Raw genomic sequence first — 127,144 nt, 5'->3', positions numbered from 1 at the left:
GCAATATTTTCACATCTCATGCTTCATTAAAGAAGTTATTAAGTTACAAGTTCCTTAAAAGTTGGTAAGGGTAAACAAGTACTAATTAGATGAAAATTTTTGGAATGTGAAATGAATCAATAAAATTTGTACTTAGAAAAAAAGTAGCCACAAAATACTTCCTCTTTTTATATTAAGAAATAAAGTAGATTATATATGTTTTTTCCATTCTGCATGATCTAAAGCATTAGAGACCCATACCCACAGAGAAAGGAATGGACCTCTCTGTAGAGAAAGGCAGACGCCTGTGACAGAAAAACACTTGGGGGAGGTGTGTGTAATATATTTTATTAGGCAAAAAAAAAAAATAGCCACCTCAATCAAATCCTAAGGAGGGGTTGAAAAATCTTAGGATACGGAAAATTAATTCTAGAGTAAAGAGACTTGTCATTCTCTCATCCATCAGAGTAGCAATGACCACTCTAAAAGTTTCACGCCTGGTGCCAGGAGTTGTAAAGAAAACTGAAGCCATGAATCCACAAAACAACTGCTCAGCCACGCTCTGCTGACACAGCAGGTCCGCTCTGCAACCTCTGCTACGGTTGGAAACATCTTCTGATTTTGGATTAGGTAATTTGAAGAACCCATTTAACTCCTTCTCAAACTCTCTGGGTTAAATCATGGCTCCTTTTCATCAACTGCAAAAGCCTGCTGACTGCCGGGTGACTAAGGGTTTGCCTTCTACTTCATCCCTTGTCAGCTGCCCGTAAATCTATCACCACCACTATTTACCACTATCTGTAAATGCTTCACCTCGTTCACTTTCCATTACGTTGCACACCTTCCTCTTTCATCGCCCAGCGTCCCTTTCACTTTCCCTCCCCAAAATCCAGAAATTCATATTTCCAGGCCATGAAAATATTTCAGCTTTCTCATTCAAAGACAAACATAACCCCATCACTAATGTTTTCACAAACATAGTTGACAACTTGTTCCAACAGACTTTCCAGAGAATATTTTTCATCAGTTTATAAAGCAAAAGCACTCTCTGACAAACAGCCTGGTGTTTCTCTATTCCCCGTGCTGTTACAGCACTAGTTTTTGTTGCCACCCCATCAGACATTCTGGCCCCTACCCAAACTTCTTGTCTGTAGTTCCTGTCATCTGGAACAAAATGTACTAATACTGTCTAGCTGACTCTTCATCTCATTTCAAATCCAAGTTCAAAATATCCTTTATTCTCTTCCCTATGAATTATCTCTGTTTCTCCCTCCTCCTCCTCCTGCTGTTCCAGCTCTGGAAAGCGTTAAGTCTACAGTATGCATGAATATTATACTAATGACTTGAAAAGAGAACGCTGGTCTTGCTTTTTCTAAACAACATAAAGAGAATAGAAAACAGATGAAGATATCCCATTACATTAAAAAAAAAAAAAACACACTAATAAATTAGAATAAAATTCCGTTTAAACCTCCTATCATCTGTCTTCTTAAGATATCTGGGTGTTTAAATAACACTTAAAGCCGTTCTCTAAAACAGACCACGAAAAAAAAAGCAGAAGATACAGATAGCTACTAGTCTGCTTTTCATCTCATCATTCAAATGAAGAGTAAATAAACAGATCTGATGCCTGGCTGACAGTTCTGTGGATAATGTCTTAACGCAGCTATACTACAGATAGTGAGAAAGACAATGGTTTTATTAAGCAAATGGTGGTGATAAATATGGTAATATATAAGAAAGACTTGTTTTGAGCTTTCAGCATCCAGGCTGTGTCTCCCGTCAAGCCAGTGCATCCCACAGCCCTCTCCTGGAGATGACCTGAGGACACAGGGCTCTGGCAGTAACCTCCCAGTCTCTTTCCTCACCTCCTTCTCTTCCCACTGCCCAGCTCAGAAATGAAGAAGTTCATCAGTCTCAGCAAAATCCCAGCAGCTCCCCGTTTGCTGGGCAGGGGTGTTAATTGCAGCACTAAGTACTCCACACGGACACAATGCCAGGTCTTTCCAGGAATACCGTTTAGGCTTAAATGGTACACAAATTAATCTCATGTGTCCTTATCTACAAGAGGATATCACTCATAAAAAATCATTAAAATTGCTCCCGCTACCAATTTGGGATGAGTGGGATATGGAACAATTAATAAAATACTGAATCTGTATATTTAATTTACTTTTTCTCCTTTTAAAAATAAAACTTACTTAAACTTCACATCAATTTAAGATAACCAATATTAAGTCCTGAACTCACGGTAGCCCATTGGTAGAAATAATACTCAAGTGATTTATTTTTATTGCCACTACTGACCCGAGCAAAGTCCCTGCATTGTACCCAGAGACTGCTGGAGTGGTAGAACAGCTTCTGACCATTAAAGACTCCACACGAAAAGAGAATATTTTCTTGATTTGAAGTATTATAGTTAGTATTACACTAACCTGAAACTATCCTCTCAAGTCACTAGCTATTAGGCCATACTTCCTTTTCTTAACAAATTTGATTGGTATTTTAAAATATTATATTTTTGTTATTATTTTCAATATTATTGCATCTGTAAAACAGTTACACTGAGATTTTTAAGTGAATTTCAATCCGCAATTAGCAAACAAGAAAAAAAACATACACAAGAATCGTCATATATACTTTTACTTCACTTTCACACAAGTGTAAAAACGAAGAATCTCAGAAACAAGCAAGTATATTGCTTACACATGCCCCATTTCAACTAAATACCCAAAACATTCTGATTCAATACTGGTCAACCAGTGAGTTAACACTCAATTACTTTTTTTATTTGCTGACTCGAAATGCTTTGTTCTAAACCAATCTATCACCGGCTGTCGGTACTTTTAAGGAGTAATACAAAACTAATATTTTACCAGCCAACAAAACCTTAAGTGGAAATTAAAACACAATAGAAGTGTAACTCACCTGTACTGCCAGAGTCTCACTTATATGATGGAAATTCTCCATTTTAGTTTTACAGTTTGCTCAATAAACAGTCATATAGTTACAGTATACCCAAGGTTAAATGTTGCTCTCAGATGGCCAACAGAGAAGCTAACAGAGTCTTCAAATGAGAGGGGTTTATTTCCACATTTGTTTGCTGCCTGTTGGCCAGGCACCAAGCTTTCATATTCATAGGAGTATAAAAAGGAACAAAAAAAAATAATAAATAATTCCTGCAGAGACTATTAAAGTGTCATTTTTAGAAATAGGATCCATAAATCATGGCGATGTTCTCATCTCCAGGTTCTACTAGTGCTTGGCACTGCCTCCCCCTGCAGTCAGCTCCAGGGGGTTTATGCATACAAGTTACTGGTTCAGCTTTAATTCTACACAAGGAGACACTCATCCTTGTCCCCCGTCCTACTTTAATTGCAGATTTAGCATGGGCCAAAATCTAGCTATCACCCAACCCTCCTACTTGCAACACCTGCCTTGGCAGGCTGGCTATCCCTTGGGAAGCGTGGCGCCACAGCATTCTGGATGATGAGCTGCAGGTCCAGGGGTAGTCTGGGCTTCTTCTTGTCCTGGACATGTTTGTGGCCCCGGAGACCCACAACTGAGGCCACCAGCTTCAGGTGAAGAGAAACCAGAGGTGGCTCAGCAAGGTAATTCAGTAGCATGGAATAAACTAAGCTGTCTGAGTAGATAAAATGGAAAGATGTCTACTTCTGGAGACCATCTGTCTTCTGAACTGCATTGGCTCCACATAACCCTTGTTTGGTCTCCTTAAGGAAAACAAAGAGTTCAAACAGATGACAGCTCCTCGTCCAAAGTGCAGAGGAGCAATTGCGCATTATACCAGGCACACAAATAGAAATGTGTTACCAGCATATATCTTTTTTATCTTAAAAGAGAAAATTAGCAAAGCCTTCAGGACAAATGTAATTCAAGGTTAGGAACAGCCCCTCTGCTTCCAGCTGCAAAGATGCAGTTCCATGTCCCAGTGGAAATACACGAGTGCTGGAGGGATACGACATCAAAAGATTTTATCTGGACAATAGGATGGAAAGAGGAACTGCTCTTGACAGCATCTGCTGGTTCTCATCTAACAAGAAAAAACTATAATTTTGCTTTTTAAAATGTGATATATTTCACAGGCTTCATTTGCTTCATTATAAAGTAAATTTAATCTGAAACCCGCTATTTAACCAACATTCTCGGGGAAAAAAGAAGTGACACCCTTAAATTCCCATTGCAAACTATAGCTGCCAAAATGGGGGAAGGAAAACGGAACAGAGAAGAAAGAACATTGTAATACCACTGATATTACAAATCCAAATTCTTTATAAATTACATACCGAAAATCCTCCTTCTCTGCAAGATTTAATAGCAAAGCTGCAAAGAGTACCTATGTATTAGCAAGGCTTTATTAAAGATACAGAATACGTTATGTGGTATTTACTGCCTTCCTACAGCACATTATCACAAGCACTTGCACAACAACATATAATTTAAAGCAAAGTTCTCATTGATATCTTTGAAAGCAGCTTATACCCTAATTTACTAAAAGCACTCATCTGCAGCAAGTGTTTCTGTTATTTATTATAATTAATTAAATCCTTCTGCATTATTTTAAAGAGCATACCTCGTAAATGCTTAAGGGCCTGCTACAATGGCAGCAATCAGAAGAGACGATCAAGAAGCCTCATGTCAGAAAAGGGTGCAACACTCCAAAGGGAAGAAGAGCTCTTGCTAAATAGCAAAGGCAAAGTCAAGAACAACCGCAGCGGCACAGCAGGAGACATGCAACAGACTCGTCAAAAGCAGGTGGAGGGACAGGGACCAGGACAGAAGGGACAGACATCATGAGGTCAAAACCAAGGACTCAAAGACGCAAGATCAGACAGTAGTACTCGGGAAGAAAATGGCAGAGCTACAGCAATGAGGCATATTGAGGAGCAAAGAGCTACTGCTTGGATGTCTTAATTTGCAAAGGCAATGCTCAATCACGCTCCCAACCTGGTGTTTGGCTGCGCTCATTAGAGTCCTCGTTTGCCAGAGAAGCTGGCTGCTGATTGAGCGCTGCTGGGCTGGTGCTCCAGGAAGATGCTCAAAGCACTCAATCAGATACCTGGCTGGAGATCAGGATAAAGCTTTTACACGAGTCATTTTAGCAAAGATAAATCATGTAAATCAGTTAACAACCTGGTCTATTAAAACATCCATTATCATGAAAGGTATATTAGTTTCATAATAATTAGTTTTCAAATAGTAAACATTCTTCATGATTTGATAACTTATTTAAATTTGCTTTCTTCCATTTCAGGTACCAAAAAGGGAAAACAAATAAATTGCTGTGGTATGACCATTCAAATTTGTTCAGTGAACCAGAAAATACTGCTGCCCATTTCTTATGTTTTGAAGAAAAATAAGCTCATACTGCAACTGAGGAAAGCAGAGAGCACATCCTACTACTGCTGCTAAGCGTGTGAAAAACAAGCAAAATGCAGGATAATGGCAATTCACCTGTTTGCTTCATGTCATTTTAAGCTGAATTCACAAAACCCAGTGTCCGTAGGATTGTGCTGTCAGTCCCCTCATGACATTTATGCCTTATTGAGTGATTTCAACCACATCTGAGAGAGGCAGAGATCTCAATGGTAGCGAGTTTGCAACAATAAATAGGAAGGATGCAACGAAAAATCAGATAAAACATTAGGCATCAAGGGATCCACTAAGGTCACAGGAAAAGTGACTTCCAAATTCAGCTGAACGTGACATAATTCAGTTTCACCTTCCCAGAAATGTCATCCTGTCATCTTCACAGGTATCAGGTACGTCCCCACCGATGGTTAGTCCAAAGCGTATTTTGCAGTACTGTAACGGCCGAGAGCAGGAAGATGAATCACCTGGTCCTTCTGCCTTTCAGAGATGCTCCTCCAGAAGATCACGTTTGGTTTTGGCCCTCAGACTGGGCAGTTTGTCAGTCTTTGCTGCCAGCCACTCTAATTGCCGATAATCAGCCTGTTTTGTGAGCAGCATATAATCAGACTTATCTCATTTGGATTGAGATATTCAGATTGCTGAACAAAAGATTTTCTTCTACTTCTCTTTGTTGGTTTTCTATGCTGCTGTCATCAGAGGATGCATTAATAGCATTGTAGCCAATATGGTCCAAAGCTACGAAACAAGAACAATTTGTAAGAAGGGGCAATAACTTTTATTATATTACTTAGCGCAGAAAAAGCTTGGTATAGCAAAAGCACAGAAGCATTGTGCTCGTAGTCTGTTCATCAAGACATTATCAGCATCATTGCTCAACAGCAGACTTGCCTCTGGAACTAAAACAAAAAGTGTTATTTAATATTTGTGTTACAGTACAGATCAGTCAAGATTCAGAGACTCTATTTTGTTACTTTTGAGTTCTAAGAGTTGGAGATACTTTACGTCAGTAATTCGTTCTTCCCCCATCTTTCAAGGCTGATTCTGGTGTCCTTGAAGGATTAGAATTGGCATCCCTTTGCTTTTTTTAACGCGTTAAGTATATTTTAGATTTTTAATTGCGGCAAAAACTGCTAAAGCCTAGCAAGATTTCCGAGTTCATACACAGAGTACGTAAAAAGACCCTTTACTACTCTGAGTTTCTCAAACACTGCAAATAACATAAAATAAAAGCAGTGGCTCTTCCTGACGGGTGCTTTCACACAGCAGTTACCTCCCGTTAACTGCACGCTCGCAGCCCCTGCGCTGGTTTTGCTGCACCCAGGGGTGAAGCCCATTGTGCCGGGATTAGCCGGCCACATGACCATCTCGGCAATCACAATAATCGCCCCGTAGCCTCCTATTCACGGCAGCCAGGACCGAGAAAGGTCAGGCTCAGCCTGCTCTTTCCCAATTATTCCCCAGCCTGGCCGAGCGGCAGCAGATCAGAGCACGAGCGAAAGCACTGGCTGGTCCTCACAGTCTGGCTTTAACATGCTACTGAAGTGCAAAAGCTTCTCTTTCACATCTTTTGCTTTCATCATCGCTATCTTGAAGAGTTTGGAGGATTTTTAAAATCTATTTTCTCTACATTTAATACTCATTTGGGGTATTAAACCACTTAAAGTGTGACAAACAGACACCACAAAGAAGGCAGCTGGATCCCAAGACTGAACTTTTAAGCTGAAGAGCTGGGAAATACTAGTCCTGAAGCAGGCAGAAATGGATTTCCTCAGGTTTAGGGGGCCTGAATGATCCATCGCTCACAAAGGACTCCTGCCATTACTAATGTGTTTTTGCTGGGAATAATATATGTAAGAAAAATGGAGTTTTTAACGTTTTCTCCAGAGATCCACTGCTTTTCAGAATTACTTGACTGCAGCGATGGTGATGAAGAGGAAATACTGGTATGCGGAGAAGATTTAGAGCTCAATCCTTTTGACGGCTTGCCTTACTCTTCCCGGTATTATAAACTTATGAAAGAAAGAGAAGAACTTCCAGTATGGAAAGAGAAATATACTTTTATGGAAAGTTTGCTTCATAATCAAATCGTGATCGTGTCAGGAGATGCTAAGACTGGCAAGAGCTCCCAGGTCAGTAGAACATACTTGGTTGGGGCTTTTTAATTATTTTTAGAACATTTAATGCTATACTCTTTTCAGAGTTCCTATTACTATTTTATTAACATTACATATTTTGAAAACAGAAAAAACTTTTTGCAATGAATTGTCTATTCACCGCTGTTGCCCTTTATTTCTACTAGGCACATCAATATCCAGATTTATATTACACTAGTACCTGGTTTCTGGTAGGAGCGGACTGTTGCTATGCCGTGTGCTGTACGGTATTGCAATATAACAACACCCAGCTCCGAAGAGTTCAGCTGTGCTGTACACGCACATCGTTGTATTGAGTTCAGCAGTTCTCAGTGTCGAAACAGATGTGCAGTCACCTATTGTAATCTGGGATATTAAGGCCAGAGAGGGAAAGTGAAATACAGAAGGTGACAAAAGATTAATGCAGTCAAATATAGATGTAAAATACACCTATATAAGTACACATTTAAATACTTTCTTCAAATATTCATAAACAATTGACACTTACTTTATGTTTGTCCGTTATGAGGCATTTTTAGTTGGTTCCTGATGTCTTTTGGGCATTAGGGTAACTTAAGCACTGAAGACTAACACTTCTCAGACTGTGATTGTCTGACACAGTGTCGTAAACAACTAACAAAAATCTCAAACACCACCACTTTTTTGTACTAAATTTAAAAATATCAAGCCCTTTCTGAACACCAAAGACCACATGCATTAACTACTATAGTTAAAAATTCAGAACCAAAAATACAAATAACCTTATAAAAGTTCTGCATAAAATTTTCTTCTATCTATCAGTATGTGCACTGTAAATTATTGCTTTGTTTGTATACTGCAACATCGCATCTCAACTTGAAAAACTATCAACTGTATACTTTAAAATGTATTACAGAATATATCAGCGAAAATCCTTCCCTACTGAAATTACAGGTGTATTTCTACTGCCTTCAGAGAGGCCAAGGCTAAGTGTAAAATAGTTTAGGACTTATTTCAGATTGCTTTAGTATTTTATCAATAAATCATTCCTTCTACATTTGGCCGGCTGCCCTTTTGTTCCACTGGAAAATTTTATTGCCTCCTCCCTGATATTGACTAAACTTGTCATTTTATCCTATTTTTGTCCATCATCGCTTTGAACGCGCAGGGGAAATGGTAAACTCTGCAATGCCTGTGTTGGATTCAATGCATATTCTTACTCGGAAAGCGTGTCTTGGTTCTGATTAGCGCTATAGCAGGAAAGAAACACAATGGGTTTGCAGGCAGGTCACAAGAAGGTGAAAAAGTTGTCAGGGAGTGAAGGACTGAAACCAGTCGGGCTGTTTCTGAGGGAGAAGTAACGGTCTTTCTCTCACTTCAGCCAAGAGCAAATGCTTTTTCCAAGAATACACAATTACTTTACAGAACTTATGTTAAAAGACATCACTGAAGCCAAGATCTCAGTTGACTCTAAACACACACATATCCACAAAGACTATCAAATTCTATTGTAATAATATATAACAATCTAAGTCTGTTACCACAGTAAGCAGAGAAGAATTTTCAAGCAAGTGTTATAAGCCAAAACGTGATTGTTTACGACTGCAATCAGTCCTGCAGGTAAAGCTGTAGGATAATTACTGTTGCAGGGCTTCTCGTATCTGCCAGAGACTTTGATGCTGGACACCACTAGAGATCCCAGACTGAACTAGAGACATCACACTTCTCATTGAAAATTCCCATGTTCCGATAGAAAGCATACACACCCACCTGGTGCCTGCAAAATTTTTTGGAGTGCAAAATCTTTACCCCTCGTTATTGACTAATTCACACAAAACAATTTTGTATAATAATAAACTACTTGCTAAGAAATTTTAGCTTTTTTAATGGTCTTTAGACAAGTTTGATAAGATGTAACACATTGCTGGCTGTTTTTTAAACATTTTTAGAAACACAAATAACTATACAGAAATAAATGATACATGGCTGATGCACCTAGTTTATATATGTTGATGAATTAAGGGATGTGAAACCTAATACTTGGACGAAAATAATATTCATAATGTAATTTTACTTTCTGCCGACAAGCACATTAATATTTTCTAGTGTTGATTTTCTACTGTAAATATATAAATTAGAGAGCTACTGCGTAAGTTTCTGGAGCAGTTCAGTTTCAGTTATCTCTGTTTACAGAGTAATTAATCTGAAATTACATATACTCACTGTGGCATTTGTCAGTTTGAAATCCTCCTCTTCCTGGGACATGTTTCTCATGTCAAGCACCTGAATACGATCCAGCATGGGCAAGTTTAGCGCTGAGCCAGCTGAGAAGCCCCTGACAACAACTGTACTAACATTGTTGGATCAATCAGCAGATGCTTTAGAATGATACCGACAGTGTTACCTGCTCCCCAGAGGCCAATCCTGCCCCTTCTCCGATATAGTTGAACTAATCTGAGTCTTACTTACCTGAGAAATTCCCAGGTAAACCTTCTAGCCCGTGTCACTGCAGCTCTTGACTACTGAAGAGATTATGGGTCTTGCCATTTACCACAGCAGATGATTTCTGTGTTAGGTGCAGCTCATCCGTCAGTCGTCAGGTAAGCTGCGGGTGCTCACGTCGATTTAGTTCTTCCACACCGTCTACTTCTTTTGCATTACATCCGCTAAATGTGTTAAATACCAAATACATCCGTTTTCTGATTTACAGATTCCTCAGTGGTGTGCTGAGTATTGCCTTTCTGTCCACTATCAACACGGCGTAGTCGTATGCACCCAGGTCCACAAGCAGACAGCGGTGTGGCTGGCACTGCGCGTAGCTGATGAAATGGATGTCAACATCGGCCACGAAGTGGGGTATTTTGTCCCATTTGAAAGCTGCTGTACAACAGAAACCATCCTGAGGTCTGTGCGTTTCGTTTTTAATGCCTTCAAACTAATACGTAGCTTACAGTTCTTTGCAAGTGCAGAAGTTTGCAGCGCTCCAGTCGGTCCTTAGGCTCTTCATTGCAGCGCTCCACTAACGTGGTCGGGACAGATAACTTAACAACCGTGGCGGAACATTGCTATAGTAGCAAAAGATTTTTGCATACAGTATGGAAACAAAAAAAAACCCAACAAAACCCAAAACAACAGTGCTTTATAAAGCTGCATATAACATTTTAAAATGCTGATTTTGTGCTTAACTGATAAGCTGTAAAAGGCTTGAAGGAGGTATTGTGTTCTAAATTGTAGTAGAGATTTAAATGGGTGAGGTTACTGCTTGTGCAAAACTTCATTAAGCACCTCAGTAACCTCCATTAGACTTTTTCTTTCGCAGTTTTACAGAACAGGAATGTTCATAACGGTAAGAGAACATGGGATAATCTATCACAAAGTAAAGCTGTAATTTAAAAGCAATCAAAAATCATGGCTAGAAAAGCGTATGTTCACAGAGGGAAGGATGAGAGAAGTAAAAGAGCATTTGTCATTCATTTCAGTGGCCATTCCAGCCCAAACCAAGAGAACAAAAGCATTTAGGAGGATTTTTAAGAGATAAGAAATGCACTTAATGCATTAAATGTAGGCACATGACAGCAGCAACACAGGGATTCAAATTTTGAGCCTCTCTGAAAGTTGGGAGAGTTATTTTCTCTGGTTCCTTTAATAGAGCACAAACTATAAAATCTACATCATAAGCCTTTTTCCCAGCCATGTGAGCTCCCACTGACTTCCAGTGGAGGATACTCACCACGTCTGAAAATCAAGTTCAGTCGCTCTTCCTTTTGCGCATCCTTTCTGTTTCATGGAGAACCATGTAACCCTCATCCTGCAGCACATCTTTCTGCAGCTGCTCCTGATGTGAAAGGGAGATGAATCCTCTCCTCTCGCACATCGACACCTGGTTCAAGAAGATTCAAAGTCCTGCTGAGCAACACCGCAAAAAATAACGTCCCTTTAAAAAACTTTCAGTAGCAGGAGTAATAGGGCTAACAGTGAGGAGGGCATTACGATATGAATTAATCTCTCATCTTTGTTCCGGCAGTGCCTCAAGTGCGTGTGTACACCTTTTCCTCATCTGAAAGCACTAGTTCCTCAAGAATTGGTTATGGCATGCAATATGCTTAGATAGTTTGGAAGATGAAAAGCAATTTAAGTTACAATTTTACGGCACAAGTATTTCTTCTTTTGCCTAGAGCATCCTTTCAACCATACTGCCATTTAATGTCATTGAATTACATCGAGTTTCTAGCTATTTAAAGAGCAATTTAAACATGCAGTTAAGACTTCATACTGTCTACAAAATAAACTCTCTGTTCTTATCGTACCTTTCTTGTTAGAAAGAACCAAGCTGTCCCCAAGATCCTGAATTTTTTTACAAACAAATCTGAATATACCAAGAAATTTTGTAGAGTATTCTGTTTGTATGTTGCAGATACTGTACAGATGATATGCTACAAAGGGAAATGATGTCTACTCCTCTTCTGACCTATTATGGCGTTATCGTCTTGGATGATGTGCATGAAAGAACTGTTGCAACAGATGCGTTACTTGGCCTTCTTAAAGATGTCTTGATATCAAGACCAGAACTGAGGCTGGTGATACTCACTGCGCCTCATATGTCCAGCGAACTGAAGAATTATTACGGCAACGTCCCCTTCATAAGGGTGGAAAACAAACACCACGCAGAGGTTGTATACTCTTGCAGCGTTCAGAAAGACCACTTTCTGTCTGCACTCAGACTGCTCTTTGAGATACACCATACAAAAGAGAAGGGTGACATTGTGATCTTTCTAGCATGTGAACAAGTAAGTTACTGATTCTGATATTTCTGATTTTAATCAAGAAGCAATCTACATCTGTGTTTTTACATGACCTATAAATATCTTCTTGCCTGTATCTAAGACACTGGACACTGCCAACAGGTTTTATCAATTCAGGTTTTTCCTACAAAGAAGTTACGGTATACGTAATACTATATTACGTATACATAGCATAAACTAATACAAGGAACTATCAGATTTTCTGTAGGCTTAAAGAAAGGCCATCAACCTTCTGTGCGACGCAAAACGTAGCCAAGGCAGCACACAGGGACAAGGGCCATAGATTCAGGGAGTTCATACGTTGCAACCTATTCCGGCATTGGGTATATCGCACTGTGTTAGCCCTGTTTTGCAGGAACGGCCAGTTTGCATAAACGTCCTCCTTCACATGAATGTTTGTATCTTAAACCTGCTTACAAGGTCTTTGCGCTTGCATTCTGCTTTGTGGCTGTAAACTTCCCAATCCTTTGTGGACACAAGAGCAGGAGGCAAATATGACCCCAGAGGTGCCACAGATAATCCAGGAACCTGCATGGGCTTGGCTATTCTAAATAGAGGTCTTTGAGTCCCTGAAGACAGCAGAGATGCCCTAAATTCACTGCTGCCAGGATTGCACGATCATCTCCTTCTCAGAAAAATTTCACAGTACTTTATAGCTGTCAAAGCAATCTCCCATCAAATAAATATTTTAAGACTTGAAGTTATTACAGATTATTATTATTTATTTCCTCATAGCCATCTTCAACCTTCCACTTTGTATCATTAAATCTGCTTTAGAACAAAAAGTTTGCTTTAATAGCTCCAGGAGATAATGACTTTTCACATACAAAGATAAATTACCATGAACTACCCAGGTAGCATTGCTTTTCACTGCAAAAAAAGGGGGGTGGACTTGTAACACTTTTAATAATGCTAATAATCAGTTGTAAACTTTACAGACAGTAATTTTACAAATTATTAATTAATGAATTCTCTGCATCAGTTCCTATATTTAAAATAGGAGAGAAAACACATAGTCTTTCCATTTCAAAGAACCGGGAACAAAGTTTTATTTCTGCTTATTTGTTTCTGTCTCTCTCACGATGGACAAAACACTCATTATGAGCTGCCACCTCACAGTTCGTATCCCAAGCATTCTTGCTTAACTGTGATTTAAAGTTTCATATTGCTAATGGCTCACTGTTCCCTAGCACTCACCTGCCTTTTAAACTGAACAAAAATATGAATAAACCAAGAACATCAAGATTTATGTGCTATCTCGGTGTCAGTCTTGCTATTAGATGCCACTGTCATATCTTTATAAGAATTTTTATAGAATACTTTCAGCCTATAACTACTATGAATGCAGTGTCACTCTCAAATAGAAACTCAATCTGTTTTTTCAGTTTTGAAAAATGTTTGCTAATAAAAATGCTTTTGAAAAAAGCCCAATGAAATCCCTTTCAAACTGAACAAGCCTATGAGCGATTCTTCGTACCTTTAAAAGAAATCATTCACAACACAAAATAGTCGATATTTAAAAAAAAAAATCCAGCAACAACAAAAAAACCTTTTACAATTTATATTGGACCTCTGAATTCGTGGACTCTTTTAAAGGTGATGTTCCATTAATGCAGCTTGGGGACATTTTATTGACTTTATTAAGTCTTCCCAGAGTTTATTAATCACTGGGGGTGGGGGGGGGGATAAAAAATAATAAATACCTTTACAATACCTATATCTTCTTAAACATAATAATTAAGGTAAAGTAGAGAGGTTTCTGCCTACTTTAATCTTTTTATGTATTGTAATCGGACTCAGAACGTAACAGTAGTTTCCAAAGTGACCCCAACGGGACCTCTGCCATTTTAGCCCTGCCAGTGCCGGGGAGAGTCGGGATTGCAGAGGGCTGGAGCAGTGGTTTGCTGTGACCTGTTGTGAGCCCAGGAGCCCCCGTGCACACCCAGAGGGCTGTTTCCCAGGGGACACTGCCACTCAGGGCACCCACATGCATGACTTCGGTTCCAGCGGAAGACAAAACATTTTGGACACGCCAGTGGGGCACCCAAGTATCTGCTAGCACATCCCCAGCCCTACACGTGACAAATTTGCACCAAACTCTTTGGCAGTAAATGACTGATGCAGAGCCATCCTACATGTCCTATATACATGAAGTTTCATAATTTCTCAGCCTTGCTATTCCTATACTATATTTTCGCACATCTGTCTTGCCCCGGAGGCTGCTTTGGATATGATTAAAGCCAGAGAAGACCATTTTGAAAAACTGTAGAGGAGAAAAAGACATTTCAAAAAACAGCCCAGCTTTTCTGTGGTCTCTAGTTAGCGGATACAGTTGGTAAATTTTCATACATAGTTCTGTTCCCTTTTTTTTCTCTTTTAATTATCAATCATGTAAGATTTAAATGTTGTTATAGTTTGATACATAGTTAAAATTCATTTTAGAATCAAAAAAGTTGCTTTACAATTAAATATTGATATTTGTTTTTCATACTCATGAGAAAAAAGAGAAAAAAAACCTCTTTCTCCTGATTGCAGGAAATTGAAAAAGCTTACCAAATGATCAGACAGGAACAGTCTAATTTAAATCCTGACCTTGGAGAACTCATCCCAGTTCCTTTATACCCCACAAAACAAGACCTAATTCCCAAACCAAATCAAGACAAACAGAAATGCTGCAAAACATACAGAAGAAAAGTGCTACTCACCACAAGCTTTGGAGAATCTTTGATTTGGATTAAAAATGTAACCTTTGTCATTGATGTTGGTGTTGAAAGGAGAAAGGTTAGTAAAGTTAACCAAAATCAGAATGCCAAAAATTAACTATGCAAAAGTTTTTTTCAGGTTGGGGGGAAGGGAAACGTGCAGCTAATAGACTGATGCAAATGGTTTCTAAAGGCACAAATATTTTTCTATTCTTTCATAAGTCAGATTCTATAATAATTTTAACATGCAAATTAACAAAGTTTAAATAACTTCCATGGACATCTCATGCGAAAAGCAAGCAAGAAAACACAATTACTTCCTAAATTCAGTCAGAAAATACATTTTTCAAGTTTCTAAAACCAGATTAACACTCCCAGCTGAAACTGCCACTCATTTGGGCACCAAACCGATAACATTTCATTTGCAAACTGTATCTCACCTTAGTTTTGGCCTATCAATCCTAATTATCTCTTCAGTATCTTATAGATAGAGTGAATTACAATCAGTTCTTGGCTACCTATGGGCAGATTACCTGGTTTAGTAGATTAACCTCATCTCGTGTTTAACAACTTCACAATCAGCGTAGTGCCACAGATCATATAAGGCCAAGGGACGCTCACACAGGGAACCACTTCGTTTTAAAGAAGTTGTTTGTGCTCCTTCTAGAAACATGCTTCCATTCAGGAACCTTGAAATGCTGCAATTTATTGAATTCATCTTTGACCTTTTACAGTTTATTCTAAATATGTCCTCAGTTCTTGTTTTCCACCCCATCCTTTCAAGGTTTAGTGCAGCTGCAAAAGCCTATCTCTTGTTTCTTTCCTAAAGAATGAGTGACTATGTAGGAACAAGTCATTACACGAATTGGAAAGCTGCACTACTACAGGCTTTGTAACTGTCCTGTGTGTTTTGCTAATCAAAATAAATATTCCAGTAATAGGCAAAAGAAACAATATAATACAGTTTCTTTATATAATCCAGAATGGAATCACCAAAATGAAAGTTAAGTGTTACTTAAATTTTGGACTGGGGTTCGTTAATCCCGATTTGCCTTGGAAATAGTTCAGGCAAAATCTTGGGAACTACCATTACCTTTCACTGACATTGGAAAATACTGCGTCTAACACCATCACTGTCAAGGGTTCTCATTTGGGGGTTATAAACTAACTTAGCTTCAAGTCAAAGAAAAAAAAATTCTCATACTTTTGTGCAAAACAAACAAAAGCCTAAAAGCAGTTTTCAATTAGACAATGCATAACTCAGCTTATTCCTGAAACTAGAGTTGTCTTGGATGGTGGGAATGAATCTCACTTCCTCGGTAACCTAAAGCCCAAAGTATAACTTGGTGCTTCCAGACTTCTGTGAATCAGAAACACGAAGTGATGGGAACAAATCAATTTCAACAAAGGACTTTTGATGGCCATCAAATCACCTCTATCGGTTGTGCAATTTTAACCCTTTAATTCAATTACTTCATCATAACAGCTGAAGGTCAGTCCTCTAATATTCATTCCTCAGCAATTCAAATTCACATTCAATCCAAGTGGCTGCAAGTCAGTTGACCATAGAACAGGTGAAGTTTTGTGCAGAACAAAATCCCACATAAGTCTTGCTGTTGAGATATATAATAAATTTACCTGGAGGAAGAGAAGTTTGTCCCCTGCACTGAAGCACATTTCATGTTTTTTATTAAAACCCTGCTTAAAGTAGACAGGGTCAGTTCAGATGACATGACTAGAAAGTTGCGTTATCCAGATGTTGTATGTCTTGCCATATACTACAGAAGCTTATGGACATCATCTGGTGGTCAGAACAGTGAGTGAATGGGCTCCTCAGTTTAACCAAAATAAAGTACAGTTAAGAGAAAAATAAAATGGGGCATTGTACGTCTTTGTTACAGTCCTCATTTCCTGTAGTGAATTAAAAGATTTCAGTATTGAGACAAAAATCTGGAGTTACGGAACGAAATGTTATCAGAGAACGTCGGGATTCTGTCATTGGAAGAAATAAATAATCTTTTTCAATGTTTTTCTTGATGATACCATAAATAAACATTTTGTCTTTAGTAAGGTACATTTCTTCAGAAAAATACATTTATCTTAGAGTATACTTACAGAGTTATTCCAAAACGTGTCTGTCAATTTATCAAAGCGTTGACTGTTCTCATTTCCAAGCTGGTGAAATGCGTAGTCTAAAAATAAATGAAACTGTTACTACACTTTCTGTAAAATGACCTAGACTAAAATTCAATACAGACCGTGAATATTTTTGTAGTTTTCACGTACTTATCTGATGCTTAATATCTCTTTCATTTAAAGGTGTACAATCCTAGAATCAGAGCAGACTCTGTTATAACGCAGCCTATCAGCAAAAGTCAAGCAGAGATGCATAAACAAATTCTGGGCATGTCTTCATCAGGTAGAATTATTAGCTCAAAATTTCAATCCAGTTCAAATTATTAATAGAATTAATATGGCAATAAAAAAAAAAAAAAAAAACAAAGACAAAAAAAAAGGTAATTTTCCTGAAATCTCTTCCAGGAAAACTTTTCTGCTTGTATCCTGAAGAATTTACGTACAAAGAAATGAAACTGCATCTACTGGCCAAAATCCAGGAATCAAAGCTAACCAGCATGGTTCTCTTCCTGAAGAGGATGGCTATAGCAGGCTTAGGACACTGTGACTTCATAAGCAGGCCAGGTAATGATGATGCATCAATTTTCCATCTTTTTATTATTATTTTTACAGTTATTTTACAGGTTAATTTTGCCCTGTTATTCATAGTACTTTTTTTTTATTTATTTAAGCACTTGTAATAATATTGCCACTGCTTTTACCACTTACCTGCTAGAACAGTTCACAATGCGATAGTTGCACTTAGAAAAATGGTACTGTATATGAACTGTTTGCTCTGGAAAAGACCACAATGATCTGAATAGAATTGGAATGAAAAAAAAAAAAAAATAAAAAAAGCCCAACATTACAAATATCATCTCATCTAGGTTTCATGTTATTTTCCTGGAACCCACAAAGAAAATTTGTGTCCCATTGTACAAGGCATTGTATGGATATCTCACAAAATATATTCCTTTAATCAAAAGTTTACAACCCACCTAAACTCCTGTTGTTACCTAGGAGACATATTTAGAGGAAGTCAGCTTCCTTCTTATCCTCCAGCATCTCCCCCTCAACTTTACAAGAAGTTGTTACTTAGGGACAATATTTATTTATAAAATAGACCCGAATAAACTTTCAACACTACACAGAGAATACTCTGAATTTTGAGGTAACAGTGTGAAGAAAGTGGTTGCTTTTTTTTAATTTTATCATTATTCTGACTTTTAGGGCTTTTTCTATAGAAGGATATTCTCCTCTGCAAAACCCAAGTACCACTGCAAATTCCGCTGTTGCTTTGAAGCCAATTAAAGTGAGGGAAATAACACTGGTTTCATTGGTTTGGGGATCGCGTGACCTTTTGCTTGCTTTATTTATGGTAATTTTCCAGCGCAAATAGAAAGAATTCTTATATTATCCTCCCTTTCCTCATGTACATACACAGGATTAGAACGAGAACTTGTTTTCTACATGTTGTGCACTGAAATTAATCAGTTTAATTCCCGCTGTTGGATGTTGTGATAGATCGTAAGTGGAATTTTTAAGTAGAATTTATTCTACTTTTCCCTTGTCCGCCTGTTTAGCAGAAACATGCCTAAAAGAAATGTGAAAGAAGCACTGCCAGTCTGAGCGGTAATTAATTCAAGACTGATGAGAATTGGAGGATTTTGGCCTTGTAAGTGTCACCTCCTGTATTGAATCTAGGAAACCTTCATGGAAAATGGTTATGGAATACGGTTGGCTTCCACTTGAATTTGGAAAGCAAAAAAAAAAAAAAACAAACCTCTAAAATGTATTAATGCTTTTACTGGATATGAAGAAAGTTGTTCTTGAACTGTAGAATGAATTAATAAAGTTACATTAGGAAAAGCATTCAATATTTTTGGATTTAAAGGCACAGTGGATACGGTTGGTTTTCAGAGAGAATGAAATGCTAGAGGTATTTACGGATTTCACAGATGTAGGAATTCTAAGTTTTGTCTATATTTTTGAGATAATGCAGATGAAGAAAGCATCTTGCTGATGTGTACAAAATTGCAAAGGCATTTGATAAATGCATCAGCTTTACCTGGACAGGCATCAAATATGAAAAAGTTTTTGCTAAGTAGATCAAAAGTGCAAGGTCAAGGTATTGAAAAGTTTGAGGAATTACTGAAACAGTGTGAGGAATGTTAGACAAACTGTTTGAACAAAGAAAAAGTCCCACAAACCCTGTACGGGGTCAGGGATGAGATGAAAGGAGACGAGAAAGTCTACACAATTTCCTGGACTCCTTCCTGTCTTAAGGCCTCACATAATTAAACATTTGAAAGATTACTTTAATTGTGCAGTACAGCTCTTCCTTCATCTCAGGACAGATCACACATTGGCTTTCTTTGCCCTGGGGCTTTCTTCTTCCCACTGCTGCGTGGGCAACGAACCTCTTTCCTACTAACACTTAAGTTATATCCCTACCACAATTCTCCAGATGACTATAACGCTCACGCTATCAGAATACAGACAGCGTGAAATACCTGGTGTGAAATATGTTTGTCTGGAAGAAACAGGAATACTGAAGTAAGCAAATTTGTAAGGGGATTTATTGTATCGTATTGTTATTGTATTAGACCAACTGACAGACCTCAAAACATCAAAACAGATGTTAAGCTTTCAATCACATAAAACCTTCTTTTGGGCCCTTCATCCTCCCGAGAGCTTTGAGTCAATGATCTCGGCCCGTGACAATCCAAGTTTTCTCATTCTGCGTGAGATAGCCCCAACCTCCCGCACGCACTCATTGCCACATGGGTCTCCAGTGGCTAAAGAAGCACAACATCCTCCAGCAGAAGCAGAGGCTGACCCTAAAGTCACACCATGGAATCCTCGATGCCCAGCTCCAAATACCTCTGCCACCCAGTAAAAAGGCAGCCCTAAAGCTTTTTCATTGCGAGTCATGAGGTCAAAGAGGTGTTACACCTTTCTGGGTTATGTGCTGCAGGAGAGTGTTGCAGAGGAGGCAGAGAGAACAGCTATCAGATGGAAAGCATCCTCTCTTGAGTAAGAGCTTTTAGCTTCCCCAAAAGGCTTCACTACCTTTGCTGCAGTGAGTTTAGTTGCATAAGCCTTCCATAACTTAAAGTGATGAGGAAGGCTGAGGAAGAGGAGAGGGTCTCTGAGATTGGTATACAGACCTAAGTGGAAAGCATGAGCAACAAAGCTCACAGAACAAGCAGCGTGGCTTTTCTGACCCTAAGGAATCTCCTGGGCATAACAGCTCTTATTCTCATCTACTACCGACGTACAGAAAGCCAATTTGCCCACCCTCAACCAAACGTTGCACAAGATCAACCAGACCAAAAAAAGACCCCTACAAACAAGCAAACAACAAAACATGGCAGTATTTCTATATGCTTTCATCTGACCTGGCCAAATCAAGTGCTGTTCAGAGCATACAGATACTAAAAACACAAATAGCCTTTCTATTTCTCCACAGCACAGTTTGTCCTGGGATATTCCATGTCTTCTCACCTCCTTGGACTTGATTTCCCTTTGAGTAAAGGGAGTAAACACACTGCAGCATCTCCCACGTGCCACACATGCCACAGGCTTTCCTACGCACCGTTTCTGTTCACTGAACATTCTCAAATTTTCTTTGCAATTGAAACAGATGGAGGCTTTGGGGTTCTTTAACCCAAGGTAAATTTCTCCTGAACAAAAAGGTATGGAGATGAACTGGTGAACAAACAAATCAAAAGTACAACAAAACTCACAGCAAGAATTCAAAGAGCGGCACTTCACAGTCCGCTCCCTGTACATGAAGCAGAGAACATACAGCAGATAAGTAAAGAAACAAAAATTACATCAGTAAAACATTTTATTTCTGCTCCACGACAATGTGTATAGGGTTTTTTTTCTGCTGCTCTTGGAGGAAAAATAAAAGCCTGGATTAACTCTGACTCATTACTGCATTATGAAAGCAACAAACATGTCAGGCGTACAGCTGCTGCATTTAATTCACGCTATAATCGAGATGAGCAAATGCAGCAGACTTACTACCCTTTTTAGAATTCATGAGCCATATGAAAATGTATTTGGCACCGCAGTTCTGAAGTGCATTATTTGAATTCCTGTGCCACTATAATAGGGATGTCTTTACATTTTTATTAGTTAATCAGCCAGATCTTTACTGTGTTATATAATGGGACAAAAGAACTCCTTTCCCATAGATCGCAGCAACGTTATGTATTTTTGTAAATCACTGGAAAATCCTTATTTAAACTATGCAAATCAGTATAAAGATGAAGCCATGCAAAATTTCCATATGAAATCAAGGTGAAAGCGGTTTGCAGATTCTGCATTCATGCAGAATTACCATAAACAATTTTCAGATTAAAATATTTGTTGATGGTCGTGGCTACCATGACATTTGAGAGCTATGCTATTATAACCCCACTGAGAACATATTTCTAGAATATCCATAGTAACAGGAGTTGTATAAATGTACATAATTTCAAATTGTTTCACAAAAAAAAATCTGGTTGCATTTTTTTTTTTTTTTCATTAGAAACAGACTGTCAAAGACAGAAACTCAAAGTCCCATGTAAGCTCTGCTCAACAGAGACCACTTCATGGCAGATTTATTACCTTAAGTTCACTTGCTGATTCTTTGATGTTTCAGTTTCTGAATTTCATCGATTAAATAGTATTATATATCTCCCAATTAAAAGCTTTCTGATAGCATATACCTGGCCACATACTTCATATCCTGTACTGCAGAAATCAGCGAAAAAGCGTAAAAGGAATAGCGGGAGGTAAGGCCCAGAGAGCAAACAACCGCAGGAAGCAGAGTATGGACTGGACAACCTGAGCCTTAGCAGCAGTCCCGTGTCTGTGGGACAGGAGGCACCAAGAAAAGGTTTTGGGCACTACGTAGAGCCCAACAACCGAGCACATACCACACTGGATCTAGCCAACTGCTTCAAACAGGGAGGAGCTGGCATCACAAAGGGCATCCAAAAATTGGGAAGGGGTAACCCAGTACTGTTAAAGCTGCACTACTCTCATGTCATTTACTAGAGTAACAAAAGAAACCAAAATGACTAAAAATATTTTGATACCATTATATAATATTCTATAAATTACACTCTTTGTGGATACACCACATGTTGCAGAGTCACGTATGTGCTTTGAGGATGACCCAAAGCAGACAGAAAACCGACTTCACTGAACAGTCAGTGCTACCCCTGGTGCGTGGCTAAAACTCAGTCTATTGATGTTAGGAAAATGCAGGTCAGGCTCTGTCCTTGCTGTCCCTGCTGGCAGAAAAGCCCAGCAGGCTCTCCTCCAGCCAGCTTGGAGGAATGAAGAAACAGCATAAGAGGGAATGGAAAGACCGTAAAGTACGAGTTTGGAAAATTAATTTTTAATGACCAATTATAATTTCAAAATAATAGTTACAGAACTGGTGGCATCAGAGCATGGCAGACTCATAAAAAAAAAAATCATACCTCAGAAGGTACAGGGGAAAAAAGAGAATCAACATAAAACCTGCACACAGAAGCTTGTCCTTGCACAAAAAAATAATATCTTTGCATAATTTGAAGAAAACTTGGCACTAGATTTTTCCATATCTTCGGTTTGCTATCCAAGGAGCAACGTTAAAAAACAATAACAGAAAACACCATTCCCCAGCACTATTCTCCCTGCAGTAATTACTTTGGCAGTTCTTCTTGCTGTTCAGCCAAACAGAAGCTGGAAAAGCTTGTGGTTTGCCAGGCAGCAAATCAGCTCTTCAGACAACGTCCCTTCACCTGACAGTCACGTCAGCTCTAACTTTCAAACAGTTATTCCTATGGAAAGAAGAGATCTATCAAAAAGCAGCTATTTTACATAGTCAAAATTTTCAGACCAGGAAACCAGAACACAGGACCTGTAGATCCTCCAGATAATGCACGTTATGGCCGTTAAATGGACGTTTCGTTCCTATCTCTAATATTCACTAATTACAGAACTTTGAGCAAATCGATAAATCACTTGCTTCCTTATACAACGAGAATAATACATTTGTAGTTATTCTATCACATGGTAAGCACTTCAACTTCGGCCACGTAGGATGAGATACTGAACAGATTAAAGGCACAGCTACCTTTAAAAACATAACTTACTCTGTTCATGCCAAAGTTACAAAAAACTGAAACGAAGAATATCATTTTAAGTCAGCTTGAAACCCTCAGATAAATGTTTTCAGTGCTAACAATATCATTTAGTTATGTGTTTGCTTTACTAAGCCTAAGTATGATCAAGAGTAGGATCTGTATTTACATCAAACTGGTCAGATTTCCTGGGACAAGCCCAGAGCAACCCAATCTTAAGTGGCGAAAGAACACAGGCAAGGGAAAGAAAATATCAGATAAGGAAATACCTTTTAAACTTGCACGGATGTGACAGTTTCTTGTTGAAAGCACAGGGCACATCTTGAGAGCTTCTTTTTAACTTTGCTCCTGTGAAAGCCGCAGCCGAGTCACAAAGCCTTGTGCTTTGCCTCGATGGCAGCAGTAGTTGTGTTGGCAAGCAGCCCTCAAAATAATGACACTTGCTGCCAGAAATCACTATAAGACAATGCAGGTTGTGGTTCTTTAAAGAAGAGCTTGCCATATCTAAACATTTACACTACTTTTGTTTTATCATAGGTTTAATTAAATAGGAACCATACCATAAAGTATTCTCAAATGAGCGTTTGTTGTTCTCATAATGGCTTTTTATTGATTCAGTTTGTGCCTCAAAATGGAGACCCGTATCTGAAAGCCCTATTCTCTTTTTTTTTTTTTAATTATTTTGTTTTTACTGTTCCTTCACTTGCTTTATCTACCTTTACTGTCTTGTCCTTTCTAACACAATAAAACTCCAAGAATCTTCTTTTTCTTTTTTTTTTTTTTTTTTATAACACTCATAGCAAAACAAGGAAGTAATTTGTGCTTATAAATCTCAAGGCAACTAACTCTAGGGGATAAAAATGCAAATTACTGATGCTATCAAGGGATTGAAATTGGCTGCTATATAACCATTTATTTTGTAAGTTCTAGCACAAACTACTTTGTTGCTTTCTGGAAATAAGGTTTCCATGATATCCTGGTAATTACTATATGCCTGAATGACTCTCCCTGTACTTTCAATCACTGGTATCTATTTCCTGTCACTGACTCTTACTCTTCATCAGCTGTTACTCTTAATTTCTTTAAACTTCCTAAGTATTTTCTTCTCAGATACCTTTGCTTTTGCGAGGGCTCATCTTTTACCCCATTAAACCTCCTATGTCTGGTAACAAATGTGCTCTCTAGACAAAAGCCCCTCATGATGTACAGGCAGAGATAAGAACTCTAATGCTGAAATGAAACAGGTCCACAGTTTTAACAGGAATTTACACACTCCTGAGAGAGTGTCTCTGAAAATGAATAGTAAGTGTTTTAAAATTAACCGAATGCACAACAGTAGCAGATTTACACGCTGGAAAAGTTTTGTAAATGTAAGGGGAATGAATAAACTCTTTTTTCCATTCAGAAATTAGTAACAGAAAAAGGGTTGAAAGCAGCAGGTGTTTGCTTCCCATTTGACTTTTTTCTTTACTTCATTATAACTAGTTAATTAGAGAATGATGGCGATAAACTTAACAGTTTGCTGCCAACGAAGCAAAAACTTGAACTCAAGATTTTCTTGCAGGAAGGTAGGGTGTCTGAAGTGCGGAGTTACAGCTAACCGTGACATACCAGCTCCGTACGGGCCTGCTTTGCTTTTAACCTTCAGGATGCAGAAGTAGCCTGCCGAAGACAGGTTCCCGTTCATAATGAATTCAAGCAAGAAATTATTTCCAGTCACCCACTAATGAAGATACAAGAAAAAATACATACCCTGCCTCTGTGGGTAGCTGTGGTTGTGTTTTGGTTGGGTTTGTTTGTTTGGTTTTTTTTATTTAGAGATTTTTTTGACATTAATATGCAAACTGACAGCAGCCCACAGAAGTCTGAAAGATTGCCAGTGCAGTCATTGTTCTCCCAGTGCCGGGTATGCTTCGCTGGGGATGAGGCCAAGCCCTGCTGTAGCAGAATTTTTGCCACCAGCTTCAACAGGACTAGAATTTATCTTGTTATCCATAAAACAGAGAGAAAATATCAAACAGTTCCTTAAACTGGAATAAGGAGAAATTTGCTGCAGTGATAGGAGAGCAGTTATGAATTTAAATGAAGCGGCACTCATAAAAGATATTGACCATTACAAGAAGACCTGGAATAGAAATCTACCTTTGAAAAGAGCTGGGAGGAAAGAGCCTTCACGCTTCAAGAGTTCCCAAATTTCCACCAATGTCTTTCATGCACTAGCAACTACTTTTTGGAGAGTGTAGGCTTGACAACTTCTGCTCAGCTCTCGGGTTCACTCTCTCTAGCCCTGGAACTGTGGCCACCATGGCTGAACATAAAGCTCTTCTACATTTATTTTGCCAAATCTTCTGTTTCATCAACAGCAGATTTCCTATGGACTTGCTCAAATTCTCATTTTAAGTACTGATTTGCTTAATCCTGTCCTTTCAGACATGCTTTCTTACCACTGCAGCTGTGAGAGTTTAAATTCATTACAACATTCTTTTAGCAGAACAAAGTGTTGGTGAGAGAACACTTAAGACTAATTTTTTTCAAAATCTGAAAATGTCAGAATAACACTTCAAATTCTTCTGGCACCATCTATCAGAAGCAGTCAATAATAGTAAAAGGGCTAGGGTATACATAAACTGATTCTGCCTTCCACTGCCACAGACCACAGAATCACAGATGCAGAAAAGCAAGAAAACAATAGCGGAAAAAAAGAATGGTAAAGGAGAAATTCAGCAAGATACTTAATGAGAAAGGAGAGTCTTTGTCAAACTCCTTCGTTATTTACTCCCATCCAGCTGAGAGGTTCAGGAGAGCTGCTGCAAACGCCATCTTTTGGTCTGTCAAGAAATAACTGACGAGATGTAATGATAACTGATGAAAAAGGCATATGTATGCCTGGGTATATAAGCCATCTTCTATACCTTCAAATCTTGTGGGTTGTTGATTTCATTCACCCTCATTCCATGAAAGAGGAAGATATGATTTGTGGAGGTACTTATAGACTAAGCTTAATATGCCATCAATCAAAACTCAATTAATTGAACAAATAACTGAATTAATTGTTGATATCCCAGCAGTCTTCAGAAAAAAAGACACGTGGACCACTTTAGACTGAAAGCTCAGTGCTCGATGCACGCAGAAGCAAACCTCCCTACCAAACATTCCTGGCAGGCCACCGCTTGCGTTTATCTAAGATACAACCCTATCACTTCTGTCTTCTCCTCTGCTGTCACTGTGCAGATCCCCATCTTAAGTGCTGAACTCTAACTCATGACATCCTTCATGTTTACATTTGTTCAAGTCCATCTTGTACTTCTGTTCCCTACTCACTGCGTGGCCAAAATTCACGCATTTCCTCCTTCTTTCCCAAATTAGTCTCTCAGCCTACCTAATTATTTCCCTATATTCATACATTATTTTTTCTGCCTCACTGTTCTCACTTCTGCCTATGTGGGCTGTAAGCAAGTTATAACCTACAATAAGGGAACACTGAACACTTAATTTTGTGCTGTGAGAAAGTACAGCCAACTGCTGGCGAGAAATTTTCTTTTACTGTATTCCCATTTTATTTCTCACATCATGAGAAACTATGTAAAAAAATAGTGATAATCAAAAAAAAAAAGGCAAGCAAGAGAACTCCAAATACCTGCAAGAATGAGAAAACAGCTACTTCTGTAAATGCTTGTCTTTTAGTTATAATCCTCTTTCCCAGAGCTTTTGTGTATCTCTACACCCCTCAAATGTGACCACCCCTCTTTAAAAAGAACAAACAAAAAATACCTGAAGATTGCCAGTAGTGCAAGTTTTTTACATAGCCTGGGTGCGATACACTGTTCAGCACTTCCTGTGTCTTGACTTTTGACAAAAAGTGCTCTGACAGAAAAAAGATCAACTAAGTTATTTGCAGCCCTATAATTGTGACCCCTTACTTTCTTCCTCCAGAATGTTCTCAGCCTTCCGTTCATCTAATTTATTACTTTTTCTTCTTACCCTTTGTCAAATGATAGAAGCTGATTTCTGTCATTTTCACATAGGAAATACAGAACTGAAATATTATAATGAGAATTCAGGCATTCGTTTATATGTAGCCATTCTCAAGAATGTGAATGATCTTTCCTTTTTATTAGCTCCTGAAAGCCTGATGCAGGCTTTGGAAGATCTCGATTATCTAGCAGCCCTGGACAATGATGGAAACCTTTCTGAATTTGGAATTATTATGTCAGAATTTCCCCTGGATCCACAACTGTCAAAGTCAATTCTGGCTTCGTGTGAATTTGAGTGCGTTGATGAAATGCTCACCATTGCGGCCATGGTAACAGGTACTCCTAAATAATGTCTTACTGCATGGCTTGTGCCACCTGCCAAATCCACATAGACTCTTCCAAAAATCTATTCACAAGGGCAACCCAAAGGCAAACTGTCGTTCTTCACATCCTGCTTATTTCAAGTAAATGAGTATCTTTGGCTGTTTAAGTATTTACTTTGAGCATGCAATGAAACACAAGTATATGAATTCGTAAGTAGCGCTCCAATTCCATGCTTCAGATGCCACATTAACTTCCAACCTTTTGTCAGAAAGCATACACAGAACATCCCTTCAAAATGAACTTTCTTATCTCCTATTGATGTACATTTGTTACAGACCGAAGCAGCAGATTAGGGGAACTTCTAATTATAAACAATATTGAACTGTTGACCTACAAAGAATTACTTTCTGATTTTGCTTCTCCACTTTTAAGTATTTTATAAAACTAACGTGACCTTAAGTATCCATACCATTCTGTCCTGATGGATCATCATTCTGCTCCTACATGGCACTGTGAGACAAACCAGCTGGCCCCAAACACTGGATATGTGAAGTCTGGAGCAAGAACATTTCTATTAGAAGGCTGTTAACTATAGAACTTCTTTCATTTGACGTGACAAAGCTTTCAAGACAACACATAAACCCCAGATATTGAAACCCTATTCATTCTGTGCAAGCTGCTATTGAAATCTGAATAAATCAAAGACTTTAGGATAACTGAGAGGAGGGTGACTCCGGAAGTTCAAATAGCAAATAATGACAATGACTTCTCAGGATCCCACCAGACCATGCAGGAGGGCCAGATTCAGATTCTTTCAGGTCTCAGTATTACATAGCGATGTTGACTTCAGCAACATTTAGCTCTCTCACTTCTCTCCACAGCAGCCTCTGAACCATATAGCCCTATGCACCTGACTTTAAGGCATAAATAACCCTAGTACAGAACCAATGCATGAGAGCTACCTACTGCTCAACAGCCACAGCTTAACCTTGCCTGTAGAGAATCTTTTGGCTTGGCATTACTGTGCTGTGCCCAGAAGGAACACCCTAGGCCCAGAAACTGGTGAGGAGTCTCAGGCAGCAAGGACACGAACCCACAGGACACCAAGCTGCATTAATGCTTCTCCTTATAGAACAACTTGGTTTTATGGGCCTAAACTTATGATAAAATTTTTAAGTACATACAAAAAATGTAAACAATTGAGCACAGGCACACTTTAGTTTTTAAAAAGCTCAACCACCTCGAAAGACGTAATTATGTAGTACTCAACAGAAGTAAAATGCACTGGAAGGCACAAATTTCAACATAGAGCAGCAAATGAAGGCACTACATCCATAGGTTTAGTTTCTTTCTATATTAAAGAAACCATATGCTTGGATTCTGGATAAATTGGATCATGCCATTATGAAGCACTTTTGGCATCAGTCTAGGAGAAAGCTGCTCACTTCCTTTTGTGTTTACAGCACAAATTAACTAAACAAGAGACTGAAAGAACATCCGTATAAATAAAACCTTAGTGAATGCAATAGATTCAGTTCTTCAGCAGCGATCCAACGTTTAAGATTAAAGGGAACTGAGAAAGCGAAAAACCAAAAATATCAGTGGAGTTACGATTTATGCATGCACTTACGTGTCTTAATAACCACTGGCTTGATTTTTTTCTAAGCTCCTAATTGCTTCTTACACGCACCTCCTGGAACAGAAGAGATTGCTCTCACTTGCTGGCGAAAATTCTCACACCCTGCAGGAGACCACTTTACTCTTATCAATGTCTTCAACGCCTTCAAGGAAGCCAGTGCAAACTCCACAAGCCAATGTAAGTGTACCCCATACCGGACAAAATGAAGCATATTGTAACCAATTTGGAAAAAAGCAAAACAGAAAAACCCCATACTGTTGGCACTCAGTTCATAAACCCTTTTTGAATGGTTCTTTGTAGAATTGCTAATGTGTAGACAGAAGAGAAACCTAGTAGCTTAGTAGCCATTACAAACAAGTATTAGTTTTAGTTTATTAACTAATTGAAAGTAACCTAGGACAGCGTATTTCATCTAGCAAGGATACGTCAGCACTGTTACTATTGTCATTTGAAGTGACATTGTTCAAAAACCGAAAGATGGTTCCTCCTGTAAGAGCACATAATCCAGGTTCACAACGTGAAATGACATAAACACAGCTGAGAAGGGACTTGATTCCCCCAGCAGCCTAACAATCCTGGTGTTTTTCTGATAGCTGTCAACTCAAAGGAGAGCTGAAGGGAAAAAACTGAAAGTAGTAAAGTTCATATTTACAGGAAACCAAATAAAAGCCAGGGGTCTGCACAGCAGACAAAAGCTCTTCACGGCATTTTCCTGTGCTCAAACATCTGGCTCGGGTTCATTTAGCCTTAGTCAAAGCACTTAGACATTGGAGCAACAGATTTGCATACACTAAGGAAAAAATCAGGACAGGACAGTAGGATGATTTCATGTTTAGTCATGCTGAATGCTGAAGGCAGGTCCAAGAGAATCTGTCCTTTACCAGCGTGCAGGATCACCACCAGCACTACAAATGGGATTTCAGCTCCATACCCTGGCCTGAATCCAGAAAGCCTGAAAATAGAGTTGCTACTCGTTCCGTTTGAAGCTATTACTTTTTACAGACCAAATAAGGGATTTTGAATATTTTTTATTCAGAAATACATAGCTAAAATTCTATAAAACTAAGTAAGGATATCAAGTGTTGCCCACTCACTTTACAAGCAACATCAACAAGACTAAGCTGTCCACATGACTTGTTATCAGAATTTTGGACAGCTCTGACACAGCTACTTGCCCTGAAATGTTTTTAATCTATTGCACCAGTCAAAGAGCATTTTACAGAGCAGTATCTCTGTGGATAGTACCTATCAGTCAGACTTTGCTTTAAGCCAAAATGCTGTTTTTCCCTCCACAGACTACAGTGATGAGAAATGGTGTCGTGATTATTTTCTAAGCTGTTCTGCACTGAGGATGGCAGAAATTATCAGAGCCGAACTAGTAGAGATTATGAAGCGTATTGAACTTCCCATTTCAGAACCGGACTTTGGATCAAAAGAAAATATACTAAGCATTAAGAAATCTCTCTTATCTGGTTACTTTATGCACGTAAGGAAAAATATTGTGGTTTCATCTTACTGCATTGTTAACTTATATAGAGAACTTTAGTTAGGTAGTGGAGTCTTTTGATCATTAGAAAGGATAAAAGCCATTTTTACCACAGTAAAATATAGTAGACAAACCCTTCTGCCAATTCCACTCTTCTCTCTGGGGTTCAGCTATCACAGCATGAAGTCCACACACTTCACTGCAACAGGAAAACTGTCAATGTACCTCTCACTGAAAAAACTCTTTAACTTGTAATATTCTCTCAGACCTTATTTCCTCTTTGAAGATGTTTTTGTGAAAATACCCTGGAAACAAAGAGAATTGACTTGTTGAATACGTTTAGGTATACATAATACACAGCATTCTTCATCTCGACCAAATGAGGTACTCTAACTGTAATTGTAAACGTAAACAGGAACGATTAATTTATTGCCATTTGAAACATGCTTTCCTTCACATCAATATGCTCGTCCTAAATACAAGAATGACCCCTCCAAATTCCACTACTTCAAGTGCCCTGCCGCACATTGTATTTTAAGGTCTTATAATTCGCTAAGAATATACTTGTTTTCAAACACAAGTTCAGACACTTACTGTATAAGCTTGCCCTCATTTGTTGCAGACAGTTTCCTTTCAAATATACAGATCAACATTTTTTTTTTAACCCTAAGCCTCATTTCATAGTATCCAGTCCCTAGCTTTCCCACAGAAATTTGAGAAGAGGTTTAGGTTCTCCAGTTGAAAGTATCTGAATACAAGTTTAATTCCTGGCTTTAATATAATATGCAAACACTGATCTATGCATCTTGTACTTTCAATTAATCAATGGATAACTCTTTGCATTTTTTTTTCTTTTTAGATTGCTCGTGATGTAGATGGCTCAGGTAACTACTTAATGCTAACACACAGACAAGTGGCCCAGCTTCATCCTTTCTCATCATATTATAACACCAGAAAGATTCCTGAGTGGGTTTTATTCCACGAGTTTAGTATATCAGAAGACAATTCCATCAGAGTCGTCTCTGAGATATCACCTGATCTGTAAGTTAACAATGGTCAAACTGTTTCTTCACTCATACCTCTACCGCAAAAGCCACAAAAAGGGTTAAGTCACAGATGGGGTAAGGATGTGTGTGTACACTGGCCCTTTCCTTTATGCCTGTCATAAAAGTAGCATCCTATGATTCTGTAGAGAAATCATTCCAAGCATAACTGATTCAACCTGCATAGGGATGAGGGTTTAAAAAAAAAAAACAAAACCAAAAAAACCCCCAGTAAAATAGGCATAAGACAAAAGGACAAACTTCATACCTAGTCAAGCAAGAGGAGCTGGCATCACTGGAAGAGCGAAGAAATCGTTGTTTTTCACACTTTTTATATTCACTAGGGAACATACGTGGAATAAATTTTCTTTCTTTGTTGCCAGAATTGTTCTGTCACTGTGTGTAGCTTTGCTTGATGTCTTCATTTTCATTCAGAACACTCACTGCATTAGAGCTCACAACCATTAAAAAAGGGAAGAACTGTGACCTCACACCCTTACTATTCTTTCAACGCAAAACACAGCATCACTTAAATCAGCCTTTTGTATTTCCTAATGTGTGCTGATCTGTTCAGGTACCGAAATAAGTCTCAGTGTCTGCCACTGTAACTGTAATCAATTCATCCATTGAAAAACACCTTACGAGTAGCAAGAGTTTCTTACAAGGTAAAATATACTAAAAAAAAAAAAAAAAAAAAATATCAAGGAAGTGTTAACACAGCAGTATACGCAGAGATAAATCTAGCTGGAAATTTCTTTGTTCCCTGATATTTTCCAGCAAATCTTTTTCTCGACATGTTTTGTGTACCCAGACAGCTAAATCATTCTATTTCAACTGCTTATGGATTCAAGAAAAGACTACAGTCTTCCTTCTGCAAAAATCTCTTTACACCAAGAATACACATTTCACTGCCCTATCTTTTCTACTTCCAATGTTTATAAGGTGGCCTTTTTCATAATTTTATTGAACCAAAAATACGTTCAAAACGAGAAGAAATACTATTTAATGCAATCTGCAGCATTGAGAACGGAACGTCAATCACCTGAAGTGTAGGCTGAGTACATTAAGTGCAAGTCTACCAAAAGCACAAACCATTACTGCATCTTGCAGAGAGTTTTGGTGTTGAGTTGAAATACCAACTCTGTTGTTCTATGCATCAGCATGTTGCTGGTGTCTTTTGTACAAGCCTAGAAATAGTTATTCAAACATTTCAAAATTCAGTTAAAAAAAAATAATAATCTTTTGTCTTATTTCCTCACCAGATTCATGGAGCTGGTACCTCAGTATTATTTTAGCAATCTTCCTCCTAGTGAAAGTAAGGATATTCTGCAGGAAGTGATCAATCACTTGTCACCAGTTTCAACCATGAAGGAGGAACAGAAAACTAACAATGACAGCAAAGAAAATGAAAAGTTTCCCCAAACTTCCACTGAACAAAGATGTATTATTCAGTGATTTTAGACTGAACTATCATATATTGGACAAATAGAAATAAAAACAGTATATGCAATATACATCCACATCTTAACCCCATGTAATTATTTCGAACTTTTGACATAAACGTATTGAACAGAAGAAACATTTAGAAGAAGCACTTTCTTAACAAAAGGAGTTGCATGCATTATTTCATAACAAAAATATATGATTTATTTTTGGTTAAAAACATAGTGAGCAGATCTTCAAGTTTTCTTGTAACATTGGGTTTTTATTGCCTGTTTAATGATGATACCAAAGTATATTACGACGCAATATTTAAAAATACTAATTTGATGGATATTTTTAGTTGTACCACCTGCTTGCCTTCTAAGTGTACAGAAGAAGCATTTGAGCAGTACAAAACCATTAACATTGCAGTCTTCTGGAAATATTGTGAAGTCATAGCTCTGTATGGCTGCTTTATACAAAACAGTGTTTGCAGGGAAGTTCAGAGTGAGAGATAGTCTTTGAGTTTATCCATAATATCATTAATTCCATCAGCTGGAACTATCATAACAGTCCGCAAAGGTTTCATTGGTACATCATCAAAGGACCATCTGCCACCCAAACAGGTGTCACTTTCCTCTTGCACAGAGTAGTTGAACTTCAGAAGGGCTTTCTAAACAACAGAAATAAATGCATTAGGATTAACGTTTTTAATTATCATGAAGATTAATACATCATCTAAAGAAAGTAAAAATAATGATAAAAATGATGCACATGCTTTTAAGAAGTTATCTCCTTCCCTCTCAAAAGGCCCACCAAAAAAACCCCTACAAGACTATTAAGTGCTTTAAACTATTTGCTTTTCACAGAATTTATATCATTCATATTACATTCTCAAACGATTGCTATCATTACATTTTGGTATCAGAAATAAGACTTAAGAGGGGAAAAACCCAAGCCAATGCCACCTTTATATGCTTACTGTGCCTCATTTTAGATGGTTTAAAGACAGCATCTCATTCCATATTTTCACATTAACGAATGCTGACCCTTACAAGCTATTGTGCCAACTAGCAAGGATCCTCGACCAAAGAAACATCAGGCTCTTAATAGACCTGCAACTCTGGAACGAGAGCAAACCACTAGCTGTGTGATTTTAAGAATTAGCAGATCAGCCAAAACCCAGATAAATGGAACAGTGAGAGCGCACAGGTAGAATGGAGCCTGCATTAAAGATGACAGCTTGGTGTGGGCAACATGTTGAAGGCCTGTAGCAACGAACAGGCTCTGCTCGTGGCCTAATCTAAAACTGCCGAGTCCTAAAAATTAACCTATCTGTAAGCATATGTGGTACAGTAATCCTCTCTTTCACACTGACAGTAGAAATTATATATTAAGGGGATAGGCACTAATATGAACCCTGAGCAGAATTTCAAAAAGCCCTTGGAAAGTCTCTAGATGGCTGAAGCCACTGGAAGACATATTTATAAAGGTTGCTTCTTCAAAAGGGTAGGTGTCCATAATGTGTGTTATTTCTTTTCAGTGATATATACTGCATACATATAGAACAGTCCCTTTTTACTGGCTTTTCCAGGCAAAATGCCTCATGGATAAGAAAAACTTACCTAACAAATGTTTCTAGTTCTCACACAAGTCAGACGAAGAAGTATGAATTGAACTGCTAAATGGAAAACCTTATCTAACCTCTTTCCTTTGCAGGGAAAGTTAAGATCCAGTCTCCTTTTAGGTTTGCTATTTCCTAACAGTATCTCAAGGTTGTAAATTTAATTTTGGAAGAACCATCAAATTGAGTGGCTTTGTTCAAGAACAAACAATTTGAGCAATGGACGCCCTAAACCTTTAATCAATTCCATGTCTGGTTGTAATGGAACTTTTCTTCTGCTCCCTCAATAACATTTTAAGGAACAGAATAAAGCACAGGGAACTGACAAGTGCAAGAAGGCATCTCTCTGTTTTATTTGCCTCTAAGCGTCTGCCTCACCACATTTAATACTATTTTATGGCAATCTAATTAACGTTATGTGTGATCAGGGAGGATATATGCTCCAACACTAATTTAACACATATACATTATTAAGTACAGAGACCCACTTAATCTAATATCCTCCATAATGTTCAAAATAAACTTGTTAAAAACACTAGAAAGACTGTTAAAAAGAAAAGCACGTTCAGTTTGAGTCTATCCACTTGAGCTGAAAATTATTGCAATTTAGATAAAAGCACAGTTAGTCTTTACAATGCCACTTGAAATAACAAAACAGAGATAAATACGAAATAGGCCTTCTAGAACATAACACCTGTGGACACCTTCAGTTTTTCAATAACATGTTTACACAGAGTTCAAGTTCAGTTGGTAAAGCTGCTGTGGCAGGAACAAAAAAATAAAATCCCATGGTTGTTACTGCATAGAGGCTACAACAGTATTCCCTATAGCTAACAATGAAATCCCCCACTTACATTTTTCTTCTTCCCAAGAAATAAAATTACAGCCAGATCATAGCCTCTAACAGAGAATGTCATGAATGATTACACACAGGAACCTCTCCATTAACCATATGATGCACGTACTTTACCCTGTAGGCACTGCCAGATGTGAAAAATAATGTGCTCTTGACAAAGGAATAATATTGTAGACTAGTATTTTTAAAGCTTTGAAAAAATAAAAAAAAAAAAAGAAAAATTCTTTGCATTTCAAAGTACTTTTTAAATTTAATTTCCCGCATCTTCCCCTCTCCCGACTCGGTTTGGGACCAGCAGAATTGTGTTGACGGTTTGCCAGTAATTTAGCAGTTTTTATTAAAATACTTGCCCTGAGTAGAACACAGACAGAAAAGGGAAGCGATAGCTACTTGTTTGGATCTTCAAAAGTTTTTTATTCGAAACACTTTTTATAGTAATAGGCATCCAAAAGGAAATAGATAAATCAGCCTTCCACATAATACAATGATGACACAAATGCAGAGCTTTGTATCTGTTTCGTTTCTTGGGAAGAGATCTCAGAGAAATGCATTTAGCTGCATTACTAAGTCTAAATAAAGCCTCAACAGCTTTTTTTTCTGACACAGGACTAACTACGCAGGGGCAAGGAAAAGAAATCTGTGTATTGAAGTATTAACATGCATTGCAGATGCTGATCGAGACTCTAACAACAGAGACTCCTCTGCATTTTCCTGCATCTTTATTTTTCTAAAGCTGTGACACATGATTAAGTTAGAGCACCCTTACAAGTTACTACCTCTTGTTTGAGCTGCCACTCTTGAACACCATTTGTGACGTAAATCATGTTAGCTCGAATCTCACTGAGGGATATTCAAACTAACCTGCACTTCCTGCAATCCACACACCCACCGTCAGCCTCCTCTGTTCAGATGACACACCGATTTAACAAGTCTTTCACATTTCTTATTATTCAGATTAAAGAAGACAACTGCACTGTTCCCCAAACAAAAGGAATTTCAAACTTCTTTAAACTCAGGCGGCCTGGGCCATGCTGCTAAATTCAATATCCAGATTTATTACCATATGTTCACCCTGAAAACGTGGATATTTCCTTCACAGTATTTCAACAAGTCTGACAACTATTACATTCAATTCAATCTCTACAACACTGCAATATGAATAAAGAGATGAAGCTTGTTAATTCTTTGAGGACAAGAACTGGCCTCAAGACAAAGTAACATCTGGTCTTTCCTTTATTTAGGTATTCTTTTAATTTTTCCCTTATCCCCATAGCACTGAGACTCTATCAGGTAGTAATGCTGCCACAGGTAGAGACTACACCATACCATCTTGTAGTCAGATTAAATTAATCCTCTGTGTTGGCATGAATTTACTAATATGTTATTTGTATCAGATCACAATTAATAATTTGGATTCATGGATGGCATACTTCTCCATGGTTCTCTAAATACAAAAGGTGTTGTGTTCAATACACAAAAATAGGTTGCTTGCTCATCTCTCAATACTACTCTAAAAAAAGCTGGATTTAGTTTAAAAGATACATGAACATATATTTTAAAAAGCCTCCCTTGAATTTAAAGTGAAACACCTTTTTTGCTGATGTATAAAGAAAAATAAACATTTTTAATTAAAAGAATCACATATGTTACCTCATAAAAGAATTCTTCCTCGGCATTTGCAAACATTAATTCCTCCTTTTGCTGATTTCTCCCTTCCCTCCTCTTAGAACTGCTCTTTGTGGCTTCTGTGAAGGTCTTGCTGATAAGAAGATAGTAGTGGCACTTTCCACAAGGTTTGTTTGTTCTCTGTGCCTCGGTCAACTCTTTCCTAAAGATAAATAAATGTTTACACATACAATTTAAAACTAGATGTTTGCATACACAATTTAAACCCTCAACAAGTGTATAAGTAAACCTTATAACGTATTAGCATAGAAGGATATTCACATTGTAGCTGATTCTTTTACAAGTACCACAGAACACAAATTTTGCAACATGCATTCCTAGTACTTAAACATACTATTTGCACTTTAAAACAATAAAAACATGGATGTCTTTCCACACCTCACAATATAACCCTTTTTGTTCCCAAAATCACATTCATGGTAAAGAGTCTGTGAAATGATTCTAAGCGCAACTCTCCTGAAAATTCATCACATTATCACTCGCACGAGGAACTATAACTGAAGAGCCAGAACATACTCTTGCCCACCCTTGCGTTAAACATTATTTTCTCCATCTTAAAGTAAAAACAGTTTGAAAAGCCTACAGACATAAAAAATATTAAATAATTAACTGAAGACCTTATACGAGATGAACATACTTTTTTTTGTTCATGTATTACTTGTATCTATAGTATCACCTGTCTTAATAGTTCTATATACATAAGATTTCTGAAAAAAAAGAAAAAGTACTATTCAACATCATGTCAAAGAAAACCCAAACAAACTTACTGAAGCTGCTGGTGCATGGGCAGAGCAATCTGTGGTGGTACGTTAATGAATCTTTCACTTAGCAGAAGACCCACAGGCTTAGTACTGTCATTTAGGAGCTTATTCAGTTGTTCAACTACATGCTGTTCACAGCTCTTCTCACACCGACTTAGAATCAGCTCTTTGATTTGTTCAGCACACTGTGTACCCTAGAATCAAAAGGTATATTTTCTTTACCTTATAGAACAATTATTTATACAAGAAAACATTGACTGTGAACTTCAGGGGAATATTCTACAGGACTACTGTCGATTTCCTTAAGCAGTCTCTAAAGCACTGTACAATTTCTCTGAAATTATTTACCCACCCTGAAGCTGAGGGCAAACAAAGGTTCTTAACTGATAGAAACACAGCTAGGAGCTGCAAAACCAGTACACTAAACAGCAAAACTCAAAAGCTGCAAAAGATGAAAGTGAAGAAATACAAGAGGCTGGCAGCTCTGTTACCCTAGAACATAGGGTACATAGTTTTAACTCTCTGTTCCACTCTTTGCTTTATGTTTGACCTTCAGCAAGTTTCACAGGACTAGATCCAAAAGAAAGCTAAGTGAGGTGTAAATTTTCACGGAATCACGGAATCTTTCAGAGTTGGAAGGGACCTCCAGAGATCATCTAGTCCAACTCCCCTGCTAAAGCAGGATTGCCTAGAGCACATCACCCAGGACTGCATCCAGGCGGGGCTTGAAAGTCTCCAGAGAAGGGGACTCCACAACCTTCCTGGGCAGCCTGTTCCAGTGCTCTGTCACCCTCACCATAAAGAAGTTTTTTCTCATATTTGTTTGGAACTTCCTGTGTTCCAGCTTGTGCCCGTTACCTCTCGTCCTGTTACTGGGAACCACTGAAGAGAGTCTGGCTCCATCCTCGTTAAACCCACCCTTTAGCTACTTGTAAACGTTAATAAGGTCTCCCCTCGGCCTTCCCTTCTCCAGGCTAAAAAGTCCCAGCTCTCTCAGCCTTTCCTCATAAGGGAGATGCTCCAACCCTTCAATCATCTTTGTTGCCCTAACCGAGAGTTTGCTGGACTCTCTCCAGTAGTTCCCTGTCTCTCTTGACCTGGGGAGCCCAGAACTGGACACAGTATTCCAGTTGTGGCCTCACCAGTGCAGAGCAGAGGGGGAGAATGACCTCCCTTGACCTGCTGGCTACACTCTTCCCCATGCAGCCCAGAATTCCATTGGCCTTCTTGGCAAAAAGGGCACATTGCTGGCTCATGGATAATTTACTGTCTACCAAGACCCCCAAATCCTTTTCTCCAGAGCTGCTTTCCAGCAGGTCCACCCCTAACCTATACTGGTGCCTCCAGACTACTGGACCGTAGTCCTCCATGGTGGAACTCAAAATCCTGATCTGGCTGTCTAGGCTTGTTATACAAGGCAGAAAAGCAGGATGCAGTCTCACTTATTACTGTCTAGACACTAATAAGGGATACCAACCTTTCTTTCCGTTAAGTTTAAGCAGCTTATAAAACCAAAGACTTCATCATCGTCTTCATCATCGTCACTACTGTCTTCTTGGACTTCTGCTTGCTATTTAATGAAAGAAAAAGTAACAACTCATAATGACATTCTATTTCCACTCTCTGCAGCAAGAAATGTTTTTCTTTCCCGAAGATGCTCAGCAGATGAAAACCATCTAGGTAATCTGTACAAACACACAACCTACAAATTCTGGTTACGGTTATGAAAGTGCCGCATCATTGAATGTCTCTGTGTACTTAGAGCCAACTATATAGAGAGCCAGGTCATCTATCTTCTACAGCAGAATCTTTTGAAAGGCACTAAAAGTTGATAGCTCACATATAGTAAGCAGCATCTTGGTACAAGGGATGGCAATATCTTAAGCAAAAGCAATTTTCTTCAGTTTCTAACATAGGGAAATAAACCCACAAAGTATAAAAACCATAGCACAATAGAGATTTGATAGTGAGTCAAACAAAAAGCTCAACAAAACTCTGCAATGAAAAACCTGGGAAAAGAACTGAGGGTCATGCAGTTGTAATATAAGCATCATAATAAATTTGGGTGCAAAAACTATTGGCACAGGACAAAAAGGGAATGTATAGCAATGACGCCATGCAACATGGTACAACAGCACAAGTGAGCTCTATGGGGGCAGCTTGTTTGGGTTTGAAAGCAACCACAGCCATGACATCTTGGGCACTATACAGTACTGAACAGCTTCCTTAGCCAGGAGTAACTTGGGAGCCTCCACAGAATGCTCCACTGCCACAGCAGAACTTGGTCAGGGCTCATTTCAGGATCCTTATCTATGCCCAAAGAACTCTGCACAAAAGGAAACTGCATGCAGGACATTTTTGGTCTGTATCTCTGTACATACTGAGAAAGTAGGGAAATCACAAGGTCCTATTTCTTATGGGAATGGTAACAAACTTCTCCATAGCATTTTCAGCATTATTCTTCTGCTACACCAAAATTCAGAGGGAAAAGTGAAAAGCCTTCCATATGTAAAAACAAACCAATGAAAATAATAAATCAAATTCCTTGTTTGGTTGAAAGTAGGCATGGAAAATTTCAGCGCCCATAGAAGAATGATCCTCAAAGAAAAAAGCAAGAAAACATACAAATTACAAAGACAGGATCGCCTTCTGAAAGCCTGTTATGTCGCTTCAACATAAAAAGTATTGTACTTCATTTACAAACGTCAATTCTGTCTTACCTTGATAATACTTCCAATATGATTCTGTTGTATTAATATATCAGTTAACTCAGCAGTGTTAACAGGAGCTTTGAGAAACAACTGCAAAGTAAGAAACAAGTATTAATAAGTTTTAGGCCTGATGATATATCAGGTGCCACTTAGTAGGAAATAAAGTCAGTAATTTCTCTAAGTTCTTATGGAATACTTTGTTCCATTTTTACTTTCCTTAGTGAGTCTGTTTATTTAACTTCCTTCAATATAATACTGTAAAGACTAAAAATCAGCTTCTTGAAGTGCTTGCTTCTCAACCCTCCACAAGCTGGCATTTTGCATACCTGGTATCCTTTTGAGTTTGGTATGACCTGAATGCTTGCTGAACGTAGGTTTACACCAGAAACACCCAAAAGAAGACTGGAAACTGCCACATTGAACAGATACATTACTGGTCTGGTTTTTTAAGGGCTGTAATTTACAGAAAAAACCTCCAGGAAGCTGATTAACACTGAACAAGGTTTTCTGGGCAGCAACTAACACGATAAAGATGGAAAGATTATACACACTGTGGAAGAACAGCCCTACAGTTCATTGGGTAAAGTTCTTGAAACCATGGTTTAGGAGACACACATGATTATTTAATTTTCATGAGCTGAAGCACAGTAAAACTATGAATCTAAATACAGATAATGTGAACTGATGACTTTGCATAACTTTTTTAGATATTATTTATTAATGGACATATCAACCAAGCTAACAAGAAGCCAATGTACCTGTTGTAGCAGTTTCTTTATCCCATTATAGTCATTGTCTGATATGGAATGTGCTTCGAATTCAATATTCACTTCCTATGAAGAAGTAAAATAGAGAATATCAAACATGCTTGGCAAGAAGCTATATCAAAACAAAGCTAAACTATAAAAAACTTGAAGACAAGTAATGGTCAACATCAGAAATGGAACTTATTGCCACCTTTCAGTAATCTCAGCAGTTGGTATAATTTCTTCCGTAATCTTTAGAGACCATTTGTGAAAGTAACTTTTTAAAACTAACTTACAAACTGTGTTGTAAACAAACCTTTAATGCTTTGTTCCTGCAATCTGTTTCACACAATTATGTTTACCGTAGCCACATAGACTCTTGATAGAGAGGCTTGATCCAGACAGTTAAACTCTTAAAACTGCAGTGTGATGCCTTGGCTGAAGATGAAGGTTGCTCCAGACATTTAAACAATTACATGCAAAATTGTACTTCTGCTATTTCTGCAAATCCTAATGGTATCATTAACCCCACTCTGTAAGTCTGTTGAGTAGGCACACTATGAGACCATGTCACATCAAAACAGAATGTGAACTCCTGCTTCTCCTTCCAGAAAAAATGCTGTGCACCTACCAAACATTTTTTCTGGTATTCTATATTAATAGTACTGCCTGCCAAGGCTGCCTTGACCTGTTCTTCTGTGAACCACTGTTTGAGACCATCCAAATTTACTTTGTCTTCTAATTACTGGTCTGGATTCCACTACTGAATCCTACTTTTGTCACTAATTAAGCCTCATAAATCTCCCCAATCCCATATCGAGGTCGTGGTCTTTATTGTTCACTGGGAGAACACCCTTAAAGGTCTGTTTACAATGTAAAAAAACAGGTACAAAACCATTTGGGGGGTGGGGGGAAATAAAAATCGGGAGACATGCTCAGATATTCTTCTTTGGTGCAAGGCAGCTCTGTAGAGGTAACAGAGAGCACATGTTTACTTGTAGAAATGGCCTATGTAAGAAAACAGATTGTATTTTTGGAGTAAACACTCCTGGCATCCAGGAAGTGATTTTCTGACTGCTTTAAAATTCAAGGATCTCACTGAATGATTATGCCAGTAAATTCTGAACAAAACACAGTTTACAGTGGTTCTGACTACTGTGCAAATCATAGCCGTAAAATTGATATAAACCACAGGAGCACTAGATGTCCTAACACTGGTCTTGCTTCATGGCTTTTCCACTACCTAAAATAACAGCCTCGTATGAGAGAGTTTACAAACGCTCCATCTTTCATCTATTAAAAAAAAAAAAAGCAAAGAAAGACTCATCATATGTTTTGGTGTGTCCTATCTTGCTACTTATTCTCTTCCTCCTCTGCTGCATCCAAAGGAAAGCAAGAGCCTGCAAAGCAAGCTGTTACATGCAACAATACTCTGCTACGTACAATACAGCAGTGAGCAAAGCTCCTTCTCAGCAACCAGGCCCTACCTGGAATCATACTGTTGTTCTCAGATGGACAGAACTACCACATGCCCCTTTCGGTGAAGAAAATATCTGCATAAAGGAAGATATTTTCCTTTTTCCACCTAAAGTGGTAAGAGAAGTGAAAGGCTAATATGGCAAAAAAAAATAAAATGTTGAGATGTACAGAGAAACAAATGCCCTTCATGTATATGACTTTACAAATTTCTAAGTTTGTACAGTTATAAATGTTCAGTACATTTCTTTAATATTAGCAATGCACACCCGATGTCTTATACAAGACTTGAGAGAAACTCAATATATCATTATAACAAGACTTCCAAAATGAAATAGATGTAATAGTGATAAATCATCCTCAAAAGTTGGCACTACTAAATTAAAATAAGCGTTATATTGCAAATTTTGTCCAGTGCACAAAAAATTGCAAATAAAACACAGCGCACACCAGTGTAGGACATACAGAAACCATCCTCAAAACCCGTCACTGAAAAGTCAAGAAACTTCATCCACAAACACCACAATATAAGACGCTGTCCTACCTACACTACGCAGCAATGCTGAGCACTTCAAAAAAAAAAAAAGAAAAAAAAGGATTATTGCTATTAGCTTTAATAACATAAGGTGTAGACACTAATGCAACATCTTCTATAAGTTTACAAACACTGAACAGTACGCAAAGTACTCACAGTGCTAGTCAAGAACTTCATAAACATATGTTAGCTCAAACTAAGTCAGTACCCATTTAATGTGGCACACAATTCTAGCAAGTGGTAAATGTGCTTTTCCATCATGTTAGTATGACTGATAACGCAATTAAGCCTATACTTTTTATCATAGCATAGTTTTTAAAAAGGTAGGGTTTGGTTTTATTTGCTAACTTAAGGTACCTAAGGCCTTACCTGAGAAAAAGGAAAATAATTAACTCAAAGCGAAATCCTAGTGAAGACAATCAAGTTAGCAAAATATTTAATTTGAAATGTACCAAGTTAAAACCCATAGATACTTCTATTTTTTGACTCCTTTAAGCCCCGTGAAAATGACAGACTACCTTATCATCTGAAGATTTTAATGAAAGTTCAAAGTCAGTGCGTATCTGTTCTTTTCCTAGAAAGGGGGATTCCTCCCTCGGTGTTCTATTTCACAACTCAATAACACATTTTCACATATGTCCAGGTGCGGATATATAAAAAGCGAAAGAGAGACCTCAGAAAATAAATTAAAATTTTATATCCATGCGGTCTGGTGTTTTCTCTTCTCCAGCCCCCACCCCACCCCCCGCCCCGATAAAACGGGAATTAGAGCAAATATTCTGTGTTGAAAGAACTATTTTCAGGTGGCTGCCTCCAGTCCCACACAGAGACACCACAAGGGCCAAGTCTGCACAACTGATTGCGGCCCTAGGGATTCCAACATTTAAAAACGAAGAAAACGAAAAAAAAATTACGACACTCCAACAACTAACCGAGTACATTTTACCTCACGGATTAACGATCTACCTCACCGATTAAGCGTGTTACCTACGCTTTACCTCATGAATCGGAGCCCGCGGCCCCAGCTGTGCCGCCACCCGTGGGTGCCTCGCAAGGGGCTTCACAGAGGGACAAACCGCCCCCCCAACAGCTCCCACCCAGGGCTTCGCGACCCCGGCTGCCTGTTTCTGTCGTTTTACAGCTTATTTTGGTCACAGTGAACAAGGAGAGGAGAGGCAGGCTCCGGAGGGCAGCGATGGCCGGGACAGAGTGGCACCGAGGGCCTGTGAGGGGATGGCGGGCGCAGGCCCAGCGCGCCGGGTGAAGGCCGGGAGGGGCCCCGCTCCCCGCGCTCACCTCATCGATCCTCTCTTCCTCCTCCTCCGAGTTGGACTCGGACTCCGGCTCCGACTCCGGCTCCGAATCCGAGCCGCTCTCCTCGGCGGGGGGCTGCGGCCGGGCCCGCCGCTTAGCCGGCGTGGCCATGCTGCCGCGGCGGCGCAGGCGCTCGGCAGCCGGAAGGCCGGGGCGGAGGCAGCGGCCCGCGGGCAGGCGCGGTGCCCGCTCGGGGCGGCCCGGCTGCCGGCCCTGCGCCCGGGTGAGTGCCGGCGGGGCCGAGATCCTCGGCAGGGCCCGGGGGAGCGCCGTGGGCCCGGCCTGGTGGGGTCGCGATCCTCGGCAGGGCCCGGGGGAGCGCCGCCTCCGGGTGCGTGGTGGCCGTAGCGCGGCAGAGGCTTCCAGGCGGGAGCTGGGGTATGTCGTGGCTGTGGTTCCCCGGGGTGAATCCCGGGGGAAGGCTGTGTTAAGGGGCGAAGGTTCTGGGGAGGGCTCCCGGGCCCGCCGGGACGTGTGGGGAGCGGGGGGGACACGTCCCGGGCCGCCCCTCTCCCGGCTCCTAAAACCCCGGGGTTCCCTCAGCTGATGTCACCGGCTTTAAAAGAAGTACCTTGTTCTAGGAAAGTCATCCGGAGTCTGCTGGGACTCAAAACTCACTGGAAAACGGTGTTAATGGCTGCAGCTCCCTGCCCTGCTGAAGCATCGTCTGTTTAAAGACAAGCAAAATAACTGTCCCATGCCACAAGTTTCCTCACGTTTCCTCTGCCCTCATCACCTCTCTTCTTGGCCTGTTGCTGTTGAACCTTTCAGTTACATGGCTGTAAAGAAAAGGAAGCCTAACAGAGGCTGAAATACAGTACTGGGGCCTCTAAGTCTGTCCTGAGCATCTGTGGCATTAGTCAAATTAGTGAAAGCCAAATTAAAAAAGGAATGAAGTGCTTACTGCTTACTTAAAAAAATAATTCCCAGGCTAGTTATAGATAATTCCAGACAAACAAACAGAAAAGGCAGTGAGGTAGAATACAGTAAACACAACATAAGTGTGTTTTTTTAAAAAAGTATCCATCAGGAAGATGTTTTGGAAACATCCTAAGTACTAAAAGTATAGAAGTGGCCATTAATATTTGAGCTCATTCATGGGGACCATGTTCCATTTAAGTCTTCATGTCTAGTTAATGAAGAAAGGTAGGTGTTAATGAGGGCATTTGAAGAAGAGGATTGGGTGCTCACTGTTTCTAGCGAGAAGAAAGGCAAGGTGCAGGGCCTGGGGTATAATTTTGGCTTTATAAATACGATCCAAATAGGTTAGAATTTGCATGTCTCTTTAAAGTATCAAACATGTCTGCATCTATTTTTTTTATTATTTTTTGCGAGCTGTGTCTGGAAGCACTAAGGCCACTGCCAAAATACGAATAATGGTACACAGGGAAAGAATATAGCGTGGAGAAAGATGGACTGGCAAAGCCCTTTACTGCTGCAGTTAAACTGCCTCAGTGGGGATGCAATCTGCATCTATATATAATTTTCCATTTTATTTTTGAAGCTGTATCAGTCAAAAATGACACTAATTACTAACATTGCTTTTGGTGAAAATCCGGGATGTAGTAGAAAGGTCTGTCCTTTGCTGCTCCTCTGGATTGCCATGTCAAAAAAACAGTTTTGTTGTTGAGTTTTGTGACATAGATACCAAAATAGCAGGAATTATTCTCAAATCTTTTGTTGTTACTTGATTGATGGTATATGTATTGCATTATCTGTGAATTTGGTAGATTTCTGAACCATACTTCATGGCAGCCTTACAGGTAGGCTTTTTTTCTTCTCTGGTTATTAAACCCATCTCATCATAGTAAAAGAATATTGTAAGATAAGCATAGCATCAAAAATCCTAGCCCAGGGGATTTTAAAAATTATATCTCAATGGTGTCTTATAATCCATCTCCTTTTATGATGGAACAGACAATTCCCTTTGCACTTGGCAATCAAACCTTACTGTGTGACCCCCACAGTTGCTTATAGTCAGAATAGTATTAGAAAAGTTTAATATAGCTTGCAGCTCTCGGTGTCACTTAGCAGCAAGAAACAAAAGGACCCATTTATTTCTTTTTACAAGCTGTCCTCTGTATTAAAGATAGTTCGCAATTAGTTTGGGGTCAGCTTTTGAAATGAAAATGGAGTGACCCACAGAGATGTTCTTTCTGTACAATGTTTTATATGAAAAATCTGCAAAGGTTGTTTTTGGTTTTGTTTTTTTTTTTTTTAATATGAGAGAGCGTTGCTCATTTTTACTGTACTAATATCAGGAACACGCATTGTAATCAGCTTTATATTTTAATTGAGGGCACAGGGATGTTGAATTTTACTGTGTGATACTATGAATGGGAAGCATTTCAATTATGTCTGTAAGCATAATATTCTGAATATGCAATGTGACCTAAAATTACCCTTCTTTTAAATTAAGTAAGGTGGACTTAAAATGAAGTAATATGGACTCAGAGAAATAGCACCAAGCTGGATTTAGCTTTCAGTCATGATGTAATGCCTCAGACACTCCAGTCGCTCTTGTAGTTTATTATCAGAGCTAATTGGATGGTTCCCAAGCCTCAGACTGATTAATACAAGTTTTTCTTCATCTTTGTGTCTGTGGGCTCAAGACAAAAAATCTGTTGTCCTCTTGCTAGCTGTTTGCAAGCCTAATGGGTTTTAAATGGTATTTTTTTAAGCATTTGAAGAACAATCTTTGCAGAGTTGTTAATTGGTGCTCAGGCAAACAAAGTGCTTGTTTAGCGAACTAAAAGTGGGTGGCCAGCATCATCATATAAAGAAAGACTTGGAAGTGGAAAACTTATTGAGGTTATTCATACACGTTATCTTTTCCAGATCTAGATTGAGCAGTGCTGGACTCTGCTAAGTCCAGTCATTGTTCTAAATAGAAATTTTTTATGTTCGTTTAGAAGTTGTGCGTACCTCTCAATTAAATGCATAATATATAATTTATGGATAAAATATATATAAGATATCTAAAATGTATCTTTGTATTATAAGTACTTCCCTCAGAATACATCAAAAATTACCAGAGATGCTGCATGTCTTATTTATGTGCTTTCTCTTAATGCTTTTGGATTCAGTAGGAATATTTGTCAGGGTTCTTGACTCTAAGTGTATTTAGCAGAAAGCTAGCTGTTTCAAAAATTGTATTTCAGTCATTTGTAGAGCACTTCTTGATAACATCTCAAGGACACAAGTAAATCAGTAAAAATACTGTATTTCTCTTACCATTCCCAGTACAGTGGGACCCCCACAATGTTGCAGCAAGTCACAAAAACGTCTCTGTATGTTATTTCCCCACAAAAATAATCCATCATGGAGTTTTAACTTCTTCATCCATTGAATATTGGCATATTTTTGTTTTGAAAATGTGCTTATGTGTGTTTGTCCCTCTTTGGGATCTTGTCTGACCTCTACAACTGCCTGAAAGGTGGGTGTTGGCCTCTTCTCCCAGGTGAATAATGACAGGACCAGAGGAAAAGGTCTGAAGTTGTGGCAGGGGAGGTTTAGATTAGATATTAGGAAGAATGACTTTACTGAACGAGTGGTCAGGCACTGGAACAGCCTGCCCAGGGAGGTGGTAGAGTCACCATCCCTAGAGGTATTTAAGAAACGTCTAGATGTGGCACTTCAGGGCATGCTCTAGTGGCAGAGATTGTAGGGGGTTTTTTTTGTATGTGTGTATGGTGGGACTCGATGATCTCAAAGGTGCTTTCCAACCATGAAGATTCTATGATTCTCTCCTGCCTGGCTGCTAAGGTGGCATTTTGCCCCCGATTCACTGTGATGTGGTGGTGGGACACGCTGAGAAAGTGAGTTTGGTTGGGTTGCACCCATGGTGTTGGGTATGAGGACCTGGCATTTGGAAATGGGTATATTCCACCAGTTTTCATTTGCTCTCACCTCTCACCATCTGCGTGATCCTCTCTGAACTACACAGGCAGAAAGAACAAAAAGGACTGAGGGGTATATGGCTGCGGAAAAAGAGACTAAATTTTTCAGCAGTAAACCCAAAGGCACTCAGAGGGTAGTTGTGATCAAAATACATGTTATTCATGAATGCACAAACTTAGGGATTCCCTAGGTCAAACTGGTCTTATGTTGGACACTTGCAGCCCCTTTTTGGAGGCAATAAATGAGCTGCCTTCTGGCAGAATTGAAGCTAAGCCAGTGGCTGCTGGGGGTGCCAGGGCCGTGCAGTCTTCCTCTTTATACAAGGAGCCAGATGGCTGAGTCCAAAGTACAGCTTGCATGATTTCTTTGTAGAGGAGACAGCTAGGTAATTGCATCTTGCGGTAGTTCATGATATTTTATGACTTTGTAATTATTCTTTGGTTTCAGTATATATTTTACGTGCAGGATCTAAACAAAATAATTAATTTGATTATCGTAAGTCACCTTGTTAAGCATGGATGTTTACCCATTTCTTGTTGTTATTCATTACTTGATGCAGTTAGAAGGTACAAGATGGGAAGTTAATTCATTTCTAACTACCTAAAGTAATTAATTAGAAATCTGCTTTCCCCAGGTGTACCTGAATTAACTCTCTCATGTCATCTGGGGGTTTATTACAATACTTTTGGAAATTGCTCTATCCAAAAAGTATTATTATCTTGTATTACATGGTTTGGAAGGATTTTTATTTTTTTTCGCTTCCATTTACATTTTGATGATTTCATAATGTTATTAAGCATTATACGTTTCAGAAATAGGAAGGTGTGGTAGGTTAGAGTTAACATAATTTTTCTTGGTGCTGTTAGACTTCAAGGGTACTAGTGGAAATGTGTCATACTGAGAGCATAAGCACTGAAGGTGGAGTTATAGTAAAGATTGTTAGTAACATCAGTATCGGAACAATAATCTATACTACACAGAACTGTACTCGAAGTATTTTTTTTTTTACAAGAATATTGGATTTTTAAAGTGAAAACTGTTACAGTGGTAAAGTGACTGAGAAAAGTCACTTAGCCCAACCTCCTCCAGGCTATTAGCAACTCGATACTCCAAAGTATTTGGGAGTCCAACAGTCCGTAATTATTCATTTTAAAGAGAATTTGCTAGTATATAATCTCTCAGGAAAGTAACACATAGGTAATTAAGGTTAGAGAATGGATTTCTGTTTGTTTGTATTATTGCATTTGTTTACTTTGATGCTTACTGCATTTGCTTATGTGTTGTAACAGGCTTTGAATTCGGCACCAAAGTCAGCTTTTAAGGAACCAAGAGCTATCATCTTCCATTTTAATGGCAGAATATATTTTTTTTAGTCTTGCCTTGTCTGCTATTGATACATCAAAGAAGGAATATGAATATTATATTCAGATGTATAAATATGTGTGTATATATACTCAGATATGTTTGCAATTTTTAAAAAAAGTTGGAAACATGCCCCACGCATGTTTTCCCCCATGAAAAGGGTGAGACCCCAAAGGCATCAAATTAAATCGCTTGGTACATAAGCCCTTGTATATTCATTATGATGAGCAGAAGGTGGAAACTAGCATGGAAATGAATAAAATAGAATAAGTTTTTATAGATAGAAGCTTATTACATTGCCGAACGTGACTGCGTTGTAGGGGTTGTTCCTTCTTTTACAAAATATTCTCCTTGAAAATGCGTTCTCCCTGATGACTTTCGTTACAGTTTCTCCCTTAAGCAGTATTATCTAAAGGCAGCATGTTATTTGTTGGTCTTATCAGGGTGGATATTCATGCCCAGAGAAGGTACGTTAACTGCTTACTCATTGCATAGAGAGCAGTGCAACTGTTAGCAGCCCAGGTTCTTTGAAGCTGAGCTATTAAAGTCACTGTTCAGTAGAAAGTCCTCTAGATCTAATTTAGATAAATTCCATTCTTGTGTTTCAGAGCTCTTTTGCAGTTATTTGGTAAACAATGAAGGTCCTGTTGCTGAAGGATCCGAAAGACAAAGATTCAGGACCAGATCCGTATATTAAAGTGAGTAAACTTTAAAAAAAGTAAACAATTGTGTCTCTTCACTATTGAATAATAGTATCATGCATTCAGCAATATAGATGAATTTAACTGTTTCAAGTGAAAAATGTGCTAAATCAAAATTAGGAGCGCGTGTCTGGAATGATGATATTTTCTAAGAAAAATAATCAAAATTAGGAGTGCATGTCTGAAATTATGCTAAGAAAAAAGTGTGCTAGAAAATTTGCTGTTACTGAGAAAATTATTTGTTATGGGGTATTTGTGCTGAACTCACTGTTAAAGCTCTCAGCAAAGTGGGGATTACATTAATGTGTGTAGAATTAAGATTACAAAAAATGTTAGTGGTTTTACTGGAAATGTAAGGTGGAAGAGGTTACCTTTTGCTGTGGACCTTTCTGCTGTTGTCTTTAGTCATGTGAGTAGGTTTTACTGATAAGAGCAGTTCTATTGAATTTAAAGAATTACAGAGCTATACAAGAATATTTGCAGGACTAGGCGGTTGTTTGTCACTGAGGGACTTCAGAGTTATATGCTGGTATATACTGTAACTATGCAGTACCTGCGTAGGAGGCCGCGGTTCAATAGCTCTTTGTTTAGTATCACGTTGTAATACCAAATAACTAACAAAACCAAACTAGGTTCACTAGGAAAAACAAATAAGATGCCTTTGTATTTTAGTTTAGTAAAAATAACTATTTGTGCTGACTTACTCAATTATTTGAAAAAGAAAAAAACCTACCGTTTGAAATCTATTTCAAGAGCTGTAAACTTTTTTTTTTAATAGGAATTAGGATTATATGGATTTGAAGCGACTTTGATTCCAGTTTTGTCGTTTGAATTCATATCTCTTGAAAGCTTATTTGAAAAGGTAAGTTTTAAATTATTTCAGTTGTCTTATATTTCAACAGAATTTAGGTCCTGGTTGCCAAGGTGCCGTGTCCTATCTTGACTTTATAATACTGCTGCCCTTTGTGGTACCTCATTTTGTGTTTCCACAAACACAGTTGCATACAATCCCATATTATATCCAACACAATACAATATTGTATACAATGTCAAGTGTGTTGCCCATACTTCTTAAAGAATTAAGTTGGTCAGATAGAATTCACAGTTAGATGGGTGGACTTATAGCCACGGGTGTTGTGGGGTTTTCTCACAACAAAAAATGAGAAGGCTGTAGTGACAACTGAAGGTTACCTGAGGTTCACCCTTATGTTGCACTGAAATTGCATACTGCATCTCCTAGTTACGTGGAATAAAATTGCATAATCAATGTTCTCTTTCTACTCTTTCTTCAATGCATATATTTCATTTTAAAACGTTGAAAAGGTTTTCTGAGGGAGGTTCCCTTTATTGACAGCCTCTGAATTTGTTAGGTGTTTGAGTGTATCGTGCCCTGCATTTACAAGTGATGCAAAAACACTTTTCCTTTTTTCGTACTGATCTTTGAGAGCCCATTAGTAACTTTAACTGTTCCTTGAGGTGGCAGGGGGCAAGCAGCTGTCTGGGTAGTACCCTGCGTGTTACTGCTTGGAATGACAGTTCATTTCTCTTGTACGAATTTGAAGGTACCTCATACGTCGTTCTCCCATCCTTCCAGCTCGTTTCAGTGACAGGAATCCTTGTCTGTTCTTACAGATTCACAGAATTAATATAATCTGTGCAAGTTTTGTTCTGAATTTGGTATTTGTTATACATTTCTCTTATAAATGCTCTGGGTACCGGTAGTGGCGTGGTAGCTGAGTGGTGCGACCAACACGCCCGAGGGACAGACTTTTTATCAAGGCCTGTTGCAATAGGACGAGGGGTAATGGCGTTAAACTAAAAGAGGGTAGATTCAGACCAGATGTAAGGAAGAATTTTTTTATGCTGAGGTTGGTGAAACACTGGCCCAGGTTGCCCAGAGAGGTGGGAGATGCCCAGTCCCTGAGAACATTGAAGGCCAGGGTGGACGGGGCTCTGACCAACATGATCTGGTTGAAGATGTCCCTGCTCATGGCAGGGGGGTTGGACTAGATGGACCCAAACCAGTCTATGATAGTAATGATCTATTTGCCCTTTTGAGTTTCAGACATTTATTGGAGCTGTTTTGTTCTTCACAAGATTATGAAGTATTGATCAACTGAATTTTTTCATTTATTTACTCATTTTAAAATTTTTTTCTTAAATTTACTGTTTTTAAGTAGCTCTCTCATCCAGAATGTTATGGAGGCCTAGTTTTCACCAGTCCAAGAGCGTTAGAAGCTATCAAGATATGTTTAAAAGAGAACAGCAAAAATGAAGGTAAGTACATATTTATGTTCCTTGGTCTTTCTGTTTCAGTATTTTGTGAAGTTTATAATTTTATTTCACCCACTAGTATGTGTTTGAAGTGTGCCTTTTTTAGAAAAGCTTTATCTCCTAATTCTTTTGGCATCATAAAGGCCACATGCTAAAATAAGGGATTGAGGGTTGGGTTTTCCACATTTAGGCTGTTTTTAGAAATGAAAGGAAAAAGCTTTTGATGCAAATGACTAATTAGTGTGAGCTTTTTTCAGTTGTGGTTATCTTTGCTAAAAAGAGTTGTAAACAGAAGCTCGTGCATGAGGAGTATTTTGCTGCGGTGCGTAGCTTTGCTGACTAATCACTTTTTTTTGCTGACTAACCGGGAGAGGAAGGAGCATTTTGTAGAAAGTGGCCACTGCTACTTCTGTGTAGACTTATATGGAACCTTACAGAAAAACAGATTTCTCTGCTTTGAATGTAAAATTTAACAACGGAATTAAGCATAAGCTAAATAGCAGTGAAGAAATAAATAGTGATACGTAAAAGCCGACAGACGAGTTGTGAGTAAGAATCCTGCAGAGTGCTAAATAGAAATTACCATACCAATGATCTGTCACATCCTTGTAAACTCTTCTAAATTCTTTGAGTTTCTACGTGCACCTAAATTGTATCATTACTTTATCTGCTCCGTATTTAGGCTGCAGTCGTACTAATGAGTGTACAGTGAGTAAGCTGACACTCCTGCGTAAGCATTAAATACACCGTCAGCTTCTTTTAGCATTTTCAGCAGCAGAGGGCTATATTTTAGGATTTTTGGTCAAATGTAATCTCTTCTCTAGAGTTCATCCCTAGTCTTGATTAGGAATTTTGGGAGCTGCTGAAATACATATTTTAATCAATAAAATGAATCTTTGGTTCCTGTTTGCATTCCTTTCAAAGGTAATAAATCCTTTTTCCTTCTTCAGAATAGTTTCCTCTTGGTTTTTTTTTTTTATTTTACTGTTGTAGTTTCTAATTTTTTTCCCCCCAAGAATACTAGAAAGGAACTCGATGTCCTATGCTGTACTTTTTTTAGACAAGATAGTGAAAAACGTAGCGTATCTGGTTTTGACTCATTAGGATTTCAGGCATAGGGATTAAGTAGCTGGATCCAAGAAATGTAATCTGTAACATACTTACTACCTGAAGGAGGAAAATAATTTCCTAGTAATTTTATTTTGGTCTCTGGTACATTTTACTTCTGAGCTGATGAATTATTTTTTGTGTTTGTTTAAAGTATAATCAGCTTCTGTATTTTTCTTGTATAAGGAGGAGTTGCGTTATAGAGTACTGTAGTGCATGGATGTAGATTTTTACCCTTTTATTTGTTGTCATAGAAGATTTTACTTGGTTTTTGCCTGTCTTCACTTTTAAACCACCGTTTTGTATGTCTAAATCTCCTTTTGTACTGGGTGCTGGTTTTTCCTATGAGCTTTGATGCTTTTTTAAATTCTTAATGGCAAAATATAAATGAACATTGCAAGTGGGGTATGATCTGGCGCGGGGCAAGCGTGCATTAAAAACGCTACTTAACAAAAGCGGCTAAGAACTGTTTACTCAAATTAGGCTTCTAAAAACATGTCGTAAACTGCTATTTGCACAGTGAAAAAAATGCATTAAAAATTCATTTTGTACATCCAGATTTGCTGAAATATGTAGTGGAGTATTAGTTATTATTATTTTGCTGTATTTGTAGATTAAACAGAAGTCCAAATACTCATTTAGCATTCATGTTTTGGTGCCACGTGCTTAAATTTAATTTAATGTTTTTCAGCCTGGTTAAAATCTCTTAAACAAAGATGGAATACCAAACCAGCATACGTGGTAGGAAAAGCTACGGCTTCTCTAGGTAAGCTGGGGTTTAAAAAAAGAAACCTTAGGTAAATCTGTCTTGTGAGTACAATTTTTGGAATATTAGCTGCTATTCAAGGATGCTTAGAAAAAAATACAGGTCAGTTTTAAACATGGGTAGTTTTGAGAACAGGTAATTGTATACACGTTAGAACTATACATGCTTACTTCATCTGAGGATCTAGCTTCTGGGTTTTCATTACTTCTATTGTAATATGATGGTAACTAATGTAAAAATTTGGTCAAAAAAGAAAAAAACCCCTTTGTTCTTAATTTGCATGTGTTTTTTTTCTTTCACTTTGGAATGAAATTGGATGAAGGGGATTGTAACATAATTGTCTTGAGATTGTACAAAGCATGATGCGCTGGCCCTTCACTCCCTGAGTGTTCCTGTGAGGCGTTTGCCAAAGAGAAGCCAGCAGTACATACATCCTCGTGTCGTCCGTGGGTCACCTGCTTTATTTGTCTCGGCACTGGGTTTAATCTGACGCAACGCCTATTTTATGTGCATAACCAAAATGCAGCCTAGGTTTTAGTTTATGAAAGCCTTTCTCATTGTAAAATTGCATTGTAGCTTTAGCTTCCCCTGAAGCACACAGGACATAATAGGAAAAGACTAGCATTTGAGAATTTTAAGAGTCTTGATGTTTTTCTGCTTCTAGTCCAAAAATAATCTGGGTGAGTACTGGCTACCTCTATAAAAAGCATATTTTTTCAGGCAGGCTGGTAACAACACTGGATCACCAACCGGTGACACCTAACCAGCATCTTGAATCAATCAAATCCCAAATTAGTTAACTTCTCAAGAATTCATCTTACCCTTACTTACTTGCTTAAGTAAGACCAGTGTTATACCCTCAGATTTTCCGACAGGATTTCAGCCTTTGCTACAAAGAGCAGCAATACGCTGGTTGGGAAGCTGGTTGCGACCAAACCATGCTGGGAATTGCAGCCCATTCAGCACAGTCAGTGTTTTCTGTTTCACCGCTTCAGGTATGAGAGTTTAAAAACTCTCCAAAGCAGCTTAGCTATCCCCAGAATTCTTCTTTTGTACTTTCTTCAAGTATTTCTTTCTAGAACGAAAATCGAATCTTTCATAGCATGTTACTACTTCAAATGCTCCGATTTATTGCTTTTCAAAGAGGTATTCGTGCACGTGGATCGAGTTGTGTCTCCCTTTTCAATTCCTGTTTCTGTGGTAGTAAATCTGAATTGTTCTTATTGATGTCAATGTTTTTCTTTGCTGCTTTTGGTTATAGTGGAAGAAATTGGTCTTATTCCACAAGGAGATAAGTCTGGAAATGCTGAAAAATTAGCTGAATATATTTGCTCAAGTAAGTATCTAAACCCTGCTACTTAAATTAAGCTTATGTACCTTCTATTGTATCAGAATTTCTGGTAAATAAAATCAGGTGTACACTGTCGCAGGGAAGCACGTACTGCATATGTCTCTTATATGTAGAACCCGTCAATTCAGCTTCTGGGAATGTGGGTGATATCTCTAAAAGACAATAAAACATACTTTGAAATACCTATACAAAATATTAGTTTACATGAAATCTTAGACTCTAATTGATTAATAATACTATCTGACCTCACAGAAAAGTATTTTTTTTTTTACTGAAAGATCAGAGCTGTTGACCGCAATTCTTTTGAGTGTGGCCGTCCAGCCAATTCCTTATCCACCGAGTGCTCCGTCCGTCAAATCCGTGTCTCCGATGTCGTGTGCAACAGTGCCAAACAGCTTTGCAGAATTCCAGATAGGTGCTGACAGTTGCCCTTCCCTTATCCACCGATGCTGTAATGCCGTCACAGAAGGCCACTGAATTTGTTCAGATATGATTTGCCCTTAGTGAAGCCATGTTGACTGTCACCAATCACCTTCTCATTTTCCATGTGCCATAGCAGAGTTTTTAGGCTGAGGGGCTGATTGAGTGGATGGGTCAGTACAAGCTGCGAAAAAAGGAGCCGTGTTTTTGTGCAGCCTGGGTTAGAGAAGTTGAGTGAAAATCGTTGTAAGCAGGAGCTGCCAGAGCAACGGGTTTGAGCTCAGAGCTTCTGACACACGTCGTGGTGTTCCAGGGGATCCACGACTCAAAAGTGTCCCCCTGAGCATCGGCTGGGAAGAACAGTTACTTGTTTTAGTCCCTAAGCACTCTGAAACTCTTTGCTAAAATAATCTCTGTGGCAGATGAAAATCACACCTAAGGTTTGGGTATCTCAGCAGCAGCCTGTTACCCGTCAGGTCCTTCTCTGTACTTTTATGTGTCCTGGGGTGCGTCCCCGCTCGCGTAAGAAAGCAGGGAGCTGTATAGTCGGGCCGCAGAGTGAAATTAGAGGCTGGCTTTCAGTCTGATACAAAGGTATGGCCTTTGCTGAAGGGCTTTCTGCCCCAAATTTAAAAAGGGAAACAAACCTTCATTTAGAGGCTTGTGCAGCGTCCAGTAACTGAACCAAGAGTGACCAATGCTTTGAAAAACCACATTATTCAGCTGTACAAGGTAAACAGTCTGCCTTTGGCTTACCCAGAGAAACACCTGCCAATCAGGGCAGTTTTTCTGGATGTTGGATGAATTATTCTGTCTTCTGGTTTAAAAGCCCTGCTGCGGACCGCACTTTATGAATCTGCTGAGTAAGGTGCGAGGTGCTTCAGTGGTGGAAATGATGTCCAGAACCCTGACACGTTATTTTTGGCTGTTAGGCATAACGTTAGGTGCGAAAGAGAGTGTTGATGAGCAAAGTCTGCGTAGTAGCAGAGATTTACAGGTAAAAGCAAAACGCGATTGGAGCTGGCAAGTATTGTTTGTTATGGGCAGAGCGCTCTGTAATTCATTGGCAAATAAAATATTTTAACTATGTGGAATATTTCATGATAAAAATGATAGTTGCCAGCACAAGATTAAAAAATAAATTGTGAAAATTAAAAATAAAAATTTCGACACAAAAATGCCATAAGTGAAGAATAACCCATGTCTGTTCTTCAACGGATATGTTAAAACAAAGACGGGGTTTAGGTGATATTTTAGCGCTAGGAAATCTACTTCTGGTAATGAACCAATGTTTGCCAGTTTGCAGAAGGAGGAGAAGGAAGATTTTTGAGGAGGAAGATGAGAAAAATACCCATGTCCTCTGTTGTATGAACGTGAAAAAAATGTGAAAGATCAGGTCTAAAGAAAACACTGTGTGTCGTAGCGGGGGCGGAACAGTCCCTCCTTGGTGATGCTGGGAGTGACACAGTTCCTGCATCCGAGCATCCCGAGGGCGGGTTCACACCTGAACACCAGCGGGACATTTAAATTAACGCAGTGCTGCAGCACTTCCAGCGTCCTTGCGAAAAATGACTGTCTTTGAACTCCCTTCGGTTTTGATGATTGAGCAGGGGATTTCCATCGCTGGAGACTGCTGCTTGTTGATGCACACCATCATACTGGTCATGAGCTGTGTGAAGCTGGGGAGGGACGTTTTAGGATGTCGGGGAATGGTAGGACTAGAGGGAATGGATCAAAACTAGAGATGGGACGATTCAGACTGGACGTTAGGAAGAAGTCCTTCACCATGAGGGTGGTGAGACACTGGAACAGGTTGCCCAGAGAGGTGGTGGAAGCCCCAGCCCTGGAAGTTTTTAAGGCCAGGCTGGATGGGGCTCTGAGCGACCTGGGCTGGTGGGAGGTGTCCCTGCCCAGGGCAGGGGGGTTGGAACTGGATGATGTTTAACGTCCCTTCCAACCCTAACCTAACAACTCTATGATTTATTGTATTCCGCATATTTATGTGCTCCAGATTTATCAAGTAGTTTATAACAACCTCTGAAGCACAGATTAAATTACATCATGGTCCCTACTATGTATTTATTTGGTTTTCTTTATGCGTAAAATGATAAGTAACTGAAAAGAATAGCTTTCAGTTTTTATATCATTAGAATTTATTGTCAGAATAAAAAGAAAATCTGAAGCAATGATACTTCTTTTGTTACTCACCTTTTGTGCTTTGGTGCCAACTTCAGCCTAAGCGATTGGGAAAATAAAGAAATTCCCTCCTTAACTAGCTTGCTACCTTTGGTCTCTTTTCAAGGCAAAGATTTTTTTAGTTTTATTACAGTGTAACGTTTGTGTTGGTTAGGGAAGCAGGATGCCATTGGAGCCAACGTGTTGTGTTCAGACCTACTAAGGAGTTTTTCTGTGCTTTGCAAACACAAGTCAGAAAGGATGAGTGTTTCTTTACAGGTATCACATGGACATGTCAACTAAGTGACGTGAGTTGTCGGAGGGTCAATGCTGAAATATTTAGGTTTTCTCTTACTATTTTAAGATCTCTTTTACATTCTGTCCCAAGTTCATTCTTCCTCCCTGTAATTTATTACACGCGTATCTGTGACTTCTGATAAAACGTCGACGTGCAGTTAGGACAGTCAGGTGTCTCTGTGTTGACTCCTACAAGGGTCTTCCCATTTGATTTTTTACTGTACTGTTCTTTTTTTTTTTTTTCCCTGAGGCATCTCTGATGCTTACGGTTACAAACAAGAATCTGCCTCCAGCACTTTAAAAAAAAAAAAAAAAAGGCAATTATTTTTCTAGCAGTTGTTTCTTGAAAATGTGTATTACCATATCTGAATTAGTAATAAAGTAATGCGTTGAGGAATTCCTATTTCTTTTGAAAGATGGATGCGGAGTTGTGTGCAGCTGTGTAGAATTTCGTCTTGACCTTTTCTCTGTATTCGTTATTTATAGAAAAGGCAAACTCTGTGCAAAAAAAAAAAAAAAAGCCTGCTATTAAATTTCTATCCAAAAATCAAATTCTTCCTCAATTAAAATGCTCTTTATCTTTTGTAAAGTGTCAGTATTCACTTCTATTCTAGAAGTGAATTATTATTCTAGAAGTGAAAAACTTGCCCAAACAGGTAGTTTAAGCCCTAAACCCAGCCAGTTGCTGAGAATCTGACGTGGACAGTGCTGTTTCCCTCTTTGGAGCCCGGCCTTTGCCTTCACCATCTGACGGTTGTTGTCAGTGTGTGCGCTCTGCTGCCCCCGGCGCGGGGGCGAGCACAGGGTGCGCGGGGACGGGGGGCTGCGGGGACGGAGGAGGCGTAACCCAAGGGACGGTGACATCAAAACTGTTACCTGCTGGTGTTTTTTAAGCAGAATTTATTTACTCCTCTGATAATGTATTAGGAAGATATACAAGCTACGGGAACTGCCTCCCAGGCGTCTCATGCCCTACAAGGGGTGGGTTATGAACAGCCGTGTATCAGAAAAGTCCTTCCAAAGTCACCGAGGGGCTCTCACGCCTTGCCAACGTAACAATAATTAAAGTTGGAGTCCACTTCCATTGTCACTTCCACTTCAAAGGACAAGAGCAAGCGAGGATATCCGCTTCCACCCTGGCAGCAGAAGTAGAGTCATTTTTCCTTGGGGAAGTAAGAAAATAAGAGTTTCAGGCAGACTGAGACTTTTCAGCGCAGTATTTCTGTCCTCTTCTTTGCCTAAGCATCTCTTTTCTCTAGAGGGAGCCGTCAGGCGTTGCACGGGACTAAGGTTTGGAACACAGAACCTGAGGAAGGTGGCGTTTCTGAGGAGGAGGAGGTGACTTGCACAGTGCTTGTCTTGCGTCGTAGGATGGGAAGGGGAATAGAAATGCAGTTTATCTTTTGTGAGATCTTTTGAGCCAATGTTTTCATATTATATTTACGGAATATTTTTGAATATTTTTTAATTTACATGCCAAGTAGCCTCTGTCCTCTGGATAGTGGCTGCAGCTGCACTGCGGATGTGCTCAGTTATCTTCGGGCTGTGTCTGTGATGAAGCACACAGCGTTTGCTGCAGCGTTCAACATTTGATGCCTTTAAAACGTAGGAAATGTAGCATGTTTACTCTTTATTAAAAACAGAAGTTAATTAAAGTTCCCGTTTGTGTGTTTACAGGAGAGAAACCCAGTTCCTCAGCTCTTCTTTTTCCTTGCGGAGCCCTGAAAAGAGAAGTCCTTCCTGCAGCGCTTCGAGAAAAAGGTTGAACTTCCCTTGGAGCCTCATCTGAATTAGTTACGAGAAAAGTTGGATGTAAAGCTTGGGAACCAGATTTGAATAACTAAAAAAAAAAAAATGGAATGTGCTGTTACGTTGGCCAGAAGTTAGAGGGTGGGAGTGAAGGTGGCGAGGCTGGGCTGCTGCCCACGGCTCTGCGTGACGCGGGGAAGGGGGATTTGTCCTGGGCTTCGCCTGCGCCCCCCTCCCCGCGGGCTGGGAGTGACTTATTCGCCACCAGCCAGTTTGCCAGCATCCTTCCAGGTCCTCTCATTCCAGGTGCTATATCTTGAAACTCTAAAAATACCTTTTCTGTACCTTTTAGATCTTCTTAGCCTAAAATAGTACACTTTGGTGCAGTTAGTATGTTGAGGGTGTTTTACTGAAATTAATGAAACCCTCGTTAATTCTGACTGTATATTCTCATCCCAGGAATTCCTCTGGAAAGCCTTACCGTTTATCAAACAACCCAACACACTGACCTGCAAGAGGCATTGAGCCGTTATTTCTCACAACAGGTATTGGGCGCCAGTGTAATTTGAGAATTTTGGAGGTTTACGCTAATACCTCGCAGAATGTCCTCCTTTTTTTCAGCTGTCTGTAACTGACACTTGTGGTGGTACGAGAACATCCTGCGTAGGCTGCTTGGTTTGGTTCCCTGTTGACTCCCAAAAGTACTTTTCCTTTAGCAAAAGTTTGGGACAGAGAGCGTGAGTCCCTCGGTTATTTGTTGGGGTGATTGCAAACGAGCCTAAAAGACACAGCGTCTCTGTTGGAAGAAGAAAACAAAACCTTTCACATTTTGTCTAACTTTCAAAATATGGGTATGTTTGAGAATTACTGGGCAATAACTGCATAAATAATGGCATATTCAGTTTATTCCTTTGAGCTGGACAAGACTGCTTTTTAATTAATACCGTGTCAGAAATTACGTTTAGCGAGGATATTTATCGAACAGCTTTATTATTGGTTTTTATTAGTGTAACGGAACTGTCACTGGATATCTTTGCTATATATTACAACTCAGAATCCAGCAGTAGTTACTGCCCTACACAGTTTCAGCGTTCCTGCTCTCATTATCCAATTTATGAGCGTAGTAATCTCATTTTAAGTGTCGTAATTCCAAGTGACGTGCTGTTGGCAAGTGTGCTGAGATACAGTTGCTAGAATTGTTATTAATGTTTTTCCCTTTTTAAAACCATCTAGTAAAAGTCATTAATCAAGGATCAGCGCGTAGGTAAATATTTGAAGGTACTAATAATTGCTGTTATTTTTTTCAAGACTGCCTTTCTGAATTTGTAGGAGCCTACATCGTATGTAGGATGGATTTTATTCAAAATGCGGGCTTTCCTTCTTAGGGAAAATAGCGCTCCTTGAGGATGTTGTACCTCTTTTTAACATCTGTGCATGAACGTCTTCTTGTTAGATTACACACTGATTTTCAAGGTCTTTGTCAAGAGGACCTGAAAGGTCACGGCGTGGGCAGTCTGAGTGATGCACTGTGCTGTCCTGGTGTTCCCAGGTGGATAGTGCAGCTCTGAACCCCACGGAATGTAGTTTATAGCGGTTCTAAAAGCAAGTCAATAGTACATACACATTTTGTAACTTTCGGAACTCTTTTTACGGAACTCCTCGCTTGCTGCAATTAGATGTTTGTTTCAGCGTAAAGCTGTTAAAATACGTTTCTCATGCGCTTTTTAGTTGTTCTTAACTGATGATAATTGTTACGTATTTAGCGCGTGGAGAGCTGGCATGACGCGAGAAGCGTGTGGTACTTTGAGACAGGGATCAGCACCCCCTTAAGCTGTCATTGCGGCCTCCCGGAGCCCGGCCTGGCGTCCGAGTCAGCGCTGTAAAATAACAACAGATGAGTTTGAGCAGAACTAGCGTATCTTTCCGGTCACACAGAAAATCATGATAAAGGAGGCGTGTGCTTTGGGTCTGCAGCTCAGGAGCTTGGGACCTTCACTCCGGATGGAATTTTGCCGTTTTATTTGGCTACAGAAGCCCTTGCGGGGGGTCCAGAGCATCTTAGGGCGGGCAGAACTTTGGGGAAACCACACGAGCTGGCAAACAGAGAGTATGTGCACAACTGAAATAGATGGGAATGGATTTAGGGGAATAACTTGCTGAGTTTTCTCGCTAAACAGGAGAATGAGTATGGCCCCAGAACGCTTTCAGTACATTGATCACTGAGCGTTTGTGTGACGCAGTATTTGGTTCAAGTCAGACCTGAATTTCAGCATTCTGCGGTAGAACGGGGCTGTCTGCGCCGCAGGAAGCCCTTTCTGTTGGCTGAACTGCTGTTTCTCATCAATAAAAACACTTCACGTCCGTATGGCGCCAGTTGAAGGGGTTTCTGTGGAAGTGCGCTGATCTACTGCTGGAACGGGGGAATCTGTGCCAACCCGTGCTTACTTTTACGCAGGGAATTCCGGCAAGCGTCGTGTTCTTCAGTCCGTCCGGTGTCAAATTTTGCCTTCAGCACATTCAGAAGCTTTCGGGGGATTTTATCAACCATATCAAGGTATCTTCTCTTTAAAAATGGTGAAATACAATAGGGAGTAAGTTTGGGGTGGGTGAATGAGGGATAGGAAAGCTGTTACACTATTACAAACCTTCATTTTCTCTTTGGTTTGTGTTTATTTCTCTGAAAAAGCAGGTTATAGCAAATACATAGACAGTGAATACAAATGCTGAAGTTTATAATTTGTTGAATTCAAATACAAAGAAATTCTTTGAAGCTGGTACTGGCAGTTATTGGTCACGATTAGCTTGTAATACAATTGTTCTTATTTATATGTGTTCAGTCTGGCCATAGAAGAGTTACGAATGACTTGCAGCCGTCAAGCTGCGCACAGTGTATTCCTCGGCCCCTCTCCTTGTTCTGCTTTCTTATTGACGCACTGTCCTATTATGTAGCTGGCGGCCTCTTTAAAAAAAGAAAAAGGAATTGTTTTCCCCTAGAATTTTTTTTCCCCCACTAACTGGCCCAGTCTCCGCTGGGCAGAGGCTTTATTTTCTCTCAGTGATGTGAAGGTGTGAGTAGTTCTTGCTTCGATCAGCAATTACAGATGGAGGCAGGTTAAAATTCATCCCACTTTCCCTGTTCTGTGGGACTGAGAACTTTAAATGTTTATAACGGTGAGAGAAATAGTAATCTTTCCTAAGTAATTACTGAGTAGCTCATTGGATAGGTGGTTGTTAATACTGAAAATCTTCAGCCCGAAATGGTTAGTCCAGCTTCGTAAGCTCAGCCGTGCCAGTGGGTACGTGGACGGTGTGAGCAAAGGCGGAAGGCTACGTACCCAAGTAACCCCTAGGAGCGGATGCCGCACCTCGTGCTGTTACAACTGTAAATAATGTCATTTCAGTTTGCGGCTATCGGCCCAACAACGGCGGAAGCCATGGAGGCAGCAGGGATCCCGGTTTGCTGCACCGCAGAGAATCCCACTCCCCAGGACCTCGCTGCCGGCATCCAGAAAGCTCTTCGCCTACAGAACTGCTGTCTGTCCAAGTAAGAGCACGGCCTGCGTCTGAAGGCAAATTCGGTGCAGCAGAAGGTTTTCCCGTTTTGCAGACCTGTTGTCCTGCAAGAAAGTGTTTTTCAGGAATACGCAGCACTTCCCTTGTCAGGGCCTGGTGGGAGAAGTTTGCATCTAAATAGCTGAGCAATCTAGAAGTTGTAAAGCATCCGGCTGTTCCCTTTTCTCCTGTGTGCAGTGTAAAGATTTTATGTGGGCGTTCCTTGAGAACTAGTTGCGCGAGGCCGAGCTGCAGCAGAGCGGTATATTGGAACAAGTTCAGTCCCTCACCTCAGCTGTCTCCTGGCACACAAGGTTTAAGGTTTTCATTTCTCTGTATAATCGGTTTTCCGCGCACATCTTCCTCCTGTGTAGGAGAAAGGCATGCTTACAACGAAGTATTCTCTGTTGTAAAGCTGACTCGTTCGTTCTGCTGTTTTTCAAATATTTATATTAAAATGATGATTGTAGATTCTCAATGGAATGGGACGATTCTTGGGGTGAAGTTACGCTGTGTGGAGCTAAGAGAGGTCAGCTATCACCTCTCAATATACTTATGGTACAGGGTCCTAAAAACTAGGTTTTGTTTTATATTCCTGTAAAGAAGGAAGATTTATTAACAGAGAAATAAACTGGCGTATCACAGTTAACAATGGTGTTAAAGTTGTCTGTTTTGGATGTGGTTTATGCTTTGTTTGTTTATCTGTAAAAGGAGAGAAAGTAATCCTATTTAGCACTAATGCTACCTTTGCTAATGCTAAGAAATTCATAGAAGATTTAAATCATAATATACTCAATTATAATCCTCATGAAAGTGATTCTTGGTGGTGGTGTAGTGCTGAGGCTCATAGAATAACGGAGAAATCCTCATTTGCTCTAAGTTTCTATTAGCTTAATTCTGAGTATTTGACCTGAATTTCCAATTAGGTAAGATGCTCCGTACCTAGAATCAGAGTTAACCTGAGCCCAATTATGATAATAGAAACCGAAGTAATTTCCAATTGTGTATTTGGATTCATCAGCCAGACCGGGCACAATCTGACAACGTTTGCTTTAGAAAGCCCTTCAATTTCTGGAGATGAAATAGAACCTCAGACGTGTAGGAACTGCTGGAAGACAACGCTGAACAGCGAGAGGAATCCACCATCCCTGAAGAACATCCTGTGGGACACGAGTTTCGCTCCAGTAACTGGATGGAGCCGCAGGACGGTGCAGCCGTGCCCCAGGGAAAGAAGGGGGAGAACAATTATGCAGCAATTGTTGACTTTGCCCTCCCACCCCCCCTTTTCTTTTTTTCTTCTTTTCACCCAACTGAAGTTAAGCTGTTGAACATTCAGGTGCAGCTGGGTAGCATCATTAGCCCTAGAGCATGCAGCACTGGTCATCTCCTCATTCAAAAATGAATCCACGGCAGAGTGAGGATAGGGAGGGGGGTTCGAGCCCCCTGCAGCACCTCGCGCAGCTCTGGTGCCTGAGAGAGAAGAGGTGTGGGAGCTGTGCCCCGGGGAAGAGGGAGGGGAGACGGGGGCAAGGGAAAAGTGCAACAACTGGCGCCAGAAGCCAGCTGTGGGCTTGCGCTCCCTCGCGCTATATGGCGAATTCTTTCTCTAGCTTCAGTTACATGTAGCTGTTTGTCTCCCTCATCAGCTCAGGCCTGTTTCTACACGTCTTTCCAGCAGAAACTATCCATCAACATCATGGCCGAGCAACACGTACTTATTACATTTAATGTAACAATAGAAAACCGAGAATGCAAATTAGTGGGAAATCAGGTTGCCCTACAGCTGCTGCATCAGATCGTGAGCTCCCTCTTGACCTGTGGCAAACAGAAGCCAATTCAGAAGACTTGATCTGCGAGAGGTTAGCCTAAGCGAGGACAGCTGGCTTTTGCTGTGGGATGCGGAGGCCACTCGAACTGTTGCTGTGACTCCGATATTATGTCTGAATCTGAAATTCACACATATTATCTGTCAATGACAAATACCAGCTTGAAAATGCCAGCTCTGTACCTTGGTTCACAGTAGTTCTTAGCAACATATTCCAGTAAAATGAAAAAAAGAGAGGAGAATGGCAGCAGTTGAATGAGTTTTTACCCCGACACACAGGCCTGGCGTGGCTTTATCCAAGCAGCCCTTCCGCAGCTGAAACCACCGTCCCACTGCCACCGACTTCTCTCCAGCTGTTCAGAAGATCTATACGATGGCCCCTTGCTTATTTTACCCACTGCCTTTAGGGCACCGCCCGAGCCTGGTCCCTGCACACAAACACTGCTCGAGGGAAGAGCCCGCGCTCCCCGCTGCTGGGATACAATACCAGCAATACCCCGTCTGCCTGCAGAATGCAGGAGATGTTCTCCTGCAGAGGAGGAGCCTTGACCAACTGCTATAGCACTCCTAAACCACAGCGGACTTAAGGCTTTTATTAGTACCTAATTTGGCAGGTTACAGACCTGATCTCTGTGACTCAGCAAATACTGTAAAACATGACTTGCATTTTGTTACAAGGGAGCAAGAAGAGGTTTCACAACTTCTCCCAGAAAGAATCACGGTAATGGGCTGTTACTGGTTCTCAGGGCTTACGCGGATGCTCTTCTCAACAACTGGCTGGCAGCCACGTGCCAAATATCGAGAGCCTGCAGAAGCGCACGCTGCTTCCGAAATCAGCAGGACTGGGGAAGGTGTAAAATGGTGTTTCCTTCTCACCACTTTTGCCAGCGCTCATTTTAGTTGTGGTTTTTTTTTTTTTGAAATGGCAGAAAGCCTCCTCCACTGCTACCTCCTGCCCCTACAACCCCGCACTGTGTGTGTGTGGGGGGTGGGGGTGGCTTTCCCTTCCTCTCTAAACTATCCCTGCTACCTCAAACTTCCTCGGGAGCAAGCCCTGCTTTGCAGCAAAATGCACTCAGGCAGCCCAGATCTCTTCCAAGAAAGCCTATCAGTCCAGGAGGGCCAGAGACTGCGCTCTAGTCTGACACTTCTCTTTGGGACAGACCTTTAGACTTTCCCTCTTGAACGAAGTGAAAATGGCAGCAGTGCCCACACCGACCTTGTGCGTGAAGGCAGCCTGCTAAACCTGATCGGAGCAGAGGCTTTTGGCTAGAGTTTCCCCGTACCATCAGGAACCTGCCAGCAGCACTCGGATCAGCAGACCCTTCTCTAACCAGGAATCTCTCTCGCTCTACTGTTACCGGTCTCTGCCGTCCTGCTTAGTCACCCCTCAGCTCCTCTGCTCTGAAAAAGATTTTCATCGTGAACATATTTCTCTTATCCCTCACCATTGCCAGGTTTCCCGATAACAATTTCAAGCATCAGAAACCCGCTGTTCAATTCTCTGCAGTTTTGCCCTCGGCAGAAGCGAGGGGGGTGTAAGGGGTGTTCCAGGGAGCCAGCCCCCCGCTGGGAGGCAGGAAGAGACACAGAAACCTAAGCACCACCCCCGCCGCCTTCTTTTTCAAACCGGTCACTACAAAGCAGAAGCAACAGAACAGCTCCGTACCCCGCCTCCATCTTTCATCCTTTCATAAGGAGCTTTTGCTTCTCTCAGGTGCATTTGTGCTCTGTGGTGCATCAGAAACTCAGGTTTCTTCTGAAGCCAGATCTAAGGATCCACTTGTAAAACCACGTTTAAATTGTCAGGATAGAAATTTCTATCAACGGGGGTTTTCTGGGTGAAAACATGCCCCATACAACAAACAAAAAAAAACACCAAAAAACCAAGAAAACACCGCAGCATTATGGTGTATCTCACACCATGACAATAAGAATCACCTCCTCAAAACAAGCACCTTAAATAGTTAAATTCACTACTTGCAAGTACACAGAGATTAAAAAACAAATAATACAAATGCATACTGTTACTACCTTTAAATGAACAGTGTGTTTATACTGTTATTGTACAATAATGAAGCAAATACTTGTAGAACAACATTAAGACATCAGATGTTACATTTTTGAAAATGTTATCTTTAAATAATACATGTTTCCAAACCCCAGCGTCCTCACACGCTGAGACGAGGACCACACTCATTTGTTAGGCCGGATTTTACAGATCTTTTTCCAGCCCTCGCTGCCTTTCAGATAGTTTTAATTCTGTTGAGCAGTTTGCTTCTCTGATGAGGGTCATAAGTCATAGCCAATAAAAACAAGGCAGACTGATTCGTGAGTTTATATTTAATAAATAATCTTTTTATTTAAAAATATGTTCTCATTTATTCACAGTTTCAAGTCTGAAAAAGATAATACTATTCTTGATCAATTCAAACACAGCTAAACCCACTTCTGGGATAAGTGAAGTCCCAGTGATGGCTAATAATTGCAAGAACCTTGCATCAAAGCTCGGAAGGCACACAGTTTTGTGCAGGACAGGAACTGTAAGAAAAGTAGCGTGTCCACACATTCAGCAGAACTTGCCTTGTACAACTTCAGTTCATGTTACTAGTTCACGTGTTCCAATGAAGCTTTGCTTACAAAGTACATCTCATTAAATATCAAACCAGAGCAACTGTGAGATTACATTTTTATGCAAAACGTTTATATCACTGCAAAGCCCATTACCTGTAAGAGAAAAATCATTAATTTCTCCAACGTAAGGAATTGTTATGTTTATATGCAGAACCCCAATTTGGCGTTTCAAACAAAGAAACACCAGAAACAGAGCCGTTACAGAGTTCTCACAGGATAAAAGGGAATTCCTGTTCTTTCCCAGATGAACAGTGTAACAATGCCGGCAATATTATCACCTTCAATAAATACAAACATCAGATGGGAAAAAATACCAGTGATCCCCAAGGCAAGGCACTGTTCCTGCTGGTTTGCAGCGTCTCAGTCACTGAATTTCTCCATTACTGGCCTCACTACTTGGAGTCAGCTGCTCCAGCAAATTTAAGATTACCTCTATCCGTTCTAGCAGCGTCATACTTTTGTTAGCAGTTGCACGCAACAGCAGGGAGTAAACTTGCTTGTTTGTTTTAAGAACAGCTTCTTCTTCATTAATGCCCCTAAAAGGAAAACAGATAATACAAACTATTAACCTGACCACAGTATTTTATTCTGCAAATTATCAAAACAACTATTAAACAACAACACTGATGACTACTCCTGTGAAACCACACGGCTGGTGTTTTGATTTGAGTCTCTTTTTTCCCTAGTCCCCTTCTCCTGCCATTTTGCAGCGCTGCAGTCACAGCCTCTGTTGATACTGCAGGAGGGATAAGGTGTGCCAAGTTTTATTCGGCTCCACTCTGGCCATTTTACTAACTCATAATCCCGAATCACATCGTAAACCCTCCAAATCCAGATCCCCATGCCAGAACTCCATATTTTTGTCTAAATCGGTGTCTAATCTGATGATGCCAAACGCAGACAGACACCCGAACACGTGGGAGACACCATCTCTTTGCTCCCCGCCATTAGCTCTCCCCTCTTCACAACTATAGGCATCGTTTCCCCATTCAAGTCTGAAGCCCATGATCCAGCCTTGTCCTCTCCAGTTCTAAACGTCTCAGTTATTTCCCTACAATGGATTCTCTTCCACGCTCAATACCTCTGCACAAGAGAGCTTTTCCTCTTTTGCCAGTCTGCAAAGCTCCCACCAATTTTCTCCATTTGACAAATACTGTAAATCACTTATAACACACGTGCTGGGCTCCTGCTCCAGTGCCTCCTCTTTCCCACCCTGCTCTGCTACAGTTAATGGCCAAGACTAATAAACAAGTGACCCAAACTACAAAAGAGAAAAAATAAAAAAGCTGCCATTGATATTATAAAGAAATTAAGTGTGTATATGTGCAAGCAGCAGTCAGTTTAATTGCAAATGCTCCGGGAATTACCAAGAAATGGTGAAGCAGATGAAATTCATAACACTTGGCAGAAATCAGACAGGTTTATTTATTAAACAGAACAGGTAGTCAATAGAAAGCCACTGAAATGCGAAGTATTTCCAGGATAAATTACAAGAATTCCCAGAACAAAGTATTACTTTCAATTACTTCTTTCTTCCCATTTACATAGCCAAGTTCAGTTACGCTTATGCGTTTCACTTTTAGAGGGTAAAACTGATTTCACCCACTTTCATGGCTAGTCTGCAAGTTTCACTATCAAACATTAATTTCACCACACGTTCTCCTGTTGTCTGCCAAAGTGCATCTGAGACCCCGAAATAGCATTTGAGAGCTCCAATTTTCTCCCCTTTCAGCCTGCTATTAGAACAGAAGGCAGCCGGTATCTTCTCCTTCTAACGCAGCAGAACGGAGGAAACGTACACAAGAAGTACACAAGGTACTGGAAAGGTGAAGCAAAAGGTAGTTTTAAGCTTAGCCTCAATACATCGTTGTTTAAAAAAAAGTTTAAGGTGTTATAGCAACGCTCCCACTTCACAGTATTCAAACTGTAACACATTCCCTAAATGGAATCTTCGGTACAAAACCCCACTGGAGAGAGACAATGATGAGAAAGTAAATGGGGGGAAGGAACCCACAAAAGAAAACCCAAGGAGTTCTTTGTTTTACAACACTTACCCATATTACGGGATAACAGAACTAAAACAATTTACTCAGTTACTTGGACATCTACTTGGTTCTGTACAATTTATACTTTAATCCTCTGCATTTCATATCTTCAGATTGCCACCTTGTGGAAGCTCTTTACTTAAAGAGTAAAAGCACGGAACAACGCATCTAAACAAACCACTGCTAAGAAGGACTGGGCTTTCTTCTTGGCTCGTGTTTTTCTATTTGCCAGGCTCCTACTGTCATCAAACGAGTTACTGTGCAGAATGAATTCGTGTCACAGTTACCTTTAGCAAAATAGCACTTGCATCTGCAGTGCTTCCATCTCAAAACCTATTAACACAACTTCCAACAATAAAAGAATTCTCTGGAACTATATACTAGAACTAATGCCACATTTTCATAAATTAACTTTATATAACACTAGAAACAGCAATAATATGCTGCTGCAGCTTCTGCAAACACATTTGCTGCTGAGGGAATAAAAGGTATTTTCTGGATCCCAAAAGCAACACCACACACATTCAAATCTAACCAGGAGAAGCACCAGCAGTGTAAGGAATCCCACTGGCACACCTCATCCCAACAACACTTCAAGGTCAACACAAACAGGAGAAGCCACGTTTGTTCTGAATCCCAGCAGCAAGACAGAAGATTATGTCTTCATTGTATTCCATTAGGCGTTAGAAAATTCTTTAAACACCAGTGAGGATCCTCCCCACTCTATTTACAGCATTACTGATGTGCCTACATTTATTCTCAAGCATTTTGCTTGCTAAACTATGCTGTCACTGACATATTTTATCATCAGGATACATCAAAAGATCAGCAGTACACAGGAGTTTCACCCCCACTAACTTCAAGTGCTCTGTCACAGACAAAGACCAATGTCAGTTAAGATAAAGGACACCATATACACATACCTCATTCTCCGAGCGAACAGTTTGATTAAAAAAAAAAAGCGAGAAGCATGCCAGCAAAATTATGGCAGTACAAGTAAAACTGCTTTGTGTATGAATTTATAACTACAAAGGACATAGGATTTATATCCTCTAAAGGATAAGTTAGATAGCACAGAGCATGATAAAGCATCAGTGACTCGTAACTGTACCCTGCACTTCAGGTGATGATTACAAACTATTTATTTTCCTATTTGAATATAACAACTCAGTCTGACGTTTTTGTCATCGCTCAGTCCTGGCCTGCGATCAGGAAAGAGGAGAGAAAAAAGCTGCCTACACATACTCAGTAAAGATGTTTATTGGTCATTCCCTCCATTACACACAAAAACACAGAAAACTTTCAAGATATAGACGATCAAGGCGTTTCTCGGCTCCTCCTCCACACAGAAAAGTCACCTCCATAAAAGAATAAATATCACACTTTCTTGTGTGCTTAGGAGTACGTGGTTTGTACGTATTTATGGACGAGAATCACATCTACACACACACATCAAGGTTCAACTTACCCAATTTTCTTTTTGGTCGAAGTTAACAATTTAATGGATTGGAGGAGAAGGAATGACATTCTGGACTCAAAAATACTAAGCAGTTTCAATACTTCTTCTTTGTTAAGACCAGTAGAGGAATCATGAGGTGACGTATTCTCAGCGCTACTTTTATCCTTGCTTATCTACAGGAAGAGAAAACCAAAAAACATTTCACTCAACTCCACCGTTTAAACGTACTTCAGTTAAGTCAGACAACCACATTTGTAAGTTCGCTTACTCATTACAGGTGTGGGACCAACGTCACAATTGTTATGACACCCTGTTTATGAGGCGTCAGTAGTTAGCTCGTATCCACACAAAAGTTATGCCAACTGCGTATGATGTATGTATATACTGGAGTATTTAGTTATAAAAATATCAGGAAAATATGGATTTCACTACTCAATCTGTTCCTCAAACTACCAGCAAGGAAGGAACACACATCAGCATATATCACAAGTAATTATTTATTTAGGCATCAAGAACCTATTAACCCTAGCTACAGATAACCTTACACATTTTAGTATTTCAATATTAAATATACTCCATATAGAGATTTGCCATTTATATTGTACGTAAATTCTTAAGTCCTTTAAGAAGACTTTTAAGGGATAATCATAGAATCTTCATGGTTGGAAAGGACCTTTGAGATCATCAAGTCCAACCAAACCACCTACAATCTCTGCCACTAGAGCATGCCCTGAAGTGCCAAATCTAGACATTTCTTAAACACCTCTAGGGACGGTGACTCAACCCCCTCCCTGGGCAGGCTGTTCCAGTGCCTGACCACTCTTTCTGTAAAGTCATTCTTCCTAATATCTAATCTAAACCTCCCCTGCCGCAACTTCAGACCTTTTCCTCTGGTCCTGTCATTATTCACCTGGGAGAAAAGGCCAAACCCCACCTCTCTACACCCTCCTTTCAGGTAGCTGTAGAGGGCTATGAGGTCTCCCTTCAGCCTCCTCCAAGCTAAACATGCCCAGCTCCCTCAGCCTCTCCTCATATGCCCTGGTCTCCAGACCCCTCACCAGCCTGGTCGCTCTCCTCTGGACACGCTCCAGCACCTCAATGTCCCTCTTGTACAGAGGGGCCCAGAACTGAACACAGCACTCGAGGTGAGGCCTCACCAGTGCCGAGTACAGAGGCACCATCACTTCCCTACTCCTGCTGGCCACGCTATTCCTGATACAAGCCAGAATGCTGTTGGCCTTCTTGTCCACCTGGGCACACTGCTGGCTCATGTTAAGCTGGCCGTCCACCAGCACCCCCAGGTCCTTTTCTGCTGGGCAGCTTTCCAGCCGCTCTGCCCCAAGCCTGTAACATTGCTTGGGGCTGTTGTGATCAAAATGCAGGACCCGGCACTTGGCCTTATTAAACCTCATACAGTTGGCCTTGGCCCATCAATCCAGCCTGTCCAGGTCCCTCTGTAGAGCCTTCCTACCCTCAAGCAGATCAACACTCCCAACCTAGTTTGGTGTCATCTGCAAACTTACTGAGAGTGCACTCAATCCCCTCATCCAGATCATTGATAAAGCTATTAAACAAAACCAGCCTCAAAACTGAGCCCTGAGGGACACCACTGGTGACCGGCCGCCAAGAGGATTTCACCCCATTAATCACAACTATCTGGGCACGGCCATCCAGCCAGTTTTTAACCCAGTGAAGAGTACACTTGTCTATGCCATGATTCACCAGCTTCTCCAGGAGAATGCTATGGGGAACGGTGTCAAAGGCCTTACCAAAGTCCAGACAGACAACGTTGACAGCCTTCCCCGCATCCAGAAGGTGGGTCACGTGGTCACAGAAAGATCAGGTTGGTTAAGCAGGACCTCCCTTTCCTAAACCCCTGCTGGCTGGCCCTGATCCCTTGGCTGCCCTGCACTTGCCGTGAGAGCTCACTCAAGATGATCCTCTCCATGATCTTTCCTGGTACCGAGGTCAGGCTGACAGGCCTGTAGTTTCCCAGATCCTCCTTCTGACCCTTCTTGTAGATAATACAGAGTTGCACAGAGCCCCATTCACTCAGTCAGTCAGTCTGTATCCATCCATATACAAACATGTTTTAATCCATTTCTGGATCGTGTTCTAGAGTAATTTTTTTTATCAACTTCCACTTAAGAGGATAGAAGAGAACTGCAATAGGTTCAAACCCTGTCCACACTATTTAAGCAATTAGCTCTACTGAAAACTAACTAATTGGTATCTTAATTGCCAAATGACCAGTTTTATGTGAATGCAATAGATACAAGGGAGCAGGTAATTGCACCACTTGACTGTTGTTTACCTGTTCACTTTCTGCCACAAGCTCCTTTCTGATGAGCTGGAATGCACCCTTGGTTTTCACCATTATATCCAGGGCCCCAGACAAAGTCTTTAATTTCCCAGCACTGCTGTTCTGACCTAAAAAAAAGTAAAAAGCAGGACACAAACGGGTTACATTACAGATTGCACTTTTTCTTCCATCCAAAGACTTCAAGAGAAGTGCATACTGTTCTAGTCAGCTAAAACTACTAAGATAAAAATGACTCTTCTCTCTTGGAGAAAATTCTGGTCTGAGGAACAGATTACTCCTGCTCTCATATACAAAGTTACCTAAAAATGAAGTTAAATGGGTCATGGTAGTTTGGAAAAGCTGTTGTAGTAATACAGAGCTAGACTTACTTGCCATCTGGAATTCTGCAAATGCCACTCTTTCCAGCTGCACACGAAGGAACTCACAGGGCGCATCCTTCAAGAGTTGGAAGAGTCGTACTGCTTTACTGTAATGAAGATCAGCAAGTACACGGTGTTGCTTCCTCAAATGTTCATCACCAACCTGCACCCAAAGTAAGGTACATCATAAATCCCAGACAGTCGGTATGCTCGTGAAGTAACCATTAGAAAAAACCTGCCTATGTTGGTACACAAGGTACCAACAATCATTCCCCTGCTCACTTCATAATGGTTCATCTAAAAATGTCTGCATGTGTCTAGAATACATCACCAGCCAGCTGTCTTTAAAGCTAGTATAATTTCATAACTAATGCTAACAAATTCACACCAACTAGAACTAAGTTAAGCATAAAGAAAAATAATTTAGAAAAAAAAATAATCAGAAAGCGACATGCAAGTCTACCCTAAGGCTTTAATAAATCATATGCTTGTGTTCTAGCAGAAGGCCGTCTGGCTTAAGCATCAGAAGGGTGGCTTGGATGCAAAACCAAACCAAAGAAAACAGTTATCATCAATGGCTTCTGTGCTGAAAGCACGGAACTACTCAGAATAGACAGAACCATAGAACTCAATACATTCTATAAAGGACAGACTGCTCTTAAAAGCAGCATTATATTTCACAATGATTTGCAAATAAGCCACCTCATATTTCTTTGGTCAAATCATTTAAATAAATATATCCCAACGACGGGTAGAAGGATGATTATCAATCTCCACACATACTGAACATCTTAAGTATGGAACCTATACAGAAAACCAAACCAGTCTGTACAGATACCTGGTTTCTCAGGCAACTGTGATACATCGAAGCAAGCCTGTGGTGGATGGTTGCAGCCCGATATTGGCAGAGAGGCTGACGTGCAGACACTGTATCAACATCACAATATTTCAAGGACTTCATCATGGCTTCACTAACTTCCTTCTCTATCTACAAGATAAAACAAGATGTAGCGTGATTATTTTAAAACTAGAACACCACTATGTGCAAGTGTAAGGGTTAAATCTCTATTTGTGGCACTACAGAACTATCTTTTCATTAAGCAAAGCCTTAAACTGTAAAATGTTCAGTCACTTGACTTTTTATATGAACTACTTCCCAAATTCTTCAATCAGATGAAGGTTTACAAGTTACTCTAACATCAGTTTTGCTCACTGTTTAGTTTTTCAGAAAGACAATAGCTTATTTTTTCAGGTGTTGTCACAAATGCTCTTTTTTACCTGTTCCTGAGCCTTTCTAGATAATGGAGCGTAATCCTGCTGTAGAGTCGCCATAGTGAAATACGTAGTAGACAGCTCCCAGTTCACAGAATCCCAAACAGCTGGATGCACATCTCTCTTACCTAGTGACCTTAATGCCTTCAGATAGTAGTCAATAGCCTATGGATTATAAAAAAAAAAAAAAAAAAAAAAAAGTACACATACATGGTCCTGCTTAAGTTTATAGCAACTAGAAATTAATTCCCTTTACTCATTCTCCAGGAGGCATTCCAAAGTAATTTGTCTGAGCCTTCTTCAGTATTTTCCTTACACCCATTTTGGTCATAACTTTGCTGGTGACCACACATTTTTATCTCCCTTTTATGTGGTATTGCAGTCTGTTAAACATCAAGATCTGAATGTTGCAGCACTTATATCAGAGCAATGGAATCAAACCTCAACAATAATACTGAAGCCTATACAGCAAGGATCAGGATAAAAAAAAAAAAAGGACAGGTTTCTCAAGTTATTTCATCAAGACTCACAGATATTTACAGAGCTATTTATAAATATTCTACGGTAAAAGGCGTATTAAGGTATGGGCCATTCTAAAAATAGTATGATGTTACCTTATTATAATAAAGGGCCTCTTCTGGGGAAAACTCTCTTTTGAAGTCACCTTCAGCTGCACAGTGTGCTTGAGCACAAATTCGCATGAGTCTTCCCGTGTTGCAGAGCAGAAGGGCAGCATTGGTTGCATCGTCAATGGACTCAAAATTCTGAATTCCTTCTTCAAAGCAAGAGAAGCTTTTCTTCCAGAGTTGCTGCTCTGTCGTTGATACATTTTTACTCACTAGGGATAAGACACAAGGCTTACCATCTCATTCAAAGTCTTGAAAGGTACTGAACAAACGTTTCCATTATGTTCTTTTTCTTGTAAATAACTTTTTAGAATTTAAGGGTGGTTAAGACTCAATTAATGGGAAATACTCTTAAGAAAACCTCAAATGAATGAAAATCTTAATACTTAAGTGCACTATTACACATATTATACTTTCAAAAGAATTGTAGTAACATGACACACAAAAACCAGCGGAAATTAACAGAATAAAACACAGATTTTTTTTTTCTTCCCCTCAGAGTAATCTTCAGAGTATTGCAGTTACTTATATATGGTATTAAATAAGAAAAAGTGACTTTTACAGACAAATGAAATTCATTATTTGAGCTTTCACTTCAGCTAACTAGTAGTTCTGCAAAAACATGGAGATTATGAAAAATTACAAAATTAAAAATACAACCCAAAATCCTTCAAACATTAATTGGACAAAGGTCACAGAGAACAGCTGGTATTTGGGAAACTGAAGCTGTTTACAATGAACCACCAGCATCTAGTTTGTTCTAGTTTATGTCACTCTTTCTTGTAGACAAGACACTATTGGCTTTGCTTTCAAAAACCACAAAAAAGCCCCAAACATCTTACCCTACAGGGAAGCTTAGGCAACCTCCACTTCCTCAAAGGTAAAAAACCCCAAACAATACCAAACAAAACAAACAGGAAGAAAACCACCCAAAAGCAAAGAGTCCAAGGATTTACTTCCCCAAAAAAATCATAGGCTGAGTTCACTCAGACTATTCTTCAGCCTATTTATTTTATTTATTTATTCTTATTTTATTTATTTATATTTAAATTAAGCTTAGGCTTGTTCACGCTGGGCTAAACCGAACACATCCAGAATGCAACATTCCCTCCCTTCTACAACAGAGTTGGTTTAAAGTTTCCATCATGTTTTTTGAGGTCAGTCTACACGCTTCAGAAGAATTCCTCCAAAGCTATAGATTTCATTATTCAGTTTAGGTACCATAAAGTATGATGTACGAGCCACAGTAACCTATTGTGGACAAATACTTACAGTGGACATTAAAGTTACACCACATCAGTTACAGAAAACTATTTACTACAAAGTTCTTTAAATGCCTTCTTTATAATCAGAAACATTCAAGATTTCTCACAGTGCTACTGAACACGATCATTGTTGTAACTCCATGAAATAGCAAGAAGTAGAAGAAAAGAATACTTGCCCACTCTCTCAGTCTGTACTGCAGCAGCCTGGTTCATGTAAAACACTCCAATCTCATTCCTGATATTTCCCATCCTCTTTAGTACCTGTATACGCTGCTCTGGATTTTTGTTTTTTAAATTACTGAAAAGTAAAATTTCATAAGCTGCTTCATAACATTTACAGCTGACGGAAAGTTGGCATTCCAAGTCTGTAGACAAGTCAGTAGCCCAGGCAAACACTGGAAAACAAAATGCAAAGCTTGCATGTCAAAGAGTATTTCCAAACAAACTTAAATCTGCGATGGTCATCATTGTGGGCATTCTCCTCTAGATAAGCATAACACCCATGTCAGAATGATCCCACAATTTCTACAGATAAGCAAACAACCCCATTACTTAAACAATCACTGTCTTGAGTTATTTTACAGCTTCAGGCATGTCACGTAGTATCTTGACAACCTCCTTACATATGACAGGCACAGTAAGCTTTCTCCAAAGAAAACAGAACTGAAGTGTAATAAACCCTCCTCCAGAAATGATACTGGTGCAGTGTTTTGAGGAAGCACAACGAAATTACTTATGTTTGTCATATAACCGAATTACAGCAGTTATCTTGTATCAGTATCATACCTTGGCACCTGGATTCTCTATGAAGACTGTGTAATATTTCTTGATCTTCTTTTGTCTGGTAATTATATTCTTCAAGATACGCTGCTCTGTTGTTTGCATTTTGAGCGAGCATTAATTGGATATCTCCACAAAGGGTTAAACACTGACAAAGAAATACTAATACTTCGGGAAGCATGCTGGCACTGAGACAACAGTAGGTATCTATTAGAAAAAAAAAATCCCATGTACGAGAGAGGGGGAAGAAAAGAATTAAACGTCAAAAGGTCTGACAATGACTGACAATGTAATTGGTTTTTATGTTACCTGTCACACTTATTCTCTGTATTCAAACACATATTCTTTTAAGAACTAACCTATTTTGAAGTCATAGTTGCTCTACACAGCTGACAACTTCAAAAGAGCAACTAAATTGTTCAAGACAAGCAGTGAATCTGGTAGTTAAAAATGCTAATCTCAGATTTGACTAAAGGAAAACTGACTTTCTACAGATTAACTCAAGTGAGATATAGCCTGAAAAATTAATTTCCAAAATGTACAGTTTAAACTTGATTCTCAAGCCTTTAAAAGACTATAAGCTGAAGAATGCTTTGAGTTGTTGTTTAAGCATATTGATGCTTTGTGTTAAGATCAACTGCTCCTGCCTCCCCCGACCCCAAGCCCTAGAAACATGGAAGCAAAATAGCAGTACTAAGCTATGGCATTTTCCAGTTAGTCACTCTCATTATTGTAGCAGTATTCTAAACAGCGCGATTTTACTTTCTTCATTTTCCTCAGTAGTACTTGAAGATGTATTTCATTTTAGAGGAGTATCCAATTCAGCTGATGAACAAGTTTGGTATTTCTGAGTCAGGCACATATTTAAATGAAATGGGCATTTCCAGGGAAAAAACATCTGCTTGAAGCGATAGCATTCAGAGCACAGAGTGCTATCTTGGTCCTGGCACCGGGACCGACTCTCCCAACTTCAAGTGCTCTGAAGCTCCAAATCTGCATCCTAAATGTCCCAATCTGTCAAAATGGCAGCATCTTTCTACCAGAGACTGGAGTTCCTCTTATTACAGGCTTCCCTCCTCAATAATTAGCTAGACACTTAGTTTAACTAAACACATGGTTGTCAGACTTGTCACTGCATGCCACCAGGATAAATCATGCATGAGGGAAGTAGGTGATATCATGAAAGGTATGCACAGGCAATGGCACAGATGATAAATACATTCTAGCAACTTACCATGGCACTGTAAAGCCAGCTTGATGTATCGTAGTGCTCTCCCATATTTCTGTAGAATCATAGCAGCATCAGATAGGACATAATAAGCCTTTGATGATTTCAGAATGAGCTGGAGTTTCATTTTATATTGCCATGATCCAGGAATCATTCCTGACTGACTGGAATGCTTACCCTTCTGAAATGAGCCCACTGTAACATGAACAGAACTCCATCAGTAAATCTCATCTCTATAACATATGGCAGAGGTTGGACACAGCTTCATCAGTATACAGACGGAATGTAAATTGCCTTATTACAGCTCTGCACAAGTAGAGTTATGCCAACTTGTCTGCCACCACATTCTTCATCTGCAAAACGGACCCAATACTTGGAATTTTTCCACGTATTCCACCTGGCAGTGGCATGCTTGAATACAGTGAGCACCGTGACAATGCAGCTAACCTCTCATTCTTTATCAGCTTTTGAAAGACGGATGCAGTGGCCAAGAATATTCTGTTAGGTAGCAGTAGAAAAGAGTGGGGAAAACCACAGGCATAACTTGGCATGTTCTCCACCAAATCCTGACAATATATGCTATGCTTCTGTATGAACAGCTCAAAGTGAGAAATCCTCCATTTGTGGGTTCAGCCTCCAGAACACAAGGAGCTGGATAACCACAGGAAAACCAATGTCTTTATCACACTAGTTTCAAGACATCCTCAGCATAAGATTATGAAGGTTCCTTCTTTGATGCTGCAGTGATTACGGAACCAGAAAGAACAGGCCACTGACTTTAGGCATACCAAAGGACAACATTTTGTCCTGACAATATCTGCACACAGAAATGAGCCTCTTACTTACAGGTGGACCTACAAGGCCTGACTTGCAAGCCCATGATCTTTAGTAAGTTCTAGAAGAACTACATGTTTACATTAGGACAAAGATGAATGTAATACAGTAACACCTCATACAGTTAAAGACACAGAATGCACGTATACTGTATCAACATACTATTCAGAAGTAGTTCTTTTCAAGAATTAAGAGTACTTACCCTTTCTATATGTATGTAAACTTACACATGTAGCAGAGAAATTACATAATTTGCATCACAGAAGACAAACAAACCCACATACTGGAGAAGCAAAAGTTTCTCCCTTACGTTTGAACTATTTTTCTCTAGGTTGAATTCAACCCTTATGACCTAAATAAGTATTAGTACTGCTACTTCAGGGAAGAACTCCAGCAATCAACTAAAATATTTTTTATCTGTGCAATATTTGTCTCCCACATCCCCCAGGAAACACTTGTTTCTAAATAGAAAAAGTTAACACGTGGACATTCTCCTTGCCAGCTGGCAAGCAGCTGCAACGTGTCATCAGTTCCAAATTGTGACGGCAGAAGACAGAGCCTGGCTGAAGGAGAGCTGAAATCAGCACACACTGTTCCTGCTGAGCTGAGGTAGGTAAAATTTCTCAGTAGATCTCGGTAAAAATTAAGTCTCACAGTCCATATTAATAGTACTGTGCAGAATTTACGCAAGCTCAACACAATGTAACTGTCTCATAGAAGTGTTAAATTCCGTAGTCACATATCTGCTAAAAATTAAGACAGTATGCATGCATCTCCAGGTCACTGACATTCAAGAGACAATCATGAAGTTGGAAGAGAAACATAAGAACGCTTAAATGAGTAACTCAAAACTGAACTTTCTTGTTATTTATAGATTTTCAAAGGGGGAACGGAGGAAAAAGGAAATAATAAAGAATTGTAAAAATATGCAAGACAGATTTCTTTCTGGGTTATGCTTACAGGGCTTCCCACCCTGCAGAGAACTCTACTACTTTCCTATACCCTTTTACAGCACTCCACAGAAAAACACAATAGTTCCAGGCTATAGTCTGAAACTTCTCAGGTTTGAGTATTTAAGCAAACAAAGCGTTTTTTATTTGCTGCTTCCTTCCACAATTGTAGAGGTACAAGAAAGAAATCAAAACCCTTGTTAACATTTTATATGCAGTTCAGCAGCAAGCATGACGTAGGAGAAAAACCTGCAGAAGTAAGAAGTTCTTCCACAAAACTTCCGAGTCAAAAAAAAAAAGAACAAAGGCTGTTTTAAAAACAACCCACACAGCTTACAGTGCTCCACATACCAAACCCCAAAATACTAAGTCCTTATGTAAGTTAACTGAAAGCCACATCTAAATAGGGTCCAGTAAAATTACCTGTTTACTAATGAAATGCTTTAATATGCAAACTATCCCAAATGAGTTATTCTTTTCATATTTAAAAGGGAACAGACTGTTCTCCGATTTTCAGTATACTACTTTGGCTCAGGCAATAATGTAATTAGTGACTCATAAGTACACTGTTTTGATAATCAAAATAAAGTAGCAGCAGTTTGTGTTGGCACTGGAAAGGTCTTATTTGCACAACAATACAACTTACTTTTGTCTAAAAATAACGCCATCTGTTTTTCCAGACACTCAGGACCACCACTGGTGGATTCATCTTCATATTTCAATGGGATTGGTGTGCTGGGGTCAGCTGCAGGAAGGTCACCCTCTTTTTTAACACTGCTGTCAACAGACTTCAAGCCCTGCAAGAAGAAGTAGTAATTTAATTTGCCTTGAAAGCAATATTTATCAAATACAGAAGACACGAAGAACTGGGTACTAGGTGAAACATCGTAAGAAAGTTGATGATAAACTTACCTCCAGGACGTAGTTGAGCACCAGCCTGCAGCGCTCCTCAGTGCCATGGCAGACAGGAAATGCACAGCTAGGCTTCAGTGAGGGGCAGCAGGGAAGGAATAAGAAGAGAATAAATATTCAACATATGAAATGTCAAAATTACCGGCTAGAAGGTGCAAATGAAAGACAGCATTAAGATGATCTGTTCACAGAACATCTGAACTCTACACTATAAAGCATCACAGTATTTCTTTCCTTTGCCTCAGTGAGCAATTCATATACCCAGTCATCTGCACTTGGTCTCTCCTGGTAACTCCAAAGACAATATGAAGAGGCGACATGAGATGACTCTATTCCATAACAGTAATTACAAAAACATCCACAGATGGCCTGCAATGCAGACCCAGGAACATAAGCAGATTCAATGGTATACAGAAATTATTTCTTAGGCCTAAACATCAAAGTTGCACTTTCGCCACCTTTGAACAACTGCCTTGGGGTTTTTTTCTAGAGGGTTGTAATTTTGTTTTCTTCTGGGATAGAGTAGAAGGGGGAGAAGAACGGGAAAATTGAGTGCTTTTGCACCTGTACAAGTTGTTGTATTTTCAGCTGATCAACCTTGAAGTGTTAGAAATTAAGATAGCAGTAAGAGTTACTGATTTTTCTTTTTTTTTTTTCCTTTTTTTTTTTTTTTTTTTTTTTTTTAAGGAAATCTTGCTCTTTGCTAGTCAGCACAGACATTAGAAAAAAGGTTTAGCTTTTGACCAACGAGAGTCATTTCATAATCACAACCCTATATGGGTAAGACAAGTAAAACATCAGAAGAAAAAGTAAAATGCTATGAACAGTTTCTTCACTGATCTTCCCAGTTTCTTATATCCCTCTATTTTGTTTCAATAACAACGCACAGAAAGCGCAATGAAGGTAGCAATATTACACTTCTGATTCTTTCATGAAGCACGTTTATGTTAATGAAGTTTCAGGAATACTGTGGTTGTGCACTCAGTGTCCCCTTAGACACAACATGTACGCATGTACAAAGTAAAGCTTCACCTCTTTTTTAAAGTTAACTATAACCAAAATTTCAAGGAAATCAAACTGCCGTATTCTGAGCAGTTACCTTGGAAAGACAATTCAAGAGGGAAATCGAAGACTATCTCTGTGGATACAAAGTATCTGATGCTCCCAGGAAAAAAAAAAAACAAACCCAAAATGTTACTCTTGCTCCAGAAGAAAAATACTAAGATAACCTCGGTATCCACACAAACTTGTAGTCACCTACAGCTCTTACACATGGCCACAGCTGGCAGTATTTTCTCTGCTCCTGCAACAGGAATAGTTTTCCTGCAGCCAGCTATGCAGAATCATGCCATAAAGGACATGTGCAAGATGGTGGGGGAAATCTACATTAAACTTGCGATACTGTAAAATTCAAAGATCTCAAATTTTATGAGCAGCTCATGAAAAGTTTCTTTCCCCACTGCTCATGCTTCAGTTAATCTGAAAAGAAAACTAACAAGGAACTGAATTTCAATAACAAACTTTGCTACATGAACTGAAATCTTTCAAGAAAACCCTTAAATCTGCAATTTCACTTACACGTATTCGATGAACAGACTTGTATTTTTCTGGTACTGATAACTCTCCAACAGATTTGATTATAGCCACTGCTTTATTGTCATCTGGTGGATCAGAACTATTACTGTAAGAACCATTTTCATCACTGTCTGGCATTTCTTCCTCTTCCTCACTATAACTTTCATCAGAATTTCCATTTATAGGGAAGTCTGTAGTGTCTTCTTTTTTAGGTTCATCCAACTGAAAAAGCTCTGATAGCATGTAGTTTGCTGAAGCAATAATCTTTTTAAGTAAGAGAAAAAAGAATTAGTGATTTGTTTTCAAGTTAAATTTTTCTTTTCAGAGGCAACATCAATATAATTTGTCTTAAAATAAGGAATAAACAGTACACGCAAATAGGTATTTGATAAGCTGCAAATACAGCCTGTACACATACACACTGCATGACCATATTTTGAGCACTGAATTTTATTATCATTTAAGAAGCAAATGGCTGGAGACAGCATCTTATCAACTATCCGTGCACGTGCATGCAGCCCCTGCCATCAAGCTTACCCACACTTGGTTTTAACCCCCAGCTGACAAGATCTTCATCTCTTGCTTTGCAAGCGAGAGCATAAAGGTAAGAATTGGGAATACGGGCAACCATGGCCCGAGATGATTTTGTTTGTTTTTTTCTTAAAAGAAAGATAAGTAAATAAGGGCAGCTCTTGATCATCCTGTTTACTTCTTTTGAGTGCAATCCTAACAAATTTCTTGTTCAATCACATCTTTTGATTCTCTCAAACTCCAGCTATGCTGCGTTTCAGAGCAGCTTTTACCTTCTCTGCCTTTGTTCTAATTCAGGCAAGAAAGGTAAAATCTGTCTTTAAGAAAAAAAAAAAAAAACCAACCAGCATCTATCTTCTTAGTTAATGGTAAGGAGGTATTTACCCTTCCTCTTCTCTGGACTGGTGTTGCACGGAGAAGAATGAGGAAGTAATGAAAGTTATGTTTTCACAGGACTAAGCATTCAGGGTTCTGCATTATTCCTTCCCACTTCTTCAGTTTATTCATCTACATACTTTAATATTACACATTACCATAGTTTCAAAATACATTGATGAATTAGGAGATATTACATACAAGCATTTAAAAGCTATCCTGTAGCAGCAGCAACATTCACAGTACTAAAAGTTTAGAGCATGAAGAAATCAACTTCTCAAAAAAACCCATCAGAAAAAACACACCACCAAAACTGACAACCCAACAAATAAGATATTCAAATTGAAACTCAAGAGGGCAAAGAGGACACCAGAGCACAAACAGCATGTACCTGTAGGTAACTGTAGCTTGCTTCTCTCCCTTGCAGAGGGAGGAGGAAGTACCACAAAAAATAAAACCAGATGCTTTACAACGATTTACACAAAGCTATAAGAAAACACGTCATTCTTACTTGAGGATGTCTGCCATTGTCCAGTAACTTAAGACAATTAAGGAGCAACGTTCTGATAGTGCCATAGTGTTTCTTGTTCTGGTTTTTCTTCAGCATCATATTGCAAGCAACTCTAAAAGGAAGTTAAACTAGTAAATCCCTGGATAATTTCTTCGTGCTAAAAGGAAAAGCTTTATACAATACTACTGCAAGCGTAGATCTCCCAAACTTCATGATGGGTCTACAAGACTTACTCAGTAAGAGTGAAGTTTACATGAGAAATGGTGAAAAGGAGAAAGTCTGTTTTGATTTAGTGGGACTGAGGCTTACCAAGCCTATGTGTAAAAGACGACTTTCATTTCATAATTTTTGGTCTGTATTGAAAGGTTTTCCGAGGTGCTGCTGCAGTACTCCGAAATGTATGAGTATGCTGCAGGATACATTTTTTCCTTAATAAATACAACTGCACAAAGAATTAAATATTACAACAAAAATTGTAAAAACTCACTTGTATAGAAGAATTGCCACTGGCATTGTAAAAGGGTTTTGGTATTTGTCTTCTGTCTCTTCACAAAGGGTGGTCAGGTCATAGAGCTTTACAATATCACTCCCGCTTGCTGAAAGTTAAGAGCTTTCATTAGTCAACATGACATCAACATAAATCTTTTTAAATTGATTTAAATCTACTTACCCTTAAATAGCCAATACGTATGTCCTTCTTTGGTGCAATTTGATTTCAGAAAAGATAAGATATTTTGAGCAATATCTTTTATCACTTTGGTAGAAAAATTAGAGTTTTCCAAATTGGGAATATCTTCTGTCTTGATCATTTCATATTTCTGCAAGGAATATGTTAAAGCTCAAGATCAGGATGGTTTTCTGCCACCTACCCCTCCAAAATCTATACATCACTGTCTCTTATCAGCTGGTAAAAGAAACAAAGGCTACTATTATGATACGCTGTCACAATAAATTGAGTTAATTTCTCTGATTTACTATAAAAGCAAGCACATCTTGATTACATTACTCAATAAAAGTGTTAAAGAGGACTCATTTGTACGACAAACATGGTAAAGTAAAAGGGGAATAAGAGGTGAAAAAAAACCCACAAACGTGCAACACCTAACTATTACTTCAATAAAAACTAGTCAGCCTGGTAACTATATGCTACCAGCTACAACAGAGACTCAGCTGGTACGCGTGGTCTATTGTAAAATAGCAAATACAAACAAAGGTTTAAAAAGTATGCATCTCTCTTGGCAAGCAAACACTACAGATTTTAAGATGTAAGAAACTGGTGTATTTCTGCTGCTAGATTTTTTTATGTTTGCCTTCATTCATACATTGGGGGAAGAAGGAACCTTGCATGCACGGAAGGGAGGAAAAAAAGAAAAAGAATACAGCATTTTTGGATGATTGTTGCAAGCTGTGTAGACGCTTCTCATTCTGCAATAAAGGATTTTTGTAATCTTTTTGTCAGAACAGTAAGATTAGAAAGAGATCTGTTACAACTGAAGCAATTTCAGAAACTGAAGAATGGATGAACGAGGCATAAATGCAAAGAGACTGTCTTACCTGAACAATCCCATTAACATGAAAGCACATCACAAGCTCTGGTACGTTGCATATCAAGTTGTCCAACCAATAGTCAATTCCTGTTAGCACATTTATTGGCTTGTTGTTATCCCTGAAAACAACCATTTCTAGTGTTATTTAAGTATTTATCTACTCTTCAGAATATATTAAGGATGTTTACTAATTTAAGTCACCTGAGATGATACTAAACAATTTGCGAATTGTTCTATTTTAAAAGAGGCAAACATGGAATTATATCCAACAAAACAGATGTACTGATCTCTTCAATGGAATACACTCACTTTCCCTTAGCAGTTTTGAATTCTTGCCCACACTAATACTGAAACTTTAACAGGCTTCAGATGTCACACTATTACCAAGGTAACAAGTACTTAAAAAGTTCTAAAGGAACAGCAGTATTAGCTACAATTAATTATACTGCAAGCCTTCTCCCAGACCTTCCAAAATTCCTTGCAAAACAAGGTACTGTTAATTCCTAGATGTCTTAAAAAGATGACAAATACATCAAGCAAGCTTTAGTTTTTGCTCACTCTTTGACTATACATAGGAAAGAACAGGAAAAAAAACCCAACAAACAGTAATCCAGTGATCCACATAAAGTATTAGTGAACAGTAAGACAGTCAGAACTTAGTCCTACTATAGTCACAAATTTTAAGTACTTATGAAGTGCCCAACTGGCAATTATTGAAATTCAAAATCCTGGTAAGAGAGATATTACAGCCCTCTTCTAAAAATAGCAATAGAATGAAATTAAGGACTAAATGTACGGAAGTGTTTTCACACTCAACGTTCACACTGAAGCGAAGGAAGGTTGCAAAGCGACAGTACTTCCAAATAAAGATTTAGTTGCAGAGCCAGAAAAAGCAGCAGAGCATCTCGAGTCACAGTGCAGTGGCACAGCTATGGGACTGTTTCTGTTTTCCAGCGCTTTACCATGCCATCACCACTTAAAGTCTAAAGCATGAATTTTATTCTTTAAACTGCACGTAAAACTTACGAATCAACCAAACAAAAGGCAGGCAGCTAAACAGGAAGCAAAGCATCAAGTCAGTCAAGGCTGGCATACGTTTATCTTCAACTTAAAAACTCACCTGAGACGCAAGCTCACAGCAGGGTATCTCCCACCTCCAAATATAGGCATATTCGATCCTACTAACATGTGGATATCTTCAAAGGTCCACAAGATATTACGAACAAAGTCATTTTTAAGTCCCTTCATTAAGAGAAAAAAATTGATCTATAAATCACTGTTATAAAACATGTTCTCCATGACATTCTGCAGAACTATGAGAAAGCAAGAAGCAAAAGCAGCAAATAAAAGACAGCGCGTAATGAACTATGCTACGCATTCACATTAACTTAAAAGACTGAAATCACAGATGCCACAAAAGCTACTTCTACAGGGGGCTTTAGTTTTTCTCTTCGTTCCAATTTAGACCCAATTTTAAAATGTTGTATTAAATTGGGGGTTCAGTGTTTGAGCTCAAATTTCACATATAGCATACCTGACTGTTTTCCCCGTCATTGAACAAAGTAGTCAGGTTTTGTTCTTTGGGGGCTGAGGCCACATGCCCCACTATATATGAGGGTTCAAGAGGCACACTTCCCTGTGAAAAGCACAAGGATAAGGAGTGATTCTGCTGCTAAGGTAAAGTTAGGCCATTAAAATAAATTTTAACAACAAAAGCATATAAGGGAAAAACCTTTACCTCTAACTTCTTTAAATAAATACGTATTAAATTACAAAAAGCCTCTGGTCAGTGACTAGAATGGTTCTTAGCTAGTACCGAAGTTTTGTGCTTAATATTGTCATAGGCTTTGAAAAAAATCAGAAAGTTTTTACAGAAATCCTTTATTACCCCATGGTCAGCACCAGATTATCAGTCTCCAGAATGTAAAGCCTCTATCCTAATGTCTTATAAATTAAAGTGACACCATCCAAATGCACCACAGCTTCTTTATGATAAAGATTCTGCCATAATAGGCAATAGTTCCTCAGGAAGGTGGAAGAGAGAAACAGTCCTTTTTCTAAAAGCTTTCATGTACTTAAATATTTCTCCACTTAGAATATTACTACACCACAAGACACGCAGTTACAATTCTATGGCTAATGTAGGTTCAAGCCTTCATAAATTAGATGACCAAGTCATTTGGCAAGACAGTTGGTAATACTGTCTAAGCATAACTAGAGCATCATTATTATATTAACATAGACTGAATAGAACATATCTTTCGACCTCTCAAAAATTTAATCAATTCCTGTATTATATTACTCAAAAAACCCACAGTAATTAACAGTTTTCATAAATAAGCTTAGCCACAGACTGAAACCCTGGATTAGGGCCTAATGCTAATCACAACTTGTTGCATAATTACTATACACATCTCTCCCTTCCACTTGCGTAATCTCATACCAAGTATTTGTAAATGTTGCTTCACTGTTTTGCAAATGTTTTCATAGATCTTCATTTTCCTCTTCACCTAATAAATTCAGGGCCGTGCAGATTCATTTTAATGGCAGATTTAAAGAGAAAGGCCAAAACCTTAGGCTTCCGTACACACCTTCTGAATATCAGATTTTCCTACTTTTAAGTAAAGTCATTGATGACTACTCCTAGCCAAATGTTTTGTTTCTCAGAAACGCATAGATAAGTATGTGTTTAGTATTACAGTGACAGAAAAAAATTTCTGAAATTTAGAGCTCTGAAACACTGGCATAAGCTAAATTGTACATATTGCCAAGTTCTTCCCGTGCCTTAGTTCATTTCTTTCAGCAAAGAGTACTGCAGCAGCACCTCTGAAAACCTTTCAATACATATGTCTCTAGAAAAAGTAAGGTGTCATTTAAAACACATATACACTAACCTGGTTAGAGGCACCTGGATCTTCAGATAATGAAGAAGGCATTTCAAACGGAGCTGGCCAGGAGGCCCTTCCGGCTTCGTCACTCTCACCTGAAACAGGACCCTCCTGGTGCTGTTTTGAAGTGGAAGGGACAGGCTGAGCAGCTCCATCACCATTAATGCTGACAAAGCAACATTAAAAAGTTCAGTCAACAATATGCAAAGAGATCTATTTTAGAATTGTTGTATTTGATGCATTGTTCTCAGAGAAAGACTTTGCTAATACGCTAAAAGACTGCTATATTGACAAGTTGTTCATTGCTCAAACTCCTACAAAATTACAGCAGGTGTCACAATCTACCTTGTATATTTTAAATTGTTCTTCCCTCAAACCCAGAAATACTGAGATATGCAGTTAATTAAGTCATGCTGTTTATTTTATCCTTTAATACTTTAATTTTACTTTAAAATACTTCAGTTTCTGTTAAAACATGTACATGTTATTTCCTGATCTCATCCCTGAATTTCCTCTGTATAAGGATAAAATCAGTACATAAGACAGACCATAATGGAATTTTATCATTTACTTCAAGACAACAAACCAGGCAAAAGTAATTGGTGCAGAATTCAAGATTCATGCGGATGTAAGGTTACCTGTAATACAAAAATTTAGAAAGTATAGCCTTCTGGTACCAGTGTTCTTTACTCTTCTTTTTTCTTTGCCACTTCTGATCGATCAGCCTTTGATAAAACTCTTTCAGCCATGTCCAGTCCCCTGTCTAGGCAATATCATAGATATGAAATTAATATCAAGAAGCATCTACAAAGTAAATCAAGTGCCTTATTCACTTATGAATACTCATACACAACAACAAAAGAACCCCAGAAAATAAGTTCACAGCTAAGGTCTTGAATTGGTCCTTTAATGAAAGTGTATCTTCTAGAAAAGTTATATTCTTACTGAAAAGTTGAGTTCATTAGAAAGTCAGACACCTAGTAAGAGGCTACACAGTAAAAAATACTTATTAATAATAAAAACAGTAATATAGCAATAAATAGTGGGACTGTAATTTAATCCTACAATACCATAAATATAGGACACCAGATGTGGTTCATGAGGAAACAGACTGCTGCAGAATACAGCACCTTTTGTAATTGCATGAGTCTCAAGAATTTTGATACATATATGCTTTCTTACTGGCTACAGTATTCTTGAAATAATGCATTTTGACATTATAACATACTTAAAGAAACAAATGGTTAACCTGAGATGATCTCATGAAGAGTTCTTGTATATCTAGTTCATCCAACAGAAGCGTCCGTCCAATGCGATGTACTGCCATGCTCACATGCGACTTGCTATAAGGTATCTTCAGAAGTTTTTTAATATTCTTGCAGGAGAAAAGAGAACAGAGATAATATTCAATCTAATTATACTGCACTGTAAGGCAATTCTTAGGAAATTGAAAGCAAAGAACACACTACTAATATTGGAGCGGCATGGGCAGGCAAATAAAACCTTATAGCACCAGTGATTTTGAAGGCGGCCATTCCACAAGAAGCTGTATTTGTTGAGGTCAGAGAACATGAATGACAACGATAAAGAGACCAAGCAGTCAGTATAAACCACATACATGGTTTATACTCTCTCTTTGGATCATCGCAGGTATCATCAAAAGTGACAAAAAATGCAAGTGGATGGTCTGGATTTTAAAAGCTTTATCTTCACCACAGGAATACCAACGCTGTGTCAGATATCCAGAGGAATTTGGATAGAAATCTAAGTCTGAATAAAACTCTGTCAAACGTGTATGCTTCCTCTACTGAATAGCCTCATCTTAATTCTGCAGATATTACCAGCACCAAAAAAGCCAGCAAAACTCAGAGGAAAGAAGCTGGACAGGGAGTTATCTCTTCTAGATAAGAATAGAAAAAAAAATTATATCCAAATAACCAATTTCAAAGACACAAGACAACTACATTGCAAGACTGATGTGCTGCATTCACTAAACTGCATATTTTAGCTGATGATTGTTTGTAGAAATCCACAGGAAATATGATTTTATCTGTACACGTCTTACTCGGTGATCAAAACTCCCTTAAATGACAGCAAGAGTTAGGTGATCTGTTTGTGTTTCACTAGGTGATCTTTGCTTTCCTTCAAAGGGAAAAGATGCCAGACGCCATGACAGCATCTTAAAATAAGGCTTATACAACATAAGAGTTTGGATGATGGAACTTAAAGTTATACATACCTCTGAATCAGACACAACATCGACATCATTTCCAACCGAGTCAATGAAGTCATATGCCATCCCAAAGCTGTTTGGAAAACATTACACGTTAAGATAAATGCAGTGTGACAGGAAACAGAGATCTCTTTCTCCAAAGTTTATTAAATCTTTGAAAGCTTTTACTTCATCAAAAGAAGAATCTAGCTAAACATTATCAGGTGTAACAATCTAAAGTTAATAAACAGAATCATTTTGACATTCTACAAGTTTTCCGAAGATATTATTGGAAGTGCTCAGATCCAATTTCAAGACGTTCTAAAATGTATTTTAAGTTTTGTTGAAATCAAGAAAATCATAACTATTTAGCGTTCTTTAAGACAGCTACGGGAAACTAGAGACATTAATTTTATTTATTTTTAACACTAACAATGGGAACAGTTTTTCAAAGTATTTATGTTTAAGTCATTAAGCATGTTAAAGTCTTTCATTTTAGCAGCTGTCACTTCATTTTATCTCTTATGTAAGTTTTCTAAAACTGGCCTACATGTTTTAACAAGCACATCCTTGTATCTTAATAAGCCACCTTCATTAGCGCCTCTTTAAATTACAAGGTATTAAATTAGAATACTTCAATGTACAGGTCATTCTTTCAAATTAAACCAGATATTACTATAACCCAACCAAATACATGATGCGTGTCCAAAATTTTATACTTTCACTACTAGCTTTTTAATATTGACTCTAGACACAAGTAAACATAATACATGAACAGGAAAAATTCATAAAGCCTTGAGAACCATGTTAACCTGCTCAAAAACGTACACCTGCTAAAACAGATTACGAGGATTTAAACAGACCCTTCACAAACCGTTAAATTTCACTAACTAGTTGACTTAGCGTGAATTCACTCACTCAGCACAGGATTTAAGCTTCCTACTTATAAACACTCTGAAATCAACTCATCCAACTATTTAACAAACATCCGTACTGGTTTTGCCCCTTATTCCACCTTCTTCATTCACTCTTGACACAATTATGAAATTTCCTTTGCCATTAGTTAGCCAGTTCCAGTTTCTATAGATCCAGAAGAGCTATAAATTGGCCCAGTAACTTTCAAGGGGAACAACATTTGTTCCATTTTCACCTGTTATCAAAAGCAGAATGTCTGGCTGAACCTATCTAGTTTGGTTTTGACCACCTGACAACAGACAACCAGAGAAGAACATGAAGTCACTTTGCCTGTCTCAGGCAAAGTGTCGACATGAACTTAAAAAAATTAATAATAATCAACAGCATTATCAGCATGATTAATCACAAAGGAGACAAGATTATAGCATACAGGCAAGAACTAAGGATGAAAAAGTAGAGGGAGAATGGTTAAGAAAAAGCAATAGCCAGTTGCTATGGTAAAGTCTGTACTTTATATTTTGGGTTACACAGGGTCCAAGTTCACTGTTAGATTTATTCTTAAAATCCTGGAAAAAAAAAATAAATAGAGTCTGCTGTTATTTACCTTGAAAATGGTTTACTTTTTTTGTTGTTTCCAAGAATGGTTGTACCTGCTGGTCCCAGCTTGGCGCTTTCACGTAACCAGTTAGCAGGTGGAAGTTTCAAGTCTGTCTTCTCCTGAAGACGGGCAAACGCTGCTTGTGGTGGGGCGGATGAGTATTTCACCACGGCACTGCTTTTCACTTCATTCCCACCAAGAAACAATACTGACCCCTGGTTTTCAAAGAAAAATTAGTCTTTCGTTTATAAAAAAACAGCAATTAAAATGATCAGACTTGCTCTATGATAAGCTAATTTTAATGGTAAGCAACCAAAGCCCTGTCCTGCATTTGCTCAGTTTTCTCCTATACGCGTTCAAAAGTATTTCAGTTACCCTGATTCTGACACTTGCATCAAGAATATGCTCCACTTCCTGAGTTATAAGACTAAAGTGCTATTAAGGTCAGCTCCCCACGGAATGTGAAATTACTCAGAAAGGCCAAAATCAAAATATAATTCCCACTAATGCTGCAAAACCTCGTGAAAGTAAGTGTTCACTAACAAACACCACCATTAAAGCTAAACACGTTTCTGCTTTAATGAGTAAGCCTTATGACTGCATACTTCCTTTCAAATATAGCAAAACACGCAGCTGTCACACTTGCGTTAAGGGCCTTAAACTGATACATGTCAAGGGAAAAACAGATCCACAGGACACCATTTATGTAAATAGAATGCACCACACTGCACTTAGGCATAACAACAGAAATACTGCTTACAATTAAAGCTTAATCATAATTAGCACGTTCCCTACTGTACTCCGCTCCACACAACAGCGTTCCCTCACTCGCCAAACTGGAAAGAGGACGTACGCCTGTGAGGCAACTTAAAACATTCCTGTGGGCTGTGTTTACAGCCCCGCGCCTCAGCCCGGCCGGCCCTGCTACACCAGCCGCCAACGCGGCGGGCGGAGCGGGGTGCCCCCCTCCGTGCCGTTACCTGCTTAGGCTCCTCGGCGTCTCCCCTCAGCGGGGCAGCAGCCCCGACACCGCAGAGCTCCTCCATTTTCGGCCCTCCCGCAAGCGGGGGACCGCTGTCAGCGCGCGCTACCGGCCGGGGGGGGGAGCCGCAGGCCGGGAACAACTGTCTCTCGCGAGACTTCCCGAGAAGCCCACGAGGGCGCGGGCCAATAGGGGCGCGCGGGGCGTGAGGAGGCGGGCGGCGGCGGGCAATGGTGGCTTTCTGTGGGGTGCGGGGCCTCTCGCCCGCCTCCGGGCTTAGTTTGGGTTTTCTAGGCGGCTTCCCGCCCCTCAAGGGTGCTGACCTGAGGCGGGTGGTTACGGTGGGGCTGTACCATCGTGCTGTTCTGTGCTGGACCGGGAGAATGAGGCGCTGCGGCCTTCGTGGCGCGTTTCTGTCTGGTGGGGAGCTGCCGAGCCTCTGGGGCCTGCTCACGCCCCGTGCTCCCGAACCCCGGCTTACCTGAGTTGTCTCAGCCTTGTCTTGAGAAAGGACTGTCACATTGCCGTGTTAGGTAGCTTAGGTAAGGGAGTGAGCCAGTAGGGCTTATTGATGGGGTTTGCAGACACACTGAATAACTGTAACCTTCATGAAAGCAGTGAACACCTGGCAATGGGGCACCATGGCGGGGGGGGGGGGTGATCAAGAATTGTAGTGCGTTGGTCTCATACACTGAATTTGACAAAGGCTTAGCTGCGATGGCCTAAGCAAGCAAATGGTGCCTTGACTAGTGCCCAAAGAATTTTTCATGTTTATTATTTTCCTCTTAGATTATATTCTTTATTCTCTGTGCTACAAGAGACTGCAGTTTATGACTGGTCAGGAAGTACAAATGCTGACTGGCTGTCATCATCCTCCCAGACAATGCATATAGAGCAACTGGGCCAGCAACTGCCTCTCTTTACTGGGGTACTTTTCTGTCCTGTCACTGATCCTCATGGAGCTTAGGTGATCCTAGTAATTTCGAAATTATTTCTATCAAAGTTGATTGAAAATGGCCTGAAAGTTTGAAAATTATGAGATGTCAGAGACAGAAAAAGCAGTTGCATAAGTCTAAACCACTCTAATTTTGCGTATTTTTATGAACACAAAATATATGCCTTTTAGCAGTAACAATATTATAAATACAACAATGGAAAGACACATAGAATTTATTTAAGAAATATAATTATTTAAGGTAATGTTTTAAAGCAGTTTTGAAAATTTAATTATTTGTTCCTTATGTTCCTTTGGAATCTTTATGGTGTTAGGAGGGGACCTTTTTTAAGTTTCATCCTTAAACTTTTTCAGCCTTACCCATACCTTGCTGGAAAACAGCAGTAAATACAAAACTGTTGCAGCCCTGCAGGAAAAAAAAAGGGGGATTTTAGTGGAGTAATACTTTTAAAGGCCAAAGTGCTGTGTGTTTGAGTTCGCAATGATAGGCCCCAAGTTACTGAACCTGAAAATGAATGACAACAAATTGTAGCTTCCTCTGCCGGTCACGCTCTTTATTCTTCTGTAGTAGTTTCTATCACTGGCTTAGTTTTAAAAATAGCATGAGTTATCTCCGCAGCCTTCTGATCTGATCCTGACACGTTTAGACATTGGGACAGTTCATTACAGTCAAGGCTGAGATGGCAATACAATCATGACAGTGTTTCAAAACAAGTTGCTCTTATAGCTTGTTTACAGTTGTTGGTATTTTTTTTCCCTTAGCCAAAATTGCATTATCTGGAACAGCTTATTTTTCATAAGGAAGGTTTACATTACCGTCTGTAAATCATCATAGAAGTAATTCACCTACTTTTTTTACTGAAAAGTAACTTGTAGCCTGGCATCATTAATAATAAGTTCTAAATAATCACTCTTCTCTGTATTATCAAAAGCTCAGCAGATACTCAAAGAGACAAAGTAGGTCATTTAGAAGAAAGCCTTGAAAAACTCCATGATGGCAGCTAGTATTCCCAAATATCATTACCTATGTCTGATAGTAAGATGGGAAACTAGGTTTTCCCGCAGGAACTTTGTAATTGCACTTCGTAAGTAGCTATGACTGAATCATTCATACTTAACTAATCACAGAATCACAGAATGAATATAAGCACCGTATTTTTTCATGTTCAATTTGCCCGCCTGATGTGTCTGATTCCCACATAAGTTAGCCTTGAATATGAGTGTCCTGGAAAACAGGCCACTTAGTGTACGAGTGTCATGTTCTTTATGATCTGTCAAGGCCTGGGAGGCAAATTTTTGGTTTGTGTTTGGTTTCGTGAGAGGTTCTGCCTTGTCTACAGCTCACCCACAGGCTCATATCACGATAAGCAAGGGCTTTGGGCCTCAGTTTTTATTTCTGTGAAATAAGCCTTACCTTTCAGTTGGTTCTTCACTTCCCCATCCACAAAACCATGTTACAAAATGTTATACATTAAAAAAAGCCTGCTACATCCATCTTAGGGACTATGTCTGTAATACAATGGGGACTAGGGACTTTTCTGGCCAGCAGGCAAGTGGCACGGTGCAGATGGCATCCATGCGGATAGGGCTCTCACCCCCAAATGCCTTGAGGGACACAGTCCCTGATGTGTTCCTGAGCCCCTGCCTCGGCAGTGCTCGCTAGCAGAGTGTGCTGACAGTTAAATAGTTTGGATATTTACAAGTCAGTGCTCAAACTCGGAGGCAAAAATATCCTTAAGGTGCTGTCAGGGTTTTTTTTTAACAAATATTTTGTGTCTGCGATTTACAATGCGTGTATGGGGAAAGCAGTTCTAAAAAGAGCATGAAGTTACATCTTAATATACCTAATGTCCTTGTTTTGGTTTTTTTTTTCCTCAAAAAATGACCCTCCTTTCTTCAGATATTACCATTCAGATTGTAAAGTTTCATTGAAGTAATTGTGCAGAATTAATTAAATGTTAAACGGAACTACATTTCTCTCCCATTTTAAGACAGCATTCAACACTTCGAGCAGCTGGGGTTGCAGCATCAACCCCTTCTGCAGTCGATGGGTAAGAGCAGCCTTGCCTTTGCTCGGCTGGATCTTAACTGGCACTCCAGCATCACTTAGTGACGCAGCCGGGCAGGGTCTGAAGGCACAGAGCGAGGGTCCCGCCCCTCTCTGTGAGCGGGACAAGCGGCCGCCGTGGCAACCGCGGTGCCTGGGGGGGCGAGCTCAGAGCGGCCGGGCCGGCGGCGCGGAGCCATGCCCAAGGGCAAGTGCGACCAACCTGGCCAGCAGCACGCCGGCGCCTGGGTGAGCCCCCGTGTCCTCTTTTAGCCTTAAACGCTCGAAAAAAAAAGCCGTGCTGAGGGTGACTTTGTCCTTTAGCCAGAAAAGAGGTTTCCCCTTCCTGATGTTTATGAGAAAAAAAACAGCCCTAGGTATTCAGAGGAAGTGTGGCGAAGCAAACACTGGCAGGATTTTTTTTTCCAGTTTTCCAATAGTGCTGGAAGTCTCTTATTTTATATTTAGCCCTAGCTGGTTTTCTTTATCTTCTGGAAAATGTCAGGGGATGTTTGCCTTAGCTCTCACTCTCAGAAGTGCCGTGGCCCCATCGGAGGCCCTGGGCTGGGATGTCTGGGCATCCCAGGGCGCTGCGACACATGCCTGGCACAGGCTGTTCTTTGGTCTCCTGGCCCATGGGCCTAGCGTTTGGCTGAGCTGTTCTGCAAAAATGTTGTGTTTTGAAGCCTATGGTCGTACAACAGCAGGAGCGACATGGGGGGGAAAAAAAAGACGTTATAGTATAAGTTGTTTTGCTAGATGGATTGTCACTGTATAAGCAATTTTTGTAAAGTTCCAGGAGAAATAATATTATTGTCTGTTTTACTGATTTGCATCATAAGGTCTTTATAGTAGGCATTGTGTTGTGTGTGTGGGAGGCTCTGGATTTTTCCAGAGGCCACTAGGTGCTGCTGCAATCCAAACAATAAAAAATAAATGTGAAAACAGAATTTTGCCCACATTTCTGGTCAGATTTAATTGGGTTTTTTGTTGTTGGCTTTTTTTAAAAATGAGTCACCCTGCTTAACCCCCCCAATTTTTATTATTTTCTAGTTTGCTCATGTTGGAGTACGCCAGTGTCAACCTGAGTCAATTACAAGCTCAGCACTAAAACAAGTGCTTCGGAACTCAGGAGCAGCTCAGTCTATTGAGGACAGATTGCCGCAAGCATACAGAGCTCGGGAGAACGTGAGTTACTGTGGCAATACAGTCAATTTACAGAGCGCCTTTTTGCAAGATATCACTTGCTAAGTTATAAGTAAGAATAGCACTTACGGTAGTTAACAAAGCAGTCATAGCGGACTGGCAGACTTTGTGCCTCAGGGAGTAAAATGATTGCTAGCTGTGCTAGGGAAGAAACATGTTTTGCTGTTACTCAGTTGTATTTTTGGATACTCAAAAGTCCTGCTGTAGTTATTGCTGATTTCCAGCATCAGTTACTTTTCCCTTTTATTAGCTACTATAGCTGTTTGAGACACATTTATGTGCCAGAATATATTATGATCAATCTCAGTCCAAAACCTGTGTGTAAAGCACCATAAGAACATTTAATTGAAGTTTGATGATTTGTTTTGAATTGAATGTCAGAAATTCTGTATATTCAGGCAAAGGCTTATTTTTTTGATAATTAAAAATTTAGAAGTTTCCCATTTGGAACACTTTTAAGGCTTGCTTAAAAATGAGGAGATTTGGGACAATTTTGGAAACAAACAAAATACAGTATTTTAAAATCACGAGTATTTAAAATGGTACAATTTCATAAGCACGTTTTTATATCCTTATTTTATCATCATTCTGAGCTTTGCTTTACCCACCCACTTTGTGCACAGAACATTTTCTATTTTAATTTTCTATAAGCATAGCAATTATATTGAGTTCATTTCACAGATTTTGCTATAATGAAGAGTAGAAATGGGCTAGGAAGGAATATTTAAAAGGGAAGCTTGGGGCTAGTGAAAAGAAAAGGAGAAGATTATACTGTAACATGAGTATACATTATGTTGATACTGTGTATACCTTTCTGTGGAGCATCTGGCCTTAGCCACTGCCTGAAAAGGGGAACCAGATTAGAAGGACCTTTTATCAACACCAGCATGACTGTTCACCTGATGTTTTATGGCTTGTACTCACTGGCCCTTCACTGTTAAAAAGAATTAGTGGAATTCCTATCTGTCATAAATCAAGAATTAAAATGAGGTCAGGGGTTAGAGTACGAAGATGTGTTATAGGCTAAAATATGATGTCACAGAAGCAGTCTGAGGACGTTTGTTTATGTAACTTTTTTAAAAAGTGCTCTTAGAGTGTTGGAAGCTCACTGCATGTGAAGCTGGATGTCTCTAATCTCTTTGCATGAGGGAACTCACTGGCTGTGAGGTTGATTAATTTTCTCAGAAATATAGTACTGCCTAAGCTTACATTACTTCTTATTTCTTACTTCATGATAGTCCTGTAATTATTCTGTAATAGTTTGGGTTTTTTTTAAAGATTAGTTAATATGGGGAATCCTTCCAAGAGATCATATTCAATATGTACCATCTTGGTTTTCAGTTTCCCCGCAGCACGTAGAAACTAGTAAACACTATTTCTAAAATAGTATTCTAAAATAATAAACACTATTTCTAAAATGTTAAGATTGGTGTGTAATTGCAGTGGGATATTTTGGTAAGTCTTTTTACTGACTTAGAAGGTGCTTGTTTTTAAATGCATTTATGAGAACGTATCCGTTGAATTTACTTATCTATTGAACTACAATCTGGTTGAATCTGTATGAGAAATGAACACGTGGCACGTGCCTAAAAAAGGTAGAGATTCTGTCTTTATACCAAATATCCTAAGATATGATCATGCAGCTGACTCCATGCAGGCAAATTTTGTATTTGGTGATTCTTCTGGCTGGATCTGTCCCCAGCTTATATTTATCTTTAGAACTGATTCAGATTTTATCTCATAAAGTCCACTCACTCTTGAAACACGTTTTTAAAATTGTGTTACGTTAAAACTTGCTTTTCTGTTTGGTGGTGAATGTCATAGTTGGAAGATGAAAAATGTGTTCCACGTAGTTAAAATTAAAAATTGCTAGAACATTTACAGGGAAAAAAAAAGTTCCTATCAGGAAGCAGGAAAATAATGCTTGAGGAAGAACAGAGGCAATCTAATATTACAGAAGAGTTTTCAGTGTTTCAATTTTTAGCTGTTTTCATAATATTGCAATGATATATAATAAACAAACTTTAAAAAAATTAAATATGTTAAATTACTTTTTAAATAGTTCTTTTGCAGTTGTCCTTTCTTCTCCTAAAACTCTAGTTTCATTTTGGAGACTGGATGAACATTATGTTAAAGAATGAGATTATAAATTAGTTATGCAATTAATACCTCCTCCACTTCCCCTGCAACAAGCAGTGTACATGACATTCAGTACATAAATCATAGATTAATTCAGTTTTGAGGTCTCTTTTGTAGTTCATTTTAATTAGCTTTAGGCTTACTAGTGAATCAAACAAGGCAATCCTGACATATATCTAGTATTTTGCTGCTTGCAGACAGAATGCAGCATTTCTTATTTCAAAATTCACACTTTTATATTAATCACGTATCTATTCAGTAAGTCAAGGGAATGCAAATCCTCCTGATGATTTTTGTAAAAAATAAAATAAAATAAAATACAGAGGGTCCACATTGCCCCTATAGAATTATGTGCAGTTGAAGATGTAACATATGAACATGACTGTGTTAGGACATAGGCAGCTATAATTTCAGCATCTGTCAGACTATAAGAACTAAGACTAGTAGACTCCAAACAAGGTATGTGAAAATTCGAATTTTTTTTGCTATAATTTCTTTTTTTCAGAGAGCAGGAAACAACAATTTCCCATTTTCTTCTCATGACAACAGACACTGTCTACGGAGCGTAGGAGAGTATTTTGATTCTGTAAGTACCCAGCACTGAGAAAAATTAAACAAGTTCATATCTCTCAGTCTGCCAGAGATTAAATACAGCATCTTTTCTCTCCCTTGACAAAATTACAAATGCTAAAAATGAGGAGAAGAGAAAAAAGTAAACAGCAAAGAAAACCACACTTCTTATTAGTATAGGGATGGGACTTCACTGGGACTGGCACAGGTATACAGCAGCACACATGGTCATTGAGGGTGGCAGAATACAAGGGGAACAAAAAAACCATAGTTCGGTCTCTGACAGGCATTTTCTGGTGGTCCTGGTTTTTATCTATTAACATAGTTTTGTACCCAGTTATATGTCCTATTAGTCTGCTAAAAGTGATTGGCCTTGTGATGAACTTTTGTAGGGGTCTTAGCCACTCATAATTCACAGTCCTACATATTTGGTTCAGATTCATCTTTATCGTAAGTGTAACCAAAATCCATAGGACACCCACAGTTTATCTCCAGAATGTATTAATTTCCAATCCACATCTCTTTATAATATACCTGTTTAAATGTATGTTGCAGAAGCCACAACTCTGAATAGAATTTAAATCGTTTTAGGCTTCTCTGTATGTGCAACAGTTTCATGTTTTTCCACTTTTCTTAGATTGTTGACATCTTCCTAGTCAGCAAAACTACTAGTGCAGTTCACAAGATAATGAGTAGAGGAGGAAGTAAACTGTGATGTTGAAAGCTGGTCTGGCTTTGTGCTCTCTTAGACCTAGATTTTTTGGTATTCATTATTCACTGAGTAACCTCCATTTCTGTGTACTTTGTGCAGTTTCTCATAGTTTTAGAGATACTGATCAACCATAATTCCAAACACATTTCCTGCAAGCTATGGAGTGTGAAAATCAGGCTCTGTCTCTCTGTGTTTGGAGACACAAGGGATAGTTTTGAAGACTCAGATTTCATTGTCTGTCTCAGTTTCTTTATTGCAGTCCAAACATAAAATTATTAACCTGTTTCTTTGGGTTGCTCTGAAGATTAATTTAGCTGAGTATAGCTAAATAGCTTTCAGTATATAGTATGGTACAGAAATGTAAAGTATAAGTGGTTTATTAGTACTAAGAGGTGAAAGGTCAACAGATTTGCCATTATATATGCAACCAGAAATGTTCATACAGGCAAGTCTGACAATATTATTTTTAACTTGCTAAAGATCAGCCGTGAGTTCTTGAAATCACTGTGATAACAGCTTCGTTAACTTCCCAGTGGGGTAGTGACTCTTACAAGATTCATCTGTGAAACTGTGATTGTAAGTCATATGTTTACATGAATTTTTCTTTCAATTTTTTTTCTAGGGTATGGGTCGGAGGAAGGTGGAACCAGAGAGACGGCAACAGAACTCACACAACTTCTTCCTATGGGCTCATGAGCCAGTTCCTAGCAATGAGGATGGCTTAACCACTTATCAGACATCATTTAGGAAAAATCAAAATGTTGAGAGCCCATTTCATAGGCGGTATCCAAAACACCACTCAGAAAAATCTTGCACTGACAAAGCTGTTCCTGAGAATGAAAAACAATTGCAGCCAAACAAGTCATGTTAATTATAAAAACGCCTTTGAAGCACTGACGTATCATCATCAGAGCCTCTTCTCGAGATCTGAACTACTTGTCGCTCAAATGGATGATGAAATAAATATTTCTGTAAAGCGAATGTAGTAGTACAGTTGAGAGTTCATTGAAATCAACAATCATATGTTACTCTAAAGACATACATTACTATAAAGATTTTAATGAAGATGAGCATTATAAGGAAAAGCATGCTTATACATATTTTTAGAAACAGGGGAACAGAGGTAATGATTGTACTTGTTTTATTTGATACTGGTTGACCCGCATCTTGATACAAAAGCTCCTTCAACTTCAGAATCAGTGGTGTGGCTGTACCTCAAGCAGCTGACAGCAACTGTGTTGACAGAAGAATATAATGGAACTGGATCCTTGGGAGTTCACCACAACAGGGAGCCAAAACCGCGTGGTCAGGTAAGAGAGAAACTTTTCTGAAAGTTTTCATGGGCATGAAGGCATTAGAGAAACTAGATAAAAAAGAAGCTGTGCATTAGACTGCTATGCAAAATAACTGTAATGTTTGGTTATAACACAGCAGTTGTATAAGAAAGAAAGGATGTTGTAAACAATGTTTGCATGCTTGTGTGTGCCCTCACAAACTGCGAGTGTATGTATGTATGCGTCGTTCATGGCAGTAAGGGGAAAAAAGGTCAAGATGAAAGTGGAAGGCTGCATGAAGGTTTGAGTTTGAGGTGGACTGGATCTGAAAATAACTCATGATTTTATAGTTACGTGTCCCTAAGGAAGTGAATTCAGAACCAATGCTCCAAGCCCTCTGGTCCCAGAATACTTACTGGCTTTAGGATACGGAAGGCATTAGAGTCAGACCTCCAAATAATGTGCTTTCCTCTTCTGGACCATTTCCATTAATATCAAGAAAATAATAAACCAAACTGTGTGTCTTAAAATATACTACAAATGAGCTTGTTGCTATGCAAAATAATGTTGACTAAAAAAATGGAAGCATGTTTATGGGATAATTTCCTTTGTTTACAAGATAAATTGAAAAATAAACCCTCAACCCTTAGAATTCCCTTCATTGTGAGAGATGCCTTGAAAATGAGCTATGTTAAGAAATTATTTCTGCCTTTCAGGGAACAGATAGATCTTTTTGTATTAGCATGCAGGGGGTGGCCTTTTTGTGTGCCATCAAAATAGATGGTATTAGAATATTTCCCCAAACGTGTAGCAATTTTATTAGCACACGCTGAAATAATAAACTTTTTTTTTTTATGAAGTTCCCCCTACTAAAGTTCTTGGGGTGCTGCACAATATGTAGAAATGCAAAACATTAATGAACAATGTAAAAACAGATAAAAAGCCAAGTAACATAGTGTTATTAAAAAGAATTATTTTTTCTCAAAGTAAAGACAGCCTGCCTGACAACTCGAGAGTCAGAATTTCCAGAGCTTTAGCCAACAATTTCATCTCCAAACTGATTCAAAACTAAAGTGTGTGCCAATCACATGGTAAATGAAGTACCCCATGCTGTTTGGCATACTCAAGAGGGCAATCTTGGACCTCCATCAGAAGGAAGAAACACATTCTTGCTACATTAGTAATGTTTATCTGTGGTTTAGCATTACAACTGGATATGGTGAAATAAATTGCTGTAGTTTGTTATGCTTTAAAACACCAATAGAAAGATTCCAGATTTCTTTTTCTCCACTCTTCCCCCACCCTCCAATTTTTAATCCAACATGGATTTTTTTTTTAAAAGTAACTGGATTAATAGATGTTCTCAAAGATATTGTGATAAAGATTCCAGAGGAGAAACTGGAGAGCTCATGAAACCTCAATACAAACTGAAATATACTGTGCTGGGTTAAACAGGTGATTCCCACATATCTCGTGCTCTGGATGTGTTTCTTGGGTAAATAACATGAGATAAAATACACTGAATTTCAAAATGAATGATAAATGCCTGAGATAAATTCCAGAAAGTCACAGCCTTGTGTACTTTGGATAGAAACCATCAGTTGTGTTTAATCTTGTGATAATAATGTGTCTGAGAAGAACACTCTATTGAGTTAAAATATTTTTGCAATATAGGTTTTTTTCCTTCTCGGAGGATGGAGGAGGGCTGGTAACTCCCATAAAGGTTTCCTAGACAGTACAGGAAAGCGCTGCCAGCTGGTAGTTAATTAGGATCAGATGGGTGTAGGTAGGTTAACTCGGATGTAGGTAGGTTAATTCGGCCAAATACTGCTCTGGAGAAGTAGGAATGGTGCTGTTAAAGATGGACTTTTTTGCGCCTTGTTTTATTGAAAAAACCAAACCACAACAAGCAAGTTTGTTGCAAAATTTCCTTGAACAGTATTATCACCAATTTGAACACAGCCAAAACCTCTTCACAGAAACAACAGGCTTTGCACTATAATCCTTTTGAACAAGCAGCTATCATTGCTTGTTTTTCTCCTGAGCCTACATCAATTTAGGGACTGTCTATACAGCTTTCTTAGGAAGTCTCTTTTGTGTTAATGTAAAAGTGTTTTCAGTATGTTAGCTAAATTCACAGAACTCAAGCAAAATTGCTTAAAAAAATTAAACCAAGGGGCCCTTTGGTTTAATGAGTGCTACTCATCAGCTGAACCCTGCAAGAGGCTAAGGTGGGTAATTACTATGGCTGAGCTGAAGAGTAGCAACTTTGTCACTTAACTTCCCATGCCCTCGTTGAAGACCGCTTGCTTCTCAGGTTGCATCAGTTCAGCTGCATTGGAATACAGTCTTATGCTTGTGTCTGCATGGTTATGTCCACTTTTTTAAGGTGTGTTTGTTTGTTTTTTTCTTCTGCCCTGATTGCTGATAACTAGATCTGAGAAAAGGGTGTCACTCAAAGCTGCTGTCTCTCAGACCGTGCGGCCTCCTGGTAAGCTAGATGTCAGCTTTCCTTTTATAGCTATTTCATTTATGAAATGTTGTGACCTATGAAATGCCTTTAATAGCTGTTTTGAACCTGTTAGACAAGCTATTGATGTTGTATGATAGCAGATTGGGTTTGGTACTATAGGAGGCAAGATTTAAATCTTGCCTTTTGTTTACTTGGTGTCTAAAGAAGCTTTAAGAGATGCTTAGAGCCTGAACTGCCTGGGTTGGGGAGGACTGGGTGGAAGGGGGAGTGCTGCTGCTCATGGAGCTAGTAATTCAATGGGGATGCAGCAGCTTGACTTCCAAGTCATCTGCTGCTAATCTAATCACTCTGTGTTCATAATCAAATCATTCCGTGTAGCTGAAATGTTATTTCTTAGCATGTACTCTCAAGGTTAGTCTGAGTGAAGTAACTTGATATAAATGTTGCACTGAAGATGAGCCCTTTTCCTTACCTGGGCTGCACATGCAGTAGAGCAATACTGTTGGAGATCTTTCTGAACCCAAAACTGGTGCTGATTTATTTACAGTGATACAGTTGAAGTGTGGATAATATTAAGCTTCTATAAACGTTCTTATACTGGTTTAACTTTTCGCTAGCTGAGCAAAATATTGGTATAACTGTGGTGGTGCTAATGTTGAAACAAAAGTATAGGCCTATATCTAATAGAAGTACTTATGTTGATAGTGTGCGGTGCTGGATGACAAGAAACAAAATTTCTGATGTTAAGTAGAAACTTTGGATTAGACATCTCTATCTTTAAAGCAGAGTTTGCAAACTTTTTTTTTTTTCATTATTTCTTAACCTCCCCCCTGCTGCTGCTGCGTTATCTAATAAGCAGTAGATGGCAAGTACAGAGACCCATTCCACTCTGGAGTGGGAAAGGAACATATAGAGCTACCACATCCCAAATTTCTTGTTTTATGCATGTCTCCCCAACAAAGTAATAAAATAACAAGCTGTTAAAACACTATATCCAGAATATATAATTAAAGGGAAGCCTATTCAACAGGGAATTAATCCTTACTGACCTTAATTTGGTTGTATGGCAATAGCGGGTGTGAGTGAACCATTAAAGCACCCAATCTGTGATTCAAGCAGGCAGCTGTGTAGCATTTATGAAAAGCACGTTATCAACTTGCTTTCTTGTCTGATCGCAGTTTGTTATTCACCTGAAAGTGAAATGTATCAATTTATCGTTTCTTAAATGTGGTGTACAGAGAGAAAAGTAGTTTGAAATAGGTAAGTTTCTGCCCGATAGAATTGAAGGAGTGCTGCTCAGAGGGCACCTCTGGGATGTGTCTAGTCCAGCTTCCTGCTCAGGCCAGACCCTTGTCAGCACAGGATCAGCTCAGCCGTGGCTTTGTTGATCTGAGTCACAGAATCACAGAATCTTCATGGTTGGAAAGGAGTCTAGATACCCTCCACAGAGGAAGCTTGCACAACCTCTCCGGGTGACCTGTTCCAGCACTGCGGTGCAGTGCTAGAGAGCAGTGTTTTCCTAATATCCATCCCAGACCTCCCAATCTGCCCTGTGACCACTGCCTCTTAGTGCATCATCGAGCCCTATCAGAAAGTTTAGCTGCATCACCTTTGTTCCTCACAGTTGTTCCTCAAGTAGTCACAGACTGGTCTTAGCCTCATCTTCACCAGACCAAACAAACCCATTTTCCTCAGCCTCTCCCCACAAGTCCTGTGCCTCTGTCCATCTTGCTTTTTCCTGGATCTGCAGCCCAAAGTTGGTAACAGTATTACAGGTTGAGCCTACAATACTGAGGGAATAGTAACATCTGTCAGCCTGCTTATGGGAAGTGATTCTCAAAACTTTAATCTCTTCTGAAGCCAATGGGTTGAAATCATCTGTTTGGACAGTCTGTAAAACAGAGGTTAAAAAAATTATTATTATTATTATTATTTTTAAAAGTAGCTGGGTGAGTTTGCATTTTTGCCTTCTTTCTGTGGGTATGCAGCTAATTGTGTATGTAGCAAAAGTGGAAACTGTGTAGAATTTACAGAGACTGTATGTGTTTGAACACCTGTTAATCTGATGGCAGATGCTAGAGACACCCAAGTCTTAAAATACCACTTCTGGACAGGTCTACAAGTGTTGTAGTCTTGACAGCACCAAGCTCAAACCTGTATCAGAGAAAAGATCCAGTAATTAATTATTCTGTTACCACTGTGCTTTAAATTGGGAGAATGCTCAGATACATCAAGTTCTTCAGAGGGTACATGAAAAGCATCATGTCTTTGTGTAAGAGCTTAATTATTACAACACCCATTTGAAATAGGTTCTGTTCTTTCCTCTGTTCTTGCATTGTTTCAGGGAGAGGGTTATAGTTTATTATACAATGATGCAAGTTTTCTTTACTTTCCTTTTCCTGAAGCTGTCTCGTGCATGGAATGTTGAGATGTTCATTAACTCAGCAAGAGAAAGTTCACGTGTATCCACGAGTGAGCATGATGCTCTAGCCCAGGGGTTAGGACACCCACCAGAGAGAGGGCATTGCCTGCGTTGGGGTCCTTGTATGGCTTTTAAATTTGAAGTAAACATTAATTGAAGCAAAGGCTGGAACTTGGGTCTGCCTGCTCACAGATGAGTGCCCAGACCACTGAACTAGAGAAAACCCTGTGCTTTCTTTCGAGCCCAATGTTTAACTATTACATGCAAAATGTAGCAGCGGCAGAAGGGGTAAGAGTGGTCTTTTCTCTGGAGTACCTGAACCAGTTCAGAAAATCAGAAGGCTCTTAGGAATACCTTTTTTTTTTTTTTTAATTTTCCTTGCTGCGGGATGTCTAGAAATAGTGATATGATGATCATAAAGCAATTATAGCAATGAACTAATCCTTACAGTAGTCCCATGAAGTATTTAAGTAGTAGTACTCATTTTGCAGATGACTTAATTGTGGCATGCTGTACTGAGGGTGATTGCTCAGTCAGCAGCAAAACCATGACTATAAGACGAGGAGTCCCGACTCCCAGGCTTTTGCTGTAACCAGCACTATTTTCCCTGTGTGTAGATTTGCTATTGCGTATTTAGAGCTTCATTAGAGACCTAGTTGCCTGCCAGTGTATTAATTTAAGAAACTAATGGCTGTGTATATGTTTTTATCATCGCTTTTAATATTCTATGGAATGAGAGACAAATTTTGTAACTCTCAGCGTGCTATTTCTGTAACAGAAGTGGGTTTTTTTTAAATTTAAAATGAACATCCGTTCATGTGTTTAGATTGTCCAGCATATTCTAATACCTACAAATGGCAGTGCCTACTATGCAAACAGACCAACAGAAGTATCAAGTACTGTGCTCAGCTGTAAATTCTTGTGGGATCAGGCTCTATAATACTAACCAGACATTCATGCCTCAAATGGCATTTTAGGCATGCATTAATGACCCTAAGCGACAGACCTTCTCATCTTATTGCTTAATTAATCAATGGCCCAGTGGCACATTGGCAGTGCTCTTTTTCAAGCTGTGCCTCCCCTCAGATGGTAATCAGATGGTATATGGCTGTATCTACTTATGGGAAAGTCAAAACCCAATAAATAAAGTTTAATTTCCTGATTCCCCTGGGATATAGTGATTCTTTTTAACAATGCTTCTTCAGTTGAGTTGAAATTAAAAAACAGCATGATCAACATATTGTGTAATATTTCATGGATGGAGTTAAGTACCAGGTTTAAAGAGGCAAAAAAAAAAGACTGGTGAGGTTAAGACTGTTGATACAGAAGCAGAATATTTTCCATCAAAAATGCCTAATCCTATTTTTGTTAGTGGTGTTAAACTCTACATTTTCAACTTTTAAGCATTACTGTGAAGCTGTGAAGGTTTTCTGTGCATGTATGGCGTTAATTTTCATTCTAAATTAAGCTTGCTATCATTTGAAACAGAATTAACATTTACACTTAAAAATATTGTATAACATGCAATACAGTTAGGTACCATAGGAGGGCAGATGTGTTGAACAGCTTTATTTTGATAAGTGTTACATTAGTGTAAGATCTAATGTAGTGAATTGAATTATTGGATATATACTGGTATCAGTGAGCTCTTGGTCCTGTCAGAGAAATGCAACAACTTGATTGGGACACAAATGGACATGTGTAAGTGTCATGGTTTTTGTGGATTTAAATATCTTTTCTCAGTTGTTCCTTTTTGATGCTTACAAAGTTCGAAGGTTTTTCAATCCACAGTTATTTTATTTTGCCTTTGAGAGCCTATAATCTGACTACAGTTACTTATTTAATCACTGATAATATCCAGCAAATTAATGAAATAAGTTCTTTAGTTTACTACTTATGTTTAATTCAACTTTTAATTTTTCTAGCATCGAGTTTTCAATATGTGCTAATTTATGCTACATTTTTCTTTATGCTTCAAGTTAAATTCAGGCTTGAATATAGAAGAGCTTTAGCCTCTGGGTTGAATAGTTCCTTATGAAATTTGAAATGCCATTCAATCCATATTTGCCTTTTCAAGTGAGTGGAAAAATGAATGAAACTTGTTTTGCTAGAGGAAGAAGTGTGTGTGTACTTCCATGGCTGAGATGATCCCTCCTTGCAGAGTAATTGGGAGGGACCCTGCTACAGCGATGGGTTCCTGCGCACTGAGCTTGTGCCGAGGTCCCCGCCGACAGGCTGTTAGATTCAGAAACACTGCCTCAGAAAATAGTTGTGATCTCCCCAGTCTGTCTGTTTGGCTCTGTTGTTCCCGACCTTGAAGCAGCACAAAAGGGAGATCCCTGCTGAGTTGTTAAGTCCTGCAACCTGGGAGTCCTGCTTTCCCATAATGACTGTAGAATGAAGGCTGTCAATGGGCAATACTGTTTCTTACGAAGGTGGAGAAAAATTTCCAGCATCTTGAGCTGAAAGAGTAAGATGAATGTTTCATCTATCTCATATAACGAAGTCCCTGAAGTAGAACAGGGCTTGTTAAGCAGTAAAGACATTAAAAGGCACAATTTCTAAGACAAATCCAGTCCTTCAGATACAGGAATGACTGTGGCAGCCTGACCTTTTCTTGCTGTTCAGCTGACCCCGCTTCTTCCATCTGAGGCTGGCCAAGGCTCTCTCCAAATACACAGTAGCACCTGCAGAAGGGATTCAACCAGATTTCCTGCAGCGTGAAGCAGCTCTAAACTGCTGTGGAAGCAAATATTCGTAGGTCATGGGAGGATGATGTAGAAGAGTGGTATTCTGTTTTCCCAAGCCCAACAGCCCACAGAAGGCAAACCCTACTGTGCTCTAAAAGTAGGTTGTTACAGGGTCTCTTAGCAGGTGGGTCAGCCCTTCCTTGCAGAAGTATACACTCTTGTTCCATGTTTTTCTTCTATAACACAATTTCAGACTACCAAGTTGTCCCAAACATAGTTTTGGGACTATACCTTAGGGAGGAAGATCCCCCTCACCTCCATTCTCTCCCTTATTCTCTGGTTGCTCTTATATTTAAACTATCTAGATTCTGATCTTGTTGCCAAAGTAGATATCAAGTAGTTGCCAATATGGCAACTGTCATACAGGCAAAGATCCTGCTGAGATCTGTAAGAATAATTCATGTGTCAGTACACAGGCCATCTGATAATTTTATTTATCTTGATGTGCAGGTGACGTGTTGGATGAATTCAGAATAATATCAGCCTGCTGCCCAGTGCATGGTCTAAATGCTGGTATCTAAGACGCGAATAAAATCTGTCACAACTGTTGGTGTCCTTAGCGCACTACACATAGGAAGTCTGTCTTCACATTTTCTTTCAACTCTAAGAATGAGTATCTTTACAAAGTACAGCTTTCTCTGTATAATGAAACCCTCTCTCCCATCTTCCTGAGTGGCATGACTGTATGCTAACATGCCAACATTGCTCTTTTACGAAGGTACAAGAACTTTTATAGCCAGCTATGTTTTGCTATTTCTTCCCTGCTTCTCCCCACTCCCCTTTAACTCCCCCCAGTAGGATTTTTGCAATACGTTTCTAGAAATATTGTATGCACTCTGACACAAAACAATATCTTCAGCAGTAATAATAAATTAGATGCAGTGGGAATTTAAGCTTGTTCTTTTGTCCAAGGTGATATAATAGAAGTCATTCATAATGAAGAAAAAAGTAATTGTTATGCAGCATTTTTGTATTAAACATGCCTCCCCAAATTATCCAGAGTATAAAAGAGAATGTTTTTAGAGCTTTGTTACAACCATGGTTGAGCAGAATGCATGTGAATGTCCTCTTATTTACATAAATAGAATTTCTTAAAATACAAACCATTTGTATTGTGTTAAGTTCCCTCAAGCCTTGCTACCTCACAAGACTTACCATAGTTTTATCATTAATCAAAACAAAGCCAAAATCAATAAAGATGCATAATCAGGAGTCTCTGATTCCAGTATGCAAATACACTACATGTTGATGAAATGTTTCTGAATCTAAAATAGTTTTACTCTCTTTTTCCCTCTCAGAAGTCCCTGAGCCTTTTGATTTTAATATTTTATGCATTGCAATGCAAACAGGATAAGAATGAGCTCATGTATCAGAGATAACAAGTTAAAAGATAAATGTTGGATGAATCTCCTAATAGTTTTTGTTCACTTTGTTGACTTTAAAGGCAGTTTGTGCTTCTGAAAGGCTGGTAATTACTTGACCTTTGAAGGCCCAATCCTGCACTTAGCAAAAGCAGTTGCTCTGCTGAGCATTTCCCTGCTGGTACCAGAGCACGGGCAGCCAGTCCCCAGGCCCTGTGTTAGGGCCGTTTGTTAATTAGTGAAAATCAGTTGTTCCTTATGTGTAGGGCGATTGAAGTATTGTATTAGCAGCCTTTCAGTACCTAGAGGGCGCCTGTAGGAGAGATGGGGAGGGACTCCTTGTGAGGGAGTGTAGTGATAGGATGAAGGGGAACAGTTTTAAACTGAAAGAGGGGAAATTTACATTAGATATTAGGAAGAAATTCTTTACTGTGAGGATGGTGAGACACTGGCCCAGGTTGCCTGGAGAAGTTGTGGCTGGCCCATCCCTGGAGGTGTTCAAGGCCAGGCTGGACTGGGCTTGGAGCAACCTGGTTTGTGGGAGGTGTCCCTGCCCGTGGCGGAGGGGCTGGAACTGTATGATCTTTAAAGTCCCTTCCAACCCAAACCATTCTATGATTACAAAAGGACAGAAGTGATGTTCAGTCACAGGTTTGTGTTTTTGACATGTGGCCAAAATAGCGATCAGTACCTGCAGGTACACAGAGCAAGCGCATTGTTTGGCGGGGACATGAGTTCTGCTTCTGACATGGGTGGGAGCTCAGCTCTTCTCACATGCTAACAGATCATGCAAATCATTACTGATATGTATTTGGTGCTGCCCTCTGTAGTTTTAAATTCCTTATCAAACATATGTACGTTATGATACAAGGAACATAACCATCTGAAGATGCATCCATAAATACACATTTCAACAAGAGACTCAATTTCATAGGTTTCATGGGGTTTGCACCACTACAGTTAAGAATCCCTGTCAGGGTATGGCTCAAATTAATTCTGCAAATTCCTTTAATCTGAATCACAAAATTATAACAAATGAGCCATGATGGGATAAATCTTATCAGAAACTACTGCTTACCTCATTCTCGAGCTGTGCATATCCATAAAAAGTACAAAACACAGACCAAGAAACAGGTGCATCGACAGCCAAAGGATTGAAATAAAACAGAATTCTGTGAAGGCCAAAGTTAAAGGAAAAGAAGGATGAAAAAGATCAGTGGTGGAAAAGCCAGCCTGCAATTAAGTTGAAAAAGTTCCTTGTTTGCTAGTCAAATAATAAGCTGTGTCAGAGCTGTGGAATTGGCTATTCTAGCATAATTGCATCTCTTGTGTATCTGTGGGACTCTGCTAACCACAGGCACGATCCTCTCGTGAGAGTCATCCCCTCTGAGCTGATTTATTAGCAATGTGAAAAGTTTAAAGGTGTGATGTTTATTTTATATCATAATAAAATAAATGTGGCAGCGATCATAGATAAGGAAGCAAAGTTTCGAACTGTGAGAGTCTTTTAGACTTATTAATTTGCTGGGGATGGGTTTCACAATTGGTATGTCTATTTGCCAAGTCATGCTTATTTACGTTTGCTCAATGGTTGTTTTCACAACCATGGAGTGTTTAGAAAAAAAAAAACAAAAAACCTTTGGTGGGAATAGGTGCTCACCTGAAGAGAAATGGTAGACCCTATGTCTAGCTGCACTCTTTATCAACAGGATCATATATATGTATATATTCATACATATAGATAGATGTCATGGTTTGGGCTGGCCACAGTAGATACATAAGGTGAGAGGTGCAGTGAGCTCCTCAAAGTCAGTTACTACTTGACTTTCTTTTTCTGCAAGGATGGTTTACAGAAAACTTTGTAGTTAAGCTTTTTTAATTGATTCTTCAGTGATCTGATCTGAAACTTTTCTTTTAAAAATAGGATAGGGTTTTCATTTTCATGGCAAATGCCTGCACTGTGTATTTGGCAAAGGGAAGAATAAAGGTTACTGCAGCAATAGGTTGATGATCAAGAGGAAATGACATTTCAAGCCAGAACGTCTCTTAGTGTTGTTCTTTAATTCTTTTGTTTGTTCTTTAATTGTTTGCCTACCTGTCTGTACCTTAACCATGCTGCTTTTCAGAGGGTGGTCTCTGGCAGCAGCGTGCTCTGCAGGGGTAACTGTATGCACTAGCAGTGCTACGCGAGAGCGTGGCAAGATACTCCTCAGCATCTCCCTCACTACTCAATTTCCCGAGCCAGAAAGAGGAGTGAGAACTGTTCATCTTTGCTTGAACCTTTGCTTATATAGTCTGAGGTAGACATTAATCTCTAACCTTTTCCTTCCTGATTTTGGTAATTGCAGTGCATCGCTGCTGGACTGCAACAAGCTCACTGTAGCTGTGTCTGCTTTGTCCGCTGTCATTTACTACATTGCATGCATGAGATAAAGTGTTGTCTTCTATGTATGCTTGTTGTTTATTTTAACTGTAATTTGTCATTTTGGTAGGTCTAAGGCTAATAAGTAATTCTTATGAGCTGATGTACCTTGCACCCAAGTTCTATATTACATCTTTTTTTACTCAGTTATTTTCAAAAACGAAAAAAAAATAATCCATCATCCAAACCAGGAGAAACAAACTACAAAGTCTGTCTGGTTTTGGCAAGGATGGTAGAGGAAAATACAACTGAGGCCATTTCCTTATTGCTTGTGGAAGGTATTCAAGTAAATAAGCTAGACAGAATGAGAGTACTGATGTGACTGATTAATATTTTTTAAGCTCTTGGGTTTCTTTGGCTCAAGCTTTCTGAAAAAAGGGTGGAGTATTAACATTAATCACAAGCAAGGACCTTCAGTCTCCAGAACTGTCAGCCTGGCACCTCCCCTTATTGTTGCATTTAAAAAGAGAATAAAAACAATTACCTGTAGGAACGTTGCTGGGGGTAGCAAGCTGGGGAGTAAAGGAAAGCATGATGATCTCGTCCAGGTCTGGGGCTGGAAGTTGTAACATCAACGTGTACTGCAACTCAAAGGAATGATACTGGTTGGGTTTATCAATTTCTATCTCCATGGACTACCACTTACATTTAGACTCATACAATGTTTTGCATTTTGAAAATATTTTTTGCATGAGACTCCTGAAGTGCACTGAACAGAATAAATGGACCTCTCTCCACCCTGGAGAGGTATAATTAACTACTTGGCAAAGATAGGATTGGAACCAAGGAATCCCCTCGCCTTTCTTGCCTTACCCTGCTCTAAACATTTTCATGACCTTTTTTGGAAAAGTTTTGCAAAAGTAATATTGAACAGAGGACTTTTTTTCATGTCCTCCTCTGTTTTGTTGCACAGTGTGGTCTGTTTTAAATAAGCTCTACAGTGCAGTCATTTAAGGAAATGAAGATATTTCATAGCACGCTTAGCATTTGCATTTGAATATAGGCCACCCTGCTGTTTGATTAAACTGGAGTTTAAGAAAACTATAAGAATTGAGGTTCATATGCAGTGCAGTACTTCACACTCAGATTGCAAAGGTTGTTGAAGGAAAAAAAAATGATAATATCCTTGGAAGTACATGACTAATGAGAATATATATAGCACTTCTGAGACAGCTCAAATATATAATTATTGTGAGGATTTCACAGACACATAAATATAATGATCTTCAGCTAAGTAAATTGCTACCTACCAATGAAATAAATATGGTCCCTTCAGAATTTGAAATAATTCAGTGCTGTAGGTGGTGGGAAATGATTCACCTTAGCTGTTATCTCTGGAACAGTAATATAGAAATATATCTGCCAGTACTGTTACATTTACATTGTTCTTCATATCCTGTGGAGTTTGTCAGAAGATCTGTGGTCCCCGCTGATTTCCACCCCCTTATTTTGATAAGGCTCTGCACAGCATGGCTCAACAATGGGTTGGAGCAGCTAATATTGTTTACCACAGTAGGCATCTCAGCCATAATATTTTTCCAAGAAACACTGATGTGTTTAAAGGTCAGGTTGATACTGATTTGACTGCTAAACATGAACTCATTTTTCTCGGAGTAGAAGGGTGTACATGCCTTGGGATAAAGGTTAAACTGTTGTTTATGCACTCGATAGGTGGAAAACACAAGGCTTTAATACCGAAATCATAATAGCCTATTCTGGTCAGTCAGGGGAATGCAGTATGTTACATTTAAATGGAAGCTTTGAATCCACAGGCGTTTTCTGGTTGTCGCTGTAGAAGAAAACTCACTGAAAACTTGAGTGCTTGCCTGGAAGATCTAGACTTTGCAACCAGTTTAGACTTTTTTCAGGGCACTGTAGTCCAGAACTCATTCAGGTCTTTCAGCAGCACTGGTAAAATTGAATTTTGCTATGTCTGATGAAATCCCAGAGACTGTTCCCTCCTGCCACAGTAAGGGGCGCGAAAGGGAGGAGGGAGGGACACATAGACAGCCCTGTGACTTTGGATTTGCTGTTCTTGCCATCTTTGGTGGAGTGGGAGTGATGTGGTGGTGTCTGCTTTTGCTGAAGGGAAGGTCACCTCCCCTTGTGTAGCTACCACCTCTCCTGTTCAGGTGCCTCTTTCCATGGCAATGAAATTGCGGTCAGTAAGGCTGGCTGAGCCATGGATCTGCTGCCTCTTTTGCTTATGCTAGTGTGATGTTTTTGGCGGCTGCTGCACTAGAAACCTGAATTCAAAGCAAGATGGGACCTGTTCTGATAGCTTCAGCTGAGCTCGTTGGGCTTCCCAGGAAGGCAAAACTTAGCCAGGAGACATGCTCGTTCCTAATTTCTTAGAGGTGATGCATCAGATGGAAGCGTGAGCATGCAATGTTGAGCTGTGCTCTGGGCACAGGACCCTCTGTGCTCCATCTGCAGTCCTCTCCAGGAGAGGTGAAGAGGGTAGCACATCCCGAAGCTGAGAAGGAGCCTCTATAACATAAGCACAAATAGAGAGCAAGGATATGCATGCACATCCACATAGGCATCCGTCTCATCATTCTTTCCTGATTTCCATTTTCCAGGTACTTGTTCTTATTTAAGTATAATCTCCTGCAGCCTCTAAAAAATTATGCTGCTCTCAAGAGACCTTTTATCCAAACCCCGTGCTTGGTTTTGTGGGAAGTGATTTTTTCCTGACATCAAAGGGTGCCGACAGTTTCCTTTCTTGAACTGTGTCCACATCAGTCACCACCTCCTTTACATTCCCCTCCTTTTCTCTTCTTGCATCCTCCCAAGGTGTGAGTCACCTCATTTACCCATCCTGTTTATACCTTTCGTTCCAGCTTTCTTCTTTCTGTAATGAGAAAATCTTTAATGTCAGGTTAGAAAAAGGTGACTGTAGCTATGTGGGAGGCTAACAGACTTTTCAAAGAAATAACCAGCGCTCTCTGAGCACATTACCTATTTCTTTAACTGCACCTTTTGGTTATTTGGATTAGGGCTTTTGGGGCTGTTTAGGCATGTAGAGGGGCTTGTCACTGGTGGTCGTCTGGTGCTATTTTCAATACAATATTCAGCTTCTGTCTTCACTGGGGCAACGGGATGCCTCTGCAGTAGACCAACAGCAGCTCTAGAGATATATTTTAAGAACTCAGGATTACTTATCAGCACTGATAAGCGCACAATTTCTGCTTTTAACTTTGCATTGTAAAAAGACCAGTTCTTTTCACCGTTTATTTTAATTTTCATTGATTCCTTTGGGCTGTAAACTCTGCTTGAAAGCCTCAAAGCCCATCCAGGATTTTTCCTATTGAATTATCTTATAGATGATTTCTAGACTTGTTGTTGTATTTTATTTCTATGGATTTTGTTTCTGCAAAGACTCCAGTCCTGGCACGGCAGCTCAGGTCACTTCTTTGATCCGATTTTCAGTGGGATGTTCTGACACCTTGACCATCTTGGCATTTGCTTTGAGAACAGATGGAGAAAACAGTCCATAATACGCCTGTTGGCCTAAAAGCAGAGAATCTAGTAGTGCCATGAGTGGCTTACTGGCTGACATCAATAGCACAGGATGCTGTGTTTGATTAGCTTTGCTTTCACAAGAAAGACCCACTGTATTGTTTTGAAGAATGTGTTCAGTTGTTTTAGCAAACTTAAAAATCCCCCATGGCTACAGAAATGGAACATTCAAGTGAAATGGCTGCCATGTCGGGGATAAAAAGCCTTGCAAAATGTTCTGTCTACAGATCACACTCAATCCTGAAGCTGTATCAGTTCAGAAAAACTTCTGGATTTCTTTTTTTCTTTCATCTTCTGAAGACAGATAAATCTAGAAACCCTGCAGGAGGATTTCTGACTTAGCAAACAGAGCTTGACTGCATTTTGGATTGGTATTTCAGCTCAACATTACAAATACTTGTGTCAAAGATCTTGGCTTGAATCCTGGAATTATTTCAGATGCGATGGTGTGATAATAAGAAAAAAATCCTCCCTAGGCTTTCATGCCTGCCTTATATTTCTGTCAGGTTGCCGTTACTCTCCTACTGAAAAAGAAAAGTTGAAAAGCTAACATTGTATTCCTGAGGTTTCTTACAGGAAGATGATTTCTGTGGATGTTGTGTAAGGAAGCTTCTTTACTGTTTTTAAAAGGAAAACATAACACAGGGGAAAAAAAAAAAAAAAGGTCCACTTGAGAAAAAACAGCACCAGACTGGAAATGAGAACTTTCATTTTCTCTCTGTGGTATGTTTTTCTTCTTCCACCCCAGCTCCTCATGCCAAGGCAAAATCCCATGCCCCCTTTTCCGTCCTCAGTATTAATCATTCCCCTGCTCTGATATCTTCTAATTGCTTTCTTAGAAAGCCATCTCTCTGGCTTCCTGATAAGTGGTGCCTGATCCCTTAAATGTTGAGCAGTAGTGGCAGCCACTTGTTAGATTAATACCACATATGTATTCTACAGGGGCAAGTCCATATTTCTTTAAACATTTTTATAAATATTAAAAAATACTATAAAAATAGATACTATATCTAATATCTATTCTTGTTTGTCTACTTTTAAGGAAACCAAGTGAGTATTTATATTTGGTTGTTATTTTAGAAATATAATCATACATATTTTTATAGAAATCAGAAAATTGAAAAATATGGGATAAATATTATTCCACGTTAGGGTTGTTTCAGACCAGAAAGAAGAAGGAAAAAAGAGCTTAATCTGTTAGAGAGATGCTAGGTTTTATTTTCCTTTTCAATAATGAGTAGCACACATTCACCACAGAGTGTTAGTTTAAAATATTAATTGAACTAGATAGAGGATACAGTTTGATTTTCTGTTTATTAGTGAATTGGATATCAAACTCATTACCACTGTATCTGAACGTTTTTGAGTTGCCCTTTAAGTGCAATAACTAACATCTGTCATAGTTTTCATGTCTCGTCTTATGGAGATTTTTTAATGCAGTTCATGCTTTGGATACAGTCTTGATTAGGTATTTTCCCTCCCCTGAAACATACTCACCAGACAAATAAACAGTACCATGTACTTAAAGTAGACCGTGAAGCGTATGGTGAATTTTTGTTGATCAGAAGAGTAGGTTGAGTGATGCCTTGAGCCTGAACACTTCCTCGCTTTGCATCTGTTTCTCACCAGAGCATCTATCGTTGCTAGATAAGCTCTGTCTTTAATGGAAATACAGCAAGCATAATGGGTAAGGAAGACATAAATAGACAATACAATGCCCAGTCGTATACGTTAAGACATTGTATTGCACAGCCACATTGAAACTGCCTTGAAAGGAACTAAAAAATCCCAGTGTTTTCTCAATAATAGTGCGATACAAACCTTTAACTATGAGATATTGTCTGGGCAATTTTAAGGCCTATTTAATAGTAAAAGCAAACCAAACATCTCAGATTTAAAAAAAAAAAAAAAAAAAAAAAAGGAAAAAGAATGTGTTTCTTTTTAATAGTAGGAGGCAAGGGTTGTAGACACCTTCAGATTAAAAAAGGCAATTAATATTTATTTCATATCAAAGTAGATTGCTAATTAGGGCTGTGCTCTTCCCATCCCCCAGGGAAATAATCAGATGAGTGAATCTCATCTGGAAAGTTCACATATGGCAATGAGAAGCTCATCATGAAGATAAAACCAGAAAAGAACCTGGATGACCTGATGAGATGTTCGGGCTATCTCATAGACTTTGCTCTCTAATGGGGTTTAAAAGACCTAGTATTAGTGAATTTATTTTACTGGTTTTCTGGTGACACTTTCTAAGAGGCCATGATTATATATAGCTCAGTCACTTGTCAGGGTCCTTTCATTAACATGCCTAAAGAATCTTAATTGCTCAATCAGAATAGCAGATTTTTCCTCTGCTGGTAAAGTTTAAGAGGTTATTCAAGCCAAATAGAGAAAATGGAAATCCTGCCCAAATGGATCCAATAGAAAAACCAAACTATTACAGGAAAAAGTCAAGCACGACTAAGAAGGAAATTGAAGAGCAAATAACAGAAGATAGAAAGATTAGCCAGAAATTGTTTCAAATGTATCAAAAGCAAGACTGGCAGAGCGTAAGGGACAAAGGTAGTGCTGAATATTGGTGTGTCAAACAATGACAGAGCTGAAATAAACCAAAAAATCGAAAAACAACAGATAAGCTAAACTAGGTGGACTTCAACATCTAAATGTTTGAACTGTTCAATAAAATATCCGATCCTGCCTGCCTGCTGGGTACAATGCCGTATCATGGGCACACAGCACAAATTGTGTGTACATTTCAGCAAACACCCAAGTGATTAAGTCAGCCTATCATTGGTATAGAGAAATCACTTGAAATGATGAGTAGGCATTTTCCACTAATGAAGAATTGCCACCTTTTCTTTTTTGACAAAATCTTGTCTGTATGTGTGCAGACGCTGCTTGTTTTCCATTGGAAAATTTCAGCTCTGGCCAGCCTTCCCAATAGCACCATCAAGGTTCTCTCCATTGAAAACTGAATGTTTGGGTTTTGGATGAAAAGTTCGTATTTCTGTCTTAAAAACAAAATTAAAGAAATTCTTGGGGGAAAATTCCTGTTTCCAACCATATCTAATCATAACTGTACTGTAAGACATTTGTGGAAAATGTAGCTTATTTGAAAATCATGCCTTTCTGGTCTAGTAGAATTTTTCTATCATTGTTAACTAGTTAAGATAATAAATTTGGTCTTTCAGATGTCTATGAACTATATTGTCAGGGAGAAAGCTAATTTTTCTTCCGTTTTATAACTACTTTTTAATCAGGAAAAAACCCCACCATCAGAACAACAGTCAGCTTCTAGTGTGACAAAAAATTAGCAGAGATGTTTCCCAAGGATTCTTACCGTGTCTCATTCAATCTCTTAACATTCAGGGTATGGTATGAATGGAAAGATGCTAAAATTTACAGATAAAACAAATTAGCTACTTACTGAAGTTTAGAGAGGCTGGTGAAACTTTGGGGGAACCAATACACATTGGTGTTTGGATATCGTAAAAGAAATGAAATTAGATGCTAAAGTTGCATTAAAACATATTTAAAAGAATTATTGTATCTAACCACATGGATATAACACAGATAGTTTTGAAATTAATTCCAGACCCTCAGGAAAAAGACCCGGAAGTCCCTGTAAGAAGATTAATGGATAAACTTTCAGGAGAATAACTTTCAATAGTTAAATATAAGGCTGTTTTCAGGAATGCATAAAAGTAAAACTGAACTATTATAACGTCTTGTATCGATTCTATGCACAGTATTACCTGAATTGCTTTACTTGGTTCTGATTAACCTGTATTAGAAAAGATTTAGTGGAAATAGAAGAGCTAACATATATTATTACAGCTATGGGAAAAAACTTCCCCAACGAATAAGTAAACATAAAGCCTTCGAAATAATTAAAATAAAACCTGGTAAATTTAGTAAAAGAACCATGCAATTTTCATGACGTTTTCCTGTGTGGGTGTACACATATTTAAACTTCTTCAAAATTGAGTCTTTGATGTTTTGTAGATTGTATTATGTGCTTTCAGGGTTTTGTGTGAGGAAAGGTGAATAGCTGCAATTTTTCCTTTCCTTTCTTTAAATGCCCTGTTTGCTATTTCAGATTTAACTGAAAGATAGAGGTTGTCTCCTAGAAGCTTAATGTTATTAAATCAGCAGCAAGATGTCTGACATGGTTTGCCATTGTTCTTAAAAAATAATGAGACAGTGTAGTGGAGTCAACCCCAGTGGAATACAGGTATATCTGCTTTATAACCTTTAAGACTCGAGTCTTAATTACACCATGGCAGTAGTCACTTTAGCACTTCAGTCCATTTTGCTGGATGTTGACATTGCTAAATTATCTTATGTTCTAAATGCAAAGTAGCTGATTTTTCCTAAATGCATTTCTTGGCAACCAAGAGATAAATTGGTCTGGTTCCATTTTTAAGAAGGGCTTTGTCCTTTAATGGTCCTTAAATTAATCCCGATAATTCCACCTGAGAGGACGGCACTTCTAGAAAGCGTAGAAAAAAAATCATGTGTTGTATGGCTTGCCTGCATTTACAAATATTCTGTAGTCTGCTCCTATTCACACAGAAAAGAGATTTCTACAGGTATTTAAGAACGGAAATATAAATAGATGAATGTCATTAAAGAGCAGCCTTCCTGCCTTTGAATTTAATGGTAGAGCTTTAGATGAAGTGGAGGACAGTTTGTCCTAGAGGAACGCAAGTTCATTTTCAGCAGAACTAGATCCCTTGAATTAGGTGATAGCGATACATTTATAGGTACACATCATAAGAATTTTTAATACGTCTCCACTGCACGTTCCTTAGTCTGTCTTAATTCTTAGACTGATCCTTTGGAACAAGAGTCTGTTAATAAGCTATAATGATGAACGTATGGAGATCTACATCCTATTGCCTTTCCTTCTTTATGTAAGGCAAATTTTAGGCACAGAATTTCAGTGACCTGTTCTGAGGTCAAAAGTGTGTTTAGGGGAGCAGAGCAGAACCCGAGTCTGTCACTGGTTCCCAGGGTTTCTCCAAAGAGTCTTTTTTTTGTTTTTGTTGTTTTTTTGCTTGTTGAAATCTTTGATCTCATAGTGTTTTACAAGCATTACTTTGGATGAAAGTGGGTACTGTGTTTGTTTAACAAAAGGGAAGCCACAGCACAAGAACTCTTAAAGAACCAAACCTGCAGGGTAGTGATGCCAAGAGCTGGGCTGGACGATCCCACATCATCTGGTACAGCCACACTTTCTCCTTTCCTCCCATGAACATACAGGTACCATCTCTACCTCCACCACATCAGCCTGTATTTAAAGCAAGGATCATCTCACACCCTGCGTGTGGGGAGGGGAGACTTTGTGGCCTTTCCTTTCCTTTCTAGTAACATAAAGGACCAAGAGAGAGTCCAATGACGTGCTGCAGCCTGAGGAGCGAGGAGATCTTTATGTAGCGCTGATTCATGAGAGCTCCTATGAGCATCACTTAACAACAGTGGACAATGTCTGCCACTTGAAACTGTAGTCACAACTTTTCCTTTCTTTGATTTTTTTAACATGCAGAAGGAATATGCGTGTACAGAAGGGTAGTACCAAATGTAAGGCTTCCCCGGTAGATGGTGCTGCTGTAAACTTTTGCATAACTCGACACTCAACTCATCCCTCAGGAGGTACAAAGAGGGCAGTTTGTGTGTGCACACACACTGTCTCAGGGCATGGCTGTTCATCACAAATTTCCCAAGGAGGCCTTTCTAGCTGAAAATACTCCAGGAAAAAAAAATAATCTGCCTCTACTTAACATAGCACAATGGGTTTTGAGCACCATAATTATAGCTATGCCAATTAATAAATAAAGCAATACAAAATGTTACTTAGCAATATACCAGCTCCATCAGATCAGGAGACGTCACTCTTGGTGCCTTCAAAGAATGACTTCCTTTACTGGCCAAAAAAAGGAACTAAGTCGATATAAACAAGCTATTAATAAATCTGTAGTAGTGTATCAGAAAAAAGAAGGGACAGTGCATGCTCGCTTTCACTTAGTTATGGTATCAGAAAATCGTTATAGTGTGGTGTACAAAAAAACGATACCCTTTAAGCCCTCTACGGTTTATTTACAATCTTTTGTCTGATTTCTGTAAAGGTAATTATTTACAATTCTGTGATTCTAGGCTAAGACAAATAGGTAAGGTTAATGACAGTAGTTCAAGCTCTCTTCCCAAATGCTTTTTCTTGGAAAATTTTAATACTAAATTTCCATCTTAGCCACACAAGTAATGAGGAAGGAAGCAGCTCTTTTAAGAGTTAAACTTTCGATTCAGTATCTGAACCTTTCTCTAAAAATCCAGGATAGTCAATGGAGGTGTTAACGCTGTCCTTAATCAGCAGGATCCTGTTCCATCTAGAGGCCTCAGATAGTTTGGATTTGAAACAGGGAAGTACTTACCAGTTAGAAGATTAGTAGCAGATTAAAGTGTCGCCTGCATCAGATAAAGTTAGCATGATATGCTACTTTTAAGTGAATACAGCTAAGGTCCCATCATACCTCACTTTGAACAAACCTCTTACCAGAAACTGAGCTGGACTTTTACCTCCCTACTGAATTGCCCATTGTGATGAGGGCAATTAAGTAAAAAGTGAAAGCTACAGTACTGTTTTCACCTCCGTCTTCCTGATTTAGAGTTCCGCATTCATTCCTTTGGGAGTGGAAGAGTTTGTAAGGAATGGCACCAAGACCTGGGAGCAGAGCCCTGCTCACATGGAATAGCCCACAGAGACAGGCAGAGCCAATGCACTGACGAGAGACTTTTTGTGTGTGTCTTCCTCATTATCTTTGACAGGATCAGCGCAATATTACAAAGTAGTTAAGAATGTATTTTGCAACTGAATTAAAATGGTTTAAGCCTATGACGCTGCCAAAAGAAGCGGTCTGGGCTCTTGCCTGGTTCTTGGGCTCATGGCCCTGGTCTGTCTAGCACTGGCAGTGGTGCTCAAGATCAGACATTCCTACCAGCGAGCACACTCATCTGAGCAAGGAAAAGGAAAGTTTTTGCATGGATTGCTAAAGCAGAGACAGAAGAAGCACTGGAGATGTGCACTCATGATGGAAAGGTCAGGATCACCCCTTTCAGAGCTAACCTAGTCTTCAGTATGCTTCAGTTGGCTGCCACACTGTACCTGTAGACACCGAAATATTAAGCAACATTTACTGGCTAACTCCAAAATGGAATTCCCAAAAACTTTTAACTTCCTGGCTATGTAGACCTGAAGATGCTCAAGTCTTTAAATGCTTCTGTTCCTTACCTATGTTTACTAATTGCCTGAGAATCCTCCTTGATCTGGGTATCAGCTTTGACAAGACCATGTGAAGAGCTCCAAGCATAACTCAAACCTGATCCCCAAAAAAGATTCTGAGCTGTAGCTGGGGAAGGGTGTAGGGACAGCAGAAGGAGGAAAGTGATCTGAACCCCAAAAGGTCTTGCAAATAGCTGTGATCAGAGTATTTATACAAGTAAATGTGTTGCATAAAGAGAGATGTATGTTTGATTTCCTTCTTTGAATAGTGAAATTAAGATCTCATCTCTCAAGTGATTTATTTGAGTTATAGATGGATGGGACAGGAGCATTACTAAGTTTTCCTGTTCAAGATTCGTTAGTCCAGTAGGAACAGGAGTCCATAACCCGGTACATAGGGCACTCAGTTTGAAAGGGAAAGGGCTGAATGGGATCTGTCTTAAATCTAACGACTGGCTTGACATACGGAGGAGACATGTTTTAAAGGCAGTCTAAAACCCATTATATATTGGGTTGCTGTGTCTCTGGGAAGTTATCAAATCCTATTAGTCCTAAAATCACACCTTAATGTAATTTATTGAGGGATCACAACTTGTGCATTTATCTGTTTGTCATACTATTTGCAATATAGAGCTCTGTCTTTTTATGACCCTCTGTGGTGGTATCATCTGAACAAGAATGTACCAAGCCCTTGGAGAAAATGAATGCTGTAGGTTAACTTTCTGCTGTTGTGTGTGTGAGTGTTAGCACTGTAGCTGAATAAGCCATCTACCAGGACAGTAGACAGTTGGAAATCTCAGGTTTCAGGCAATCCCATGTGAGAAGTATATCTACAGAAATGGGTTTTGATTGGTTCTGCTGAAAGATTATTTTGTTCAATCTGA

The 127,144-nt window shown here is 39.3% G+C and overlaps 5 protein-coding genes across 7 annotated transcripts; 3 read left to right on the top strand and 2 right to left on the bottom strand.

Annotated features, from left to right (window-relative positions):
• Window positions 1–7,229: 7,229 nt before the first annotated feature.
• DHX32 (DEAH-box helicase 32 (putative)) lies at window positions 7,230–33,152 on the top strand. Its single transcript, XM_074590382.1, has 11 exons — window positions 7,230–7,499; window positions 10,192–10,385; window positions 11,896–12,268; window positions 14,819–15,064; window positions 17,305–17,404; window positions 17,527–17,685; window positions 27,350–27,541; window positions 29,196–29,345; window positions 30,464–30,654; window positions 31,514–31,695; window positions 32,960–33,152. Exons 1-11 carry the CDS (start codon window positions 7,230–7,232, stop codon window positions 33,150–33,152), a joined length of 2,250 nt encoding a protein of 749 aa, XP_074446483.1.
• Window positions 33,153–33,381: 229 nt separating this feature from the next.
• On the bottom strand, window positions 33,382–50,740 carry BCCIP (BRCA2 and CDKN1A interacting protein). Its single transcript, XM_074590383.1, has 9 exons — window positions 50,700–50,740; window positions 45,410–45,506; window positions 44,811–45,206; window positions 41,516–41,590; window positions 40,767–40,847; window positions 39,524–39,616; window positions 38,053–38,240; window positions 37,250–37,427; window positions 33,382–33,792 (listed from the first exon to the last, which is right to left on the bottom strand). Exons 2-9 carry the CDS (start codon window positions 45,416–45,418, stop codon window positions 33,622–33,624), a joined length of 1,191 nt encoding a protein of 396 aa, XP_074446484.1. The 5' UTR covers window positions 45,419–45,506; window positions 50,700–50,740; the 3' UTR covers window positions 33,382–33,621.
• UROS (uroporphyrinogen III synthase) lies at window positions 44,946–65,298 on the top strand. Of its 3 annotated transcripts, none has more exons than XM_074590386.1 (10): window positions 44,946–45,051; window positions 50,699–50,788; window positions 51,570–51,653; window positions 52,972–53,068; window positions 54,864–54,938; window positions 56,200–56,274; window positions 60,859–60,942; window positions 61,390–61,475; window positions 63,386–63,484; window positions 64,332–65,298. In XM_074590386.1, the coding sequence occupies exons 2-10, from the start codon at window positions 50,726–50,728 to the stop codon at window positions 64,476–64,478; spliced, it is 810 nt and encodes a 269-aa protein (XP_074446487.1). In that variant the 5' UTR covers window positions 44,946–45,051; window positions 50,699–50,725; the 3' UTR covers window positions 64,479–65,298. The 3 variants fall into 3 exon arrangements, with proteins under 3 accessions (XP_074446487.1, XP_074446488.1, XP_074446486.1); XM_074590387.1 differs by having other exon boundaries at window positions 44,985–45,159; window positions 64,332–65,156; XM_074590385.1 differs by lacking the exon at window positions 44,946–45,051 and adding an exon at window positions 45,066–45,206 and having other exon boundaries at window positions 64,332–65,156.
• A 1,934-nt stretch (window positions 65,299–67,232) lies between these two features.
• On the bottom strand, window positions 67,233–95,275 carry EDRF1 (erythroid differentiation regulatory factor 1). Its single transcript, XM_074591956.1, has 25 exons — window positions 95,127–95,275; window positions 94,153–94,361; window positions 92,661–92,727; window positions 91,671–91,796; window positions 91,060–91,184; window positions 90,428–90,587; window positions 89,068–89,169; window positions 88,654–88,775; window positions 87,541–87,652; window positions 86,657–86,804; window positions 86,474–86,582; window positions 85,987–86,098; window positions 84,573–84,833; window positions 82,995–83,066; window positions 82,729–82,879; window positions 80,305–80,493; window positions 79,077–79,277; window positions 78,467–78,685; window positions 77,014–77,237; window positions 76,406–76,564; window positions 75,966–76,115; window positions 75,137–75,290; window positions 74,760–74,875; window positions 72,455–72,618; window positions 67,233–69,477 (listed from the first exon to the last, which is right to left on the bottom strand). Exons 1-25 carry the CDS (start codon window positions 95,190–95,192, stop codon window positions 69,306–69,308), a joined length of 3,690 nt encoding a protein of 1,229 aa, XP_074448057.1. The 5' UTR covers window positions 95,193–95,275; the 3' UTR covers window positions 67,233–69,305.
• A 3,053-nt stretch (window positions 95,276–98,328) lies between these two features.
• TEX36 (testis expressed 36) lies at window positions 98,329–103,694 on the top strand. The gene is made up of 4 exons (XM_074591411.1): window positions 98,329–98,379; window positions 99,184–99,318; window positions 101,981–102,061; window positions 103,380–103,694. The coding sequence occupies exons 1-4, from the start codon at window positions 98,329–98,331 to the stop codon at window positions 103,626–103,628; spliced, it is 516 nt and encodes a 171-aa protein (XP_074447512.1). The 3' UTR covers window positions 103,629–103,694.
• The last annotated feature ends 23,450 nt before the right edge of the window (window positions 103,695–127,144 follow it).

The sequence above is a fragment of the Larus michahellis genome, chromosome 6 (assembly GCF_964199755.1).
Source record: "Larus michahellis chromosome 6, bLarMic1.1, whole genome shotgun sequence".
In the NCBI taxonomy this organism is placed as follows: domain Eukaryota; kingdom Metazoa; phylum Chordata; class Aves; order Charadriiformes; family Laridae; genus Larus; species Larus michahellis.
This window is presented reverse-complemented; position numbering and strand designations above follow the sequence as displayed.

Excerpts from the sequence above, each read along its gene's own strand:
- DHX32 (XM_074590382.1), top strand. The coding sequence starts at position 7,230 with ATGGAGTTTTTAACGTTTTCTCCAGAGATCCACTGCTTTTCAGAATTA. Across the intron at positions 7,500-10,191 it reads AGACTGGCAAGAGCTCCCAG|ATTCCTCAGTGGTGTGCTGA; the intron begins GTCAGTAGAACA and ends TCTGATTTACAG. Across the intron at positions 10,386-11,895 it reads ACAACAGAAACCATCCTGAG|ATACTGTACAGATGATATGC; the intron begins GTCTGTGCGTTT and ends TGTATGTTGCAG.
- BCCIP (XM_074590383.1), bottom strand. Across the intron at positions 41,591-44,810 it reads AGGAAGAGAGGATCGATGAG|GAAGTGAATATTGAATTCGA; the intron begins GTGAGCGCGGGG and ends ACTTCTTCATAG. Across the intron at positions 40,848-41,515 it reads TAAAGAAACTGCTACAACAG|TTGTTTCTCAAAGCTCCTGT; the intron begins GTACATTGGCTT and ends CTTACTTTGCAG.
- UROS (XM_074590386.1), top strand. The coding sequence starts at position 50,726 with ATGAAGGTCCTGTTGCTGAAGGATCCGAAAGACAAAGATTCAGGACCA. Across the intron at positions 54,939-56,199 it reads AAAAGCTACGGCTTCTCTAG|TGGAAGAAATTGGTCTTATT; the intron begins GTAAGCTGGGGT and ends TTTTGGTTATAG. Across the intron at positions 63,485-64,331 it reads ATTTTATCAACCATATCAAG|TTTGCGGCTATCGGCCCAAC; the intron begins GTATCTTCTCTT and ends ATGTCATTTCAG.
- EDRF1 (XM_074591956.1), bottom strand. The coding sequence starts at position 95,192 with ATGGAGGAGCTCTGCGGTGTCGGGGCTGCTGCCCCGCTGAGGGGAGAC. Across the intron at positions 90,588-91,059 it reads TCTAAATTTTTGTATTACAG|CATTAATGGTGATGGAGCTG; the intron begins GTAACCTTACAT and ends TTGCTTTGTCAG. Across the intron at positions 72,619-74,759 it reads TTGTGGCAGAAAGTGAACAG|ATAAGCAAGGATAAAAGTAG; the intron begins GTAAACAACAGT and ends CTCTTCCTGTAG.
- TEX36 (XM_074591411.1), top strand. The coding sequence starts at position 98,329 with ATGCCCAAGGGCAAGTGCGACCAACCTGGCCAGCAGCACGCCGGCGCC. Across the intron at positions 99,319-101,980 it reads CATACAGAGCTCGGGAGAAC|AGAGCAGGAAACAACAATTT; the intron begins GTGAGTTACTGT and ends TCTTTTTTTCAG. Across the intron at positions 102,062-103,379 it reads TAGGAGAGTATTTTGATTCT|GGTATGGGTCGGAGGAAGGT; the intron begins GTAAGTACCCAG and ends TTTTTTTTCTAG.